Source organism: Telmatherina bonti, assembly GCF_933228915.1.
Source record: "Telmatherina bonti genome assembly, chromosome: 17".
In the NCBI taxonomy this organism is placed as follows: domain Eukaryota; kingdom Metazoa; phylum Chordata; class Actinopteri; order Atheriniformes; family Telmatherinidae; genus Telmatherina; species Telmatherina bonti.
In genome coordinates, this window is record NC_136615.1 from 6,379,479 (window position 1) to 6,523,657 (window position 144,179).

Consider the following 144,179-nt stretch of genomic DNA (forward strand, 5'->3'; position numbering starts at 1 on the left):
GCTGTTGCATCACGTGAGGGATCAGCTGCACCTTCTGGACCCTCAGTAAATCACCCAAAAGGAAGTAATTTTTCAGTCGGTGCAGAAACATGACAAACACCAAGAGGCTGAACAGTTGCATCAGCTGTTTCTAAGAAACAAAAAGACAGAAAGCTGTCAGATTTCAGGAAAGATGGCCGCACGCCGCGGTTTTCAATGTTTCAGGAAGTACACCTCCTGTGGCTTCTGGCAGTGATGGAAGAAATGTGTAGCCTTCATCTGAGCCCATCAGCATCCAGGCCTCAGAGTTATTTATCAATGAAGGGAAACGGTGTCGGGAACAGGTTTCCTTTTCCCAGTTCAGCAAGAATTTCAGCTGGAATCCGAGACAGCGGCTGCGTTTCCATCACCTCTAAAGTTAGACCGGGAGTAGACCGGATCCTGATGTGGATCAGGGCTGGTCTGGATCCTGATGTGGATCAGGTCTGGTCTGGAACCTGATGTGGATCAGGGCTGGTCTGGATCCTGATGTGGATCAGGGCTGGTCTGGATCCTGATGTGGATCAGGTCTGGTCTGGAACCTGATGTGGATCAGGTCTGGTCTGGAGCCTGATGTGGATCAGGGCTGGTCTGGATCCTGATGTGGATCAGGGCTGGTCTGGAGCCTGATGTGGATCAGGTCTGGTCTGGAACCTGATGTGGATCAGGGCTGGTCTGGAGCCTGATGTGGATCAGGTCTGGTCTGGAACCTGATGTGGATCAGGGCTGGTCTGGAGCCTGATGTGGATCAGGTCTGGTCTGGATCCTGATGTGGATCAGGGCTGGTCTGGAGCCTGATGTGGATCAGGGCTGGTCTGGAACTTGATGTGGATCAGGGCTGGTCTGGATCCTGATGTGGATCAGGTCTGGTCTGGAGCCTGATGTGGATCAGGTCTGGTCTGGAACCTGATGTGGATCAGGTCTGGTCTGGAACCTGATGTGGATCAGGGCTGGTCTGGAACTTGATGTGGATCAGGGCTGGTCTGGATCCTGATGTGGATCAGGTCTGGTCTGGAGCCTGATGTGGATCAGGTCTGGTCTGGAACCTGATGTGGATCAGGGCTGGTCTGGAGCCTGATGTGGATCAGGGCTGGTCTGGATCCTGATGTGGATCAGGGCTGGTCTGGAACCTGATGTGGATCAGGTCTGGTCTGGATCCTGATGTGGATCAGGGCTGGTCTGGATCCTGATGTGGATCAGGGCTGGTCTGGAGCCTGATGTGGATCAGGGCTGGTCTGGAACCTGATGTGGATCAGGGCTGGTCTGGAGCCTGATGTGGATCAGGGCTGGTCTGGAACCTGATGTGGATCCGGTCTGGTCTGGAACCTGATGTGGATCAGGTCTGGTCTGGATCCTGATGTGGATCAGGTCTGGTCTGGAACCTGATGTGGATCAGGGCTGGTCTGGAACCTGATGTGGATCAGGGCTGGTCTGGAGCCTGATGTGGATCAGGTCTGGTCTGGATCCTGATGTGGATCAGGTCTGGTCTGGAACCTGATGTGGATCCGGTCTGGTCTGGAACCTGATGTGGATCAGGTCTGGTCTGGAGCCTGATGTGGATCAGGGCTGGTCTGGATCCTGATGTGGATCAGGTCTGGTCTGGAGCCTGATGTGGATCAGGTCTGGTCTGGATCCTGATGTGGATCAGGGCTGGTCTGGATCCTGATGTGGATCAGGTCTGGTCTGGATCCTGATGTGGATCAGGGCTGGTCTGGATCCTGATGTGGATCAGGGCTGGTCTGGAACCTGATGTGGATCAGGGCTGGTCTGGAACCTGATGTGGATCAGGTCTGGTCTGGAGCCTGATGTGGATCAGGGCTGGTCTGGATCCTGATGTGGATCAGGGCTGGTCTGGAACTTGATGTGGATCAGGGCTGGTCTGGAACCTGATGTGGATCAGGGCTGGTCTGGAACTTGATGTGGATCAGGTCTGGTCTGGAGCCTGATGTGGATCAGGTCTGGTCTGGAGCCTGATGTGGATCAGGGCTGGTCTGGATCCTGATGTGGATCAGGGCTGGTCTGGAGCCTGATGTGGATCAGGGCTGGTCTGGAGCCTGATGTGGATCAGGTCTGGTCTGGAACCTGATGTGGATCAGGTCTGGTCTGGAACCTGATGTGGATCAGGGCTGGTCTGGAGCCTGATGTGGATCAGGGCTGGTCTGGATCCTGATGTGGATCAGGTCTGGTCTGGAGCCTGATGTGGATCAAGTCTGGTCTGGATCCTGATGTGGATCAGGGCTGGTCTGGATCCTGATGTGGATCAGGGCTGGTCTGGAGCCTGATGTGGATCAGGTCTGGTCTGGAACCTGATGTGGATCAGGGCTGGTCTGGAGCCTGATGTGGATCAGGTCTGGTCTGGAGCCTGATGTGGATCAGGTCTGGTCTGGAGCCTGATGTGGATCAGGTCTGGTCTGGAACCTGATGTGGATCAGGGCTGGTCTGGAGCCTGATGTGGATCAGGGCTGGTCTGGATCCTGATGTGGATCAGGGCTGGTCTGGAACCTGATGTGGATCAGGGCTGGTCTGGAGCCTGATGTGGATCAGGTCTGGTCTGGATCCTGATGTGGATCAGGGCTGGTCTGGAGCCTGATGTGGATCAGGGCTGGTCTGGAACCTGATGTGGATCAGGGCTGGTCTGGAGCCTGATGTGGATCAGGGCTGGTCTGGAACCTGATGTGGATCCGGTCTGGTCTGGAACCTGATGTGGATCAGGTCTGGTCTGGATCCTGATGTGGATCAGGTCTGGTCTGGAACCTGATGTGGATCAGGGCTGGTCTGGAACCTGATGTGGATCAGGGCTGGTCTGGAGCCTGATGTGGATCAGGTCTGGTCTGGATCCTGATGTGGATCAGGTCTGGTCTGGATCCTGATGTGGATCAGGTCTGGTCTGGAACCTGATGTGGATCCGGTCTGGTCTGGAACCTGATGTGGATCAGGTCTGGTCTGGAGCCTGATGTGGATCAGGGCTGGTCTGGATCCTGATGTGGATCAGGTCTGGTCTGGAGCCTGATGTGGATCAGGTCTGGTCTGGATCCTGATGTGGATCAGGGCTGGTCTGGATCCTGATGTGGATCAGGTCTGGTCTGGATCCTGATGTGGATCAGGGCTGGTCTGGATCCTGATGTGGATCAGGGCTGGTCTGGAACCTGATGTGGATCAGGGCTGGTCTGGAACCTGATGTGGATCAGGTCTGGTCTGGAGCCTGATGTGGATCAGGGCTGGTCTGGATCCTGATGTGGATCAGGGCTGGTCTGGAACTTGATGTGGATCAGGGCTGGTCTGGAACCTGATGTGGATCAGGGCTGGTCTGGAACTTGATGTGGATCAGGTCTGGTCTGGAGCCTGATGTGGATCAGGTCTGGTCTGGAGCCTGATGTGGATCAGGGCTGGTCTGGATCCTGATGTGGATCAGGGCTGGTCTGGAGCCTGATGTGGATCAGGGCTGGTCTGGAGCCTGATGTGGATCAGGTCTGGTCTGGAACCTGATGTGGATCAGGTCTGGTCTGGAACCTGATGTGGATCAGGGCTGGTCTGGAGCCTGATGTGGATCAGGGCTGGTCTGGATCCTGATGTGGATCAGGTCTGGTCTGGAGCCTGATGTGGATCAAGTCTGGTCTGGATCCTGATGTGGATCAGGGCTGGTCTGGATCCTGATGTGGATCAGGGCTGGTCTGGAGCCTGATGTGGATCAGGTCTGGTCTGGAACCTGATGTGGATCAGGGCTGGTCTGGAGCCTGATGTGGATCAGGTCTGGTCTGGAGCCTGATGTGGATCAAGTCTGGTCTGGATCCTGATGTGGATCAGGGCTGGTCTGGAGCCTGATGTGGATCAGGGCTGGTCTGGAGCCTGATGTGGATCAGGTCTGGTCTGGATCCTGATGTGGATCAGGGCTGGTCTGGAACCTGATGTGGATCAGGGCTGGTCTGGAGCCTGATGTGGATCAGGGCTGGTCTGGATCCTGATGTGGATCAGGTCTGGTCTGGAGCCTGATGTGGATCAGGTCTGGTCTGGAGCCTGATGTGGATCAGGGCTGGTCTGGAGCCTGATGTGGATCAGGGCTGGTCTGGATCCTGATGTGGATCAGGGCTGGTCTGGAACCTGATGTGGATCAGGGCTGGTCTGGAGCCTGATGTGGATCAGGTCTGGTCTGGAGCCTGATGTGGATCAGGTCTGGTCTGGATCCTGATGTGGATCAGGGCTGGTCTGGAACCTGATGTGGATCAGGGCTGGTCTGGAGCCTGATGTGGATCAGGTCTGGTCTGGAGCCTGATGTGGATCAGGGCTGGTCTGGAGCCTGATGTGGATCAGGGCTGGTCTGGAACTTGATGTGGATCAGGGCTGGTCTGGAGCCTGATGTGGATCAGGTCTGGTCTGGAGCCTGATGTGGATCAGGGCTGGTCTGGAGCCTGATGTGGATCAGGTCTGGTCTGGAGCCTGATGTGGATCAGGGCTGGTCTGGAGCCTGATGTGGATCAGGGCTGGTCTGGAGCCTGATGTGGATCAGGGCTGGTCTGGAGCCTGATGTGGATCAGGGCTGGTCTGGAACCTGATGTGGATCAGGTGTGGTCTGGAGCCTGATTTGGATCAGGGCTGGTCTGGAACCTGATGTGGATCAGGGCTGGTCTGGAGCCTGATGTGGATCAGGGCTGGTCTGGAGCCTGATGTGGATCAGGGCTGGTCTGGAACCTGATGTGGATCAGGTCTGGTCTGGAACCTGATGTGGATCAGGGCTGGTCTGGAACCTGATGTGGATCAGGTCTGGTCTGGAGCCTGATTTGGATCAGGGCTGGTCTGGAACCTGATGTGGATCAGGGCTGGTCTGGAGCCTGATGTGGATCAGGGCTGGTCTGGAGCCTGATGTGGATCAGGTCTGGTCTGGAACCTGATGTGGATCAGGGCTGGTCTGGATCCTGATGTGGATCAGGGCTGGTCTGGAGCCTGATGTGGATCAGGGCTGGTCTGGAACCTGATGTGGATCAGGGCTGGTCTGGAACCTGATGTGGATCAGGGCTGGTCTGGATCCTGATGTGGATCAGGTCTGGTCTGGAGCCTGATGTGGATCAGGTCTGGTCTGGAGCCTGATGTGGATCAGGTCTGGTCTGGAACCTGATGTGGATCAAGTCTGGTCTGGAACCTGATGTGGATCAGGGCTGGTCTGGAGCCTGATGTGGATCAGGGCTGGTCTGGAGCCTGATGTGGATCAGGTCTGGTCTGGAACTTGATGTGGATCAGGGCTGGTCTGGAGCCTGATGTGGATCAGGTCTGGTCTGGAACCTGATGTGGATCAGGGCTGGTCTGGAGCCTGATGTGGATCAGGTCTGGTCTGGAGCCTGATGTGGATCAGGGCTGGTCTGGAACCTGATGTGGATCAGGTCTGGTCTGGAGCCTGATGTGGATCAGGGCTGGTCTGGATCCTGATGTGGATCAGGGCTGGTCTGGAACTTGATGTGGATCAGGGCTGGTCTGGAGCCTGATGTGGATCAGGGCTGGTCTGGATCCTGATGTGGATCAGGGCTGGTCTGGAGCCTGATGTGGATCAGGTCTGGTCTGGAGCCTGATGTGGATCAGGTCTGGTCTGGAGCCTGATGTGGATCAGGGCTGGTCTGGAACCTGATGTGGATCAGGGCTGGTCTGGAACCTGATGTGGATCAGGGCTGGTCTGGAGCCTGATGTGGATCAGGTCTGGTCTGGATCCTGATGTGGATCAGGTCTGGTCTGGATCCTGATGTGGATCAGGTCTGGTCTGGAGCCTGATGTGGATCAAGTCTGGTCTGGATCCTGATGTGGATCAGGGCTGGTCTGGATCCTGATGTGGATCAGGGCTGGTCTGGATCCTGATGTGGATCAGGGCTGGTCTGGATCCTGATGTGGATCAGGTCTGGTCTGGAGCCTGATGTGGATCAGGTCTGGTCTGGATCCTGATGTGGATCAGGGCTGGTCTGGAGCCTGATGTGGATCAGGGCTGGTCTGGATCCTGATGTGGATCAGGTCTGGTCTGGAGCCTGATGTGGATCAAGTCTGGTCTGGATCCTGATGTGGATCAGGGCTGGTCTGGATCCTGATGTGGATCAGGGCTGGTCTGGAGCCTGATGTGGATCAGGTCTGGTCTGGAACCTGATGTGGATCAGGGCTGGTCTGGAGCCTGATGTGGATCAGGTCTGGTCTGGAGCCTGATGTGGATCAAGTCTGGTCTGGATCCTGATGTGGATCAGGGCTGGTCTGGAGCCTGATGTGGATCAGGGCTGGTCTGGAGCCTGATGTGGATCAGGGCTGGTCTGGAGCCTGATGTGGATCAGGTCTGGTCTGGAGCCTGATGTGGATCAGGTCTGGTCTGGAGCCTGATGTGGATCAGGGCTGGTCTGGATCCTGATGTGGATCAGGGCTGGTCTGGAACCTGATGTGGATCAGGTCTGGTCTGGAGCCTGATGTGGATCAGGTCTGGTCTGGAGCCTGATGTGGATCAGGGCTGGTCTGGAGCCTGATGTGGATCAGGGCTGGTCTGGAGCCTGATGTGGATCAGGGCTGGTCTGGAGCCTGATGTGGATCAGGGCTGGTCTGGAACTTGATGTGGATCAGGGCTGGTCTGGAGCCTGATGTGGATCAGGTCTGGTCTGGAGCCTGATGTGGATCAGGGCTGGTCTGGAGCCTGATGTGGATCAGGTCTGGTCTGGAGCCTGATGTGGATCAGGGCTGGTCTGGAGCCTGATGTGGATCAGGGCTGGTCTGGAGCCTGATGTGGATCAGGGCTGGTCTGGATCCTGATGTGGATCAGGGCTGGTCTGGAGCCTGATGTGGATCAGGGCTGGTCTGGAACCTGATGTGGATCAGGTCTGGTCTGGAGCCTGATTTGGATCAGGGCTGGTCTGGAACCTGATGTGGATCAGGGCTGGTCTGGAGCCTGATGTGGATCAGGTCTGGTCTGGAGCCTGATGTGGATCAGGTCTGGTCTGGAGCCTGATGTGGATCAAGTCTGGTCTGGATCCTGATGTGGATCAGGGCTGGTCTGGAGCCTGATGTGGATCAGGGCTGGTCTGGATCCTGATGTGGATCAGGTCTGGTCTGGAGCCTGATGTGGATCAGGGCTGGTCTGGAGCCTGATGTGGATCAGGTCTGGTCTGGAGCCTGATGTGGATCAGGGCTGGTCTGGAACCTGATGTGGATCAGGTCTGGTCTGGATCCTGATGTGGATCAGGGCTGGTCTGGATCCTGATGTGGATCAGGGCTGGTCTGGAACTTGATGTGGATCAGGGCTGGTCTGGAGCCTGATGTGGATCAGGTCTGGTCTGGATCCTGATGTGGATCAGGGCTGGTCTGGAGCCTGATGTGGATCAGGTCTGGTCTGGAGCCTGATGTGGATCAGGGCTGGTCTGGAGCCTGATGTGGATCAGGGCTGGTCTGGAGCCTGATGTGGATCAGGGCTGGTCTGGAACTTGATGTGGATCAGGGCTGGTCTGGAGCCTGATGTGGATCAGGGCTGGTCTGGATCCTGATGTGGATCAGGGCTGGTCTGGATCCTGATGTGGATCAGGTCTGGTCTGGAGCCTGATGTGGATCAGGTCTGGTCTGGAGCCTGATGTGGATCAGGTCTGGTCTGGATCCTGATGTGGATCAGGGCTGGTCTGGAGCCTGATGTGGATCAGGGCTGGTCTGGAGCCTGATGTGGATCAGGTCTGGTCTGGAGCCTGATGTGGATCAAGTCTGGTCTGGATCCTGATGTGGATCAGGGCTGGTCTGGATCCTGATGTGGATCAGGGCTGGTCTGGATCCTGATGTGGATCAGGGCTGGTCTGGAGCCTGATGTGGATCAGGTCTGGTCTGGAGCCTGATGTGGATCAAGTCTGGTCTGGATCCTGATGTGGATCAGGGCTGGTCTGGAACCTGATGTGGATCAGGTCTGGTCTGGAGCCTGATGTGGATCAGGTCTGGTCTGGAGCCTGATGTGGATCAAGTCTGGTCTGGAACCTGATGTGGATCAGGGCTGGTCTGGATCCTGATGTGGATCAGGGCTGGTCTGGAGCCTGATGTGGATCAGGTCTGGTCTGGAGCCTGATGTGGATCAAGTCTGGTCTGGATCCTGATGTGGATCAGGGCTGGTCTGGAGCCTGATGTGGATCAGGGCTGGTCTGGAGCCTGATGTGGATCAGGGCTGGTCTGGAACTTGATGTGGATCAGGGCTGGTCTGGAGCCTGATGTGGATCAGGTCTGGTCTGGAGCCTGATGTGGATCAGGGCTGGTCTTGATCCTGATTTGGATCAGGGCTGGTCTGGAGCCTGATGTGGATCAGGTCTGGTCTGGAGCCTGATGTGGATCAGGTCTGGTCTGGAGCCTGATGTGGATCAGGTCTGGTCTGGATCCTGATGTGGATCAGGGCTGGTCTGGAGCCTGATGTGGATCAGGTCTGGTCTGGAGCCTGATGTGGATCAAGTCTGGTCTGGATCCTGATGTGGATCAGGGCTGGTCTGGATCCTGATGTGGATCAGGGCTGGTCTGGATCCTGATGTGGATCAGGGCTGGTCTGGAGCCTGATGTGGATCAGGTCTGGTCTGGAGCCTGATGTGGATCAAGTCTGGTCTGGATCCTGATGTGGATCAGGGCTGGTCTGGAACCTGATGTGGATCAGGTCTGGTCTGGAGCCTGATGTGGATCAGGTCTGGTCTGGAGCCTGATGTGGATCAAGTCTGGTCTGGAACCTGATGTGGATCAGGGCTGGTCTGGATCCTGATGTGGATCAGGGCTGGTCTGGAGCCTGATGTGGATCAGGTCTGGTCTGGAGCCTGATGTGGATCAAGTCTGGTCTGGATCCTGATGTGGATCAGGGCTAGTCTTTAGCCTGATGTGGATCAGGGCTGGTCTGGATCCTGATGTGGATCAGGTCTGGTCTGGAACCTGATGTGGATCAGGGCTGGTCTGGATCCTGATGTGGATCAGGGCTGGTCTGGATCCTGATGTGGATCAGGGCTGGTCTGGAGCCTGATGTGGATCAGGGCTGGTCTGGATCCTGATGTGGATCAGGTCTGGTCTGGAACCTGATGTGGATCAGGGCTGGTCTGGATCCTGATGTGGATCAGGGCTGGTCTGGATCCTGATGTGGATCAGGGCTGGTCTGGAACCTGATGTGGATCAGGGCTGGTCTGGATCCTGATGTGGATCAGGTCTGGTCTGGATCCTGATGTGGATCAGGGCTGGTCTGGAGCCTGATGTGGATCAGGTCTGGTCTGGAGCCTGATGTGGATCAAGTCTGGTCTGGATCCTGATGTGGATCAGGGCTGGTCTGGATCCTGATGTGGATCAGGGCTGGTCTGGATCCTGATGTGGATCAGGGCTGGTCTGGAGCCTGATGTGGATCAGGGCTGGTCTGGAGCCTGATGTGGATCAGGGCTGGTCTGGATCCTGATGTGGATCAGGTCTGGTCTGGAGCCTGATGTGGATCAGGGCTGGTCTGGAGCCTGATGTGGATCAGGGCTGGTCTGGAGCCTGATGTGGATCAGGGCTGGTCTGGAACCTGATGTGGATCAGGGCTGGTCTGGAGCCTGATGTGGATCAGGGCTGGTCTGGAGCCTGATGTGGATCAGGGCTGGTCTGGAGCCTGATGTGGATCAGGTCTGGTCTGGATCCTGATGTGGATCAAGTCTGGTCTGGAGCCTTATGTGGATCAGGTCTGGTCTGGAGCCTGATGTGGATCAGGGCTGGTCTGGATCCTGATGTGGATCAGGGCTGGTCTGGAACCTGATGTGGATCAGGGCTGGTCTGGAGCCTGATGTGGATCAGGGCTGGTCTGGATCCTGATGTGGATCAGGGCTGGTCTGGAGCCTGATGTGGATCAGGGCTGGTCTGGAGCCTGATGTGGATCAGGTCTGGTCTGGAGCCTGATGTGGATCAGGGCTGGTCTGGATCCTGATGTGGATCAGGGCTGGTCTGGAGCCTGATGTGGATCAGGGCTGGTCTGGAGCCTGATGTGGATCAGGTCTGGTCTGGAGCCTGATGTGGATCAGGGCTGGTCTGGATCCTGATGTGGATCAGGTCTAAAGCTCTTCCTCTTTCTTCGTGTCCACCAACCCGTACTGGTCTCCTCTGCAGGAGATCAGAGCTGGACTGGATTTAGTTTGACTCGTAACACGGGAGTCAAACTGTGGCCCTCGGACCAGTTCTGGCCCGCGGTGTGATCATATCCGGCCCATCAGGCGATAATAAATGACGACTAGAGCCCGGCTGCTGGTCTCGTACTACACATGCTCGGCTAATATCACAAACCTGGTGCTGGTTTGGGGCGTCAATCAGGATAGGACCGCCTCCTCTGATGACTGTAGCCATGGCAACGGCGATGGCTAAATAACCCTTCACTGAAGGGAGTGTTTGTGAAAAGGTGCATGATGAAAGTTTGTGTCCCCAGAGAAAGGACAAGCTTTTTCAAATGAGGGTCTGAGCCGAAACACAACAGCTGATCAAACCGAGGTTCAAAGAGGTTCATCGTCATGTCTGGAAGATTTTTTCAATTAGTTTTAACGTTGGCTTTCGAGTTTGTCCAGTTTTTAATTTTGTCCCGTTGTTTGAGTTTGACCCATAGTCCTTATATGAAAGATGGACGGAGCCTGCGGCGGTAAAAAGTGAAGCCTATGTGGAAGTACATAAAACTGCAGTTCCCCCTTCATCCACTAGGGGCTGCAAAACAGAGCAAATCCCCAGAGACTCCCATGTTAAAAAGACCAACTTCACAGCGGGAAATAAACATGTTTACGGCAGGAATAAACATGTTTACAGCAGAAATAAACATGTTTACAGCAGAAATAAACATGTTTACAGCAGAAACAAACATGTTTACAGCAGAAAGAAAACATGTTTACAGCAGAAACAAACATGTTTACAGCAGAAAGAAAACATGTTTACAGCAGGAATAAACATGTTTGCAGCAGAAACAAACATGTTTACAGCAGAAATAAACATGTTTACAGCAGAAAGAAAACATGTTTACAGCAGAAATAAACATGTTTACGGCAGAAACAAACATGTTTACGGCAGAAACAAACATGTTTACGGCAGAAAAAAACATGTTTACGGCAGGAATAAACATGTTTACGGCAGAAATAAATATGTTTACGGCAGGAATAAACATGTTTACGGCAGGAATAAACATGTTTACGGCAGAAATAAATATGTTTACAGCAGGAATAAACATGTTTACAACCTGGTTCAAAAATCCATTTTAGGTTTAATAGGTCACGTTTACCTTCATGACAACTGTGGGGGGAGTGAATTTTTTTCTAATTCATCCGTTTAAAAGTAATTTTATCTCAAAGTTCAGCATATTTAGGGGCGTGTCCTTTTGATTGACAGGTACCCCATCTCCTGCTTCAAGTCAGAAGAACGTAGAACAACCGCGGTTTTTAGCCGGTTAACAACGTGACTTAGCTTTAGCCCGCTTACCTCCGTTAGCTGGTTAGCTTCTGTTATCTCCAGGTTAGCTCGGTTAGCTCTTAGCTACAGAAAGCTCGGAGTTCACTCGATGTCAATCATCCACCATGACGCTCACAGCCCCCCTCTCAGCTCCACCTCTTTGCCCATATTTGTATTTTCCGGGCGAGACGACACGCATGCCCCTGCCAAGATGGTGATGGTAGGAACCGCCCACCGAGCTTCAATTCAGCTCTTCAGAAACCTACGGGTGACGTCATGGAGGCTCCGCCCATCTTTTATATACAGTCGATGGTTTGTCTCCCGTGACTTTTACCTCGTGTAAATTAGCATGTTATCATTAATATCTAACATTTTTCTAAATCTTCCTGAAGCCAAATTCACAATAAAACCGTTCTAATTCGCTGAACTTGAAATTACAAAACGAGACCAAAGTTGTGTCTGAAAATGGTCGCCAAGGTTTGGAAACGCGGATATAGAAATGTGCCACTTGGCGATGAGGAAGTTTTCTACACACCTTCTCAGACTAACAGGTAAACTGATGGGTTTTTTTTCCTGATAACAGATTAAAAACATTAATTATTCCTGTTTAAGTTTTGGTTCATTGAAAGCATGTTAGCATTGGAACTAAAACCCTGAAAACCGGAGCTTGTTTCTACCTGAAACCTTTCCTGCACCGTCCTCCTGATTCTTCCTTCAGCTCGGAGAACTTTCAGAAAGTTCCTGAAACGCTGCTGCAGATATTTTATTCTCTGTTTTATTCCCTGCGAGCAGCAGATGATGAAGGCGACGCGACATTCTCCCTGAGATGAGATTTCTGCTCCGGTCACGCAGCGTGGTTACAGTATGAGGCGAAGCGTTGCGGATTCACTCGGCCATCCTGGGAGGACTTTCCGCAGGACGGCGGTCGACTCGGGAAAGCTGCAGAACCTGATTGACTTGAGGATATGCTCAGAAATTGTGCTGAGATGCGGCTGGTTTGGATCTTCTTCTCAGCTGGGTTCCTATTGGATTTCTCTCACATCAGACAGATATTGGATCTTTTTTCCTCATGCGTGTGTGTGTGTGTGTGTGTGTGTGTGTGTGTGTGTGTGTGTGTGTGTGTGTGCAGCCATGCGTGAACCTACAATCCGAGCGTTTTGACAGACTTCAGATTCCTTCGCAGGTGTGAATAAACCTCATGTAGGGAAGTGATAGCAACCAAGAGACCATCAGCAGTCATGAAAAAGTGTCTTAAACTACTTTAACAGATTCAAACATTAAATTTAGTTTTTAAGGCTTTTCTTATTTATTTTGTTATTATGACAGATTAACATTCACGACTATAGAAAATCCGGAATCTTTGTTGTGGAAAATAGGCTGATATTTTTTTCTATTTTTTTCTCTCAATTTTGGACCCACATTTGGGATGCATTTACCTTATCAGGGATTTGTTCCTCGTTGGGGGAATGGTAGTTTAGTGGTTACAGAGGTGGGTTTGTATTTGCAGAAGTGAACCACTGTGGGTCCTATTTGAGTTTTTCTTCGGGATGCACCGATACCAATACCAGCATCAGCTCAACACCAAGCCTGTGTACTCCTACTTGGTGTCACTAAAAGTGTACCGATACCACACTAGTCCAGTCAGTGCAGATGTGTTTGATGCTTCGGACGTGTTTTAAAAGAAATAAATGCTTTTAATGTTAAAATATGACAAAGACCCTTCTTAAATGTTTGCCTACCAGTAAAAAAAAATGTGCTTTTTGTCATTAATTAAACTTGTAATTTAATAACGGATCAAATATGAACAGACTGGAACCTACATGTTTAAAAAACTTTCTAATTATGATTGTAGTTATTTTATTAGTTAATTTATTTTGAAAATATTGAAAATCTTACATACTCCACCTTTAAGAGGAAGGACGTCTTTGCAGAATGTTGCATCTGTTTAGAAAACACAACCCGGTTTCCCAACCCCTGACCTCGCTGTTCTCCCCTGTGACCACGAGGACACACTTGTACATTTCTGGCATTAATTATTCAGTTATTGCAGTCAGAATGATTTCTGATGTGTTTCTGCCGTCCACGAATGAAACCCACCCGAAGAACCGCCGCTGAATGTCTGCGAGACGTTGCTGCCGTGCAGATTACAGGCTGCAGCCGATACTTTCTCCTTCTTCAACTTCTCACTTTTAATGGATCACCTTGAAATCCACAGGGCATCCTCCCAGGAGTCCCTTTGTCTATGAATACTAATGGGATCTCTGTGTTAATAATAAATAGCTGCTGATAAAATAATAAATTTCTAATGTCCCTCTCAGAACTTTTCCCTCCCTGGTCTCAGATTAGTTTATCAGGGCTTTGCCGCCTTCCAAACACTTTGAGCTTAATTATTTAAAATGCCTGAAAAATTCATATCCCTCTTTTTTGGGGGGTGCAAAAGCCACCGTTCAGCCTATGAAAATTTAGAAAAGAGTGGTGTAGGTGGATGAAATATTTAGCAGCGAGCAGACCCTTCAATTATTTTCCAGATGCATGAATGTTAATAACACATGCGGGCTGAAATGAGCATTTTAAGGCAGAATATTTCCTGCAGGAATATAATACAGTCCTGTTAATTATTTAGGGCAAAATCTCCTCGCTGAGACTTCACACATTTATGTTTAATCACGTTTAGGGAATTTGGATTGCATTACTAGGCATTCTTTATTTTTTCCACCCCGAAGCGATGCAGTTTAGTGGAAGAAAAGATATTTTATCCCAGGAAATGTTTAAAAAAAAGTCTGCATTTGGGAGTTTATGTCTTCCAGTTCCTGTTTTTAAATGGTCAGACATCAATGTTTAACAGCCAGCAAAACATTTAAAACGAGTTGTTTCCACTCTCATCTGTAATTTAAGCATTCCACTGTGGATCACAGCACCAGTGCTTTTGTTTTCTGCCTGTCGTCTTGCTGTATTATTCAGAGACAGAACAAACCGTCGTCTTCTCCTCTTCCTCATCCAGTTGTCAGCACATCCACCGCGGATCGGTTTCACCACAGCGAACCCACTGGATCGGATCAGGTGGGACAACCCTCAGAGGGAAAAATCTTTCTGGAAACTTTAGGAAAGAGGTTGGAGATTAATAACAGTTTAAAACTCCTTTGTGTAAATGACGAGGAGAGTTAAATGATGGGCTTGGAGACGTTTCCGAGTCTCAAATTAATTTCTAGTGCCTCGTGACATGCCCAGAGGTTCTGGGTCAGTTTTCCCCTCCATCTGTCTCCTCCTCTGTCCCTGTTTCACCTGCTAGTTAAATAAAAAATAAGGAGATAAAACCAAGAAGATCTGAAGACAAAAATCATCTTATTTCTCTTCACAAAGTTATTTTACATTCAACAGAAAAACAATGTGATGGTTTCAGCTGAAATATGGTTAAAACAGAAATTATAACGGTTATTATCTCAGATGTAGGTTTAAAGAGACAGGTTTTAAATGATCACGTTTAAGTTACATGTTGAAAATCTTAAAAAAGAGCTCAGATTAAGTTCTTTTATCGAAATACATGTTTTAATTTAACATGAAAAAACTACTTCACAGGTGACATTTATATGAAGACTCCAGCTCGCGCCGAGATTAAACACAGGATGAAAACTTAACACTCATTAGTTTCCTGTAGCCTAGATATAATTTAACTTATAGATGAGAAACGGTCTTAAAGGGGCTTATTTGTACGGCAACAACATGGTGATTAAATAGAAAATATGGATTGAAAATATGGAAATATGGAGATGGATTAAATTGTCCATCCGTAAGCTGCGTTACTGAGGGCCAGTAGACCCACAAAGTCATTCGTGGCAGTGGCTCAGGTGGTAGAGCGGATTGTCCAATGACTGCAAGATTGGTGGTTTGAATCCAGCTCCCAAGGTCATCTGTTATTGTGTCCCTGGGCAGGACACTTCACCTTACTTGCCTCTACTGTCAGCATGTGTGAGAATGTTTGGGTGGAAGAGCGGATTGGCGGCCATGTTTCCATCAGTCAGCCTCAGCTGTGGCTGCACATGTTGCTTAGCATCACCAGGTCTGCATGAGGACAGATGAATAATGGATCCAATGTAAACGGTTTGAGTGCCGTCAGCGATAAAGCACAATATAAAAGTAATCCATTATTACTGTCATCTTTAAAAAGTACCACAATGCATAATATGACCCAGAATATTCAACATTAGGTCTGACATTCAGGGAAGACGTTGAAGCTACGTTCACATTGCAGATAAAACCGATTTTCTGTCCACATGTGACCCACCAGCTCAAAAACGGTTGAGAGTCACGGATCTGAAGGAAGAATGAAGGACAGAAAAGCAGGAGAGTATGTTTTAAACATTAGGCGAGCTGATGAGTTGTGGCTGATGTTATGAAGGTGCGACGCTGTGTGTGTCATAATCCCTGCAGACCCCGGGGCCCCGCTCTGAGGCCCCTCAGCTGGGTGACAACAAACCTGCCTGCCTGATTTATGGAAATGCAGATGGAGTTTTTATTACACCTCCTCATGACATGCTCCTCGTTCAGGCTGGGAGGACAAAGGAGGGTCAAACACTGGAAGAAATGTGTTAACTCTGCAACAAAGATGGTGATTAGATCATCCTCTGAGTGTGTGTGTGTGTGTGTATGTGTGTGTGTTACTCATGTTGTTAGGACATTAATCTGTCTAACAGTCACACCATACGGGTCAACGTTATGTCCTCTGACGTGAATGTGATGGTGTGGTATCATTTTTGTACATCTGTTCTGTGCCTGCTGGACATGTAGAGTCCAACAGATTTCATGCTAAAAAGTCTGCACATGAGGATATTTAAAAACTGTGAGACTCGTGTTTTGGTTTGGTCTGGGAATGAGATAAATCTGTGGGGTTAGTGGAGATCCTTGTCAGTATAAAACCGTCATCTTCAATGTTTCATGGATCAAATATGACAACTTGATTGTTTATCTAAAACTGTTGAGAGTCACGGATCTGAATGAGGAATGCTGCTTTTAATATGTTTTCATCTGGAGGAACAAATGTCCCCTAGAGTCATTTCTGCAACAAAAAAGTGTCGTTATTACAAACTTTATCTGAAAATGTGAAAGTAGCAAACCAGTTCACTTTGTAATCAGTTCGTAGAAAACTGTTTCCATTGATGCTTTCAGGCTTCTCTCTGGTTAACTTGGTTAAAAACATGTTAAATACACATTAAAAACATGTTAAAAAAAACAGCTGACAGGAGAAATTAGTCGTTGTAATGACGCAGAAACACCAAGTAACAATAACTTAGATCCTACAAGCTGCTGAACGATGAATGAAGTTAAGATGTTTCAACCTGTTTTGGTCTCAGACATCGGCATTTACCTGCTGGTTGCAGGATGACTCTTCTTCATGAATTTATAAGCTACTGATCATTAAATGTTTCGTCTGCCATTTTACAAGCAGATGGATGAAAATCTGTGAATCTGCAGCTCATTGTTTTAATTAAACACATATTGTTCTGATATTTAGATTCTGAAATCAAATATATTATCTTTTCATCAGTGTGGATTTATGAGAAACTTTACATGTAGATACTGACCGACGGCGGGCCCAACAGGAAGCCTTGCAGAACTCCACATGTAGATACTGACCGACGGCGGGCCCAACAGGAAGCCTTGCAGAACTCCACATGTAGATACTGAACAACGGCGGGCCCAACAAGAAGCCTTGCAGAACTCCACATGTAGATACTGACCAACGGCGGGCCCAACAGGAAGCCTTGCAGAACTCCACATGTAGATACTGACCAACGGCGGGCCCAACAGGAAGCCTTGCAGAACTCCACATGTAGATACTGACCAACGGCGGGCCCAACAGGAAGCCTTGCAGAACTCCACATGTAGATACTGACCGACGGCGGGCCCAACAGGAAGCCTTGCAGAACTCCACATGTAGATACTGACCGATGGCGGGCCCAACAGGAATCCTTGCAGAACTCCACATGTAGATACTGACCGACGGCGGGCCCAACAGGAAGCCTTGCAGAACTCCACATGTAGATACTGACCGACGGCGGGCCCAACAGGAAGCCTTGCAGAACTCCACATGTAGATACTGACCGACGGCGGGCCCAACAGGAAGCCTTGCAGAACTCCACATGTAGATACTGACCGACGGCGGGCCCAACAGGAAGCCTTGCAGAACTCCACATGTAGATACTGACCGACGGCGGGCCCAACAAGAAGCCTTGCAGAACTCCACGTCATATTTGTTGTCAAGTTGTCACCGAATGTATCTAACACTAAATTCATGATATTTGGAAGGAAAAAAAGAGTCACTTAAAGAGGTCAGATTAAGAAGAGATGGCACTGAAATGAAAATAGTTCTTTGGTGTGAAATTTCTAGGGGTTATAAAAGATTCCAAATTAACCTTGAAACATCATGTACATTACATTTAGGTTAAAATTTCAATAATACTTTGTATCTTGTATAAAATTAAAGATTTATTACCAAAAACGCTTTGTCTATAATTTATTGTACTTTAATACTTCCTTATATGTCGAACTGTGTTGAACTATGGGGCGGCGCTCACAAGACAAAACTTAATAACTTCATTCTATTACAAAAACATGATAAATAATGCGGATATGCTGATCATACACATCCGTTATTTATTAAATCAAAACTCATGAAATTTGATCATATAGTTTACTATAAAACAATACAAATTATGTTTAAGGCGAAACAAAATGTTCTTCCAGTAGGTGTCCAAAACTACTTTAGGCTTCAGCAGACTGAATATAATCTAAGAGACTGTCGTAAATTTATTGTTCCGAAATCTAGGAAATTTATGAAACAAAGATGTTTGTCTTTTCAGGGTTCAACTGTGGAATAAACTTAGTAAAATCAGTTTATTTTTGAGAGAAATGCAACTTTATGAATGATTTTTCTTCATCAAAGTCGTATATTGTGTATATAGTGCATTGGTTTTTGTTGGTATTTGTATAATTTAAGGTAACTCAACTTGTAAGTGTACATTATTAGGCATACAAGCTTTGCTTGTGCTTATTTTAGTTTTGTTTTACTTGATTGTTTTTGTTTGTTTGTTTGTTTGTTTTGGAAATGGACAAACTGATTGTGACTTATACAAAACAAAATAAGCTAACTAAATGCAAACAACAAATTCTATGAAAAAAAATCTTCCATTTCACCATGCTCACCCTGGACATAAACTTTTTGAGTTTGGGTAAACGCTACAGGACACTAAAAACAAAGACAAACAGACTCAGAAACGCTTTTTATGCCAAAGCCATCAAGGCATTAAATGCTGTGTGAATGTATTTATGTATTTATTACCACTATTTTTTTTTATAATTTTATATGTTTATATTTATTTTACCTCTTTTTTTGCACCTTATGATGGTTTGCAATGTTTCAATATCGTTGTAAACATACAATGACGATAAAGACATTCAACAACAATCAACAGCAATGCTGATCATGTTTATCACACATTTACAGAGTAAAATGGAATTTACTTCTGAACCTTAAAATATGAACTATAACTTATCAGATGCATTGACATTTGCATATGTGAACAAAACCTACATGAATATTTAATAGGAAACACCCAGCAAACACAATCCATCTGAAAGGGATGAAGAATAAATTCCACCTGAGCTTTTAGGGGAGACCAGAGGTGTGAAAGAGAAGCAGATGAGATCATATCTGTTCTTCTCAGATGAATATTCATCACCTGAAATCGTCTGCGTCCAGAAGGGGGAAGGTAAAGGTTTTCATTCTCTGGAAATGTAATCCTCTTTGCGTGCAATAGTTTCTGCTCGTCTTTAAGAGGAGGAGGAGCGGAGGAAGGAATGAATGATGGAAGGATAAAGGAATAAAACCAAAACAAAGGAAAAGGAATTGGACGAGCGACATATTGTTTATCCTGCAGACGTCTCTGCCTCCACTAAGAGCCTCGTTCACCTTTCTGCCTTTATTCCTTTCATCCGTCCTCTTTAATTCCATTAGCCTCATCCCTTCTTCATTTTTCTCCACACCTCCTCTCAGGAATCCTCCCCTCCCTCATCTCATCCCATCCCCACCCCTCAGCGTTTAGTGATTAATGTGACTTTTAATTGTCATGCTCACTTTTATGCTCATTAAAGTGTATTATGCAGCAGTTAGGGTATTAAAGTTCAGACAGAAATTTCATGCATACTGATGAGAATGCAAATGAACCCAGCATGAATGGATACTATGGGCTGTGTTTGGTGTGTGTGTGATTATCCCCAGGAGTGAGCCAGTGTGTCATTATTACGCTTAGTGGTGGTTTTAGCTGAGCCGCGAGTCCGTGCATAGAAATCATGTTAATGGGACACTAAAAGCATTCTTCACGCTGAATATCTGAATCTTAAGGGTCTGGGTCTCTGAAGTGTGATGCGTTTCTGTGTTTTTGAGCGCTTGTATCCGGGTGTGTGTAGCCAGTCAACCTGCAGTCTGCAGGGAAGTGAGAAGTAGCATCGCCTGATCTGGTTTGACATGAACTTCTCCATCATGTTCAGCAGACTGAGACGTGAATGCTGCTGCGCTTTCATTGCACATGAAACTGCTTTCCAAAGTGTTTGTCTGCATAGAAGTCGTTATCTGGGAAGTGGAAAGAGGAACACGGGAACAAAAAGTTCAACTCAGCTTTATTTATACAGCAGCGTCTGACGGCGGTTATCTGAAGCCACTTTAAACATAGTCTGATTCCCTTCCAGTTAAATCTTATTCATAAATCTTATTATTAAACATGTCAGTCTGAACATCACAAATTTTACATTTATACATCTCCATCCATAAATTTTCTTCTTTTGCTTCACATTTGTATATATACACTGCTCAAAAAAACAAAGGGAACACTAAAGTAACACGTTGTAGATCTGAATGAATGAAATATTTTTATGAAATACTTTCTTCTTTCCGTAGTTGAATGTGCTGACAACAAAATCACAGAAAAAGTATGAATTAAAGTCAAATGTGTCAACCAATGGAGGTCTGGATTTGAACTGAAAGTGGAAAAACACACTACAGGCTGATTCAACTTTGATGTAATGTCCTTTAAACGAGTCAAAATGAGGCTCAGTAGTGTGTGTGGCCTCCGCGTGCCTGTACTCATCTTAAAACCCATTTTTATTCCTTGGCCTTTAACCCAACAGAAGACAGTTTCCGGTCAGTGTGCTCTAGTTTCTTTTTGTGATTGGTTTTTACTTACTATTTATTTAGTTTGTTTTATTGTTTAAATTCCGTATTCCTTCTATGACCTCTTGTTTTATTTTTTTGTTTTTTTGTGTGTGTTATTTATTTGCCTTTTAACTGTTTTATTCTGTTTTTCTTTTGGCCAATTGTGTCCAGCACTTTGTTTCAACTCTGGTTATTTTAAAGGGCTTTTTAAATAAAGTTGAGTTGAGTTGGGGTTGAGTATGACCTCCCTACAACGCCTGGGCATGCTCCTGATGAGGCGGCGGATGTTCTCCTGAGGGATCTCCTCCCAGACCTGGACTAAAGCATCTGCCAACTCCTGGACAGTCTGTGGTGCAACTTGGCGTTGGTGGATGGAGCGAGACATGATGTCCCAGATGTGTTCAGCTGGATCCAGGTCTGGGGAACGGGCGGGCCGGTCCATAACATCAATGCCTTCATGTTGCAGGAACTGCTGACACACTCCAGCCACATGAGGTCTAGCATTGTCTTGTATTAGGAGGAACCAAGGGCCAACCGCACCAGCATATGGTCCCACAAGGGGTCTGAGGATCTCATCTCGGTACCTAATGGCAGTCAGGCTACCTCTGGCGAACACATGGAGGGCTGTGCGGCCCTCCAAAGAAATGCCCCCCCACACCATTACTGACCCACTGCCAAACCGGTCCTGCTGGAGGATGTTGCAGGCAGCAGAACGTTCTCCACGGCGTCTCCAGACTCTGTCACGTCTGTCCCATGTGCTCAGTGTGAACCTGCTTCCATCTGTGAAGAGCTCAGGGCGCCAGTGGAGAATTTGCCAATCTTGGTGTTCTCTGGCAAACGCCAAACGTCCTGCATGGTGTTGGGCTGGAAGCACAACCCCCACCTGTGGACGTCAGGCCCTCATACCACCCTCATGGAGTCTGTTTCTGACTGTTGGAGCAGACACATGCACATTTGTGTCCTGCTGGAGCTCATTCTGCAGGGCTCTGGCAGTGCTCCTCCTGTTCCTCCTTGCACAAAGAAGGAGGTAGCGGTCCTGCTGCTGGGTTGTTGTCCTCCCACGGCCTCCTCCACGTCTCCTGATGTACTGGCCTGTCTCCTGGTAGCGCCTCCATGCTCTGGACACTACACTGACAGACACAGCAAACCTTCTTGCCACAGCTGGCATTGATGTGCCATCCTGGATGAGCTGCACTACCTGAGCCACTTGTGTGGGTTGTAGACTCCGTCTCATGCTACCACTAGAGTGAAAGCACCGCCAGCATTCAGACCAAAACATCAGCCAGAAAGCATCGGAACTGAGAAGTGGTCTGTGGTCACCACCTGCAGAACCACTCCTTTATTGGGTGTGTCTTGCCAGTTGCCTATAATTTCCACCTGTTGTCTGTTCCATTTGCACAACAGCATGTGGGACTGATTGTCAATCAGTGTTGCTTCCTGAGTGGACAGTTCCATTTCACAGAAGTCTGGTTGACTTGGAGTTACATCGTGTTGTTGAGGTGCTTGCTTTATTTTTTTGTATTTAAGGCGTTAATTACATTTACAAAAAAATTAACACATTTTATTGCGGAACGTTCATTAGAGCTTGATTTCCTGGTACACCGATTACACTGGTGCACACTGGAGACTTCTGCTAAAAAAGTGGCACTTTGGTGCGATATTTAGCCATTTTTCTCACCATTCTTGCAGATCCAATAAAAAAAAGTGACTTTACAAGTTTAGTGACTTTTTCTGGTATTATTGGAGACTTTTGGTGAGTAACATGAAAACCTGTACCGTTTACTTTTCTCTGTTAGCGTTGGCGGCTGCCGCGTAAGCTCCTCGCCAGTCCAGAAGAACACACTTGAAGTTTGGTCCTCATGCAGCAGCACCCGCTGCTTTACTGTCACATATTAGTGTCTGTTAATGAAGGGTGTGGACGGAAACATGGAAAACCTTAAAACTACTGGAACATGTTGGAGACTGGAGCTACTTACAATGATATTTTAACCTCAGGTCTCCTCAGTTTTAAACAAGGATATTTTCTATCATTTTGTTCTAATGCTTTGAATAGAAATTAAATGTATTTTTCCAGACATTAATGGAGCCTGAGTGGCAAATATAGTAATGTGATTAAACACAAGGGAGCAGACCTTTAGACAGACCAGACTGAAGTGGAGTCATTTGGTCCTGATGAGCAGCAGCATGTTTAATGTCTGAACCAAATTACTTGACTTCCATCTTATAACTCAATCAAGTTTCTGAAAATGCAGAAGGCTCATCATCAACACAGATTTATTCTCTGGGATATGAGAGCAAAATTTAGAGATAAGTCAGATTGAAAAGATTTTCCAGTGAAAAGTAGGAGCTCAAACCAGCAGATTGACGGGAAAAGGCTGCAGTATGGCGGCATTTTAAATGGGGCATGTTGATGAAATATATCTGCTTCCAGCTACGAATATAAGAAGCTCATTATCATAATGAGTGGCTGGAATTTAAATTTAATACAGTGAAGGATAAATCCATCCAAATGCCTGAAAAATGAGCACTGAGTCAGTGTCTTTTCAACGCTGTGTGTGTCAGGGTTGCTGTCTTCCTTTTCCAGCCCTCCCACTGTTCCCACCATGCTGAGTGAATAGGCTCAGTCATTACTGTGCTTCTCCGGTGCTGTCTGCTGGATAAAATGAGACAATAGTCAAGATTTCCAGCCAGGGGGCTTGAATCATTTCCACAGCATGGAGCGAGTGTGCTGAAATGAGGCGGCTGATAACGCTGTCCTGCAGGAGCGGCAGGTGGTACTGTAACTGGAAGAAAAAAAAGTCGGATAAACTCTACGCTGACAAATGGCAGAGTTTATGCTCAGAAAAACTGTTTAAAATTGTCTCTGAAACGCTTTTTTAGTGCCGATCCGTGAGATATCTACATCCTGAGATGAAGCAGGTTTGTCTCGCAAACAAGTGCAGAAAATGAGGCGATAAAGTGTCAGAAAAAACATTACAAACAAGTTTAAAGGTTGTTTTAAAGAAGCAGAATCCACTAAAGAACACTTCATCTTCCTCATTTATGAAGATTCAGGTAATTTAGAGGATGGCTGCCAAGATTAACCATTTCATATGTTCAACGATGCCCTGTGATGGACTGGCGACCTGTTCTGGTGTACCTGGCCTCTCCAGTGATTACTGGGATAGACTCCAGCTTCCCCATGACCCTTAATTGGACTAAATGGTTCAGAAAATTAAATGAAAATAAATTAAATGTCCAACTTTTAACCATTGAGTGGTTGCATCTAATAATCTGGTCCACACTCCTTACCAGCAGGTGGTAATGCACCAAACGGTTGTGTGCATGAACGAAACAATAATAAGTTGCATCTCTGTAATCTGTGATTGTGACCAAAGCGTGATGGAGGAGGGCTTCTTTGAAAGCGTTTATTATGAAACCAGCTTAAGGCTTTATATCAACATTACTGTGACAGAAGAGCGAGTGGCTGACTTGCTTATGAGGCCTCATTCCATTAAATATAGATAAAGGAATTTATTCAAAGGAAATTGTTATCAAACAGCTTATAGTCAGTGATCCATTAAAGTCAGGTGCGTTGCAGCAGGTAAACATCTAAAACCTGCAGGACCCTGGCCCTAGAGGTCTGAAGTTGTTGATCTCTGGTATATGTAGTATTTTAGAGATGTTTTTTCATCTGCTAACTTTTTATGTGTAGTTTTGTCGGCCCTGTGCTGTTTCATAGAAATACATTTTAATCTGATTTATTGTTTGGGCATATTAATAATGTATGATTACGATATGAAACAACATGATGCAATAGAATATGTTACGATGTGAATGCTCCGATACGCTACACGCCATGCTACGATATGCTAGGCTACAATGCAATACATTTAGATAAGTTTATGATGCAAGACACTACAATACAATAACACAAAGAAAAACTTCTGAAATAAAGAAAACAAGTAAAAAGAATAAAGCTGATCTTGCCCCAAAACAGAAGTTGCACAATCCATGTGGCTAAAAAAAGACATTAGTTTTCTTAAATTTATTTATTTATTTATTTTTTACAGTTGTCAGCTACACGAAGACAGATTATTATCCAATTTGAACTTCAGTGAAAAGTTAGTGACTTCCTTTCATAATCATGTCGTATCAGAACTAAAACTGTCAGAAGTCAAGAATACATTTTACACAAATGTTAATGTTCCACTGTTATATCTGTTCTTCTTTCTGTTGCAATTTTAAAAAAATGAATAGATAAATTCAGTGCAGCCCTGCGATGGACTGGCGAGCTGTCCAGGGTGTACCCTGCCTGTCGCCCAAAGCCAGCTGGGATAGGCTCCAGCTTCCCCGCGACCCTGAATTGGAATAAGCGGTTCGGAAAATGAATGAATGAATGAATGAAATTCAGTGCAGACCATTTTTAATTTTTAGGTCTGCAAATCACACGGGAAAATTTCTAACATGAGCCATTTTTAAATTTGTTTGAGGAATAAGACTTTTTACTTTGAGACTGAGATTATTTAACATTGTATTGATAGAGGAATAACCCCTTTGGGATGTACCATCTCGCTTTCAAGGGATAATACTTATTATACTTCAAGGGATTATACTTATATTAATTCAAGAATATTACGTTAAATATGACAAAATATGCTAAATAGTTGAAATGATAAAAGAACAAAGTATGAGATCAGTTGTTTGATTTGTTTAATTGTGCAAATTTTATTAAGATCCAGTATATCTTTATCATTTTTTAAATGATTAAATTTACATCATCATCTCTAAAGTATCTTTTGTATATTCTTACTTAATTTTCTTTATTTTTATTTGATTTCTTAGTTTCACTCAACTTTTTTTGTTTCTCTATATTTGGCAGTCGCAGACTTCCATACTTTTAATAACTATCCGTATTTTGCTGAAACGCTTCACATTCCAGTGGACCGTAAACGTCACAGTGGGCGGTGCTGCGTTCAAAGCCCCCTCCCCCCCTTAACCACGAGGCTGGAGTGTTGACAGGCCGATAACCGCCCACAGGCAGCCAGCATTCATTCCTCCTGCTGCGGCTCGCAGACAGACAAAGCCTCGCCTCTCCGCCAACCGGTAGAACCGCCGCCGTTATTACAGATCACCGCGTCTCAAAGGCTGAGCCAGCGTGCGGGAATTCCGCCCTCCAGCCCGCATCCAGCCCGGGGCCAGGCGGACAGACCCCGCCTTCCTTCAGTTTGTCAACAAAGGGGTTTGACAAGCTTTGAGAAGCCCTGCCCTCATGCTGGCTTAAAGGGATGAACCGGCCGAACACGGCCAGCAACCTCACCGCGGCTCTCCGTTCCCCGTCCCGTGCGCACGGTGCGCAGACTTCCGCCGTCGCCGTTAACGCGGAGCTATCATGGCGGAGCGCTTGCAGCATCCCCCGGCCAAGCGGCTCTGCTACAGACCGGGCTTCGGTGCAGCTTGCAGACCAGGCCAGCGGGCCGCCGGGGTGCCGTGCGGCGGCTCGGCTCTCACGCAGGGCGGACCGAGTCGGACCCACAGCCCGGAGTCTCTCCTGGACATCGCGGCGAGGAAAGTCGCGGAGAAGTGGCCGTTTCAGCGGGTAGAGGAGCGCTTCGAGCGGATCCCAGAGCCGGTCCAGAGGCGGATCGTGTACTGGTCCTTCCCCAGGAGCGAACGGGAAATATGCATGTACTCGTCGTTCAACACCGGCGGGGAGGAGAGCGGAAGCAGCGGGGAGAGCGGCGACGAGACGCGGCTGCCGTTCCGCCGGGGCATCGCTCTGCTGGAGAGCGGCTGCGTGGACAACGTCCTGCAAGTCGGTGAGTGGTGAGAGCACTTCTCACGCAAACACCCCGCTGTGGGAAACCAGAAAAACAGAAATATTCACCGTGATGTGTGTGAAAAGCCTCGTTTTGACAACAAAGGGCGACTGGCTGACGGAGGAGCCACAATGTGGCTTTAAATCTGCTGGGTGCCTCAATGGGAACGTGTGACTGGGGCATTTAAACCCCATTTACTTCAGGGACAGTTTGAACGTTCAAAATGCATTAATTGCGTGGAAATTTAAGCTGTGGCTCAGACAAGAGAAGAATCCCCTTATTTTCCACCTTGCAAGCAGCCAGAAGTCATTGTGAAACTTTGTCAGAATGAAAATAAATCAGCCGGTTTTACCGTCTGAGGCTGGGTTGTGGCCAAAAACACAAAACTCAAAGCACTTAGTGACATCAAAACTACCCTTTTCTTCTAAATCTGACATCATGACGCCTTCCAGGAGCTGCTGAAACACAGTTCGGCCAGTAAAATCAGTTTCAGACGATTGCACAAAGCTGTTGAGTAATAAGGGAAGTGCACAGGGTTGGGTCTCAACTGACACACATTACATTTGAATGAGTTGTTCTGTGTGGAACAGTTGATATGCTGTTAAAAGATAATTAAAAATGCATTGTGGCTTTGTCAGCGTGCACGAACAGACTGCACTGCAGCAAGACGCTGATAAACTGCCGAACTGGACGTGAGTCAACTATGCACTATTGTCATCAACTTCAGGAAGTTTAAAGAGCTCAATTATCCTTCCTAACATTAACAAAGAACTTCAGGCTGCTTTTATTCTGTTTCATGTCAACGTGTTTTTTTTATGTACGGGAAAGGTGCACAATGTAAACAAACACCGGCGTTCTTTTGTTTGGAATTTTTCTGGAATGGTTAATATTAAAAAAAAGTTATCAGACGTGTCAAACTATTTTTAGTCCATTTTTAGAATTTTAGAATATAAAACTACTATTAAAAGCTGAAGTCTTTTCACTCCTATCAGCCTGCAAACGTGACGTTTCCACGGAGATAGGACGTTTCCACGCAGACGTGACGTTTCCACGGAGATAGGACGTTTCCACGCAGACGTGATGTTTCCACGGAGATAGGACGTTTCCACGCAGACGTGACGTTTCCACGGAGATAGGACGTTTCCACGGAGATAGGACGTTTCCACGGAGATAGGACGTTTCCACGCAGACGTGACGTTTCCACGCAGACGTGACGTTTCCACGGAGATAGGACGTTTCCACGGAGACAGGACGTTTCCACGCAGACGTGACGTTTCCACGGAGACAGGACGTTTCCACGCAGACGTGACGTTTCCACGGAGATAGGACGTTTCCACGCAGACCTGAAATTTCCACGCAGACGTGACGTTTCCACGGAGATAGGACGTTTCCACGCAGACGTGACGTTTCCACGGAGATAGGACGTTTCCACGCAGACCTGAAATTTCCATGCAGACGTGACGTTTCCACACAGACATGACGTTTCCACGGAGATAGGACATTTCCATGCAAACGTGACGTTTCCACGCAAACGTGACGTTTCCACGCAGACGTGACGTTTCCACGGAGATAGGACATTTCCATGCAAACGTGACGTTTCCACGCAGACGTGACGTTTCCACGCAGACGTGACGTTTCCACGCAGACGTGACGTTTCCACGCAGACGTGACGTTTCCACGGAGATAGGACATTTCCATGCAAACGTGACGTTTCCACGCAGACGTGATGTTTCCATGGAGACGTGATGTTTCAGCCTCAGCTGTCAGATTCTGAGGCTAAAATGATGTAAAATGAATGTATGAACGGATAAAGCAGCATAAAGAGCAACCAGAAGTTTGTAGAAATAACACACATAGATCAGCAGTGACCAAGCCTTTTCTCATCTGCACATCATTCTCTCACGTCTGAAACACACACACTCACAGTTTCCATGTTTCCACACGTCTTCCTGCTACTATCTACCTGCTGTCCTCACTGCAGCACCTCCACCTCAGCTGCATCCCAAACGTCTTCCTGGCTTTATTCCAGCCATAGAGGATCATTATTTTCCTGCTTTTCTCATCACTTGTTGATCTTTGGCTGCTCCTGATTGGACGTTACCGTCAGTTTAAGCTCTCTGATTGGTGGAAAGTCTGACAGGAAGTGTCTTCATCATCATGTCCAGGTGGAAATAGAGGTCTCTTAGCAACATGGTAGTGATGGTGATGAAGATGTGATAAATAATGGTGGATTTACCATCTAGAGTCTCTGAATAAACACTACATGTTGTGTCTGGATTGTAAACCTCCTGGACGGATAGAAACGCTGGAAAACCTCCGTAGACCAGCTGGAGGGTCACATGACCATCACAGTTCCACACTGCTGGTCCTCAGAGGAGGATGACGATGATGATGATTTTAGTTGTAGCCTTTGAGGAGATTTGGAGTTTTATCAGTCAATATATTTAGTTTCTTTTATCAAGTTTAAAAGTTTTTCTTTTCTTGGTTTTATCTATAAAAACATCATAAATTAAGTTAAAAGTCCATAAAAACATTTTTAAGCCAAAGTTTATCTTTAAATGTGTTTTTACTGCTTCTGGTCTTCAGATTTCTGTCATTTAAAAGAAAAAAGACATTTTACAACACAGAAGGAAATAAACAACAAATACTTCAACTTTTTACCACTAAATCAATATTCCCCAGCGGGCGTTCAGCCCGGCTGGAGACGACACGCTGCCCGCCAGCAGGGCGTAAAGTGAGTCGGGCTGCAGGAAGACACGGCGAGCTGACGAACACTCGGGGTTTGTTGTGGAGTCTGAGGGTCCACACATGTGTGCCAGTTCATTTCCTCAAGGTCCGCTGTGAGAAAACCTCCTCCTCCGGTGCAGCCCACACGCGGGGAGATTACATCTTTTATTTATCACTTCTCAGCTCTATTTTTCCAGCAAATTCCAGGCGGGAGTGCAATCAGCTAGGAGCCCCTCCCCGTGTCTGTGGACTGCTGTTGGTCTATGTCTGGTTTCTTCTCCACACGAATCCTCCCGTCCAGTATCTGAGAATCCATAGGTAGAGGTGCTCCAACACCCCGAGCCCACACCAGCCGGGGTGATGGAGAAATACAAGCATTCAGATTGCATTACCAATTAAGCATGCAGAGTAATGGGATTACAGCCCCGTGTGAGAGTCTGCTGAAGTCACAGGTGACAGACTGCAACACAATCACAGCGTCCCGGCCGAGCGCGTCACGGTAACGGCCGTAGGAACCGTCTTCATCAACGCAAGCCGTCGCATCTTTTCCATCTCAGATACACACAAAAGCTCCGACCAACTGGCAGCGAACTGTGAATCACGGCCTGCTGAAAGGAAGCACTGAGCCCAGAACACTTCCTCCATCCAAATCTCCTCTACTTAGCAGGAGAATGAAAGATGCTTTTGTCTGCCTGGTCTTCAGAGGCCACAGGAAGCTCCAGACACACAAATGAACATGAGCACACACTGACGATGGGGAAGCTGTGCATCTCACATGTGTGCTGGGTAACTAAAATCCTAAAGATGTACAGAAAACTCACCCAAACCCAACATTCACCCTTAAAACTCCACCAGAACAGCAGTGTGAGGGAATCTGTGATGGTCATGTGACCCTCCAGCTGGTCATGTGACCCTCCAGCTGGTCTACGGAGGTTTTCCAGCATTTCTATCCGTCCAGGAGACACAACATGTAGTGTTTATTCAGAGACTCTAGATGGTAAATGATCCATGATAACACCGTTATTCACACCAAAACATTTTTATTAAGAAGAAACATCAATTTAAACCAAAAAAGAAAAGTTTTATGCTTTATTTACACACAGTCGGGAGGACAAAGTCATCTCTGCAGCGAGTTTCACGCAGAGAAGCAGCTGACAACATGAAAGACTAATTCAGTTTCCACCCGAGGTCACGAAGCAGAAACACATCCTGTGCTAAGAAACAACTTCTGCTCTGATTTCGTGAGCAAAGAAACATCTTTAAAAAAAAAAACAGCAGAGAAGGAACAGAACTAGTCAGAATTTTAGGTTTATTTCCTGTTTAAACATCTGAAATCTGGCTGCAGGTTCACACCAGCCAGTTTGTTTCTACTGAAACAGTCTTATAAACAACTCTTATAACATAAAACTCAGCTTTTCTTTCTGATTAAAACCAAAGGAACCAACAGGCTCCGCCCCCTCCCTCTCTGCTGGGCTTCTGCTTCCTCACAGCTCCTTTCTGATTGGTTGTTTTCACTCAGGCTTCAAATGATGTGGAGGATGTGAATCATAACGGTCATCACGATCAAAAATGTCAGACTGGATACCGGTACTAAGGATGGCACTCGAGACGTAGCAGGAGTACAAAATATTTAGAAAAATCCAGGTCCAGAGCCAGGTCTAGGAACCAGGATTAGGACCTAGGTCTAGGAACCTAGTCCAGGAGCCAGGTCCAGGAGCCTGATCCAGGAACCCGGTCTAGGAACCTAGACCAGGAGACTTTAACATAATTTATGATGTTTTATAGACGAACATCCTGGACCTGGTCCTGGTCCAGGAGCCGCGTCCCACAGACTGTATTTCTACGGTCGCTGATCAGGGTTGCTTTGTGGGTTTTAGGTCTGTCTGAGAAGCACATTGATATTCAAATTAAAACATTTTCAACGTCTGTTTGAAACGTCGCTGCCGTACCCGGAACATCCACCAGAGGGCGCCGCAGAGTTCACCTCCGTAGAGTTCACCTCCGTAGAGTTCACCTGCGCAGAGTTCACCTCCGCAGAGTTCACCTGCGCAGAGTTCACCTCCGCAGAGTTCACCTGCGCAGAGTTCACCTGCGCAGAGTTCACCTGCGCAGAGTTCACCTGCGTAGAGTTCACCTGCGCAGAGTTCACCTGCGCAGAGTTCACCTGCGCAGAGTTCACCTGCGCAGAGTTCACCTGCGCAGAGTTCACCTCCGCAGAGTTCACCTCCGCAGAGTTCACCTGCGTAGAGTTCACCTGCGTAGAGTTCACCTCCGCAGAGTTCACCTGCGTAGAGTTCACCTGCGTAGAGTTCACCTGCGTAGAGTTCACCTGCGCAGAGTTCACCTGCGCAGAGTTCACCTGCGCAGAGTTCACCTGCGCAGAGTTCACCTGCGCAGAGTTCACCTGCGTAGAGTTCACCTGCGTAGAGTTCACCTGCGCAGAGTTCACCTGCGCAGAGTTCACCTGCGCAGAGTTCACCTGCGCAGAGTTCACCTGCGTAGAGTTCACCTGCGTAGAGTTCACCTGCGCAGAGTTCACCTGCGCAGAGTTCACCTGCGCAGAGTTCACCTGCGTAGAGTTCACCTGCGTAGAGTTCACCTGCGTAGAGTTCACCTGCGCAGAGTTCACCTCCGTAGAGTTCACCTCCGTAGAGTTCACCTGCGCAGAGTTCACCTGCGTAGAGTTCACCTGCGTAGAGTTCACCTGCGTAGAGTTCACCTCCGTAGAGTTCACCTGCGTAGAGTTCACCTCCGTAGAGTTCACCTGCGCAGAGTTCACCTGCGCAGAGTTCACCTCCGTAGAGTTCACCTCCGCAGAGTTCACCTGCGCAGAGTTCACCTGCGCAGAGTTCACCTGCGTAGAGTTCACCTGCGTAGAGTTCACCTGCGTAGAGTTCACCTCCGCAGAGTTCACCTCCGCAGAGTTCACCTGCGCAGAGTTCACCTGCGCAGAGTTCACCTCCGCAGAGTTCACCTCCGCAGAGTTCACCTCCGCAGAGTTCACCTGCGCAGAGTTCACCTGCGCAGAGTTCACCTGCGCAGAGTTCACCTGCGTAGAGTTCACCTCCGCAGAGTTCACCTGCGTAGAGTTCACCTGCGCAGAGTTCACCTGCGTAGAGTTCACCTCCGCAGAGTTCACCTGCGCAGAGTTCACCTGCGCAGAGTTCACCTCCGTAGAGTTCACCTCCGCAGAGTTCACCTGCGCAGAGTTCACCTGCGCAGAGTTCACCTGCGTAGAGTTCACCTGCGTAGAGTTCACCTCCGCAGAGTTCACCTGCGCAGAGTTCACCTGCGTAGAGTTCACCTGCGTAGAGTTCACCTCCGCAGAGTTCACCTCCGCAGAGTTCACCTGCGCAGAGTTCACCTGCGCAGAGTTCACCTGCGCAGAGTTCACCTCCGCAGAGTTCACCTGCGCAGAGTTCACCTGCGCAGAGTTCACCTGCGCAGAGTTCACCTCCGCAGAGTTCACCTCCGCAGAGTTCACCTCCGCAGAGTTCACCTGCGCAGAGTTCACCTGCGCAGAGTTCACCTCCGCAGAGTTCACCTCCGCAGAGTTCACCTGCGCAGAGTTCACCTGCGCAGAGTTCACCTGCGCAGAGTTCACCTGCGCAGAGTTCACCTGCGCAGAGTTCACCTGCGTAGAGTTCACCTCCGCAGAGTTCACCTCCGCAGAGTTCACCTGCGTAGAGTTCACCTCCGCAGAGTTCACCTCCGCAGAGTTCACCTGCGCAGAGTTCACCTGCGCAGAGTTCACCTGCGCAGAGTTCACCTGCGCAGAGTTCACCTGCGCAGAGTTCACCTGCGCAGAGTTCACCTGCGCAGAGTTCACCTCCGTAGAGTTCACCTGCGTAGAGTTCACCTCCGCAGAGTTCACCTCCGTAGAGTTCACCTCCGCAGAGTTCACCTCCATGTTTGCACGTCAGTTTCAGAGAATAACAAACATCTGAGAGATAAAACGGACGCAGCGCAGTAGACAGAGGTTAAATACATCATAGTGGCTTCTTCTTCTTTGGTTATTCCTCTAGTTGCATGTTAGCTGTGCTGCTCAGCACTGCCTCCACAGTTTTTATCTGGTACTGCTCCAAATCCTGCGCCTGCAGAAGTCTTGGAAACGGACCGAATTTAAGGGTCTGAATTCGTCTTTATCACAGAACATCAATAAACCTTCAGGAATCACGTTACAATGTGTGAAAATACGTAAGAATCCGATCTTTTGTGCAGAGAAAACACAAATCTGTGACTATGAGCGAAGGGACGAAGTTTTCTGGCTGTAAACTTTATTGCATGTAGAAAAGATCTCCCAGCTCATTGTTGGTCCAGACTTGGAAGTACAGACATGCAGAATTGATTAGGAATCATGAATTTGATCAATGTGTTGCAGATTTTATCTGCATGTGCAAACACTTTATTTGTACTTGTTTTAGCAAGTGTAGCTGCGACATGCTGCCTTTAACAGATGGGTCTGATTGGTGAGAAATCAGCTTTTTACATGTTTTGTTTGGCTTTGTGTTGCTTTAAAACGGATCCCGTTGTTTTCAACACGCGTTCCCACCTCATCAGGTGTTGCCCTGCCTCGTCTGTAAAGACTTCATGCAGAAACTGAAGCAGATCTCAGTGAAACTGCAGAAGAAAACAGAAGGTTTGTGTGAAAAATGCGGTTCATTAGTCCAGGACTGGAGGACGGGCAGATCCAAACATGCTGATTCCAGGAGGAACACGTGGCCGCCGTGTTGTTTTCCTAGCCAGGTCATGTGTTTGTTACCTGTCTTACTTGGTTATTAGGTCACGTTTAAGCTGCTTGCATTTTGCAGGAGGTCAAGGTTATGCCTGGCGTTCACATCTTCCACTGATCCCTGCTGATTCGCTTCCATCTGCTTCGGCTGCTCGGGGTCAGAGGTCATCCGAACGTCGATCCCACCCAGTTTCTGCACATGCTGATGAGGAAAATGGGAATTTCTGTAGGTTATCTGGACCAGTGTTTCTCTAATGGCGATACATGGAGACACGATGGGGGATTTAGTTCAATCTTTTCCATCTTTAACAGATTTATGACGAGGTGAGTCAGTTCAGGATGTCAGCAAATACTGAAATACAGGATTAAATGTTTTATTCTGACTTCCAAGTCAGAAAACATCTATTAACTCACCAATGTTAAATACTAGTATGAAAATAAAATAAGTCAAATGTTTTAATAGATTAAAATAATAAAAATATTAATCAACATGATCAAAAAAAGAAAATATTTCATCTCTATTAAATTAGAATTTATTGGAAAAGATATTAAACTGATCAGTTTCATGAAAGAATTTTAAATAAATTTATTTAAATAAATATATTGATATATTAATCTTTAAAAGGAGAACTGTATTGATATTTTATCTAGAAAAATTTGATAAAAAAATAAATTGAAATAAATCTGTAAATGATGCAAAATAATGTTTAAACTATTTTAACATTTAAGATTATTTATGTTTTCTATAAGAATCAAAAGGGCAGTTTATTAAGATCTTGATCATTTACTTGGACATCTTCAGACTAAAACAAAGGAAAAATGTGGATTTTTTCATTATTGATAACTTATTATAACCCACTAGACTGTTCTGTATGTGGACTTTGAGGCGCTCAGTCCGGGTTCGGGGTACCAGCTCTTCTAGATGATGGAAATATCTCTTAAATACAGGTTAATGTGCAGATCTGTGTGAAGAAATCTGGAAATTGTCTGATAATATTGTGCATGATTGTGTAAAAAAAAATATAATGAAAATATTTATTAGGTGAAACAAGTTTCTTTGTTCGATGTTCACACGAGGAAAAACATTAAAATCTTCTCATCTGGAAACGTCTGAACATGCGGAGCTGTAAAAACTCCGGAAACGTCGGAGCGTTTTGTGCACCGAAGTGCAGAATTTGAGACCGAGTCCTGAAGTCTGTCACCGGCCCGTTGCCTTGGAGACGGTCCACCATGATGAAACTGAGCCCGCCTCCACACGGGGAAATCTCTCTGCTGCTCGTGGACTGAAATCCAACCAGAGTCCAGCCAAACGGCGCCGGTTCTGACTGATGGGGTCGAGTTCTGCTCCTCGTGTCCCGAAGGAGTCCAGATCCTCAGGTTTCCATCAGGATAAATGTCGTCATGGCGACGTGCAGATCAGCGGCGGAGCTTTTTATTCACGTAGATCCTGAAGCTCCAACATGCAGCCCGCGGTCCTCCCACATTTTTCTTCTTCTTGCTTTTCTTTTTGTTTTTCTTGTTCATATTTCCTTCTAAATTCCACTTCCTGTTTCTCTGTTTTTAACTTTTCCTTTCTTCCTGTTTTTCTTTTTCCTCCTCCATTCTTTTTTGGCCGCCTTCTCCATTTCCGTCCCCCTTTTTTCTGGATTCTTTTTCTTACTTTTTTCTACTTCTTGTCATTCTTTTTTCTTGTCACAATCTTTTCCCTTCATCTTCCCTTACCCTCTTCTTATTTTTATTCTTTATCTATTTCTTCTTGACTCTTTAAAAATCTTCCTGATTCCTTTTTCTACGTATCCCCTTTTCCTTCTTTTTCTCTTTTGCTTTTCTGCTTTCTTCTTGTTTCTCTTTCTTCTGCTTACAAATATATACATCTACATATATGTTTATGTAAAAATATGTAAAATATGCAAATACATAACTATATATATGTGTGTGTATCTAAGTAGTTAAATAATAAGTTGTATCTCAGGAATTTCAGGTTTTTGGAGCAGCTTTTATTGTTCCTGTATAAGTGAATTTTAGGAAGACACATCTGAAACTAAAACTTTTCATGTTTTCTGCAGTAATAATTATAAAACAAAGGATAAAAACTGGAGTCAGTTTGTCTTTCGGGTTTTCAGGGGTTTAACATCTTAACTATGTAGCTGAACCTTGTCCTAAAATAAGAAGAAAAATCAGCAGTTTTTATTATTACTGTGTTCTTTTTCTGCCCCGAGCCTCCAGAGTCACGCCGCGCTGCCGGTGATACCTGAACTTAGAGAAACGTGACGCTCCAGCTCTAACCTGACGTTTCCGTGGTGTAAGCTCTGATTGCTGCGTCTCATCTGCAGTTTTATGAAGAATCGATGGACCCGTGCATGCAGAGGAACGACCTCGCTGCTCAGCCTCTTTGCATTAACGTTTGCATGCATTTTTCCTGCGTGTGCTTCTGCTCAATTTTTATTCAGATCAATTTTTATTGGAGGAGGGTTGTGGCTCGTGCTGCCGAGCCGGATATTAGCAGAATCAGCCATGTTGAAAGCCGTCTTCACATCACGGCGAGCAAACCTGCAGGACATTAGAAGGTTGTAGGGATATTAGGCTGCTTCCCACCTCTTCCAAGACCTCCGCCGCTCCTTAAACATAAATTAAGAGGTAAAAGGAGCTGATAATCTGTCGTTGCAGCTGCTTGGGGTCGGTTAAACTGTCCTTCGTCGCCCATCCACGTCTCTCTGAGAGGAGGAGAGTCGCTGGTTTATCTCCATCTGACCTCCACTGGCTCCATCACTCCTGTAAAGTTCTCATCTTTCTCGTCGTCCAACGTGAAGTCGCTGTTTCGTTCGTCATCCATCTGACAGCTGTTGGAGCTTTATGTCAGAATACAGTGGAAAGTCACTGCCAGCGCCTTCCTACACCGGAAAAGGGAATGAAATGGATCTGATGACACATGAAGAGGTGGGATTAGCGCTGTTCAGACTGTCAGAAAGACGCGTCATCAGCTGGTAAAACGGAGGGATTTGAGCAGCTTGTATCTGGAGGTTGCTGTTTCCTGCAGACTCATGAAGGAAACCAGATAATTCCCACATCCCAGCAGGTTGCAGCATCTCCTGTGTGGAGTTTTAAGGTTTTCAGGAAGTAAGCTGATAAAGTTTGGAACCCAGATCTCGGTTGTGTTACCATAGCAACCGTACTCTTACCTGGTTGGCGGGGTTTCAGCCAGGTAGCGATGGATGCAAAATATTGTGCTTCCCGGTTTCCCTGCTGTCCTCACTGCAGCACCTCCACCTCAGCTGCATCCCAAACGTCTTCCTGGCTTTATTCCAGCCATAGAGGATCATTATTTTCCTGCTTTTCTCATCACTTGTTGATCTTTGGCTGCTCCTGATTGGACGTTACCGTCAGTTTAAGCTCTCTGATTGGTGGAAAGTCTGACAGGAAGTGTCTTCATCATCATGTCCAGGTGGAAATAGAGGTCTCTTAGCAACATGGTAGTGATGGTGATGAAGATGTGATAAATAATGGTGGATTTACCATCGAGAGTCTCTGAATAAACACTACATGTTGTGTCTGGATTGTAAACCTCCTGGACGGATAGAAACGCTGGAAAACCTCCGTAGACCAGCTGGAGGGTCACATGACCGTCCCAGTTACACCCTGCTGGTCCTGAGACAATGATGCCTTCAGTGCTGGTGCTCCAGAGCGCCGGAGATCTGGTGGACTTGATCATAATTTGCCGTTTTGGAAGCTGATGATGAAGATTTTCCCACGTAGACTTGATGACTGGACATCCACCTTGTGTCTGAAACGTTCCGTTCTCATTTAGTCTGAAAGTAGAAATTCCAGCTCAGCCTCTCAGTCGGATCTGATCCACTTCGGCTTCATCCTGCAAGTCAAAGCCTGTCGCCGACCTCGCCTCTCGGGAGCTGTTGGCCCCCCGTGGTCTGGTCCCTGTCGAGGAGGGAAACCGTGGAGCTGCAAACACAGCAGTTCAGATGATAACAGGTGGAGCGCCTTGAGGTTTCTTCAAGTTCAAGAATCTTTATGATCCCCTGGAGGCCGTTAGTTTTACAGCCAGTAACAAGATGTACAGTAAAACAGCAGAGACGTCATCACAACAACCTGATCGCAGCAGGAACACGTCTGTTAGTCCGACACGTCCAGAAGGAACAACCTGAACTGGTCCTGTAGCGGTGGTCCGAGCGTGAACGGGTCAGGCGGGCCTTCCTCGCTACGCTCACCATTAGGAGGTCACTGAGGTTATTCTGTCCTGGATCTCCAGCCATGAGCAGGCTGCAGGTGGATGTTGTGTTTGGACTGAAACATCCACATTGATCTGCTGGTTTCCAGTTTCAGACGGTGGACCAGGACTTTCTGACGCCCTCTTTCTGTTGGGTTTGGTGTGTTTGCTTCCTGCGTGTGAACCTGCTCACCATCTGCGTCTTCGCTGGTCCAAAGAGCTGCGAGTGTTAGTCGCATCGTGTCAACCTTCTGGCTGGAGCTGAAACTCTGCTTTCAGTTGATTACTCCCCCTCTTTGCATGCTTCTATCTGAATGTGTCATAAAACACAAATGATCTTGTTCTCCTGGTTCCAGCAGCAGCTGCAGGCCTCTACTCATCCTGCAGCATGACTCAGACATGCACGAGCCTCAGAGCTGCTTCAAATGTAGACAAAACCGGGTTTAAAGGCTCACCCTCAAACTATTTGTGTCCGTTATCGTAACACCTGAAGGAAAACCGTTGTTGGCTCTGCAGGAAAGTTTCCTCCCAAATCAGCTTTCATGGACCTGTTGAGCAGGCGGCGGCTTGTCACAGCAAAATAACGAAAATATTATTCTGCCTCAAGTTTCTGACACAAATCCTACAATTACAGTGATGCAATTAATAAAAAAACAAAAAAAAAACAAAACAAAAAAATCATAAGATTGGAAAATAAAAGTAACAAAAAAGGAAATAAAAAACTGAAAATAAAATAAAAAATTTTTTAGTCAAATAAAATTAAAATGTATTATATTATAAAGAAATAAGAAAAATAAATAAAACACAATACACTTGGAAATTAAAAAAAAATCTGTAAATATTAATAAAGATTAAAAAAAACAATTTGTTCAATGAAATGGAAATTTAAAAATAATTAAAATAAAAATTCAGCAAAAAATAAGAAAATAAAAGAACAAACAAAAATAAATAAAAATCTAAAGAAAATACAAAAATAAAAATCAGTGAATGAAGTAAAATAGTGAATAAAAAATAAGCCAGTAAATAGAAAAAATTTGAATAAAAACAAACATGGAATTAAAATATACTCTAAACATAGATTAAAATTTCCAAAAATATAACTTCTTAATAAATAAGATTGTAGATAAAATAACTATAAAAAAAATCAATAAACCAAAAAAGCTTGCAGCTTCGTACAGAAAATGACGTTTGACCGCATGTGCGACTTTTCCGCTGCATTTACCCAGTTTTCAGACCCTCTGGTGTCTATCCAGAACAGGAAAAGATCACCTGAGTTCAACCGAGACGCTCGGCTTCCAGTCGGACTGCAGTTTGCTGCTTTGGTGTTAGAAGGCGCGTTCACACTGCTCTAAACGAACCAAACTGTCAGAGGAAGTGAACCAGGGTTTCAAGCGCTCTGCTGGATGAATCTGGACTCTGCTTCTGCCTTTTCCACTAAACAATCCGCCGTGCACATCCCTGATTACGATGCTGTATCATGATAAAACGGAACATTTAGTGGAAATGAGCCTTTAAACTCCGACGCTGAGCGTAGCTGCAGGACATCGATCATAAAGCAGCTCTTCAGTCTTTCAGCCAGATGCAGAAAACACGCCGCTATGCACACGCATGAGGTAAACGTTTCTCTCCGTGTTCAAACTAAACTAATAACAGGGAAACTGTAATGATGCTCTCTGAATTAGCCCGGCGATCGATCGCTGCAGCAGCTCCTCAGAAATCACCTCTGGGATGACATGAGCTCTCAGAAGCCCTGCGAGCTCATCCGGTCGGCCTCCGCTCACACGAGGTCTGGCTGGCGTGCGCCTGCAGGTTGACTCATTGTTTTCATCCGTTAAAGATGAGTAATCTCACTGCATGTGCTGGAAATGGATGCAACGGCGCTTTAATGCAGTTTAACGGCCGGAGCGCTGAGCAGAGAAATGCTCTTAACTTATGAGCCGTGGTGCATTGGCTGTCCGCTACATTTTACTGTTTCATACTCAGTCTGATGTTTTTAACCAAATAATTTGACTCATTCATTCCTCAAACTGTTAAGTTTAATTTTTTTACAGCCTTGATCAGACTGTCTGCAGGATAAATTCTGAATTTATTTAATAATAATAAAAAAGCTGTAATTTACTTGACATTTTAAAATAATCAGATGACCAACATCCAGAGGAAAGAAAACGAGAAGGATCTCCCAGTTTGAGCCTGAATAGATTAGATATCAGTTTATTTGGTTTAAGATGGAATAAAATATGAAGTTAAACTGCTTTAAAACAGTGTTTAAATAAAGATAATATTCAGTGAATCTGTCCAACTCTGGAAGATGAAGGTGTGAAGAAGGTCTGAGGTGTAGTTAAGATGGAAGCTGTGAGGAAATGCGACCAATCTGAACGGTCCAGCTGGTCGTAGAGCGGAGCGATACGGCAACATCGGGTATCGATCCGATACCAAGTCAATCCAGAACAAGTGTCACTGATACCGCTGTTATTTTGGAAATATCATTTTATGTGTCTTTCTTTGATTATTGATCTAATTATGATCGTAATAAAACGATTACAAAGATTTTTTTTAAATAAAAAACAATGCGAGAACTGAGGAATTTAAATTTTTGTTTGTTTTTCTCTTTTATTACATAATTGTTTGGAAAAATAAACAGTGTAAATTATGTAAACAAAGACTTTTTTTCCCCAGTGGCCGAGTTTACACGAGTTTTATTTCAAAATAAAAGTTAAATCGGCTTTAAACAGATTAAATGTGACCTAATTCGGAAATGACAACCTGGAATTAAACTTAGTTCTGCAGTCAGCGGCTGGTTTATTCCAACAGAACTGGTTTTCCTCCATCGTGTAAACGTTCATTCTGCTCTACGTTGACTCGGTTGTTCTGCGCATGCTCGTCACTCGATGATGGGAATGGTGTCTTCCCGTTTCCGCTCACTGGAAACCATGACGTAGCATCCTCGTGTCGAGCTGCTGCTTCTAAATCGGAGTAAAAACTTTTATTATTACGAGGTTTTCTGTGTTGTTTCAGAAAAGAAAGAAGCTGGAAGAAAGTTTGTTTGTTTCCGGTAGAGTCACGGACATCACGTCCGCCCGTCGCATCAACGTGTTTACATGTGAACCTCAGTTTGGAATTTCTGTTTCAGTGTAAACCCTGAGGAGGAATTATTTAGTTCTGAATGAAAACATGTCATGTGTCCGGAGCCATCTTTGGCTTTGGGATGAGACACCCGCCACCCATCACCACCACATCTGTCAGCTGTGACGCAGGAGGAAGGAAAACACCAATTCCTTTGATGACGGTTCGCCGTTGCGTTGCTACAGCAACAGCAACAGCTGAAGGAAAACCATCATGTGACGTTTAGTAACCTGTTCAACCCATAAAACCCACAGCTGCAGCACCGTCAAGGCCGACCAACCCAAAGCTCGCTTCACAGCTCAGAAACGTGTCGTTTGGTGTGATAAGACCTGAAGAGAAGGAGAAGAAAACCGGATCTGCTGTTAACACCTGCAGCCGACAGCAGCTGCAGCTTCTTTCAAGCCACAAACACGAAGAAACCAGCAACACGTTGCGTGGAGGGAGGAAGGCGTCTGAGGAGGACGACGGTTCAGATGCTTCCTCTGTTTAAAGCTCAGAGAAGCAGACATGCAGAGTAAAACTGGACCAAACCGGATCGTAGAGGCCGTTTCCAGTCAACGTGCTTCATATCTCACACACGACACTCTGCATGTTCGGAAAAGAGGCGAGTCATGAGAAGAAAAACCTGGTGTGGAAATGTAGATGACGAGTCAGACTTTCTGAATCATTTCACACTCTGACGAAGGCGAGGTCATGGGGTTAAAGTGACTCATCGCCGCGGTTAAAATGACGTTCATGTTTATCTGATGGAGAGGAATCAGATGTTAGCGGGTTATTAGTAGTTTTATTAGTAATTATGCCTGACTGGTTGGGTTTAGGACTTTAAAGAAATGTTCAAACGCTTTCTCATGATGTAGCTTCCAGAAAGAGGCTGGCAGGTCCTGGTAGAGCATCTTCATCTGTTTCCTCTGACTGAAACCCAGAGTGAATCATCTCAACTGTGAAAATCCTCAGTCAGCGTCGTGCTTCTTCCTCTAAAAGCATCGCTGAAGTCTGCAGCAGTCATGTGACTCAATACGATGATGTAATGTCATTTTTCATTAAATATGAATCATGTTGTTCATGTGAGAAATCTTTTAAAGAGCAATAATTTGGCTTCAAGGAATTTTTTTGTGGAATTTTAGCATAATTTATGATGTTTTTATAGACAAAAACAAGAAAAGAAAACTTTTAAACTCTGTAAAAGAAACTAAATATATTGACTCATAAAACTCCAAATCTCCTCAAACGCTTAAAACTCAGCTATTTTTCAAGTGTTGTCAATACTATCATCATCATCCTCTCAGGACCAGTAGTGTGGAACTGTGGTGGTCATGTGACCCTCCAGCTGGTCTACGGAGGTTTTCCAGCGTTTCTATCCGTCCAGGAGGTTTACAATCCAGACACAACATGTAGTGTTTATTCAGAGACTCTCGATGGTAAATCCACCATTATTTATCACATCTTCATCACCATCACTACCATGTTGCTAAGAGACCTCTATTTTCACCTGGACATGATGATGAAGACACTTCCTGTCAGACTTTCCACCAATCAGAGAGCTAAAACTGACAGTGATTTCTTCTTTTGGTTGCTCTTTATGCAGCTTTATCTGTTTATACATTCATTTTACATAATTTTAGCCTCAGAATCTGACAGCTGAGGCACAAACGTCACGTCTGCATGGAAACATCATGTTACCATGGAAACATCACGTCTGCATGGAAACGTCACGTCTGCATGGAAACATCACGTCTGCATGGAAACATCCCGTCTGCATGGAAACGTCACGTCTGCATGGAAACATCCCGTCTGCATGGAAACGTCCCGTCTGCATGGAAACATCCCGTCTGCATGGAAACGTCCCGTCTGCATGGAAACATCCCGTCTGCATGGAAACGTCACGTCTGCATGGAAACATCCCGTCTGCATGGAAACGTCCCGTCTGCATGGAAACGTCCCGTCTGCATGGAAACATCCCGTCTGCATGGAAACGTCACGTCTGCATGGAAACGTCCCGTCTGCATGGAAACGTCACGTCTGCATGGAAACATCCCGTCTGCATGGAAACGTCACGTCTGCATGGAAACATCCCGTCTGCATGGAAACGTCCCGTCTGCATGGAAACGTCCCGTCTGCATGGAAACATCCCGTCTGCATGGAAACATCCCGTCTGCATGGAAACATCCCGTCTGCATGGAAACGTCACGTCTGCATGGAAACATCCCGTCTGCATGGAAACGTCACGTCTGCATGGAAACATCCCGTCTGCATGGAAACGTCGCGTCTGCATGGAAACATCCCGTCTGCATGGAAACATCCCGTCTGCATGGAAACATCCCGTCTGAGGCTGACTGGAGTGAAGAGTTCAGATTACTTATATATATAACATGAAAACCCTGAAATAGCTGAAAATTTCTCAGTTTTTGGGGTTGACTGGCAACAGATGCTTTAAATAAATAATCTTACTTCCTGTCTTTAAGCTGAGCCACATCAGCGTTTTTAGTCACATGACTCATTAGAAAGTCCAACAAGTTGCTTCCCTGAATGATGCAGAAATATTATGATCCTTGGAAACCGGGATCCGTCAGCGCCTCAGAAAGGGCTAAAAGGTTTTAGCTGATTTCAGGTCTTCGCGGAGCTCATTAGCAGCTTCAGCTCAGCTCTGTGAGGATCCTGTGGAGACCTGATGCGTCTCTGGAGACGGGAAATGCATTTGTAGAGGAGAAGCTTGGGCCGACTCGTCGATGGTCCTCCGAGGATGAGCTGAGGACTTCTGCCGAGCAGACTGGGAGCAGACAGCACTCACACACATGCTTTTAACTGGGAAGTAAAACCCTCTGCTTTTCCACCCTGAGCTGAGTTTAGTCCCTTCTTTATAAATCTGAACAGACACGTCAGAGACGCGGTGAGATTGCAGCTTTGGCTGACTGGTTTTATCTGCCTGAGCTATGTCAGAATAAAATCTGCTTTCTCTGTGTAGACGGGAAAATATGAGGAAAAACCCCATTTAACATCAGACTGCTGAAGTAAAGTTAAAGCTACTAATCAGACAGAAAACTTATGGAGAAAACAAAGTTATATGGACGTTAATGTGGGAATTTTAGTTCATTAAAATGAAACTCTGTAATATAAAATAACATTTCAGTGGAGCTGCTGAGTGACGCTGAACCTTTACGCAAACGTGACCCGTGCATGTTCGTAACGACACAATGAAGCTTGTTCCTTCCACCACGAGAAGCAAGAACAAGAAATATCGTCTTGTACATCAGGTCCATCCATCCTCCAGGAGAAGCAGGTCTGCAGCGGGGAGGGGTCACTGCGGGGGGCGATGTCTGCTTTATGTGCCATGAACCAGGTTGTTTCCTCCACCAGGTTGTGTTTTTCCCGCCGTCTTTGTGTTCAAGATAACTCAAAAGGTTACGGACGGATTTTTATAAACATTTCCAGAGTTGTTGGAAATGTAAAAATGAAGAAGTGATTAAATTCTGGAGGTGATCCGGATCACCGTTTGGATCCAGGAATGTTTTAAAAGGATTCTTTAACATCGTGCTTGGTGGAGGTTTCCGCTCTCCGAGTTTCTAGTTTCATATTTAACGAGCAGCTTCGTCCGCGGCAGGGCGGGTCGTTCCCGCGGCGGGGCGGGGTCGTGCACGCGGCTGGATCCGAGTGTTTTAATGCCACATGTAAAAATGTTGGTAATTTTTCACCACCTTGATCAGCTGTTTTATCAAAACAATCCGTTTTACCTGCAGCAGTAAAAACAAGGAAACAGCAACTCCGCTTCCTGCTTTCTCCCTGTTAACCACGCCCACCTCACATGTCCGACCAATCACACGATACTTCTTGGAGCCCCGCAAGAAAAACGTTCTGCAGCCCGATGTGTCGAGAACTGTCTTCAAACACATCCGCGAGAAGAAAATGACGTCATTTTCTTCTCGGAGCCTCGAGAACAAGAAGAAAGTTCTGGCTTCTGGTGGAGGATGGAACAGGCTTCGGACAACAAAGTGAGTGTGATGAGAAGAGAAATGAAGCAGATCAGAGCTGCAGCTCCTCTTCTACCTGAGCAGAAAAGAAGAGAAAAAGGCAGAAAGAACAAAGTTCCTGCTTCTCGTGGAGGATGGAACAAGCTGAAGGCCAGGAATCCTGGATGTCCGTGGAAATCTGCAGAGAGGCGTCTTCAGATGGAACATGAGAACAATGCAGAGTTGTTGTGTTCCAGTCGAAGAGGAGAAAAGTCACATTTTCACGCTTTTCCCCTGAAGGAACTCCAGTTTTATGAACCAGCGAGACCAAAGAAAAGACGTCAGACCAGCTGGACTTCCATGTGCTTCCATGTGCTTACGTCACCATGTCATTCCTTCCAGTGGACAGTGCTGGTCAGACGTCACTTGCAGCATTAAAGTTGTTCACCTTCGTCTGGAAAAACCCCAGAAGAAGAAAACCACAAAGTTTGTTGCTGTTCTCAACTTCTGGTGTTTTTTATTTGGTAGTTTCTGTCATCTTCTTCCTGTTCCTCCTCTTCTTCTTCTCTGGTTGCATGCCACTGCCTCCGCCATTGATTGCTCCGTTTTGTCTCCGACACAGGAGACAGATGAAACTGTCCGTCCTCTGTGTCCACCGTAAATGGCCTCCGAGGAACGCCGTTTGGTCCCTGCTGAACAAGTCAGTTCAGTTAAAATGTTTAAATATTAATTTAGTTATTTGTGTTGAATCATTTTAATCCTTTTAAAACATGAATTCCCCAACTGGAGACGTTGAGGCCGGATGAAGCTGATCTCTCCTGCAGTTTCTGGACTGAAATGTCTCAGATTTATTCCTTCTTTATTTTCCTGTTCAGTGAAAATGTTGACATAAATCTGCAGCTGCATCAATCCAGACAGATTTCCATCTTCATCCTGGACGTAGGGCTGATCGATTACAACAAAAATTATAATCACAATTATTCTGACTGAAATTGAGATCTGGATTATTTAACACAATTATCCAGTATTTATAAACAACGCTGCGCGTCGTGGTGTTCTAGACTCCGTGCCGTGCATTATAACCGTCTAATGGACGGTTCCGAGTTGTTTAATCTGCTTTTACCGCTTCTATAGGAACTATTTTACGTTGGCCTGGATGTAGGTTTTATACCAAACAACCGCTGTCAGGCTGCAGCACGTTTCTCTCACTCACCTGTTAAAAGACGGCTGATCTGAACCAGCTGGTTAACGCGTTGCTATGGTAACGCACCGTAACGGAGGGATATTACAGCGTTTAACTGGCCGAACTATGTATAGGACAATAATGCAGCCAGTTGTCACTGACAATGGTATAAACTATGTTTAGGTGAACTTCCACAACCTACTGCAGTTATTCTACATTGACCTGCAGCCGGAGCCGACTGAGACTGGCCGCCTGGGAGGGCTTTAGGACGGGAGAGGCTCCCGCTGCTCCTTCCTTACAGTAACTGCAGAACAATATGTGCCTTCAAGTCAGTCGCCAAAACACCAGAAAAGTCTCTAATAACTCCAGTAAAAGCTGCTAGATTTGTCGCTTTTAACAAAAAAAGTCTCCAGATTTAGCGAGAAAGTCTCCAAGTTGGCAACAGTGTCTGAATGAAAGCAAAGCGGCTGTGGGAGGAGTTTACAGCACAGCGCTGCAACGCCAGAGACGCTCGATTAGCAGCTGAAGACAGCAGGAGAGGAAACTGCAGAGAGAAAAATAATCACACCCTTTTATTTTTATCATCGTTGGAAACCCAGATCGTACTGAGATTAAAATCCGATTAATACCTGACCTACCTGGACGTGTCTTTTTCTTTATGGCAAGCCAAAATCTTTCCTTTGTGCTTTGTGCCATCTTTATTTCTTCCTCACCAGAAACACAAATCCTGATATTTACAGCTTAAAACTCTCCACAATGACCCAAAAGAAAACTGTTTGCAGAGATAAAACCATTTTTTACATAACCATCGTATGCTGCGTCCCGACGAGTTAATAATGAAGTTTGTTGAGATGAAGACGACACAGACGGTTGAATTAAAGAGACCTGTTCTAGTTCCTAGGATCCTCTACGGGATGGACGTTGGGATTATTTTACCCCAGCAGTGGAAGCTAGCAGAGAAAACAGTCTAAATGAAACCAGAAATATTCTGCAACAATGGAGCCAGAAAGCACCATAAAAGCTGAAATCTGCTGTGGATGATGAAGAATGCCTCCAGTTTCAGGCCAGACAGGCTGAGTAACGCCGGCGTCTGTAATGTCTCACGCACCGTGAAGCTGGCCTCTTGTTTTTCTGACAGAGATGAGGAATTTCTGTCCGCCGGGCCGCAGAGGGTTCGTTCAGCTGTGCAGTATTTCAGTCCGGTTTGTCATTTCTCCAATTCAGACACAAAGTCAGAATACAAGGAGAAAGCAGGTCAGACTTCTGGTTCTGATCCAGAAAGAGGTTTTACTTTCTGGTTCTGGTCCTGATGGAGGTTTCCCTTCCTGGTTCTGGTCCTGATGGAGGTTTCCCTTCCTGGTTCTGGTCCTGATGGAGGTTTTCCTTCCTGGTTCTGGTCCAGATGGAGGTTTTCCTTCCTGGTTCTGGTCCTGATGGAGGTTTTCCTTCCTAGTTCTGGTCCTGATGGAGGTTTTCCTTCCTGGTTCTGGTCCTGATGGAGGTTTTCCTTCCTAGTTCTGGTCCTGATGGAGGTTTTCCTTCCTGGTTCTGGTCCTGATGGAGGTTTTCCTTCCTAGTTCTGGTCCTGATGGAGGTTTTCCTTCCTGGTTCTGGTCCTGATGGAGGTTTTCCTTCCTGGTTCTGGTTCTGATGGAGGTTTTCCTTCCTGGTTCTGGTCCTGATGGAGGTTTCCCTTCCTGGTTCTGGTCCAGATGGAGGTTTCCCTCCTGGTTCTGGTCCAGATGGAGGTTTTCCTTCCTGGATCTTCCTGTAAAAGTGAGGAAGAACAGAATAATTATATGTGGAAACGTCACTGTTGGCCGGTGAAAATAATAGAGTTTCCAGCATCAGCTCCTCTGATGGAGGTCAGGATCATAATCAGGATCAGGATCATAATCAGGATCAGGATCAGGATCAGGATGCGGATAAGAGTCAGGGTCAGGATCCGGATTCGGATCTGGATTAATATATGTTCTAGCTTTCGCTGCCAGCAAAGCTCTGCATGCTATCACTGAACATGGACACAGATTGACCCAGTTAAACTCAAATCCTCATGACCTGAAGGTGAACCCAAAGCCTTCGTCCTCCAGTAGCCCCCCCCCCCCCCCCCCCCCATCCCCCCCTCTCACCACACAGTGATATTTATCACCTGAAATATGAAGATAGTGACAATACAGGGGGAAAACCAGTTAAGCAGCTTCCTACCAGCTAACATAAACTTAGATCTACAACCAGCTAACTGGTCTGAAACCAGTGGAGCCTGTTGGGTTGGGATCTGTCCACTTAGATCTACAACCAGCTAACTGGTCTGAAACCAGTGGAGCCTGTTGGGTTTGGATCCGTCCACTTAGACCTACAATCAGCTAACTGGTCTGAAACCAGTGGAGCCTGTTGGGTTGGGATCCGTCCACTTAGATCTACAACCAGCTAACTGGTCTGAAACCAGTGGAGCCTGTTGGGTTGGGATCCGTCCACTTAGATCTACAACCAGCTAACTGGTCTGAAACCAGTGGAGCCTGTTGGGTTTGGATCCGTCCACTTAGACCTACAACCAGCTAACTGGTCTGAAACCAGTGGAGCCTGTTGGGTTGGGATCCGTCCACTTAGATCTACAACCAGCTAACTGGTCTGAAACCAGTGGAGCCTGTTGGGTTGGGATCCGTCCACTTAGATCTACAACCAGCTTACTGGTCTGAAACCAGTGGAGCCTGTTGGGTTTGGATCCGTCCACTTAGATCTACAACCAGCTAACTGGTCTGAAACCAGTGGAGTCTGTTGGGTTGGGATCCGTCCACTTAGATCTACAACCAGCTAACTGGTCTGAAACCAGTGGAGCCTGTTGGGTTGGGATCCGTCCACTTAGATCTACAACCAGCTAACTGGTCTGAAACCAGTGGAGCCTGTTGGGTTGGGATCCGTCCACTTAGATCAACAACCAGCTAACTGGTCTGAAACCAGTGGAGCCTGTTGGGTTGGGATCCGTCCACTTAGATCTACAACCAGCTAACTGGTCTGAAACCAGTGGAGCCTGTTGGGTTTGGATCCGTCCACTTAGATCTACAACCAGCTAACTGGTCTGAAACCAGTGGAGCCTGTTGGGTTGGGATCCGTCCACTTAGATCTACAACCAGCTAACAGGTCTGAAACCAGTGGAGCCTGTTGGGTTGGGATCCGTCCCCTTAGATCAACAACCAGCTAACTGGTCTGAAACCAGTGGAGCCTGTTGGGTTTGGATCCGTCCACTTAGATCTACAACCAGCTAACAGGTCTGAAACCAGTGGAGCCTGTTGGGTTGGGATCCGTCCCCTTAGATCAACAACCAGCTAACTGGTCTGAAACCAGTGGAGCCTGTTGGGTTTGGATCCGTCCACTTAGATCTACAACCAGCTAACTGGTCTGAAACCAGTGGAGCCTGTTGGGTTGGGATCCGTCCACTTAGATCTACAACCAGCTAACTGGTCTGAAACCAGTGGAGCCTGTTGGGTTGGGATCCGTCCACTTAGATCAACAACCAGCTAACTGGTCTGAAACCAGTGGAGCCTGTTGGGTTGGGATCCGTCCACTTAGATCTACAACCAGCTAACTGGTCTGAAACCAGTGGAGCCTGTTGGGTTGGGATCCGTCCACTTAGATCTACAACCAGCTAACTGGTCTGAAACCAGTGGAGCCTGTTGGGTTGGGATCCGTCCACTTAGATCTACAACCAGCTAACTGGTCTGAAACCAGTGGAGCCTGTTGGGTTGGGATCCGTCCACTTAGATCTACAACCAGCTAACTGGTCTGAAACCAGTGGAGCCTGTTGGGTTGGGATCCGTCCACTTAGATCTACAACCAGCTAACTGGTCTGAAACCAGTGGAGCCTGTTGGGTTTGGATCCGTCCACTTAGATCAACAACCAGCTAACTGGTCTGAAACCAGTGGAGCCTGTTGGGTTGGGATCCGTCCACTTAGATCTACAACCAGCTAACTGGTCTGAAACCAGTGGAGCCTGTTGGGTTTGGATCCGTCCACTTAGATCTACAACCAGCTAACTGGTCTGAAACCAGTGGAGCCTGTTGGGTTGGGATCCGTCCACTTAGATCTACAACCAGCTAACTGGTCTGAAACCAGTGGAGCCTGTTGGGTTGGGATCCGTCCACTTAGATCTACAACCAGCTAACTGGTCTGAAACCAGTGGAGCCTGTTGGGTTGGGATCCGTCCACTTAGATCTACAACCAGCTAACTGGTCTGAAACCAGTGGAGCCTGTTGGGTTGGGATCCGTCCACCGTGATTATTGATGACTTGTTTACTGCTTCACTGCCGTCCCAGAGGCAGCTCTGCGTCTCCGCGGGACAGAGATTAGCTTTCCCTTTGTCAGCAGAACAATAACACACACCTGTAAACACACTCACACACACCTGCAAAACACACACACACGCACCTGTAAACACACACACACACACACACACTGTGGAAGCCCTAACCCTCAACCCTGACCGGTAGGCTTTGCAGGATAAGCTGCTTCCAGACTGACCAGGAGTAAAGCCCTAAACCGAGCAGTGCACAACACATGGGAGCACAACACCTGGGAACACAACACCTGGGAACACACGCTCTTATTTACCAACATCTGATTGGACATGTGGGTCAGGTGACCAGAACAGACCAGAATGTTCTAGACTGGAACATCTAGTCTTTACGGCGTGATGTCGTCCTTTCTGAGGCGTGAAGCAACTTTCAGAAAATCCTCTCATGTCGGATCGGAAGTTCGGCCAGTGTAAAGACCGACTTCGGTACCTGCGACGTTATTTCTGTCTTACAGTTTTACTGTTTTTAAGATCTTTCTTCAGTTTTATTCCATTTTAGTGTTTTTTATTCCATTTTATTTTTTTATTCCATTGGAGTGTATTCATTTATTTATATTTATTGCACTTGACTTTTATTAACTTTTTATCGTTCGAACCTTCTTGCTGTGAAGCCACAAGGCTACCCGCTATGCCACTGTGCCGACGAAGATTCACTTAAATGTAACAGATCCAGGTTTCAGAATCCAGGTTCCAGATTCCAGGTTCCAGGATCCAGATTCCAGGATCTAGATTCCAGGTTTCAGGATCCAGAATCCAGGATCTAGATTCCAGGTTCCAGGATCCAGATTCCAGGATCTATATTCCAGGTTCCAGGATCCAGAATCCAGGATCTGGGTTCCAGAAAAAGTTGCGCTGCGTTGGCACCATGTCTGCTGGTCCAGAGCAAAGACGCGGGCATGTTTGAGGCTGGTGCTGCAACTACAACGCTGTGAGCATCTTTAGAACCAGAACCGAAGCGAGAAATTTTTAAAGTTCAACATGATGAGATGATGATGATGATGATGATGATGAGGGAGCAGGCAGAAATCAGGCTGGCGTGGGGTGAAGGGGTTAAGTTTGGTTGCTATGCGGAGCACAGAGCAGTATTATGCAAGCTGCGAGAACGGAGGAAGTGCTGAGCTCAAGGCTCTGGCTCGCCGCCAGGCTCACGCTCCTGCACATGCACGCTCCTGCACGTGCACGCTCAGCTGAGGCCGTGCAGACTTTCCAGCAGCCTCCTCCAGTCGCTGTGTTTCTGTTACGTCAGAGGTTCAGCTGTGGGTTAGGCATCACCGGGGCGGGGCGGCAGAACTCGGAGAGAAAGGCCAGGATGTGGGGTGGTGTGAAGTCGGGTCCAGTGTGGCACCGCTTGGCAGGAAGAACCGAAACAACAGTCTCTATTTCTAGACCGGTTTCAGGCTCATATCGACTCCTTCCGCCCCACTTCACTGCTTTGTCAAACACATGAGCAGAAAACACCTACTCAGTTTACAGCATCTTCCACCCAGCAGGACTGGTGTGTGTGTGTGTGTGTGTGTGTGTGTGTGTGTGTGTGTGTGTGTGAGACACATACATGAGGACATCCGAGCAAAGTGGAATCAAACCTCCGGGCTGATGTTCCATGCTGCTGGAGGATTTACCGCTGTAAACCTCAGACCAGCACGTCTCCATTTTGATGGTTTTCTTCTATTTCCTGCAGAAACTTCCAGCAGGTGTGAGGACCGCCGGTGAGCGGCGTGAAGGCGTGTTGGACGGAGCTGAGACATGGCGGCGCGTCGTTTCCTCCGTCCAGCCGTCATCACAAACCAGGACCATCATCACAAGCATGATTGGTCCACAAAACACCTCAAAGAATTTTATTAATATTTACATTAAATTCAGGTCATTCATTTTATTTTGTTTTGCTAATTATTTAACTTTTTCTTTTACTTATTTATTATAATAAACTTTATAAAACGTGTCAAAATCGTTTAAAGACTAAACTCATGTCTTATTTTTATTTTAAATGTATCTTATCATAAACCCCATAAAACCAAATGGGACATATTGCAAATAAAAACTTAATTTACTATAATAAATACTGAAATACTGATCTGAAAACATAAAATAAAATATATACATATTAAATTAAACACTGAATCTGTACTTTAAGTGGTCAGAATCCACTAATTCACAGTTTAAATGTTCAGTAAAAAAACTGAATATTAAACCCAAAACCTGAAGTTATTCCAGATTCTACACACATGATTAAACTTTATAAAATGCTGAGTCATTCCTTCAACATCCTCATCGTATCCGCGTCAAGTTGCACGACTCCGGTTGTCCACAGGTTTCCTGTCAGCCATCATCTGATGGAAACGCTGCAGATCTGACAGAAGGCCTCTGATGCTTTTTCCTTCTGGCTCAAACCTGTCGTCCGCCTGTCTGGCATCGTTTCAGCCTCTCATGCGGCCAACGTGAATGTTTAATGTTTTTCAGTTTGCATGACAGCAGGATGCAGGAAGGACACGATGCTCCTGGGATTCAGGACTAAATGGCTACGGCTCAATCTGTCGTCGGAGAGAAGGACGTGTTCGTGATGGATCAGATCAGACGGGTGATAAAATAACCCACTGACCTCCTCCGACCAGCGCTTCTTGAAGTTCGCCTTGTCGCCATGGCGTCCGCGTCTGACTCGCTGTGAAACCTCGGCCATCACCGGGCTTCTTTGTTCTCCGATCAGGACGTTAAAAAGGAGAATCTGGGCTTGTTGTGTTCATGGTTCACATTTATCCACATAAAAAGCTTCTGGACGCAGAACTCATCTGCAGGTTCCTGCGTTTACGGTAGGATGACGGGACTCTGAGCTGGTTTGGATCTGGAGGTCTGCAGACCAGACCTGACCCTCTCTGGAGGTCTGCAGACCAGACCTGACCCTCTCTGGAGGTCTGCAGACCAGATCTGAACCTTACTGAATCCATCATGACTTAAGCCCCGCCCTCCAGCTGCCAGGTGGTTTAAATCAGTGAAACCAGGTGTAGCACAGTAGCGTCTAACTTCTAGCCGCCTTTAATTGCCTCGTTTCCTTCAGAATGTAACATTTGGTGAATGATCCCTTTAAAACAAGCAAATAAAAGTTTGTTGGTTCTCCTGCTGGACCTCCTCCTGGTACAACCTCTAAACCTTCCAGTGTTTTTATTCCATTCCTGCATTTTTAAATCCCTTTCTTCCCTGAAGCTCTGCAGAAATGATTGTTAAAGGTCTGGGAGGGACGTCTTCTCTGACCTCACTGGACATTTTTTTAAATGTGGGATTATTTGTGTTGCCGTTAGCAACGTGAACTTAAACAATCCAGCATCATTTTCTCTCCTGTCTTTAAATATAGACAGACATGTTTTCATTGTTTTTATCTCTTAACCTCTTAAAATCCCTCATGGATAAAGCCTGGGCCGTCTGTTTTACCCATGCGATGCCCAGCAGGACTGACTTCCTGTGTTTCTGTGCAGGTTTCCACCTCAGCGGGACCGTACGGGAACCGGCCACGTCCTCGGAACCGGAGCTGGTCTGCAACGTGTCCGTCAGCTTCGACCGGTGTAAGATCACCTCCGTAACCTGCAGCTGCGGTAACAAGGACATCTTCTACTGCGCCCATGTGGTGGCGCTCGCCCTGTACCGGGTACGGAAGCCCGAGCTGGTCAAACTGCGCCTGCCCATCTCAGAGACGCTCTTCCAGATGAACAGAGACCAGCTGCAGAAGTTCGTCCAGTACCTGATCACCGTGCATCACACCGAGGTGCTGCCCACCGCCCAGAAACTGGCGGACGAAATCCTGCTGCAGAACTCAGAGATCAACCAGGTCCACGGTGAGTTGAGGGGAAAGAGCGCAGATATCTGTCTGCAGCCAGCTGGATGTTCTGATAAAATGATGACGAGATAATCAGCCTAAACATTAAAACCACTGGCAGCGAAGTACCTGGTTTTAATGTTTAGGCTGATCAGTCTGCATGTAAGAAAATTTATTCAGATTTTTCTTCTATTTCCCTTTGTTTTAGCTAGTTTTTCTATGTCCTCGTTCCTGCTCTTCACGTTTACGAATGAACAAACCTCTCATTGGCGTTTAACACGAGTTATATGTTAGTAGAAAGGAGTTACATTCGCCGTCCACTTCATGGCTCTATGGCTCCTCAGCATTCATGATGAGAATCTCCCGTTCCACCTCATCATGATGAGAATCTCCCGTTCCACCACATCATGATGAGAATCTCCCGTTCCACCTCATCACCATGAGAATCTCCCGTTCCACCTCATCATGATGAGAATCTCCCGTTCCACCTCATCACCATGAGAATCTCCCGTTCCACCTCATCATGATGAGAATCTCCCGTTCCACCTCATCACCATGAGAATCTCCCGTTCCACCTCATCACCATGAGAATCTCCCGTTCCACTTCATCATGATGAGAATCTCCCGTTCCACCTCATCACCGTGAGAATCTCCCGTTCCACCTCATCATGATGAGAATCTCCCGTTCCACCTCATCATGATGAGAATCTCCCGTTCCACCACATCATGATGAGAATCTCCCGTTCCACCTCATCACCATGAGAATCTCCCGTTCCACTTCATCATGATTAGAATCTCCCGTTCCACCACATCATGATGAGAATCTCCCGTTCCACCTCATCACCATGAGAATCTCCCGTTCCACCTCATCACCATGAGAATCTCCCGTTCCACCACATCACGATGAGAATCTCCCGTTCCACCTCATCACCATGAGAATCTCCCGTTCCACCTCATCACCATGAGAATCTCCCGTTCCACCACATCACGATGAGAATCTCCCGTTCCACCACATCATGATGAGAATCTCCCGTTCCACCTCATCACCAGGAGAATCTCCCGTTCCACCTCATCATGATGAGAATCTCCCGTTCCACCTCATCACCATGAGAATCTCCCGTTCCACCTCATCACCATGAGAATCTCCCGTTCCACTTCATCATGATGAGAATCTCCCGTTCCACCTCATCACCGTGAGAATCTCCCGTTCCACCTCATCATGATGAGAATCTCCCGTTCCACTTCATCATGATGAGAATCTCCCGTTCCAGCACATCACCATGAGAATCTCCCGTTCCACTTCATCATGATGAGAATCTCCCGTTCCACCACATCACCATGAGAATCTCCCGTTCCACCACATCATGATGAGAATCTCCCGTTCCACCTCATCACCATGAGAATCTCCCGTTCCACCTCATCATGATGAGAATCTCCCGTTCCACCACATCACCATGAGAATCTCCCGTTCCACCTCATCATGATGAGAATCTCCCGATCCACCTCATCACCATGAGAATCTCCCGTTCCACCTCATCACCATGAGAACCTCCCGTTCCACCTCATCACCATGAGAATCTCCCGTTCCACCTCATCACCATGAGAATCTCCCGTTCCACTTCATCATGATGAGAATCTCCCGTTCCACCACATCATGATGAGAATCTCCCGTTCCACCTCATCACCATGAGAATCTCCCGTTCCACCTCATCACCGTGAGAATCTCCCGTTCCACCTCATCATGATGAGAATCTCCCGTTCCACCACATCATGATGAGAATCTCCCGTTCCACCTCATCACCATGAGAATCTCCCGTTCCACCTCATCACGATGAGAATCTCCCGTTCCACCACATCATGATGAGAATCTCCCGTTCCACCTCATCACCATGAGAATCTCCCGTTCCACTTCATCATGATGAGAATCTCCCGTTCCACCACATCACCATGAGAATCTCCCGTTCCACCTCATCACCATGAGAATCTCCCGTTCCACCTCATCACCATGAGAATCTCCCGTTCCACCTCATCACCATGAGAATCTCCCGTTCCACCTCATCATGATGAGAATCTCCCGTTCCACTTCATCACCATGAGAATCTCCCGTTCCACCACATCACCATGAGAATCTCCCGTTCCACTTCATCATGATGAGAATCTCCCGTTCCACCACATCACCATGAGAATCTCCCGTTCCACCACATCACCATGAGAATCTCCCGTTCCACCTCATCACCATGAGAATCTCCCGTTCCACCTCATCATGATGAGAATCTCCCGTTCCACTTCATCATGATGAGAATCTCCCGTTCCACCACATCACCATGAGAATCTCCCGTTCCGCCTCATCATGATGAGAATCTCCCGTTCCACCTCATCATGATGAGAATCTCCCGTTCCACCTCATCACCATGAGAATCTCCCGTTCCACCTCATCATGATGAGAATCTCCCGTTCCACCTCATCACCATGAGAATCTCCCGTTCCACCACATCATGATGAGAATCTCCCGTTCCAGCACATCACCATGAGAATCTCCCGTTCCACTTCATCATGATGAGAATCTCCCGTTCCACCTCATCATGATGAGAATCTCCCGTTCCACCTCATCACCATGAGAATCTCCCGTTCCACCTCATCACCATGAGAATCTCCCGTTCCACCTCATCATGATGAGAATCTCCCGTTCCACCTCATCACCATGAGAATCTCCCGTTCCACCTCATCACCATGAGAATCTCCCGTTCCACCTCATCACCATGAGAATCTCCCGTTCCACCTCATCACCATGAGAATCTCCCGTTCCACTTCATCATGATGAGAATCTCCCGTTCCACCACATCACCATGAGAATCTCCCGTTCCACCTCATCACTATGAGAATCTCCCGTTCCACGGGAGATTCTCATCATGATGAGAATCTCCCGTTCCACCTCATCACCATGAGAATCTCCCGTTCCACCTCATCACGATGAGAATCTCCCGTTCCACCTCATCATGATGAGAATCTCCCGTTCCACCTCATCACCATGAGAATCTCCCGTTCCACCTCATCACGATGAGAATCTCCCGTTCCACCTCATCATGATGAGAATCTCCCGTTCCACCTCATCATGATGAGAATCTCCCGTTCCACCTCATCACCATGAGAATCTCCCGTTCCACCTCATCACGATGAGAATCTCCCGTTCCACCTCATCATGATGAGAATCTCCCGTTCCACCTCATCACCATGACAATCTCCCGTTCCACCTCATCACCATGAGAATCTCCCGTTCCACCTCATCATGATGAGAATCTCCCGTTCCACTTCATCACCATGAGAACCTCCCGTTCCGCCTCATCATGATGAGAATCTCCCGTTCCACCTCATCATGATGAGAATCTCCCGTTCCACCTCATCACCATGAGAATCTCCCGTTCCACCTCATCACCATGAGAATCTCCCGTTCCACCTCATCACCATGAGAATCTCCCGTTCCGCCTCATCACCATGAGAATCTCCCGTTCCACCTCATCACCATGAGAATCTCCCGTTCCGCCTCATCACCATGAGAACCTCCCGTTCCACCTCATCACCATGAGAACCTCCCGTTCCACCTCATCACCATGAGAACCTCCCGTTCCACCTCATCACCATGAGAATCTCCCGTTCCACCTCATCACCATGAGAATCTCCCGTTCCACCTCATCACCATGAGAATCTCCCGTTCCACCTCATCACCATGAGAATCTCCCGTTCCACCTCATCACCATGAGAATCTCCCGTTCCACCTCATCACGATGAGAATCTCCCGTTCCACCTCATCATGATGAGAATCTCCCGTTCCACCTCATCATGATGAGAATCTCCCGTTCCACCTCATCATGATGAGAATCTCCCGTTCCACCTCATCACCATGAGAATCTCCCGTTCCACCTCATCACCATGAGAATCATCAACCATTCTGATGCTCAGTTTGACCTTCAGCAAATCGTCTTCACCATGTCTACATGCTGCCGTGTGATTGGCTGTTGTTTATTCTGCAGTAACCTCTTGGAGGATTAGCTGCATCTTGATGGTTGAACATGTTTCCCTTTTATCTGCATTTCTCATTACTCTCCACAGAAAGCCGTTCAGGCTGTTTTTGTTGGAATCATGTGGACTTAATCCCTCCTGGGGATCCATGTAGAGTGTTACAAATGTTGCTCATGCCGGTGGGTTGTTGTTGCAGAGTTTATCCAATTGATCAGTGTTTAAGCCTTAATGCATTAAGACAGAGGGCGAGCTTTTGTTGATGCTGATATCAGCATATTCATCTGCACTGCTCTGGGTAAAAAGAATTTAAATAAAGTTTGCATCTCCTGCTGCTTATTTGCTAAATATTTAGAAGAGTTCTCGCTCCACTGAATGTGTCAGTTCATAAATTCCTGACTAATTTTATTTCTTCTTTTTTCCATTTTTTTTTTTTTGCTGCAGGAGCTCCAGATCCGACAGCAGGGGCGAGCGTGGACGACGAGAACTGCTGGCATCTTGATGAGGAGCAAGTCCAGGAGCAAGTCAAGCTCTTCCTCTCCCAGGGGGGTTACCATGGCTCTGGAAAGCAGCTCAACTTGCTGTTCTGCAAGGTAGCAACTCCCAAACCACATGAGTTCTTCTTCACTGTCATTTAAAAGGTGCTTGTTTAGATGAACCTTCCTGACTGCGTCGTCTTGTACAGGAGGCAGGCTGAGATCCTACAGCACAGAAGTTGCTCGTAGAAACCATGAAGCAGCAATGCTAACGTCACTTATATTGTAGCTTCCTTTTCTTCTGAAGCTGCTGAGAGGTGTTGGGACCTGGAATGTTTGTCCTTCGTCCTTCGGCCTACAGAGACGCTGGATCCAGGATGTGTTTGAGTGATTTATTACACACAGCGTGGATAATGATGATGGACTCACAGAGAATAAACCGGAATGATGTCGGAGAAAAACACTAAAGGTTAAAGTGAAAATATGGTCAATAGACAGCTGCCTCTGAGTGGCTGGAGGAGAAAAGGAAGCTGCAATATTTATGAACATAAGACATTACTTTACTCATTCCTCGATTACTATACTCATCCCCGGGATTACTTTACTTTTCCTAGAATTATTATACTCGTTCCTAGGATTACTGTACTCATTCCTAGGATTACTTTAGTCATTCCTAGTATTACTTTAGTCATTCCTAGTATTACTTTAGTCATTCCCAGTATTACTTGATTCATTCCTAGTATTACTTTACTCATTCCTAGATTACTTTAAAGTAATCCTAGGAATGAGTAGTCATTCCTAGTATTACTTTAGTCATTCCTAGTATTACTTTAGTCATTCCTAGGATTACTTTTCTCAGTCCTAGATTACTATACTCATTCCTAGGATTACTTTACTCATTCCAAGATTATTTTACTCATTCCTAGGATTACTTTATTCATTCCTAGGATTACTTTACTCATTCCTAGGATTACTTTACTTGTTTCTAAGATTACTTTACTCATCCCTAGGATTACTTTACTCATTCCTAGGATTACTATCCTCATCCCTAGGATTACTTTACTTGTTTCTAAGATTACTTTACTCATCCCTAGGATTACTTCACTCATTCCGTGGATGACTTTACTCATTCCAAGCTTACTTTACTCGTTCCTAGGATTACCATACTCATTCCCAGTGTTTACTTTACTCGTTCCTAGGATTACTTTATTCATTCCTAGGATTACTTTACTCATTCCTAGGATTACTATCCTCATCCCTAGGATTACTTTACTTGTTTCTAAGATTACTTTACTCATCCCTAGGATTACTTCACTCATTCTGTGGATGACTTTACTCATTCCAAGCTTACTTTACTCGTTCCTAGGATTACTTTTCTCATTCCTAGGAATACTTTTCTCATTCCTAGATTACTATACTCATTCGTAGATTACTCAGTCCTAGATTACTATACTCATCCCTGGGATTATTTTACTCATTCCGAGGATTACTTTACTCGTTCCTAGGATTACTTTACTCGTTCCTAGGATGACTTTACTCTGGATTCTAACACGTCTGTAGTAATGCCGTAAATCTCAACGGTACCAGGGTGTGTGTTGGTTCCTCTACTGTTTACACTCCATGTATATTTTTATGCAGACGACAGTCTTCTGTTTGTAATGAAATAAATCTGTTTCATCTGTCTCCAGCTGGTTTCAATGCCGTCTTGGTACAAACTGGACGGCAGAACTTTTACAAATGGACGTATTGACGTGAAATTTTCTGTCATGTATTTCTTAGTGAACGGCAGGTTATAGGAGACTTTTTCCAGCATATCATCAGCAAACTGCGGTCTGTATGAAAAACTAGCTTTAACCTAAATTCCTTCCGTCTCTGCAGGTGAGAGAGATGCTGAAGATGAGGGACTCCAACGGTGCTCGCATGTTGACGCTGATCACAGAGCAGTTCATGAGCGATCCCAGACTGGCACTGTGGAGGCAACAGGGGACCACCATGACAGACAAGTATCGGCAGCTGTGGGACGAACTCGGTACGACTCGGGTTTTTCATACAGATAAAATGTCTTTCCTTTAGCTGCTTGGATTTAGTTTTGTGTGACTTTATGTCCAGTGTGTTTATGTGAAAAGGAAACCCAGTTACTAAACATTTTGCTTCACTCTGTCGTATAAAGCTTGTATTTATCCTGCAGTTTCAGGGGCTTTTCTTGCTTTGGCAGATTTTCATGCCAATGAATCCTCCTTTGTGGTTTTTTTCTGAAACAGGAAGGAAACCTGACGAGGAAGATTTGGTGTGTTTTGTTCCATGTTGCACCGATCTGCTGATATGGTTCAGATATATGATGGAAAGTGACAGTATTGGGGATCTTTACAATAAGTTAATTGTGGTGTTTAATATTGTGATTAAATGGGAATTAATCGTGACGTCTAGTCAGAAACTAATGGCTCTGCTAACAGAGACCTGCGGAGAAAACTGGAAAAACAATCTTTGTGTTGAGTGCATGTTAGCATGCTAAAATAATGTTCTCGTTGCTACGCATCATAATTAGCCTTCACACTGTTAAAGTTGATTTGATGTTTTTGTCTTTTTCATTTCCCCATCTTTGTGCAAAGCTAATCATTATCTTGCATTGTAGTCATGTTGGGTTATATTTGGTATGGAAATGATGCGTTGTGGTCTTGATCCTGGCTCGGTGTTGTCCTTCAGGCAGGAGGTGCGATCCCGATCCCTCCTCTTCACCGCCTGCTGCCTCTGTTTCTAAACGCAGAGCCTCTCTGCACCCATTTTCAGATCATTTCGCTTCACTGCGGGGAGTTGTGATGCTCTCCGTGGCTCAGACTAATTCCTGGTGTCTCACGCTGAGCGCCTCTGCAGGAGGATGATTGAGCTGTCTGGCAACAGAAGCAAAGACTTCTCTGGTTTATTTTCTTTAAATTTACGGTAATTCATCGTCTCTGAATGACATCGATGCAGCATGCAGATGCAGAAGAGTCCGAAATGATCAGATCCCATCTACTTTCTGTTCCAGCTTCTTTGTTTCATGGTCTCTTCTGCAACCTGAACAAAGAGTCTCTCCTCCTCCCCCATCCCTTCCTCACCTCTGCCTCTCACCTCCTGTTTCATTTTGTCATCTGTCATCCTTCATTTATCTCTCAACACCTTCAGGTCTCTCAGTTTTCCTTCCTCCAGGCTCCTTTCCAGGCTTCAGCCAGCAACAATTAGTCGACTTATCGATCAGGGGGAAATTAACCAGTGTGGCTGATTACACGTCTCATCATTCTGAAAGCAAAAACAACTTTCGTCTCTTGGATATTTCTTCATGTGGAGAACGCCCGTTTTGTCTCTCCATTGCGTCACGTTATCAGACAACAGAAGACATCATGTCTCAAACATCACTCTCGTTGCATCGGTTTCACTCTGCAGTTGCAGAATTTATGCAGATTTTCTCAGCGTTGCTCCTAGCAACGGCCAGTTTAGCATCCGTCTTACATCCTGTCTCTTCTCTGAAATCTCTCCAGATTGTAAAAGTCAGGCTGATGTCGACTCTTGTCTCCTGATTTGCCACTTTTCGTCTTTTATCTCTCTTCCCAAGACTTTGTCCTCTTGTGTTTCTACTAGAGGTAGGAAAATCGAATCAAAAAATAAAAAATTGGGATTTTTTGCTTCACAATTTTAAAATCGATTTTTATCAGAAAGATTTTTTTTTTTCCTTCTCAAATCAAATCAAATAATTCATTCCGAAATTTTAGTCATTTTTCTTGTTTTTATTGATCTTTTTACTTGTCTTCTTGGGCATTATAGCAGCAGAATGATGGCCTGTGTTACTAATAATACTGTGTTGGTTTTTCCTCATTGAAATCAAGAAAAATGACGAGCAAAAAATAAGTTTTATACATTTTTTTTGTTTTTAATCTACAAAAATCAGCAAAATCGAAGGGCTGTTAGAATCGCAATTTAAACCCAATCGGCACCCAAAAAATCGGAATCGAATCGAATCAGGACACAAGCACATCGTCACAGTCCTAGTTTCTACTATCTGACACATAAATGACCCTGGAACAGTGGAAGTAAAGAAACCAGAAGACACAGTATCTGGAGTTAAACGTACTTTCTGTTTGAGCCCATCGGACCCCGAGCAGTAAAAAGCTTTGACTCAACGCCCAGTCTGTTACGACTGAACAACTTGGATTATTCTAGTCTGTGATACATAAATAAAACTCATCATGTTTCTATAAACCAGCAGGGTTGGAAAATTCACGTTATTGTTGCCATAAAATCAACAGTTTTTCCACTTTGTTTGCTGTGGTTTTATTTTAGTGGATATAAAAATTGACCTTATTCTGATTCTGAGACCAAAATAATTTATGTGTGTCGTTCAACTGTTTCCACTGATAATAATTTTTATATTAAAAATACTGACATGAATTTATTAAAGTATTTATAAAAACTCAGTCGTATGTCGTCTCGAGTCGGCTCTGCTTCGCCGGTCTCGGAGGTTGTTGCCGGGTAACGGGGAGTGATTTGTGTGGACGTGTCTCCATGCAGGCGCCCTGTGGATGTGCATCGTGCTGAACCCCCACTGCAAACCCGAGCAGAAGGGATTCTGGCTTCGACTGCTTCGCAGGTGGAACGGCGTGGACGTCTGTCCCTTGGAGGATGGTAACCATGGCAGCGAGCTGACCAATCTGACCAACGCTCTGCCCCAGGGCCCTCCCGGCAACCCAGGTGAGCTGACGCCAGGCTGAAGAAGAAAAGACATGACCTCCCTTTGTTTTTTATCTCTGGATCCTCTCCTACATCTGATCTCCTCCTTCCGTATTAACTCCTCCTGCATCCTCCCCCTCTCTTTTCATCGGTTCCTCCTCCCGCCTTGCTGCCTGGGAGCTTTATTTGCTTTCCAGTCCGTCTGATTCAGGTCCTGCTGGTCCGGTTTGTCTTTTTTCTCTTTGTCCACTAAAACTGAGACAACATGGAATCACCGATGTTTGTGTCCGAGGCACTTTTATTCCTGCTTCCACATGTTCTCAGATTATAAAACACAGTTTATCCCACAGCTCCCATCATGCTTTGGGGTGTAAAGAGGAAGTAAAGCCCCGAGTCAGAGCCTGCATTCGTTCACATTGAACATTAAAACATAGAAAATAAAAACCATGAAAATGGTTTCATTCTCAGGATTCTGCAGATTTCAGGACAAACAGGGTCCATTTAGATCTAGACCACAGATCTGGACTCATGCAGTCCACAGCTCAACTCCTGATGAGCATCAGGACAAAGAAGACTTTTCCAGGTTTGGGAAAAGTCTGAGTCGGATCGGGTCTCTGAATCCGTCCGGTTCTTTCAGAACCTCGTCCGGGTCTAAAACCGCCTCCGTCTCCTTCAGATTCCCTGACGCGTCCTCACCGAACCGTCTTCACCCGAGCCATCGAGGCCTGCGACCTGCACTGGCAGGACCCCCACCTGCAGCACATCATCACCGAGGACCACTACGCCAACTACTGTTACCATGACAACCTGGACGGCGCTCTCTTCGACGTCCACGGGTGGCCCCTGTGGCACGGTGAGTGGACGGGGAGGCGGGAGGACGGATGTTAGAAGACAAGCAGAGCGAATGAAACGTCTCCTCGTCTTTTGTCCCGTAGAGCACGTCCCCACGGCGTGCGCCCGCGTGGACGCCCTGCGATCACACGGCTACCCGAAGGAGGCGCTGCGGCTGGCCATCGCCATCGTCAACACGCTGCAGAGGCAGCAGCAGAAGCAGCTGGAGCTCTTCCACATGCACAAAAAAGGTCAGACGCCGGCCGCCATCTTCATGTCACTCCCTCCAACATCTGTGTTTCACGGCTCCGCCTTCCTCTTCGCTTCTTGTGTTTTACGTCTGCAGATGCGGCTCTTTGTTCATCATACATGATGTAACTTCACAACACGCCATCAGTCTTTAATTATTCAGATCAGAACAACGTGATCTGCTTGTAAACATAAAACCTGAAAACGCAGCTTCTCCTGCGGCCGTGTTGATTCCATCCTGTTTATTGTTCCAGTAAAGCAACATCTGCAGCTTCCCAGCAGAACAGCAGCTGCTTTTCTTCTTTAATTACTAAATAACTTGTGTTTAACTGGGAAAAATGAAGCTTTCCCCCCTTGTGGAGGGATTTTCTCTCCTAGAGAGAAAAAGGCAGGAGAAAAGGGGGTTTCAGTGCGGCTTCCTGGCAAATTAAAGCATGTTATTGGTTCACTGTGGTCTCACATCCCTTTTAAATTATCGCATCAATCTGAGGAATTCAGGAAATGTGCAAGGCCGAAACTGTGTGGTTCCTGAAGGCAACATGATGCATTCAGGGTTAAAACTTTCTGTGGTTGGACTCGTTAGTTAACAGACCTCAGACCTTCACATGGTCTGGTTTTGACCCTGCAGTAACGCAGCAGCGTGCTTGTGTTCCTGCAGAGCTGCTCCACAGAGGAGTCACATCCGTCACCAACCTGGAGGGCTGGGTGGGACACCCTCTGGACCCCATCGGCACGCTGTTCAGCACCCTCATGGAGACGGGGAGGGCTGGCGAGGACGGCGCAGCGCTGGACTTCTCAGGTACAAAGGCAGCAGCAGAAACGGCTTCCTGAACGCGGTGGTGGTCTTGGCTGTCAGACCCTCGGGTCGGAATCAGCAGAGAAGACACAGACGTGCTGATTGGCCTCCAGTCATCCTCCAATAACAGCTCATGAATAAGAAATGCGGCAGGAAAAACACCCCAATTAAAAGACATTAATTATGCAGAGAGCTCCGTTAGATGGATCCAGCGTGTTGCAGCTCTGGTGAAGAACAGCTCTTTCAGGAAGTTTCCAGACCTCCTGACGGGAACAAAAACTTCTCACCACCAGCTCTTCCTTCCTTCGCTGCAGCTTCCAGCCCTGCAGGTCCAGCAGATCTGGATTTCAGCCGTTTCTCAGGTTCCTGCTCGCAGATCTGAGCTGCTGCTGCCAAGTGTTCCAGTCCAGAATCAGCAAACGCATCGTGTAGAGACTTCTGGAGCCGCAGCAAAGGGAGGTTTCCGATGTGTAAGCATCGGTTAATGTGTTTGTAGGGAAGAAGGAACGACGATGGTTCTCAGCACAAAGGAAAGAAACGCCTTCAGGGTGAATCTGAAATGTCTTTGGACCGATGCAGCTGCAGCTCCGGACATCTGTCTGATCGTAGATCAATGAAATGAAGCCTGGTTTCCACCAACGGGTCGGGCAGTTTGCTCTAACGTTGTTGCATTCCTGCAGCTAATCGTGACCTTACTCTGGAGGCGGAGCTTCAGCTGGACCGCAATAGATGCTTCAGCTGCGTAAAAGCATGACGCCACGCCACGGCAGCGCCACGCCTTCCTCTGATTCTCTTCCTCTGTAATGAGGACAGCACAGACGTCCACGGTGCCTCGAAAAACCATTTTAAATCACTAAAAAGAAAGTGTGTTGCTCTGAACGAGGAGCCGCTTTTGCTTCGTTTTTACGCCACGTCGCACAGGAAGTGATATTTTTATCAACCAATCAGAAGATTGCAGTGTGTCAAGCTCCACCCTTATGGGTTTGATCGGGATGTTCGGTATTCCACGGAAGAATCCCGAATATGTAGGACATAGATGTTCATCAATATGTGCAAAAAGAAAAGCGCCCTGACCCACACCGGCTGGTGGAAACGAGGTTTATGTGAACATTTCCTCTGCAGAACAAAGTTGGAGGTTTTTGTCTCCAAAGAGACCATTTTGATGCCGTCTCGTTTCCATCAGCGAGAATGTATGATCTCGCTATCGGCTGTGTTTTCACAGCAGCCGGACCCGTCTCTGGTAGCCGGCGTGTCAGCCGGCTAGTAGGTCTGCTCGATTACGACAAAAATTATAATCACGATTATTCTGACTGAAATTGAGATCTGGATTATTTAACACAATTATCCAGTATTTATAAACAACGCTGCGCGTCGTGGTGTTCTAGACTCCGAGCCGTGCATTATAACCGTTTAATGGACGGTTCTGAGTTGTTTAATCTGCTTTTACCGCTTATATAGGAACTATTTTACGTTGGCCTGGATGTACGTTTTATACCAAACAACCGCTGTCAGGCTGCAGCACGTTTCTCTCATTCACCTGTTAAAAGACGGCTGATCTGAACCAGCTGGTTAACGCGTTGCTATGGTAACGCCCCGTAACGGAGGGATATTACAGCGTTTAACTGGCCGAACTATGTATAGGACAATAATGCAGCCAGTTGTCACTGACAATGGTATAAACTATGTTTAGGTGAACTTCCACAACCTACTGCAGTTATTCTACATCGACCTGCAGCCGGAGCCGACTGAGACTGGCCGCCTGGGAGTGCTTTAGGACGGGAGAGGCTCCCGCTGCTCCTTCCTTACAGTAACTGCAGAACAATATGTGCCTTCAAGTCAGTCGCCAAAACACCAGAAAAGTCTCTAATAACTCCAGTAAAAGCTGCTAGATTTGTCGCTTTTAACAAAAAAAGTCTCCAGATTTAGCGAGAAAGTCTCCAAGTTGGCAACAGTGTCTGAATGAAAGCAAAGCGGCTGTGGGAGGAGTTTACAGCACAGCGCTGCAACGCCAGAGACGCTCGATTAGCAGCTGAAGACAGCAGGAGAGGAAACTGCAGATAGAAAAATAATCACACCCTTTTATTTTTATCATCGTTGGAAACCCAGATCGTACTGAGATTAAAACCCAATTAATCGCCCAGACTTATTGGGTAGCGATATCTGCAGTAGATGCGATAATAAACAACAAGCTGCCGTCGTTTGACTCGTCAATACAGACAAGATTGTTCCCCGTCTGGGTTATCAGGAACTCCGTCTTTGCTTTTTATTTTATTTTTGTGATTATCCATCATTTTACAGAACCAACAAACAAAAGCATTGTAATAAAAACCTGTCTGCAAACACTCCAGCTGAGATGATGTTGCATCGAAAGGCTTGAAAGGCTTCAATTAAGACTCTTCTATTTTTATCTGCAAGGCGTTCAGGGACCGCCGTGTCTCCTGGGATGAGCCGCGAGGTCTGCCAAGACATCATTACACCATTAAAACGCATGATTACCTTCCTCTGGAGGATGCACGCTGTGAAAGAGGAACACTAGAATGAACAAATAGATCAATTGATTTATCAATACTCTGCTTGGTCAATGTCCCGGAGGGGACGTCCCTCACCCCGTCCCTCACCCCGTCCTGTCCTCTCCCCCTCAGGCTCGCAGGGCTCAGGCAGGAGGGCAGACGGTTGTGTTGCCATGGCGCAGCGTTTTCTGAAGGAAGGCAAGTCGTTGCTGTCGCTGGCCGTGGAGACGGCTCTGATTGGTCTCGGCCAGCAGAGGGTGATGCCAGACGGGCTCTACGCTCAGGAGAAGGTGTGTCGCAACGAAGAGCAGCTATTGGCCAGACTTCAGGAAGTCAACCTGGACGACGCGCTGGTGAAGGTCTTCAGGAAGCAAGCCACTTTTCTGCTAGAGGGTGAGTTAAATTCAGCCTCTGCAGGATCCATGCCAGAGGGTTCTGGCTTTTTCTTTTTACAACTAAATATTCACTTAACTTTATAAACTTAATCCCTAAAAGCCGAAATGTTTTCAATAAAAACTCAATAAATACTCAGTAAATAAAGGTAAAATAAACAAACCGGATATTTTAATAATAATGAAATAATAATAATGATTAAATGAGTAAAACAAAAAATAAAGAGAAAATTAATTCATCTGTTTAAAGGAATAAATGTCTTCGAAAAAATATTAATTATCTGATAATTACTTTTGTCCACATATAAATATTAGAAATTAATTAATTAATGGTGTCATTAATCAGTTAAAGCAACAATGAGTCATGGAGGAAGATAAGTCTCACAATATATTAATTTCTAAAAGATTTATTAATTTATTCAAATTAAATAAAAATTCATGAATAAATTTAACATATCAAATTAATCAAAATCTTTTTTTTTTTTAATTTTACGTTAAAAAAATAATTTGTTCATAATTGAATTAATTACGGCTACAGCTAAAATCATTATTATTATAATAATTTTAAATCACTCTAACCATCAGGCGTAGCCATCAAACATCTGGATTAAAACTGCATAAAATGTCGACTGGCTCTACAGGCGTCTATTTATATTGATTAAGGAGCAGAGCAGCCAATAAGAAGCCCCGATCTGTTGATGAGTAGTAGTGACCGCAGAGAGTTAAATATGCTTTAACCTAGAGGTGGAATTAGAACGCGTTAGTTACGATAAATAATTACGTTTAAAAATAAACATTTAATCGCGGAACTTTTGCCATAATTTCCTGGCACAACGATTACAGTGATTCCCACGGTTCACCTGTTACATTAAGCCTTTCGTCAAACCCCTCGAGCTACTCTAAAGAAAAAGTGATTATCAACACGACTAGCGACTTTTTCTGGTGTTATTGGAGAATTCGTAACGTAACGTGAAAGCACGTATCGATTACTTTTTGTGAGAAGCAGCGGCAACATAAGCTCCTCCCCCGTCCAGAAGAACTCTGTAGAAGCTATATATATCTGTATATATGTGTGTGTATATATATATATATATATATATATATATATATATATACTGTTCATTTCCAATTTAATCAGTTAATGACATATTTAATAATTTCTTGCTGTATTTATGAAATTTATTGTGGAACTTTGTACCCTCCGTAGAAAGTTAGCATCATGTTCTTCACATCTAAGAAAAGACTTAATGGTTTTATTCTTCTTTAGATGCCCAAAGACACTATAGAAGAAGTAAAGAGGAAATATATATGCATGTTTTCTTTTATTTTCTGACATTATAGAAGCCAAGCTGGCCGTTTGTTTCCAGTCTTTATGCTAAGCTAAGCGCTGCCATCATCCCTCACATGGAGTTTCAGCTGTTGGGACCACATCCAGCTCTTTGTGCTGTAACAGTGTGTCCCGTTGTTATGTGTGTGTGTGTGTGTGCTGTTGTCTTTACTGTGTGTACTTTACTGTTCAGTGTGTTCATTTACACAGTGACTGTTTGTAATCCTGTTTCTAAATGTGTGAAAGTTTTGTTTGTGTTGTCACTGTTTGCTGACCGTGTGTGTGTGTGAGAGAGAGAGAGAGAGTGTGTGTGTGTGTGTGTGGGCTATAATAAGCTTGTGGCTCTTCAGTCCCAGTAATGATGGAGCTGGTCGGCCCGTCAGCAGCAGCTATCTAACTGGTTGGTTGCGCTGATAAGGCGGAGGCCCACAGAGTTCACACTGCAGGGTTTGTTTCACTGCATTGCTCAGAAGAATAAAGACACGACTTAAACATCACATCTTAGAACAAGAGGAATGACGTATTCATTTGAAAATCCTTATTTGTGACATATGATGTAAGGATTCGTCATTTGTTCACGCCAGAAAGCCGGGATGTCCACATCTTATTCAGGAAAATGGGAACAACCCCAGATATGCTGCGTGCTTCAGTTCCAGTTGAAGATGAGAGAAGTTATGTAAACTGGGAATAAGTTTGAATTGTTTTCCCATGAAGAAACACCAGTTAAACCAATAAAAACATGTCAGACCAGCAGGAAAAAGGCTGCTGAGCCAGATGTCCTGTCTGGATGTTGGGGGTTGAACAGTTCAGCTAAGGCAGTGGAGTAAAACTCCAGTCCTGGACATGTTTTTGTTGTTTCTCTCCACCAACACAGCTGATTCATATCAAATGGATCCAGCAGCTTCTCGTCAACGTATTTATGAATTCTGGTCATGTGTGTTGGAGCAGGGAGACAACAAAAACCTGCAGGATGCCGGCTCTCGAGGTCTGGAGATTGACACCTGTGAGCAAGAACAACTTCTGGTGATTTTTTTGCTTCACAATTTTAAAATAGATTTTTTGTTAAAAAAAAAAAATCTATTTTTATTTTCAAATAAATAAAAACATTGCATTTTAAAATTTTTGTCATTTTTATTATTTTGTATAACGTACTTGTGTTCTTGGGCATTATAGCAGCAGAATGATGATCTGGCTACTGTGTTGTATTTTCCTCATTGAAAATTGTGATTTTAAACAACCTTTTGCAAGAACTACACTCAAACAAATGAGTATTTCAGTGGTTGGTGGAAGACAATGGAACGCACTAAAAAGCCATTTTAAAAGTTGTTCAAATCCTTCTCAATTTGAAAGAATCTGTTGTAGATAGAAGCCGTAGAGCTTCATGTGACGTTGTATCACATCATAATATATCGTGTTGTGTCCGGTTAAATCGTGCTGTTGTGCAGAGTTTTGTATCGTCTTTTATCACATTAAATCATTCTGTATTGCTTTATGTCATATTGTATAACTTGCCATCATGTTGCATTGTATCGTATCGTGCTTTGATGTGTCATGATACTGTATTGCGTCATATTGTAACTGCTTCACTTCACGATAAGAAAAACTTTGCAGAGAAATAAAACTGTATTGATGTGAAATCAGCTGCTTCTTGTCGGCAGTTCTCGTAGCTTCCATGTTTCAGGACGTTCTCCCAGCACGAAGCTGAGGTCGGATAAGCAGCTGATTCACGGCGTCCGGCGTTAATCGACCTCATCAGACTGGCTGATGCTGATTCACGGCGTTAATCGGCCTCATCAGACTGGCTGATGCTGATTCACGGCGTTAATCGGCCTCATCAGACTGGCTGATGCTGATTCACGGCGTTAATCGACCTCATCAGACTGGTTGATGCTGATTCACGGCGTTAATCGGCCTCATCAGACTGGTTGATGCTGATTCACGGCGTTAATCGGCCTCATCAGACTGGTTGATGCTGATTCACGGCGTTAATCGGCCTCATCAGACTGGTTGATGCTGATTCACGGCGTTAATCGACCTCATCAGACTGGTTGATGCTGATTCACGGCGTTAATCGGCCTCATCAGACTGGTTGATGCTGATTCACGGCGTTAATCGACCTCATCAGACTGGTTGATGCTGATTCACGGCGTCCGGCGTTAATCGGCCTCATCAGACTGGTTGATGCTGATTCACGGCGTTAATCGGCCTCATCAGACTGGTTGATGCTGATTCACGGCGTTAATCGGCCTCATCAGACTGGTTGATGCTGATTCACGGCGTTAATCGGCCTCATCAGACTGGTTGATGCTGATTCACGGCGTTAATCGGCCTCATCAGACTGGTTGATGCTGATTCACGGCGTTAATCGGCCTCATCAGACTGGTTGATGCTGATTCACGGCGTTAATCGGCCTCATCAGACTGGTTGATGCTGATTCACGGCGTTAATCGGCCTCATCAGACTGGTTGATGCTGATTCACGGCGTTAATCGGCCGCATCAGACTGGTTGATGCTGATTCACGGCGTTAATCGGCCTCATCAGACTGGTTGATGCTGATTCACGGCGTTAATCGGCCTCATCAGACTGGTTGATGCTGATTCACGGCGTTAATCGGCCTCATCAGACTGGCTGATGCTGATTCACGGCGTTAATCGGCCTCATCAGACTGGCTGATGCTGATTCACGGCGTTAATCGGCCTCATCAGACTGGTTGATGCTGATTCACGGCGTTAATCGGCCTCATCAGACTGGTTGATGCTGATTCACGGCGTTAATCGACCTCATCAGACTGGTTGATGCTGATTCACGGCGTTAATCGGCCTCATCAGACTGGTTGATGCTGATTCACGGCGTTAATCGGCCTCATCAGACTGGCTGATGCTGATTCACGGCGTTAATCGACCTCATCAGACTGGCTGATGCTGATTCACGGCGTTAATCGGCCTCATCAGACTGGTTGATGCTGATTCACGGCGTTAATCGGCCTCATCAGACTGGTTGATGCTGATTCACGGCGTTAATCGGCCTCATCAGACTGGTTGATGCTGATTCACGGCGTTAATCGGCCTCATCAGACTGGCTGATGCTGATTCACGGCGTTAATCGGCCTCATCAGACTGGTTGATGCTGATTCACGGCGTTAATCGGCCTCATCAGACTGGTTGATGCTGATTCACGGCGTTAATCGGCCTCATCAGACTGGCTGATGCTGATTCACGGCGTTAATCGGCCTCATCAGACTGGTTGATGCTGATTCACGGCGTTAATCGGCCTCATCAGACTGGTTGATGCTGATTCACGGCGTTAATCGGCCTCATCAGACTGGCTGATGCTGATTCACGGCGTTAATCGGCCTCATCAGACTGGTTGATGCTGATTCACGGCGTTAATCGGCCTCATCAGACTGGTTGATGCTGATTCACGGCGTTAATCGGCCTCATCAGACTGGTTGATGCTGATTCACGGCGTTAATCGGCCTCATCAGACTGGCTGATGCTGATTCACGGCGTTAATCGGCCTCATCAGACTGGCTGATGCTGATTCACGGCGTTAATCGGCCTCATCAGACTGGCTGATGCTGATTCACGGCGTTAATCGGCCTCATCAGACTGGCTGATGCTGATTCACGGCGTTAATCGGCCTCATCAGACTGGTTGATGCTGATTCACGGCGTTAATCGGCCTCATCAGACTGGTTGATGCTGATTCACGGCGTTAATCGGCCTCATCAGACTGGTTGATGCTGATTCACGGCGTTAATCGGCCTCATCAGACTGGCTGATGCTGATTCACGGCGTTAATCGGCCTCATCAGACTGGTTGATGCTGATTCACGGCGTTAATCGGCCTCATCAGACTGGCTGATGCTGATTCACGGCGTTAATCGGCCTCATCAGACTGGTTGATGCTGATTCACGGCGTTAATCGGCCTCATCAGACTGGTTGATGCTGCAGGAAATGATCTGCTGACTCTGTTTCTTCCAGCTGGTCCTTACAGTGGTCTCGGGGAAATACTCTACAGGGAAAGCGTCCCCATGCACACATTCGCCAAGTATCTCTTCACCTCGCTGCTACCTCACGACGCCGAGCTGGCGTACAGAATTGCACTGAGAGCGATGAGGTGAGTAAAACAAACTCTTTACTAATTTCACTACATAAAGGAACAAGCTGTAATTTGATTGTTTTTTTCCATCAGGAAACGTTATAAGTTTCTTTTAGAAGTAAAGGTTTTTCCACATTTAACAAACTCTATGTTAAACTTTATCCTTCGTTGCAGTTTGAACTCTGAGAAAAGCTTTCAGTCATTTCACACAGTAGGAAATTTTTTCCAGGATCCTTGAAGGACTTTCCAGGAATAATTCAGAATGTTTCTGCCTTTCCTCTCGTTCTCTGTCCAGACGATCCCACATTGTTTCAGTAATATTCAAGCCCGGGTTCTGGGTAGGATCCGTCCCTCCATCAGATCCGTAGAGGTCCTGGTTCTGGGTAGGATCCATCAGACCCGTAGAGGTCCTGGTTCTGGGTAGGATCCATCAGACCCGTAGAGGTCCTGGTTCTGGGTAGGATCCATCAGACCCGTAGAGGTCCTGGTTCTGGGTAGGATCCATCAGACCCGTAGAGGTCCTGGTTCTGGGTAGGATCCATCAGACCCGTAGAGGTCCTGGTTCTGGGTAGGATCCATCAGACCCGTAGAGGTCCTGGTTCTGGGTAGGATCCATCAGACCCGTAGAGGTCCTTGTTCTGGGTAGGATCCATCAGACCCGTAGAGGTCCTGGTTCTGGGTAGGATCCATCAGACCCGTAGATGTCCTGGTTCTGGGTAGGATCCATCAGACCCGTAGATGTCCTGGTTCTGGGTAGGATCCATCAGACCCGTAGAGGTCCTGGTTCTGGGTAGGATCCATCAGACCCGTAGAGGTCCTGGTTCTGGGTAGGATCCATCAGACCCGTAGAGGTCCTGGTTCTGGGTAGGATCCATCAGACCCGTAGAGGTCCTGGTTCTGGGTAGGATCCATCAGACCCGTAGAGGTCCTGGTTCTGGGTAGGATCCATCAGACCCGTAGAGGTCCTGGTTCTGGGTAGGATCCATCAGACCCGTAGAGGTCCTTGTTCTGGGTAGGATCCATCAGACCCGTAGAGGTCCTGGTTCTGGGTAGGATCCATCAGACCCGTAGATGTCCTGGTTCTGGGTAGGATCCATCAGACCCGTAGAGGTCCTGGTTCTGGGTAGGATCCATCAGACCCGTAGATGTCCTGGTTCTGGGTAGGATCCATCAGACCCGTAGAGGTCCTGGTTCTGGGTAGGATCCATCAGACCCGTAGAGGTCCTGGTTCTGGGTAGGATCCATCAGACCCGTAGAGGTCCTGGTTCTGGGTAGGATCCATCAGACCCGTAGAGGTCCTGGTTCTGGGTAGGATCCATCAGACCCGTAGAGGTCCTGGTTCTGGGTAGGATCCATCAGACCCGTAGAGGTCCTGGTTCTGGGTAGGATCCGTCCCTCCGTCGGACCCATTCCCACTGATCTTCAGAACAGTTTCTGGGTCATGTGACCTCAGCCTTCTCTGGCTTCCTGATTGATCAGCTGAAGGTCCAGATGGATGTCCCAGGTCCTGGTTCTGGTGCTGGATTTCAGGTCCAGTTTCTGCCTCCAGGCTGAGACCTGCAGAGTTTCCAGCTCGGTTTCAGATGAAACTACAGAAATGGGACCAGACGATGCGTTCAGAAGACCCGGTTTAAACCGGTTCTTTGCTCAGTTGTCCGACGTGTCGACACAAACGCTGCTTCATCCTGCAGTTCGGAGCTTTTCTCGCCTTTTTCTCTGGAACTGATCAGGGAACAAACTGGACAGAAAATGAGAGAAAAAAGCAGAAATGGTTTAAAGTGGAGGTGATCAATAATATTCCAGCTTATTGGAAGTTTTTACAGATCACAATAAAATCTGGCTGCTGGATGGAGAAGTACATCAGTGTGGAAACCTGCCATATTTTCTCCTTCATTTCTTCATCTTTCCAGCAGAATTCACAAACATCATGTTCGTTATTATTTATTCATGCTGTTTCTGTTGCTCGCTGTCACAACATGGTTATATCATGTTATCTTCCATGTTCTTTTATATGATTTTAGATTAAGTTGATTACAGCAGTAAAATAAAGGATATTGTGAAACAATTTTATGTTAGTCTGAGAATTGAGATGATTTTAGTTTTTTTTTAGATTAAATATTAATAATCGCATAGACATAAAAACAGTTTCTGAGACGTTGGTCTAGCTCTGTTACCGTCATCTTTGTCAGTTTTTTGTAATAACTAAACATCACCATGAGAATCTCCCGTTCCACCTCATCACCATGAGAATCTCCCGTTCCACCTCATCACCATGAGAATCTCCCGTTCCACCTCATCACCATGAGAATCTCCCGTTCCACCTCATGACCGTGAGAATCTCCCGTTCCACCTCATCACCATGAGAATCTCCTGATCCACCTCATCATGATGAGAATCTCCCGTTCCACCTCATCACCATGAGAATCTCCCATTCCACCTCATCACCATGAGAATCTCCCGTTCCACCTCATCACCATGAGAATCTCCCGTTCCACCTCATCACCATGAGAATCTCCCGTTCCACCTCATCACCATGAGAATCTCCCGTTCCACCTCTTCACCACGATAATCTCCCGTTCCACCTCATCACCATGAGAATCTCCCGTTCCACCTCATCACCATGAGAATCTCCCGTTCCACCTCATCACCATGAGAATCTCCCGTTCCACCTCATCACCATGAGAATCTCTTGTTCCACCTCATCACCATGAGAATCTCCGTTCCACCTCATCACGATGAGAATCTCCCGTTCCACCTCATCACCATGAGAATCTCCCGTTCCACCTCATCACCATGAGAATCTCCCGTTCCACCTCATCATGATGAGAATCTCCCGTTCCACCTCATCACCATGAGAATCTCCCGTTCCACCTCATCACCATGAGAATCTCTTGTTCCACCTCATCACCATGAGAATCTCCCGTTCCACCTCATCATCATGAGAATCTCCTGTTCCACCATCATGATGAGAATCTCCCGTTCCACCTCATCACCATGAGAATCTCCCGTTCCACCTCATCACCATGAGAATCTCCCGTTCCACCTCATCACCATGAGAATCTCCCGTTCCACCTCATGACCATGAGAATCTCCCGTTCCACCTCATCACCATGAGAATCTCCCGTTCCACCTCATCAGCATGAGAATCTCCCGTTCCACCTCATCACCATGAGAATCTCCCGTTCCACCTCATCACCATGAGAATCTCCCGTTCCACCTCATCACCATGAGAATCTCCCGTTCCACCTCATCACCATGAGAATCTCCCGTTCCACCACATCACCATGAGAATCTCCCGTTCCACCACATCACCATGAGAATCTCCCGTTCCACCTCATCACCATGAGAATCTCCTGTTCCACCTCATCACCATGAGGATCTCCCGTTCCACCTCATCACCATGAGAATCTCCCGTTCCACCTCATCACCATGAGAATCTCCCGTTCCACCTCATCACCATGAGAATCTCCTGTTCCACCTCATCATGATGAGAATCTCCCGTTCCACCTCATCACCATGAGAATCTCCCGTTCCACCTCATCACCATGAGAATCTCCCGTTCCACCTCATCACCATGAGAATCTCCTGTTCCACCACATCACCATGAGAATCTCCCGTTCCACCACATCACCATGAGAATCTCCCGTTCCACCTCATCACCATGAGAATCTCCCGTTCCACCTCATCACCATGAGAATCTCCCGTTCCACCTCATCACCATGAGAATCTCCCGTTCCACCTCATCACCATGAGAATCTCCCGTTCCACCTCATCACCATGAGAATCTCCCGTTCCACCTCATCACCATGAGAATCTCCCGTTCCACCTCATCACCATGAGAATCTCCCGTTCCACCACACGCTGAAACGGAGGCATCTTTAGACGCTTTGTTGGACCCTGTTTCATGTCAAAAACCTCCTGCTGGAAAATTCTCTGAATAATTGAACATGGCTGAGACAGACTTTTATAAAATGTGTGAATGATAAATCCTCGCCGTTAGCTTTCTCTCTGAGCGCCGCAGAAAGCTTCAGTTCCTTAGACACAAACGAATCTGAGGATCATTCTAAGGATCCAGCAGCGTTTTGTTTGCTGTACGGAACTGGCTTTTCTCCTGTCCGAGCAGATCCGTCTGGTTCTGGACTCACTAAGTTTCCCTCCATGCTCAGGTTGCCGGTCCTGGAGTCCACGCCCCCCTCCGGAGACCTGTCCCTGCCTCACCACATCGTGTCGGTGGTCCCCAACCGCTACCCTCGCTGGTTCACGCTGAGCCACATCGAGAGCCAGCAGTGTGAACTGGCCTCCACCATGCTCACTGCTGCTAAAGGTACACACACACACACACACACACACACCAGTCTGACCAGCAGAAATGTGGGATTTTCTGTAAAGGATGAGGCGACATCATTTTGTTCCTGCAAACCGAAGTCAAGCTCATTCTGCAGTGTGTCTACGTCTGCCATATGTCTATGTCTGCAGAGTGTCAATGTCTGCAGAGTGTCTATGTCTGCAGTGTGTCTATGTCTACAGTATGTCTATGTCTGCAGTATGTCTATGTCTGCAGAGTGTCTATGTCTGCAGTATGTCTATGTCTACAGTGTGTCTATGTCTACAGTATGTCTATGTCTACAGTGTGTCTATGTCTGCAGTGTGTCTATGTCTACAGTGTGTCTATGTCTACAGTGTGTCTATGTCTGCAGTATGTCTATGTCTACAGTGTGTCTATGTCTACAGTATGTCTATGTCTACAGTGTGTCTATGTCTACAGTATGTCTATGTCTGCAGTATGTCTATGTCTGCAGAGTGTCTATGTCTGCAGTATGTCTATGTCTACAGTGTGTCTATGTCTACAGTATGTCTATGTCTACAGTGTGTCTATGTCTGCAGTGTGTCTATGTCTACAGTGTGTCTATGTCTACAGTGTGTCTATGTCTACAGTATGTCTGTCTGCAGTGTGTCTATGTCTACAGTATGTCTATGTCTACAGTATGTCTATGTCTGCAGTATGTCTATGTCTACAGTGTGTCTATGTCTGCAGTGTGTCTATGTCTACAGTGTGTCTATGTCTACAGTGTGTCTGTATCTAAAGTATGTCTGTCTGCAGTGTGTCTATGTCTACAGTATGTCTATGTCTACAGTATGTCTATGTCTGCAGTATGTCTATGTCTACAGTGTGTCTGTATCTAAAGTATGTCTGTCTGCAGTGTGTCGATGTCTACAGTGTGTCTATGTCTACAGTATGTCTATGTCTGCAGTATGTCTATGTCTACAGTATGTCTATGTCTGCAGTATGTCTATGTCTACAGTATGTCTATGTCTACAGTGTGTCTATGTCTACAGTGTGTCTATGTCTACAGTGTGTCGATGTCTGCAGTGTGTCGATGTCTGCAGTGTGTCGATGTCTGCAGTGTGTCTATGTCTGCAGTATGTCTATGTCTACAGTATGTCTATGTCTGCAGTATGTCTATGTCTGCAGTATGTCTATGTCTACAGTATGTCTATGTCTACAGTATGTCTATGTCTGCAGTGTGTCTATGTCTACAGTATGTCTATGTCTACAGTATGTCTATGTCTGCAGTGTGTCTATGTCTGCAGTGTGTCTATGTCTGCAGTGTGTCTATGTCTGCAGTGTGTCTATGTCTACAGTATGTCTATGTCTGCAGTATGTCTATGTCTACAGTATGTCTATGTCTGCAGTATGTCTATGTCTATAGTATGTCTGCGTCTACAGTATGTCTGCGTCTACAGTATGTCTATGTCTGCAGTATGTCTATGTCTGCAGTATGTCTATGTCTACAGTATGTCTATGTCTGCAGTATGTCTATGTCTGCAGTGTGTCTATATCTACAGTGTGTCTATGTCTACAGTATGTCTATGTCTACAGTATGTCTATGTCTGCAGTATGTCTATGTCTACAGTATGTCTATGTCTGCAGTATGTCTATGTCTACAGTATGTCTATGTCTATAGTATGTCTGCGTCTACAGTATGTCTATGTCTGCAGTATGTCTATGTCTACAGTATGTCTATGTCTGCAGTATGTCTATGTCTGCAGTGTGTCTATATCTACAGTATGTCTATGTCTACAGTATGTCTATGTCTGCAGTATGTCTATGTCTGCAGTATGTCTATGTCTACAGTATGTCTATGTCTATAGTATGTCTGCGTCTACAGTATTTCTATGTCTGCAGTATGTCTATGTCTGCAGTATGTCTGTCTGCAGTATGTCTATGTCTACAGTATGTCTATGTCTGCAGTATGTCTATGTCTACAGTATGTCTGTCTGCAGTGTGTCTATGTCTACAGTGTGTCTATGTCTACAGTGTGTCTATGTCTACAGTGTGTCTGTATCTAAAGTATGTCTGTCTGCAGTGTGTCTATGTCTACAGTATGTCTATGTCTACAGTATGTCTATGTCTGCAGTATGTCTATGTCTACAGTGTGTCTATGTCTACAGTATGTCTATGTCTATAGTATGTCTATGTCTGCAGTATGTCTATGTCTACAGTGTGTCTGTGTCTACAGTATGTCTATGTCTATAGTGTGTCTGTGTCTGCAGTATGTCTATGTCTACAGTGTGTCTATGTCTACAGTGTGTCTATGTCTGCAGTGTGTCTATGTCTACAGTATGTCTATGTCTGCAGTATGTCTGTGTCTGCAGTATGTCTATGTCTGCAGTATGTCTATGTCTGCAGTATGTCTATGTCTACAGTATGTCTATGTCTGCAGTGTGTCTATGTCTACAGTATGTCTATGTCTACAGTATGTCTATGTCTGCAGTGTGTCTATGTCTGCAGTGTGTCTATGTCTGCAGTGTGTCTATGTCTGCAGTGTGTCTATGTCTACAGTATGTCTATGTCTGCAGTATGTCTATGTCTACAGTATGTCTATGTCTGCAGTATGTCTATGTCTACAGTATGTCTATGTCTATAGTATGTCTGCGTCTACAGTATGTCTATGTCTGCAGTATGTCTATGTCTGCAGTATGTCTATGTCTACAGTATGTCTATGTCTGCAGTATGTCTATGTCTGCAGTGTGTCTATGTCTACAGTATGTCTATGTCTACAGTATGTCTATGTCTACAGTATGTCTATGTCTGCAGTATGTCTATGTCTACAGTATGTCTATGTCTGCAGTATGTCTATGTCTACAGTATGTCTATGTCTATAGTATGTCTGCGTCTACAGTATGTCTATGTCTGCAGTATGTCTATGTCTACAGTATGTCTATGTCTGCAGTATGTCTATGTCTGCAGTGTGTCTATATCTACAGTATGTCTATGTCTACAGTATGTCTATGTCTGCAGTATGTCTATGTCTGCAGTATGTCTATGTCTACAGTATGTCTATGTCTATAGTATGTCTGCGTCTACAGTATTTCTATGTCTGCAGTATGTCTATGTCTGCAGTATGTCTGTCTGCAGTATGTCTATGTCTACAGTATGTCTATGTCTGCAGTATGTCTATGTCTACAGTATGTCTGTCTGCAGTGTGTCTATGTCTACAGTGTGTCTATGTCTACAGTGTGTCTATGTCTACAGTGTGTCTGTATCTAAAGTATGTCTGTCTGCAGTGTGTCTATGTCTACAGTATGTCTATGTCTACAGTATGTCTATGTCTGCAGTATGTCTATGTCTACAGTGTGTCTATGTCTACAGTATGTCTATGTCTATAGTATGTCTATGTCTGCAGTATGTCTATGTCTACAGTGTGTCTGTGTCTACAGTATGTCTATGTCTATAGTGTGTCTGTGTCTGCAGTATGTCTATGTCTACAGTGTGTCTATGTCTACAGTGTGTCTATGTCTGCAGTGTGTCTATGTCTACAGTATGTCTATGTCTGCAGTATGTCTGTGTCTGCAGTATGTCTATGTCTGCAGTATGTCTATGTCTGCAGTATGTCTATGTCTGCAGTGTGTCTATGTCTACAGTATGTCTATGTCTGCAGTGTGTCTATGTCTACAGTATGTCTATGTCTACAGTGTGTCTATGTCTACAGTGTGTCTGTGTCTGCAGTATGTCTATGTCTGCAGTATGTCTATGTCTGCAGTATGTCTATGTCTACAGTATGTCTATGTCTGCAGTATGTCTATGTCTACAGTATGTCTATGTCTATAGTATGTCTGCGTCTACAGTATGTCTATGTCTGCAGTATGTCTATGTCTGCAGTGTGTCTATGTCTACAGTATGTCTATGTCTGCAGTGTGTCTATGTCTACAGTATGTCTATGTCTACAGTATGTCTATGTCTGCAGTATGTCTATGTCTGCAGTGTGTCTATGTCTACAGTATGTCTATGTCTGCAGTATGTCTATGTCTGCAGTATGTCTATGTCTGCAGTATGTCTATGTCTGCAGTATGTCTGTGTCTACAGTATGTCTATGTCTACAGTATGTCTATGTCTACAGTATGTCTATGTCTGCAGTATGTCTATATCTACAGTATGTCTATGTCTGCAGTGTGTCTATGTCTACAGTATGTCTATGTCTACAGTATGTCTATGTCTGCAGTATGTCTATGTCTACAGTATGTCTATGTCTGCAGTATGTCTGTCTGCAGTATGTCTGTCTGCAGTATGTCTATGTCTGCAGTATGTCTATGTCTGCAGTATGTCTATGTCTGCAGTATGTCTATGTCTACAGTATGTCTATGTCTGCAGTATGTCTATGTCTGCAGTATGTCTATGTCTACAGTATGTCTATGTCTGCAGTATGTCTATGTCTGCAGTATGTCTATGTCTACAGTATGTCTATGTCTACAGTGTGTCTGTATCTAAAGTATGTCTGTCTGCAGTGTGTCGATGTCTACAGTGTGTCTATGTCTACAGTATGTCTATGTCTGCAGTATGTCTATGTCTACAGTATGTCTATGTCTGCAGTATGTCTGTCTGCAGTATGTCTATGTCTACAGTGTGTCTATGTCTGCAGTGTGTCTATGTCTACAGTGTGTCTATGTCTGCAGTGTGTCAATGTCTGCAGTGTGTCGATGTCTGCAGTGTGTCTATGTCTGCAGTGTGTCTATGTCTGCAGTGTGTCTATGTCTGCAGTGTGTCTATGTCTACAGTATGTCTATGTCTACAGTATGTCTATGTCTGCAGTATGTCTATGTCTACAGTATGTCTATGTCTGCAGTATGTCTATGTCTGCAGTATGTCTATGTCTACAGTATGTCTATGTCTATAGTATGTCTGCGTCTACAGTATGTCTATGTCTGCAGTATTTCTATGTCTGCAGTATGTCTATGTCTACAGTATGTCTATGTCTGCAGTGTGTCTATATCTACAGTGTGTCTATGTCTACAGTATGTCTATGTCTACAGTATGTCTATGTCTACAGTATGTCTATGTCTGCAGTATGTCTATGTCTACAGTATGTCTATGTCTATAGTATGTCTGTGTCTACAGTATGTCTGTGTCTGCAGTATGTCTATGTCTGCAGTATGTATGTCTACAGTATGTCTGTGTCTACAGTATGTCTGTGTCTGCAGTATGTCTATGTCTGCAGTATGTCTATGTCTACAGTATGTCTATGTCTGCAGTATGTCTATGTCTGCAGTATGTCTATGTCTACAGTATGTCTGTGTCTACAGTATGTCTGTGTCTGCAGTATGTCTATGTCTGCAGTATGTCTATGTCTACAGTATGTCTATGTCTACAGTATGTCTATGTCTGCAGTATGTCTATGTCTACAGTATGTCTATGTCTGCAGTGTGTCTATATCTACAGTGTGTCTATGTCTGCAGTGTGTCTATGTCTACAGTATGTCTATGTCTACAGTATGTCTATGTCTGCAGTATGTCTATGTCTACAGTATGTCTATGTCTATAGTATGTCTGCGTCTACAGTATGTCTATGTCTGCAGTATTTCTATGTCTGCAGTATGTTTATGTCTACAGTATGTCTATGTCTGCAGTGTGTCTATATCTACAGTGTGTCTATGTCTACAGTATGTCTATGTCTACAGTATGTCTATGTCTACAGTATGTCTATGTCTGCAGTATGTCTATGTCTACAGTATGTCTATGTCTGCAGTATGTCTATGTCTACAGTATGTCTATGTCTATAGTATGTCTGCGTCTACAGTATGTCTATGTCTGCAGTATGTCTATGTCTACAGTATGTCTATGTCTGCAGTATGTCTATGTCTGCAGTGTGTCTATATCTACAGTATGTCTATGTCTACAGTATGTCTATGTCTGCAGTATGTCTATGTCTGCAGTATGTCTATGTCTACAGTATGTCTATGTCTATAGTATGTCTGCAGTATGTCTATGTCTGCAGTATGTCTGTCTGCAGTATGTCTATGTCTACAGTATGTCTATGTCTGCAGTATGTCTATGTCTACAGTATGTCTGTCTGCAGTGTGTCTATGTCTACAGTGTGTCTATGTCTACAGTATGTCTATGTCTACAGTGTGTCTGTATCTAAAGTATGTCTGTCTGCAGTGTGTCTATGTCTACAGTATGTCTATGTCTACAGTATGTCTATGTCTGCAGTATGTCTATGTCTACAGTGTGTCTATGTCTACAGTATGTCTATGTCTATAGTATGTCTATGTCTGCAGTATGTCTATGTCTACAGTGTGTCTATGTCTACAGTATGTCTATGTCTATAGTGTGTCTGTGTCTGCAGTATGTCTATGTCTACAGTGTGTCTATGTCTACAGTGTGTCTATGTCTGCAGTATGTCTATGTCTGCAGTATGTCTATGTCTGCAGTGTGTCTATGTCTACAGTATGTCTATGTCTGCAGTATGTCTATGTCTGCAGTATGTCTATGTCTGCAGTGTGTCTATGTCTACAGTATGTCTATGTCTGCAGTGTGTCTATGTCTACAGTATGTCTATGTCTACAGTGTGTCTATGTCTACAGTATGTCTGTGTCTGCAGTATGTCTATGTCTGCAGTATGTCTATGTCTGCAGTGTGTCTATGTCTACAGTATGTCTATGTCTGCAGTATGTCTATGTCTGCAGTATGTCTATGTCTACAGTATGTCTGTGTCTACAGTATGTCTGTGTCTGCAGTATGTCTATGTCTGCAGTATGTCTATGTCTACAGTATGTCTATGTCTACAGTATGTCTATGTCTGCAGTATGTCTATATCTACAGTATGTCTATGTCTGCAGTGTGTCTATGTCTACAGTATGTCTATGTCTGCAGTATGTCTATGTCTGCAGTATGTCTATGACTGCAGTATGTCTATGTCTGCAGTATGTCTATGTCTGCAGTATGTCTATGTCTGCAGTATGTCTGTCTGCAGTATGTCTATGTCTGCAGTATGTCTATGTCTGCAGTATGTCTGTCTGCAGTATGTCTATGTCTGCAGTATGTCTATGTCTGCAGTATGTCTATGTCTACAGTATGTCTATGTCTGCAGTATGTCTATGTCTGCAGTATGTCTATGTCTGCAGTATGTCTATGTCTACAGTATGTCTATGTCTGCAGTATGTCTATGTCTGCAGTATGTCTATGTCTACAGTGTGTCTATGTCTGCAGTATGTCTATGTCTGCAGTATGTCTATGTCTGCAGTATGTCTATGTCTACAGTCCACTACGTCGGTTTCAAACGTGTCTCCGTCCTCATGCTTCAGTTCGTCTGTTATGTTGCCGTGGTTACTAAGTCACTTCCACCACCAGTGGACTCTTTTATGTGGATTACTGGGAAGGTCTTTTCAGAGACCAGAGTCCAGACCAGAGTCCAGACCAGAGTCCAGACCAGAGTGCAGACTAGGGACCAGACTAGAGTCCAGACCAGAGTCTAGACCAGACCAGAGTCTAGACCAGACCAGAGTCCAGACCAGAGTCCAGACTAGAGTCCAGACTAGAGTCCAGACCAGAGTCTAGACCAGACCAGACCAGAGTCCAGACCAGAGTCCAGACCAGAGTCCAGACCAGACCAGAGTCCAGACCAGAGTCCAGACCAGAGTCTAGACCAGACCAGACCAGAGTCCAGACCAGAGTCCAGACTAGAGTCCAGACTAGAGTCCAGACTAGAGTCCAGACTGGAGTCCAGACCGGAGTCCAGACCGGAGTCCAGACCGGGGTCCAGACCGGGGTCCAGACCAGAGTCCAGACCAGAGTCCAGACCAGAGTCTAGACCAGACCAGACCAGAGTCCAGACCAGAGTCCAGACCAGAGTCCAGACTAGAGTCCAGACCAGAGTCCAGACTAGAGTCCAGACTAGAGTCCAGACCAGAGTCTAGACCAGACCAGACCAGAGTCCAGACCAGAGTCCAGACTAGAGTCCAGACTAGAGTCCAGACCAGAGTCCAGACCAGAGTCCAGACTACCATCCAGACTAGAGTCCAGACTGGAGTCCAGACTGGAGTCCAGACTGGAGTCCAGACCGGGGTCCAGACCGGGGTCCAGACCGGGGTCCAGACCGGAGTCCAGACTAGAGTCCAGACTGGAGTCCAGACTGGAGTCCAGACCGGAGTCCAGACTAGAGTCCAGACTAGAGTCCAGACTAGAGTCCAGACTGGAGTCCAGACTGGAGTCCAGACCGGGGTCCAGACCAGAGTCCAGACTAAACATAAAGAGGCGTGATGTCGCTGCAGCATGGAACTCGTGGCCCAGACTGCGGCCCATGTCAGTCTGGGTGTGTGGAAGCGATGTGAGGCGTCCTGATGTTGCTGGTGTCTCCAGGTGACGCTGCGAAGCTCCAAACAGTGTTAGAGTCCATCCAGAAGAACATCCACTCCTCCTCTCACATCTTCAAGCTGGCTCAGGATGCCTTTAAAATCGCCACGCTGATGGACAGCCTGCCGGACATCACGCTGCTCAAAGTGTCGCTGGAGCTGGGCCTCCAGGTAACCACACACACACACACACACACACACACACACACACACACACACAAACATACCCTGACCCCGTCTGTCCCCGTCTGACCCCGTCTGTCCCCGTCTGACACCCGTCTGTCCCCGTCTGTCCCCGTCTGACACCCGTCTGTCCCCGTCTGACCCCGTCTGACCCCCGTCTGACCCCCGTCTGACACCCGTCTGTCCCCGTCTGACCCCGTCTGACCCCGTCTGACCCCGTCTGACCCCCGTCTGTCCCCGTCTGTCCCCGTCTGACACCCGTCTGTCCCCGTCTGTCCCCGTCTGACACCCGTCTGTCCCCGTCTGACCCCGTCTGACCCCGTCTGTCCCCGTCTGACACCCGTCTGTCCCCGTCTGACCCCGTCTGTCCCCGTCTGACACCCGTCTGTCCCCGTCTGACCCCGTCTGTCCCCGTCTGTCACCCGTCTGTCCCCGTCTGTCCCCGTCTGACACCCGTCTGACACCCGTCTGTCCCCGTCTGACACCCGTCTGACACCCGTCTGTCCCCGTCTGACCCCGTCTGTCCCCGTCTGACCCCGTCTGTCCCCGTCTGTCCCCGTCTGACCCCGTCTGTCCCCGTCTGTCCCCGTCTGTCCCCGTCTGACCCCGTCTGTCCCCGTCTGACCCCGTCTGTCCCCGTCTGTCCCCGTCTGACCCCGTCTGTCCCCGTCTGTCCCCGTCTGTCCCCGTCTGACCCCGTCTGACCCCGTCTGTCCCCGTCTGACACCCGTCTGACACCCGTCTGTCCCCGTCTGACCCCGTCTGTCCCCGTCTGACACCCGTCTGACACCCGTCTGTCTCCGTCTGTCCCCGTCTGTCCCCGTCTGTCCCCGTCTGACCCCGTCTGACCCCGTCTGTCCCCGTCTGACACCCGTCTGACACCCGTCTGTCACCCGTCTGTCCCCGTCTGTCCCCGTCTGACACCCGTCTGACACCCGTCTGTCTCCGTCTGTCCCCGTCTGTCCCCGTCTGTCCCCGTCTGACACCCGTCTGTCCCCGTCTGACACCCGTCTGACACCCGTCTGTCCCCGTCTGACCCCGTCTGTCCCCGTCTGTCCCCGTCTGTCACCCGTCTGTCCCCGTCTGACACCCGTCTGACACCCGTCTGACACCCGTCTGACACCCGTCTGTCCCCGTCTGACCCCGTCTGACCCCGTCTGTCCCCGTCTGTCCCCGTCTGACACCCGTCTGACACCCGTCTGACACCCGTCTGTCCCCGTCTGTCCCCGTCTGACCCCGTCTGACCCCGTCTGTCCCCGTCTGACCCCGTCTGACACCCGTCTGACACCCGTCTGTCCCCGTCTGACACCCGTCTGTCCCCGTCTGACACCCGTCTGACACCCGTCTGACACCCGTCTGTCCCCGTCTGTCCCCGTCTGACCCCGTCTGACCCCGTCTGTCCCCGTCTGACCCCGTCTGACCCCGTCTGTCCCCGTCTGACACCCGTCTGTCCCCGTCTGACACCCGTCTGACACCCGTCTGTCCCCGTCTGTCCCCGTCTGACCCCGTCTGTCCCCGTCTGTCCCCGTCTGACCCCGTCTGACACCCGTCTGACCCCGTCTGACCCCGTCTGTCCCCGTCTGACACCCGTCTGACACCCGTCTGTCCCCGTCTGTCCCCGTCTGACCCCGTCTGACCCCGTCTGTCCCCGTCTGACACCCGTCTGACACCCGTCTGACCCCGTCTGACCCCGTCTGTCCCCGTCTGACACCCGTCTGTCCCCGTCTGACACCCGTCTGACACCCGTCTGTCCCCGTCTGACCCCGTCTGTCCCCGTCTGACCCCGTCTGTCCCCGTCTGACCCCGTCTGACCCCGTCTGTCCCCGTCTGACCCCGTCTGACCCCGTCTGACACCCGTCTGTCCCCGTCTGACCCCGTCTGTCCCCGTCTGTCCCCGTCTGACCCCGTCTGACCCCGTCTGTCCCCGTCTGACCCCGTCTGACCCCGTCTGTCCCCGTCTGTCCCCGTCTGTCCCCGTCTGTCCCCGTCTGACCCCGTCTGACCCCGTCTGACCCCGTCTGACCCCGTCTGTCCCCGTCTGACCCCGTCTGTCCCCGTCTGACCCCGTCTGACCCCGTCTGTCCCCGTCTGTCCCCGTCTGACACCCGTCTGTCCCCGTCTGACACCCGTCTGACACCCGTCTGACACCCGTCTGACACCCGTCTGACACCCGTCTGTCCCCGTCTGTCCCCGTCTGACCCCGTCTGTCACCCGTCTGTCCCCGTCTGTCCCCGTCTGACACCCGTCTGTCCCCGTCTGTCCCCGTCTGACCCCGTCTGACCCCGTCTGACCCCGTCTGTCCCCGTCTGTCCCCGTCTGACCCCGTCTGACCCCGTCTGACACCCGTCTGACACCCGTCTGTCCCCGTCTGTCCCCGTCTGACCCCGTCTGTCCCCGTCTGACCCCGTCTGTCCCCGTCTGACACCCGTCTGACACCCGTCTGACCCCGTCTGACCCCGTCTGTCCCCGTCTGTCCCCGTCTGACCCCGTCTGACCCCGTCTGACACCCGTCTGACACCCGTCTGACACCCGTCTGTCCCCGTCTGTCCCCGTCTGACCCCGTCTGTCCCCGTCTGACCCCGTCTGACCCCGTCTGACACCCGTCTGACACCCGTCTGACCCCGTCTGTCCCCGTCTGTCCCCGTCTGACCCCGTCTGTCCCCGTCTGACACCCGTCTGTCCCCGTCTGACACCCGTCTGTCCCCGTCTGACCCCGTCTGACCCCGTCTGACCCCGTCTGTCTGGCAGGTGATGAGGATGACGCTGTCCACGCTGAACTGGAGGAGGAGGGAGATGGTGCGCTGGCTCGTCACCTGCGCCACGGAAGTCGGTGAGAAAAGCTTGTGATGGTGGAATCTGGTCTGTGGAGGGTCTGAGGGGTGACATGACAGCATGATCACGGATCAATCACACATTCCAGGTTTCGCTTTGCGTCAGTCAAGATGTTTTCAGTTCATGATCCAACAGTCTGACGTTTGTGGAGAAAAATACTGAAGTCTGAATGATATTTCTGTTCAATTCATTCTTCCTTTCCACAATCACCTTCACAGAAGCCGACATCGCAAAATCATCAGCGTTGTTCTGCAAACCCCAAATAAACCGATCAGATAAACTAATAAAACTAATATATACACAAATACAACATATACTGTGTACACTCTGAACTTTAACAATAATATGTATATATTTAAATTAACATCAACAAATAATACCGAGGTGGACGTAGCATCCTCAGCATCACTTAAACATTGAGATTATTTTATTTTTATTCATTTGATTTGAATATTTTAATCTTACTTTTTTCTCTAAAAACATAAAATATAATAAAATTATTTTAAATACAAATTTATGAAATAAACCTAATGTATGTATTTATTATTTAGACATTTTAATGTTTTTTTTGTCTTTACATATTTATTTAATACACATTTTATTTAATATGTGTACCTATACAATCTTTAAACTTAATTTATTTATGATAAAGTATTGATATATTTGATCTTTATTTTCCATCGTCGGTCTGCATCCGCTGAGAGAATCAAAAACAATTCTGGAAACTTTGCATGATTTTAAACGATTATTTTGCATTCAGTCAACCAGGAATCTCGGCTCTGGCAGACCCTTTGCTCTTTCAGAAGCTCTCTGATCCTCCAGCTGGATCAATCACACCTGTTGCAGCCCGTTACCTGTATGACAGACACCTGTCGCCACACCGGCTCAGTCAGACTCCAACCTCTCCACCATGAGCAACACCAGCGAGATGCCAGTTTTTATTCGAGCTGCAGTGAAAAGCTGCTGATGGAAACATTTGGAACCTCATCGAGTGGTTTTTAAGACATTTTCATCCAGAAGTTTATCTCACAGGTGTGACGGAAACACTTCCATGTTTAGGTGAGGTAGGAGGTCACATGACCCGTTCATTGCAGGGAAAGACGGCGCGGTAAGAATAGACGGAGGAGACGCGAATCTAGACCTCCATCTTTCACAGCAAACAGGAAAATGCAGTTTTACAGAAAGTAGGAAGAGAAAAGAGGAAGAACGCCGTGGAGACTCCTGAATCAACGGCACCTGGATACCTGGCACAAGCCACGCCCACCAACAGCTCTGAAACCTGAACGATCTGGCGTGTACGAAGAACGCTACAGACGTCTCTGTTCTCCGTGAAACCCCTAAAATCTGGTCTGTTTTATATCATGGAAACGTTTTTCTGCTGCTGCTTCAAGGACGAAACGGAAAAGTTTCCGCCGGAGCAGAAAAACAGTCAACAAATCCTCTAAAACACGAGACTCTGTAGAAACTGGCTGGACCCACTGTGACCTTTAGGGGTCTGCGAGGGGGGGGTCTGACTGGGTCGTTGTGTTTGGACCTGAATACTGAAGTCTCTGAAGTGGACAGGAAGTGGCGTCCGGAGGGAAACCCCCTCCCAGATGAGTTCAGATGGATGTTGGGGGTACAAGGAGTCCCTGTTCCTGAGCGTCTGAATGGATTCATTGAGAATCTTCCAGCGGCCGATGCAGACAGACGACGTCACAAAATGTCAGACAGAAAATCCAATTAGGTTAAAAGAATTTGTAGAACTTTCTGGTCCGATTGGTCGTTTCTGCGTACGAGGAGGGAGACGGATGAATGTTCACCGTGTTCTGCTAAGAGCCACTTCCAGCTGTCGTGTTCAGACTTCTTCTCTGCTAGAATTAAATTTACCTCCTTCTGTAGGTCAGACGTCCACCATGGAGACTTTACATCTGCTTGTTTAATCCTCAGATAATTTCATCCCCTACCGAGACCACCGTTATGTCAGGAAAGTAGAAAATACATTTCCCAGACAAAAAAAGCAGCTTAAGTTTATTTATGATTGGCTGCAGCTATTCTTGTTTTTCTAACAAATGAGGACACTAAATATTAAAAGAAAAAAAAGAAGAAAAAAGATTACAGGCAAATTAATAAATTAAGAATTACAGAAATTATTTATTAAAAATAGAATAAATACATCATATATGATAGTAAATAAAAATTGAGAAAAGATAAATCAAGGAATAACTAATTATAAATATTTAATGTCATAAAATAATAAAATTATCATAATAGTGAATAAATGATTTTTTTTTTTAATTGTAAAATTATAAAAATCTGCATTATCAATTAAAATGAATATAAATAACGTAAGTAGTAAGTAAAATTGGTAATAAATAGAAAAAAAGAAACAAAACAAAAAAAAAATTAAATAAATATTTTGTACAACTGAAAAAACCTGAACAGTATTTAATCACTTTCTCAGCTATGTTTGGTGTCTCTTTATATATAAAACAAGTCTTAATTTCTGCAATCAGATTTTTTTCTGTTTAACTTTTACCAGACACAACATGTAGTGTTTATTCAGAGACTCTAGATGGTAAATCCACCATTATTTATCACATCTTCATCACCATCACTACCATGTTGCTAAGAGACCTCTATTTTCACCTGGACATGATGATGAAGACACTTCCTGTCAGACTTTCCACCAATCAGAGAACTTAAACCGACGGTAACGTCCAATCAGGAGCAGCCAAAGATCAACAAGTGATGAGAAAAGCAGGAAAATAATGATCCTCTATGGCTGGAATAAAGCCAAGAAGACGTTTGGGATGCAGCTGAGGTGGAGGTGCTGCAGTGAGGACAGCAGGTAGATAGTAGCAGGAAGACGAAGGAAGAAGCAGGAAGTAAAGAAATGTAAACAAGCTGCGAACAGAAAGCAGATTTTCCTCTAAAGAAGCTTCCAGCATTTCTTTTCTTTTCTCTGCAGGCGTGTTCGCGTTGGACAGCATCATGCAGAACTGGTTCACGCTCTTCACCCCGACGGAGGCCACCAGCGTGGTGGCGAGCACCATCGTGTCCAACAGCACCATCGTGCGCCTGCGTCTGGACTGCCATCAGCAGGAGAACCTGTCCAACTCCGCCCGTACCCTGGCCCTGCAGTGCGCCATGAAGGACCCCCAGAACTGCGCCCTGTCGGCTCTGACGCTCTGTGAGAAGGACCATGTCGCCTTCGAGACGGCCTATCAGATCGTCCTGGACGCCGCCGCCACCGGGATGAACTACACTCAGCTGTTTACGATAGCACGCTACATGGAGCACCGCGGTTATCCCATGAGGGCGTACAAACTAGCAACGTTAGCCATGACGCACCTGAACCTCAGCTACAACCAGGACACGCACCCCGCCATCAACGACGTGCTCTGGGCGTGCGCCCTCAGTCACTCGCTGGGCAAGAACGAGCTGGCCGCCGTCATTCCTCTGGTGGTGAAGAGCGTCAAGTGTGCCACCGTCCTGTCGGACATTCTGCGACGGTGCACGCTAACAACGCCGGGCATGGTGGCGCTGCACAGCCGAAGGAACTCTGGGAAGCTGATGTCTCTGGACAAAGCTCCGCTCAGGCAGCTACTGGACGCCACGATCGGGGCCTACATCAACACCACGCACTCACGGCTGACGCACATCAGCCCACGCCACTACAGCGAGTTCATCGAGTTCCTGAGCAAAGCCAGAGAGACGTTTCTGATGGCACACGACGGACTCATCCAGTTCACCCACTTCATAGACAACCTGAAACAGATCTACAAGGGCAAAAAGAAGCTCATGATGCTGGTCCGAGAACGGTTCGGGTGAAACTGGACCCAAACCACCAAACAGACTCTCTTATCCTCTCTAACTTGAAACATCATTCATGTGAATCTTATTCCTGTGATCCGGGATCAACGGGTCCGACGTGAAGACGGAGGATCGATGGGTCCGATGTGAAGACGGAGGATCGATGGGTCCGATGTGAAGATGGAGGCGAAGAATCGAGAAGCTTTCTGGTCCAACGTGTTTGGAAAATTAACGTGTTGAAGAGTTTCTCTTCGGAGATGCCATCGGGAACCAGATGCATCAAACTATGTGTAGATGTTTGTTTATCAAAGCAGATTTACTATCCAGTGATGTTCCCGTAACATGCGTAAACAGCAACGTTTATTCCATGCTTCCATGTATCCTGTAGGCGGAAATGGTTGTTCAGCAGCACATCCACCAGAGGGCGATGCAGACCTCGTAGTTCCGACGTCACCTGAAAGCCTCTTTTATGCTGGATGCAGAAGACGGATTCGGACAGTTTCTGTCATCTTCTGCGTTGGTTTTGCACATATTTTGGTCTGTTTTTAGGGAGCTGATGCAGAAAATGGAGCAATACCACCCAAAACCACTGGGGGCAATGTTGAGTTAAATAGCTGACACATAACCAGAGAAGAAGAAGAGAAACAGGAAGACTACACAATTTGTTGAATAAAAAGCAACAAAGACGCAGAAGAAGTTGAGAAGAGCAAAAAACATCCTGTTTTTCTTCTTCTGGTGTTTATTGGATGGTCGTAAACAACTTTACCGCGATGCGTTACCGCTACCAGCCTGTGTCAAAACCACAGACTGTATGTAAAGATGGGCGGAGCCTCCGTGACGTCACCCGTAGGTTTCTGAAGAGCTGAATTGAAGCTCGGTGGGCGGTTCCTACCATCACCATCTTGGCAGGGGCATGCGTGTCGTCTCGCCCGGAAAATACAAATATAGGCAAAGAGGTGGAGCTGAGAGGGGGGCTGTGAGTGTCATGGTGGATGATTGACATCGAGTGAACTCCGAGCTTTCTGTAGCTAAGAGCTAACCAAGCTAACCAGGAGATAACAGGAGCTAACCAGCTAACGGAGGTAGGCGGGCTAAAGCTAAGTCACGTTGTTAACCAGCTTAAAACCGCGGTTGTTCTACGTTCTTCTGACTTGAAGTGGGAGATCAGGTACCTGTCTATCAAAAGGACACGCCCCTAAATATGCCGAACTTTAAGATTAAATTACTTTTAAACGGGCGAGTTAGAAAACAATCCACTCCCCCCACAGTTGTCATGAAGGTAAACCTGACCTATTAAACCTAAAATGGATTTTTTTAACCAGGCTGTAAACATGTTTATTTCTGCTGAGAAGTTGGTCTTTTTAACATGGGAGTCTATGGGGATTCGCTCTGTTTTGCAGCCCCTTGTGGATGACGGGGGAACTGCAGTTTAATGCATTTCCGCATCGACTTCACTTTTAACCATCTGAGGCTCAGTCCATCTTTCATATACGGTTTATGGTCAGAACGTAGAAGTGAACTTTGAATTTAGCACTGCCTACAAGTGGATGAACTGACTGAACAACCATGGCAACGTAAACGATGAACTGAATGGTGACGACGGAGATGTACGATGTTTAAAACGTACGGAAGGAAACAGAAATGGACCTAAAAACAACAGTAAAGCCTGATGTTGACTAACAGGTCAGGACTATTGACTGTAATGTCGTTGTGCTCCTACTGACTGTAACCTGAGAGGTGGTTTATCAGCCAGATCGAAGAGGTACCTCAGGTACGTAATAGCAGTGCAATAGCGACGCCTTCCTTAAATAGAACCGAAAGACTCGGACAGAAAGCTGGAGAATTTCGCGCTTCATAACGATATTTCAAATGGAGATTTTTCGCTAAACAAGAAGTCATTCCTGCTTTGTCTTTACGCCACGTCACATGAGTAACCTGGAAATGCTAAATGCGTCGTATCTCCACCCTCCCCAAAGCAGAGTCTTGCGGGACGAGACTTTACCAGAATTAGCGCTAAACCCTTCAGTGGAAACGTCTCCAAGCCGCAATCGTACTTTGTTGAAAATGTAGAACTATTAACTGTTATTTTGTTAAAAACTGTAATGGAAACGCGGCTGCTGATCTTGTGACCTTCCCATCGGCGACATTCGTTTCTGGCAAAAAGACAAACAAAGCAGGAGCACTGCTACCGGCTACAGCTAGCCTTTCCTCTCTGAAGAAACATAGTTGTTTACAAGCCTCAAAGAACTTGTAGCTTTTATTTCCGCTCCTGTGAAGTTCGACTATCCATTGATCAGCTCATTGTAAAGGCGATTGGAAGCTAAATCTGGAAGCAAACCTCCGTCAGCGGCAGATTTGGAGGTTTGTAAACCAGAATTTGGGAAAATCCTGCAGGTCTTGATCACCAACAAGCACATATTTTTTATAAAACACGCCTGTTTGACCTGAACACGTAAGCGCTGAACTGGTTTATAAAGTGTCGCCCATTAGCAGCATCTGCATAACGTCAGCTAGCTTTTAGCCGCTCAACATGGGCGACGTGACGTCTATGGTCTGTTTATGAAAATAGTTTTAATTGTGAGTAAAATCATAAAAAAAGGTATAAATTGTGCCATTTAAGCCACATTTGTGCGAAATTTGCCTTTTTTTGAACGTGACGTGAGGATTCTGTTCACGCAGCCAATCCCTGATCTGAACTCGTATAAAAGCAGGAAGGTTTAAGAGAGGAAAACTGTTCCTGGATGTTTGTGTGTTTTACACCATATTTTCCTCCTTCCATCAGCTCACAGCCTCAAAGAGAAGAAAAATGCTTTAAACCAAATGGAGCATCTTCGTAACCTCCTCGTTTTTAATGCTTTACTCCCCCCTCCACTGAAAAGCTTCAGAGAACTGGTTTCACTGCCATCTCCAGACTTCACAGCTTCGTCTCACATTCATCACGTCGACCTGAAGACAAACACTCTCGTAGAAACTGTCAACAGACCTTCTCAGGGATTTCTCCAGAAAACAAGAACTAAAAGCGTTTTATTGTCCTGTAAATATGAAAAATAACGTCTGATTGTTGAAAACATGTATACGTCAGCTAAGTTATGACAGAATATTCTACGTAAGGCACAATACTTGAAGCTGCAGTACTTTTGGTTTTTGAAAGAAAAGAAAGAAACAAAAACATATCATGTGACTTGGAAACGTTGGCTGTCAGAGCGGGAAGCAGACAGGAAGTAGATTTCCTCCCGATGTTGGCGGGAAAACGAGGGTGCCGCAGCTCGCTTGACATCCACGCCTCCTCTTCCCGACGTCTTTGCTTGTGTCCAGACGTCCTCACAGGAACAGCCTTCTTTCTTGCCTTGTCTTAATGCTTTAAAATAACCAAACTCTCGATGTTGCAGCCTCGCGGCGTCTCTTTACTCCGTCGCCAGCCGGCTCTCTTTTCTGTGCTTTAAAAGCTCATCTCATCCGCTTTTGGTGTCGTCTGTTAGCAGCACCTTCGTTTAGACGCGAATGATGCTCCCTTTATTTATTATGTGAGGTAAATGATTGTACAACCATGTCCACATGAAGTTGAGACCAAGGTTTGATACACTGATCGATTTATTTATGTAACTAAATCACTGTTTTATAAACTTGTTAATAAATCAACACTTTGTTTTGATTAATAGTTTTTTGAGAGGACGTTTTTTTTGTCTTGATTATTTAATCTTCTAATCAATGCAATAGATTATTTGTCTGCAGCGTTCAGGTTTTTTTCCCACACAATGCCAAGGAGGAAAGACATCAGAAATGATCTTAGAGAAGCAAACATGTTGCTGCTCATCGAGTTGGGAACGTCACCAAATGGTACTAAATTCAGTTTAAAATGACTGGATTTAAAGAAACTGTCAAGAAAAACAGGAGGATTTGCAAAAATTTATGTTGAAATGAGAAAATAAGTTGAGAAAAATGTCACAAGCAGGTTGAGATAATTAAATAAAACTGAAATTAGGAAGAATGTAATGAATCTCAGTGTTTGTTTACATCATAAATAGTTTTTCTTCTACAGTTTTCATCAGAGGAACCTGCATGTGAAGGTTATTTACTGTGACACGTCATTCCTGGAATAATGTTTTTAAGATCCACGTAAACATACATGTCTGATCAGAACCTGAGAGGTAAATTCTGCACATGTAAACAAGGCTGCTAAGTGGACCGTGAACCAGGTCCAGTCCTCTGCCTCCCTGCAGGACACTGATGTGAAGGGAGGTAGAGGAGATCTCGGTGCTGTCTAGTCCAGATGCAGATCTTCACCCAGCTGGAGGAGGATCCTGGAGAAGGATCACTCTCTCATCAGTAATTAATAATCCTGTTGATCATCTGAGATTATTTACTGGACTTTTATGACGTATGAGGGAAAATGTGAAGCAGAATTAAACCACCTCAGAGATGTGATGATAAAGACGCTCGCTGCATTGTGGCAGACCGTAGACTGCAGGGGCAGAAACATCTGATCTCTTCACCGTCTAATCTTATTTCAAACAAGCTGTTTAGACTTCACAGTTCGGTCTGGTCCTCTGGACACTAAAAATAACATTTCTGTTTAGTTTGGAGGGAAATAAATAGCTTGTTATGAGGTTTGCTGCAGTTCAAAAGATGCAAGATGGAGCTATAAACAGTTAAAGGCACCAGAATAAATAACTCACTAATTAATTCCCTGAAGAAGGAAGTCAGAATTACCACAAGAGCTTTTCTTTCTCATGTTCTTTTTATATTTCATGCAAAAACGTACAAAAAAGACAAAGTAGCACAAACAAGGTTAACTAATAAAAATAACTGTTATAACTGTTGTTATATGTAACAATAACTGGTATTATAACTGAGTTGTGTATGTTGCAATAATGTTAATGAAACTCCACCTTCACCAGCTCATCCTCAGGCATTCCCAGGCCAGCCAAGAGATCTCTAAGGGAGAGCCCGGCCACCCTGCAGAGGAAACTCATTTCAGCCGCCTGTATACGAGATCTCCTTCTTTTGGTCACGACCCACAGCTCATGACCATATGTGAGGGTAGGAACGTAGATCGACTGGTAAATGGAGAGCTTCGCCTTCTGGCTCAGCTCCTTCTTCACCACGACAGACCGGCGCAGAGTCCGCATTACTGCAGACGCCGCACCGATCCGTCTGTCGATCTCACGCTCCATCCTTCCCTCACTCGTGAACAAGACCCCGAGATATTTAAACTCCTCCACTTGAGGCAGGACCTGACTCCCGACCCGGAGAGGGCAATCCACCCTATTCCGGCTGAGGACCATGGTCTCAGATTTGGAGGTGCTGATTCTCATCCCAGCCGCTTCACACTCGGCCGCGAATCGCTCAAGCGAGAGCTGGAGATCACGACGAGATGAAGCCAACAGGACCACGTCATCCGCAAAAAGCAGGGACCCAATCCTGAGGCCACCAAGCCGGATCCCTTCAATACAAAGTTGTGAAGAGATTGGTGATAAAGGGCGGCCTCGGCTGTGAGTGAGGTGAATGCAGGCCTGCAATGGCAGAACACATCTCTAATTCTCGATGAATGTTGGACAGTTTGTCCTCATCGAAGGCTCATTAATGCTGGTAGCAGAAGGCAGTTTCGGAGACAGACGGTCCGTCTCCTGTAATTTGGTCCAATTTAGAGAAGCTTCGCGATCCGTCATTTCTGGCATAAAACCGAGCAATACCACCAGAAACCACCGGGGGCAGTGTTGACTTGTACAGCTGAGACACAACCTGAGAAAGAAACAACCCGGAGAAGAAGAGGAACAGGAAGAAGACGCAAAAACCACTGAATAAAAAGCAGCTGAAGAAGACGCAGAACTTGACAAAGGCAAAAGAAACTTTGTGGTTTTCTTCTTCTTCTGGTGTTTTAGGATGGTTGTACACCTTATAGCAGTGCATCAACGCTACCAAGCAGTGTCGGAATGATGAACTCAGCACTGCCCTCTAGTGGATAAAATAACTTAACCACGACACGTAAAGGAAGTATGGAGCTACGAGAGCAGCGACGTATGAAAACGTTCGAAACAGACATCTTCCTTTCCATAGGACGAGCAGAAATGGGGCTTCAGAAACTCCAATCTTAGCATGTAGCGTATGAAGAGACAGCATTTCCATCTAAACTCAGCTTGAACACTAACTGCATTGTCAGGAAAGCTGGTTTTCCACACCTCAGCTCATACATGCAGCAGAACCGGTTCAATATCAGACTGTGTGACCTGAAGGCTCTGAATCTGATCCTGGACCAGCAGACGAGTACGTAGATCACTGCAGCGAGGCAGAAATACGAGGCTGGACGAAGCTCCTTGTGAAGATCACCGGCCTGCAGTAATCATCCATCACGCTTCGGCCTGCTCTTGGCATACATAATGTAATAATAATCTGATCCAGCATGCAGATGAAGGCACGGTGGGAGACCGCAGGAGTCAACCAGGACTAAACTCTGCATCTGAAAATAAAAACTGATCAAACTGGAACAACTGAGCTGAAAAGGTGAAACTAGCAGCAATTAGAAACGTCTGAACGTAGAAAATCTTCCCTGAATGGATGCTGTGATGTGAAATGTTGTTTCCTACCTGCTTCTACCTTCACATTCCGTCACATTCACTAATCATCAAATCCAACCTCGGCCAGTACGCATCCGACTCCAGCGCAGCATCTGTTTCATCATTTCAATTACCTCCCGAGTTCAACAAGCAGTTTCTAACAGAAAGAGACCTTCTGTCTCCATCAGGATGCATCATATTTATGACCTTTTCTTCCAGGATGAGACCTGCGTCCGTCTCTTTCCTCTCAGCTCTCTTTCATCCGGTGGGGAACGGGTGGCGTTTTCATTTCGTGTCCTGTGGCCCGTAACATAGAAAACCATCATATTCTCTCTGCTTTAAAGGGAATCTAAAATGTCACAAGCCGGAGGGATTGCTGTCCATAAAGTTTTCATAAATGTCACTGGAAGCGAAACAGCCGAGAGCAATTAGGTGTTTCCTGAAAGGCCAACTCGTCACAACAAATAGCCTCCTTAATGACGCCCTGCAAGACGAAGCTGGAAACACATTAACTCCAGTTAAATTCACATGATTTACATGTTTACGTCAGCAATACCAACGTTTTTTCCCATCAATGCCATACCAGGAGTTCATGGTACTTTTCCAATGATACCAGTATCAACACTGATATTTTTTGCCCCTATAGAGACATGAAGATTGTAATAAAGATATTAATGCACAAAGTACAGGGTCAGTATAGAAGCTCTATAGAATTATAAAAGAATACAAATACAGGTTGGAATAATGCACCGATCCATCCACCCATCCATCCGTCAGTCCATCCATCTGTCCGTCCATCCATCCATCATCCATCCAACCAACCAACCAACCATCTATCCTTCCATCCATCCATTCAATCAACCATCCGTCCGTCAGTCCATCCATCCAACAAACCAACCATCTATCCATCTAACCATCCTTTCGGCCGTCCATCTATTCGTCTGTCCATCAATCCATCCCTCCATATGTCCATCCATCATTCAACCATCCATCTAACCATTCATCCTTCCATCCATCCAACCATCTATCCGTCTGTCCATCCCACCCATCCGACCAGGGTTGGGTTTTTGGAGCAGCTTCTTCAGAGGGAAGCCCAGACTTCCTTCTGCCCCAGCATTTCAAGACCAGTGGATAGATGTAGTCCATCTCCCATTTCCTGAGTCGTCTCTGTGGTTTCCTCCTAGTGGGATGTACCTGGAACACCTAATCTTTCCTGGATGACAGAGATATGGTTCAGGTTTGCCAGAACTCAGTCATATCACCCCCGTATTTGGCCCATATGTCCAAGCCAGCTCACTGTATCTGGCTCAAAGAATCCTCCACAATACTGAGCCATGAGTGCTCCGAAAACCAAGGTCTGTAAGTTGTTTGACAGATTGCGAGCCCAATCTACAAAGTCATGACTTCAGATTTTGGAACATTTCTGACATTTTTCTTGAAGTTATAGAAATAAACGCGACCTGATGACAAGCAAAAACAACACTCCTAATCCATCTTGGGGAAATCCAAGCTAATAGACCCTTTTTGTGTATTATCCATTTGCCACTCTTATGTGTTCGTAACTACACAAGACAGTCAGTTTATCTGGATCGTATTTTCTCATTCAACAGGGATTATTTTTCAAATTCTGGTAAAATGTCTGACATAGAAGCTGAAGAAAAGATCATTATCAGATTGACAATGATTCTTCTAACCTGTCCAAAAAGCCTGCAAAGCATCTCTAATGACAGTTTAGTGGGCTACACCGACCCACCTTTCCTTCCAGGCATTGGATGGAGCTGCCAGACACGCCTCAACGGGACGTCCGACACCTGCAGCTCGTCCGTGTGATATCAACAGACTAAAAATCTGTTTCTGCTCCTTTGATGTGGACTGAAGAAAATACTGATTGATCGTCTTCCACAGATGTAACGTCTGGGATAAAACATTTTCAGGCGGCTTGTACAGAAGCAAAACGTCCCATTTAAGCCCAAACACATGGACAGACTGGATGTAGTGGCCATTTTCCTGCTGGTCTGATGGGTTTTTATTGGCCTCACCGGTTGCTCGCTGCTGTTTTTGACTGGAACAAACAGGCATTGTTCTCATCTTAAAGACGCCTCTCTGCGCAGATTTACGGGGATGTCCAGGCTTTCCAACCTTTATGGGAAATTATAAACATGCACAAGTATTAATCATGAACATTACAGAATTTAAAGCTAAAGATTTATAATGGATAATTCTGACTGGGGATCTGGTGTTACAACTTTATCTTCGCAGCAAAACCGTTTGATGACCATCATGTTTAGCATCTGAGCTGCGTCCACCTTCCTTTTCCCGAATCATCATTAAACACAGTGTCCCGAGCTGAAAGGAGGAAGCTCCTTAAAGCTCGTCTTGACTCCCCAGAGAAACTACGAGAGGTGTAAGTGATATTTATGAGCTGGTTTTATAATGAAATCCTAATTAAAACCTCCAGCGCTGACGCACCTCAGCGGTTTCCCCCACATCGTCCCTGTCAGAAGATTAATAGTCACCATTTAGTTCAACCCCTTAACAAGCCTGCAAAACCAGCTTTCAATAGAATTAAGTAATATTTCACTTAAAACCATTAAGACCTGAAAAATGCAGCAAGAATGTAATATCAAAACTGCCTCTCCTCATGACGTCCAACCTCCCTGCTATAATTTCATACATGTAATGTAATCCCCCCGTGAGATTTACGATAACGAAAAGAAGTCGGAGGGAATTAATATATTCCAGTTAATTTATGTGCCTTTGTTAAAGCAGCCAAGTTTCACCTCAGGACATCTATTACCTTTAAATTGCATGAATGTGTGATGGTAGTTAATTATCACGCTTTAAACTGACTGAATCTGCCACCTCCGTGTTATCGAGCCATTCAATGACTGCAGCCGATGTTTGACCACGTAATTAACCGTTCAGGTGATTTTCCTCTTCAGTGCACTGGATGCCCGGCTTCAGTACATCTGCTGGTCCTTTTATAACCAGAACTAGCCTTTTTCCTCCAACTGGACCCAGTGACGTTAAATAAACCAGGAAATGGAAATCAGCCCTCTCTAAAGGCAAAGTTTTTTTTTTTGTTTTGTTTTGTTTTTTTCAGGAACTGATGATCTGTTTCAATCCAAAACCTGATTTAGAGCATTAAATTAATAAGAGTTTCGGTTTGAGCGTTTAGAGAGGGCTGCAAAATGCAGCTGCAGCGCCCCTACTAGCTGGAGGCGGTAAGTGCAATCGTAACATTTTCATCTCTATTTTTGATACTTTTCATAAAAAACAATAAACATCATGTAATATTCAACCATTTACAGCTAATGAGCAGATTATCTGCCTGGGCTGAGGATGAATGGACGAATTATTGCTGGTTAGAGGCATCGTCACTCATGGAAAACTCAGGATAATCTGAATGTTGTGCACCAGTTAGACACTACAACATACCTCTTGGTCCAGAAGGAAAGACGTTGCAGGGGAGGGGGTCGGCTGTTGTTTTATACCCAGAGCCACAGTATAAACAAGCCTGAACACACACACACACACACACACACAAGCTCCCCTACCATTCACTCTTAAATGTCACTGTGATGCCGTGCAGAAAATAAAATCCAACACACACCTGAGCTCAAACCATTAGAAATGTATGGCATTACTCCTGCTCGCGCTGTGCTTGTGTGGCCTTTCGCAGGCGTCCTCAGAGACGTGGCATTGACAGACCTACAAGCAGTAATTGGACCATTATGACTCCCTGTGATGGTATTGATTCCAGTGTTTTAGGTGCGGGCGGGTAAATGGGCGTCTAGACAGACGGGTTCACATTGCAGGCAGCGAGGTCTGTGCGGCGTTAGTTACAGTCATCTCTGCTGTTCCTGACTCAGGTGTGTTGTTTTCTGTTTCTCAGCTGGATGGAAATGATGCAGCTCAGGAAAACAGTTCAGCACCGATTGTGCAGCGATGGCTCCTCTGAGCTGGTATTTATAAGACTGAAGGGAGCGTGTTGGTCAGCATGCAAACAACATCAACGCCATTCTGCTCTGAAAGGAATCTACACCGTCTTCAGGGTTTATTAGGAAATAACACCTTCTGCTTACAGATTGAATTGGTTTGTATGTGACATGCAACACAAACAAAGTGGTTTTCATGAAACAGGAGAAAACAGCACAAATGGCAAAAATCACAAGAGAATAATAAATTAGAATTAAACTAAAAAACAGCTTTAGAAGCAGTAGCAAAGAGAAGATGTAGATAAAAGCTTTCAGATGAAAAGCTCTGCTAGATCTGCCACTGCTTCTATCACCTGCAGACAGTCAGGAACCATGGTTCCACAGAGAGGGTCTGGTTACTGAAGGTTCTGTTTCCACTTCTACTTTTAGAACTTCTAGGAACCACCAGTAAACCTGCAGAGTAAAGCCTGTTCCATCCTCCACGAGAAGCCAGAACTTTCTTCTTGTTCTCGAGGCTCCGAGAAGAAAATTACGTCATTTTGTTCTCGCGGACGTGTTTGAAGACAGTTCTCGACACATCGGGCTGCAGAACTTTTTTCTTGCGGGGCTCCGAGAAGTATCGTGTGATTGGCCGGACATGTGAGGTGGGCGTGGTTAACACGGAGAAAACAGGAGGCGGAGTTGCTGCTTCCGTGTTTTTACTGTTGCAGGTAAAACGGATTGTTTTAATAAAACATCTGATCGAGGTGGTGAGAAAGTACCAACATTTTTACATGTGGAATTAAAACACTCGAACCCAGCCGCATGCATGACCCGCCCTGCCGCGGACGAAGCTGCTCGTTAAATATGAAACTAGAATCTCGGAGAGCGGAAACCTCCACCAAGCACGATGTTAAAGAATCCTTTTAAAACATTCCTGGATCCAAACGGTGATCCGGATCACCTCCAGAATTTAATCACTTCTTCATTTTCACATTTCCAACAACTCTGGAAATGTTTATAAAAATCCGTCCGTAACCTTTTGAGTTATCTTGAACACAAAGACGGCGATAAAAACACAACCTGGTGGAGGAAACAACCGGGTTCATGGCACATAAAGCAGACATCGCCCCCCGCAGTGACCCCTCCCCGCTGCAGACCTGCTTCTCCTGGAGGATGGATGGACCCGACGAACAAGACGATATTTCTTGTTCTTGCAGCACCGAGAACAAGAACTTATTTCCAGTCTGGCTCCATGGTCCATGCCTCATTTGGTCACATTTCCTGTTACTTCCCTTCTCTCTGTTCACTGCAATCAGACACTAAATGACCAAACCATTTACACCGGTCCCTCTTACTGGATGAGCAGGAAAGTCTGCCCTGGTCCTTTGCCAGATAGTCTGCTAATCTGTTTTCAGGAAGCGACTCTCCAGTCTTTGTATTTGGCACCTGGATATTGATCTGACCTTGTCTGGGCTGACCCTGATACCTGCCTCTGCATGCCCCACTATGTGTCTGACCTCTGAAAGTTAGTGATGGAGAAAGCAAAGCTTTCTAAACCACTGAATCAGTACGAAGCAGCTGTTCTGAAGTGGCTCATGAAGCATATGAAACCACCTAGTGGCCAAGTTTCATCATAGCATCTGAATGGATCAATCATGGGCAACATAAAACAGTAATGATTGACTACCTGTCCAGGTAGACCTACCTCTCACCTGCTCAATACTGGAAAGGCTCCAGCTTCCCCGTGACCCTACCTCTCACCTGCTCAATACTGGAAAGGCTCCAGCTTCCCCGTGACCCTGAACTGGACTTAGTGGTCTAGAGAGTGAAAGGCACTGTTATGTAAAGGTTTTGTGTTCACATCTGAATGTTTTTCCTTTTGAAGACCTTGATAATAAACCCATGTTGTATCCTGATTGGGCCGGCAGGAGGGTTTTTGTAAGACTCTTCTCAGCTTTCGTCGCTAATCATGTGACTTGCACGTTAGCGATGTTCATGGCTGCTACAGCTAGCTTCTCCTGTGTTGGCTTCCCAATGCTGCATGTTCCAGACCCTGAACGACAGGATAAACATGTTGCGGCATCAGAGCAGATACCTGGGAGCTTCAGCAGCGTTAGCAGCGCCTTGTTGCTGTTCATGAAGTTTCTGTCAGTGGAAATGTGATGAAGATGGTTGGATATGTGACAGATTCAACCTTCTCTGTGTTGGAAATGCAGATGTGGAGACGAGAGTTTCCTTCATGGTGTCACCAAACATAGTTTTCTTCACAGTAACGTTAGCTCCTAAATGAAACGCTAACGTTTTCTGCTTCTGCTGGTTTTTACTGATATGAAGAAGAAATACTTTCCACAGCTGGAGGTCTGATTCCCATCCTGCCTCCAGACATGAATAAACCTTTAATCACCTGTAAACTTGTAGTTCTGCTCCTGTCAAACTGACCAGCTCATTGTAAATGTGCTGGCTACATCCGCTAGCTACATCTCCCCCAGCTGTTGGAGGTTTGTGAACCAGGATTTTGGAAATTCATGCCGGTCTTGAGCGCCTACAAGCACCGTTTTTTCTGTCTGACATGACCAGATCAGAGCTGAACTGGTTTGGAACGTGTTTGTTAAGAATCAATATCAAATTAAAGGTAACTTGATAATGGCAGCTAGCTTTTAGCTAACTATGGGGTTGAAATATTTTTATTTAAGAACAGGATTGTTTCAGCTGAGTTAGGGTTCAGGTTAATCTGGTTGTCCATCTGTACAAACCAATAAGGTTCATGTAAACTCTCCTCCTCTCACAAACCCAGAAAGTTTGGAGCGAATTTGCCAAATGAGAAACTGATAACCTCTCTCTGAATTTACAGGTGCGCGACAGGTTAGCGACGCACATCGGACATAGTGAGGCGACATCTTCCAGACATCCGCAGCGATACTGTCTGGTTCTTCGCACCATGTCTCCATGATTTCCCAGGACTCAGCGTCCAGCTGGCGCTTCCAGCTCTCTCAGCTCCTGATCGTCCGCCTGCTGAACCACTAAAACCTTTATTCCGTCTGGTTCCATCAGGCTCAGTCGTTACAGAGTAACCCGAAGGAAAATCTCAAAGTCTGACAGCTTCATGTAGCTTCATCGCTTTATATGTGAGAAATGTTTCTCCTCGTTGTGTAAAGGTGAATTTACAGTCCTGGTTGTTACTCAGACAGTGATTAATACATCGAGCTGTAGATTAAGGAGACCTTCATGAGGAAAGGCAGGAAAAACAGATGGAGCATGAAGATGGAGCTCACTGATCCCCAGTCCAATTATCACCATAGTTAAAACTAATCCCAGTGGCTACAATCTGTCCCCGGTTACCCTGAAACTCAGAAAAACCTGCATTCTGGTGAGCAGAGGACCAGAATCCTCCATCACGGAGGCTGGGTTTCCATGGCAATGATGCACTGCCCCCTCCGTGACATCTGGGGGTTCAGCTGCACCCCCACCGCCTCCTTCCTGCTGTTGGCGTGAGCAGAATAGATGAGTAAGCGGCATCCTGGCCACCTTTTCACCTTGTGTGAATCTGCAGCGCTGTGTACACAGCGGTCTCCTGGGCCGTGCAGGTACAAGCTCCTGCCTTGTGTGGCGACCGCGCTCGCCGGGCTGCAGGATGGTGTCGGTCCACAGAGAAATGCTGAGGCCATCGATTGCTTTCTCCACGGGGGCACAATGTGCAACCCGTGAGCTCACGAAATGTCAATGGATATGAATTGTGTAAAGAACTCCTGATCCTTTAATTCAATACTGTAAAGCTTCACAAAAGGTCGCAGAACACGGTAAAATAACGGCAATATCCGGCACTGGTGGCTTTTTATATCGCAAAATATCTTCAGCATTTTCATTGTTTTTCAGCTTTGACTTTATATGTTGATTTCTTTCATGAAAAACATGAAAAATCTTTGTTTTATTTTCATTTTGTTGGATTTATTTTCTCCCAGCTTCACATTCTGCCGTCTTCTGCCTGCAATGTTCATCTGGGACTGCTGTCATGATGAAACACACACTTTAAGGCTTACAAGCACACCGCCCTGAGCTCTTTTCACACAGCAGTCACCTACCATCAGGTCAAAGCTGCTTCTGAGGGGTGAACCGACAAATCTGTCTGATGCAGCACACAGAGACGGCCGTATTTACTGTAAGCTGCTCAGCCGAGAGCAGATATGCAGTTGGAGTTCTAATATCGCCTTTCTGCCTCGTTGTTCAGGTCGAAGATGTTTCCACAGAGCGTATGGGGGGGTTTAGGCCAGGTCATTCTGGTGATTCCTCGCTGAATAAATGCCGCCGTAACTAACACGAACCGGCTCCAGCTTCGAGAATGTGCTGTTTTAGTTTCCCCTCTGCAGAAATGAAGGAGATTTCAGTAGAAGTGTGTTATCTTTCAAACAGAAAAGGTTTTGCTTCTTCTTGAAGCTGAAGAGGGGAATTTGTCCCTCCCTCTGGTGGTATAAGAACAACTCAAACACTTGTTATGTGATTCTGGTCATGCTGGTTGATCTGTTCCACCCAAGCGGCCACCTTCTGGTGACTCAAAGTGAAGCCAATGCAGAAGTGCATAAAACTGCAGTTCCCCCTTCATCCACTAGGGGTTGCAAAACAGAGCAAATCCCCATAGACTCCCATGTTAAAAAGACCAACTTCACAGCAGAAATAAACATGTTTACAGCAGGAATAAACACGTTTACAGCCTGGTTCAGACACCCGTTTAAGGTTTAATAGGTCAGGTTTACCTTCATGACAACTGTGGAGTGAATTTTTTCTAACTCGCCCGTTTAAAAGTAATTTAATCTCGAAGTTCGACATATTTAGGGGCATGTCCTTTTGATTGACAGGTACCTGATCTCCCGCTTCAAGCCAGAAGAACGTAGAACAACCGCGGTTTTTAGCCGGTTAACAACGTGACTTACCTTTAGCCCGCTTACCTCCGTTAGCTGGTTAGCTCCTGTTATCTCCGGGTTAGCTCGGTTAGCTCTTAGCTACAGAAAGCTCAGAGTTCGCTCGATGTCAATCATCCACCATGACCCTCACAGCCCCCCTCTCAGCTCCACCTCTTTGCCCATATTTGTATTTTCTGGGCGAGACGACACGCATGCCCCTGCCAAGATGGTGATGGTAGGAACCGCCCACCGAGCTTCAATTCAGCTCTTCAGAAACCTACGGGTGACGTCACGGAGGCTCCGCCCATCTTTGTATAGGAAGTCTAAGGTTCTATCAGACGTTTCTAATTCATCCTCACCGCTTGTTTGGGTTTACCTGGTCTGTCTTACAACTTCTCCCTCCACTTCATCTGAGCTGTTGTCTGCATCATAAGCATGAAGTCGAGCATTTTCGCAGTTCATGTTGGACTCCGCCAATGCTGCTGCTTGTAACCCATCCTGATTGTGGAGTTCATGGACGTTACTAATCAGCCAATCACATGGCAGCATTTAGTCACATGCTGAAGTTCAAACTGAGGATCAGAATGAGGAAGAAAGGGGATTTAAGTTCATTTGAACATAGCATGGTGGTTGGTCCGAGTATTTATATAAACAACCATCTCAAGGGTTTCTAGAGACGGTCTGAAGAAGAGAAAACATCCAGTGAGCAGCACATGTCTGGACCAGAACCATCAGAAGACCACAGCGGGTTCCCTCCTGTCAGTAAGAACAGGAAACTGAGGCTACAATTCACACAGACTCACCAGAACTGGACAATAGAAGATGGAGAAACGTTGCTGGTCTGATGAGTCTCCAGTTCAGCTCCACATTCACATGGTAGGATCAGAATCTGCTGGAAACATCATGATGGATCCATCCTGCCGTCAGGATCAACGCTGCAGGCATCATGATGTGGTGGAACTGCGTGATGCTTTACGTGAACATGGAGCCACAACACCTTGTTTAGTCTATCACACCAGGAATCTAAACGGGAGTCGGACCTGCTACGAGCAGGCTGATGAAGAGGAAATAATAAAGACGTTTAGTGAAATTCCTTGTAGAAGCATATTTTTTCTGCAGGTTTTTACATGAATATCTTGTTTTAAACCATTACAAAGACATCCTAAAGCTGAATTATGAGGACATGGAGGTTTCTAAATGAAGGCATGAGTAAAAAGGACATTAACAAGATAAAACACACAACAGTCTGTGTACTGGAGTGTGTTTTATGCTGCAGGGCACAAAAGAACACACACACAGCCTCATTCTGTCTGCTCCATTGTCTTAATTGTCATTCTCATCCTGTGATCATTGAAGGAGAAGATAAACACACCAATCGGACCACGTTTGTCCAGCGTCTCGCAGCACCACCTGCAGGTTTGAAGCTGTAACTGGACGTCGCCTTGTCGCCTCCCCACGGATATCTGGTTGTTAATCACAGATCAGACTTCACAAACACGGTGGTATTCAGCAGGTAGAACTGCTAATAATCTGCTGTTTGCCTGAACCGGAAGAAGCCAGATGCATCTGTGGAAATAAAGTAGTCTAAAAGGGTTAAAATGACTGATTTATCCCTGTTTTTTGGTGCAGACGTCTCCACAGAGGAAGCTCTGTTGTAGCTGCAGGATGGAGGAGGCTGCTCATTCACAAGGAGGAATCTTCCACTCCCTCTTTATTCAGTGTCTTGCAAGTTTTGCAAAGCCAAAAGCATCTCAGGGAGGATAAAATATTCCATACGGAGAACCCTCGCTTTGATTCCCTCCTAATCGAACTGAAGTTGGGCTGCGCAGAACTTCTCAGGCACAACAACACATGCATTTTTCATGAAAGATAGATCATGGAAAGCATTTGTGAGCGGGACGGCAGTGACATATTTCTGCTGAATACACCATGCATATTTCATGGGGAAAAGTGTTTTCTCTCCAGCAGCTTTGTCGATGCAAGGACTCCGAGGATTCCAGCTGGATCCAGCGTCGTTCCTCCATATCAACAACCTGGAGCCCACTTTGACACTTTAAATACATCATAGTTATATTAAAACACGAGTTTACATCACTGGAATGAAACCTAAATTTCCTAACAAACAGAAGACGAGGAAACCACTAAACGGAGAAATAAAGGTCTGAAAATAGAAACCAAAGAGGAGAAAAAGGCTTTTCGGTGACATGGAAAATATTTCTGCTCCAAAAGCACTAAAAGCTGCAGAAAAAACCTAAAACTAAGTCAACGTTTTCAGCTTTATCGTCAGGGTCCAGTACGCAGGACTGGTTCTGGTTCAGCAGCACTGGTTCCCAACCTGGGGGCCCCCAAAGACCACAGGGGGTCCCAGAAGGTTTGACTGTTCAGAGCCGGTGTGATTTAAATGAAGATGAGCGGAGGTGTTTCTGTTTACGTATTTCTTTTATCATTTGGGTGTTTTACTCGTGTTGAAACCAGCGTTGTGGAGGTCCAAAACCACCAACTTCCCACCACTTCCACTGCTTTACTGTGGTGTTTCCCAGTCATGTCTGATTAAAGAGAAATTACCTTCATTTATTGACTTAAAGTAAAGCTACTGGTCGCGGATTAGCTAAACTTTAGCTTTGTCAAAGGAAAAGATTCATCCAGAAAACATCATTTACGGTGAAAAACAGCTGATGAAGATATAAAACCAAGCTTGCGTTTAACACGGCGCAGGGCTCCACAGGTTTTTGGTGTTTGCGTTAACGGGGTCCGGTGGGACAACAGGCTAGGACGACTGGAGCCTTCGCACTGGAAGCTGTTTTCAACTTTTTAAAAATCCCTTTAAAAAAACGTCACAAACAATCTGAAATTTCTGGAGAAAATAAAGTTTCAACCAAATTTTCAACTCTGTTACTTATTTACATCATTTGTTCTTTTATTTTACTACTTTTTAATGATGGTTCTGGTCCTGATGGAGGTTTTCCTTCCTGGTTCTGGTCCTGATGGAGGTTTTCCTTCCTGGTTCTGGTCCTGATGGAGGTTTTCCTTCCTGGTTCTGGTTCTGATGGAGGTTTTCCTTCCTGGTTCTGGTCCTGATGGAGGTTTTCCTTCCTGGTTCTGGTCCTGATGGAGGTTTTCCTTCCTGGTTCTGGTTCTGATGGAGGTTTTCCTTCCTGGTTCTGGTTCTGATGGAGGTTTTCCTTCCTGGTTCTGGTCCTGATGGAGGTTTTCCTCATGGTTCTGGTCCAGATGGAGGTTTTCCTTCCTGGTTCTGGTCCTGATGGAGGTTTTCCTTCCTGGTTCTGGTCCTGATGGAGGTTTTCCTTCCTGGTTCTGGTTCTGATGGAGGTTTTCCTTCCTGGTTCTGGTCCTGATGGAGGTTTTCCTCATGGTTCTGGTCCTGATGGAGGTTTTCCTTCCTGGTTCTGGTCCTGATGGAGGTTTTCCCTCATGGTTCTGGTCCTGATGGAGGTTTTCCCTCATGGTTCTGGTCCTGATGGAGGTTTTTCTTCCTGGTTCTGGTCCTGATGGAGGTTTTCCTTCCTGGTTCTGGTTCTGATGGAGGTTTTCCTTCCTGGTTCTGGTCCTGATGCAGGTTTTCCTTCCTGGTTCTGGTTCTGATGGAGGTTTTCCCTCCTGGTTCTGGTCCTGATGCAGGTTTTCCTTCCTGGTTCTGGTTCTGATGGAGGTTTTCCTTCCTGGTTCTGGTCCTGATGGAGGTTTTCCTTCCTGGTTCTGGTCCTGATGGAGGTTTTCCTTCCTGGTTCTGGTCCTGATGGAGGTTTTCCTTCCTGGTTCTGGTCCTGATGGAGGTTTTCCTTCCTGGTTCTGGTCCTGATGGAGGTTTTCCTTCCTGGTTCTGGTCCTGATGGAGGTTTTCCTTCCTGGTTCTGGTTCTGATGGAGGTTTTCCTTCCTGGTTCTGGTCCTGATGGAGGTTTCCCTTCCTGGTTCTGGTCCTGATGGAGGTTTTCCCTCCTGGTTCTGGTCCTGATGGAGGTTTTCCTTCCTGGTTCTGGTTCTGATGGAGGTTTTCCTCATGGTTCTGGTCCTGATGGAGGTTTTCCTTCCTGGTTCTGGTCCTGATGGAGGTTTTCCTTCCTGGTTCTGGTCCTGATGGAGGTTTTCCTTCGTGGTTCTGGTCCTGATGGAGGTTTTCCCTCCTGGTTCTGGTCCTGATGGAGGTTTTCCTTCCTGGTTCTGGTCCTGATGGAGGTTTTCCTCATGGTTCTGGTCCTGACGGAGGTTTTCCTTCCTGGTTCTGGTCCTGACGGAGGTTTTCCTTCCTGGTTCTGGTCCTGACGGAGGTTTTCCCTCCTGGTTCTGGTCCTGATGGAGGTTTTCCTTCCTGGTTCTGGTTCTGATGGAGGTTTTCCTTCCTGGTTCTGGTCCTGATGGAGGTTTTTCTTCCTGGTTCTGGTCCTGATGGAGGTTTTTCTTCCTGGTTCTGGTCCTGATGGAGGTTTTCCCTCCTGGTTCTGGTCCTGATGGAGGTTTTCCTTCCTGGTTCTGGTTCTGATGGAGGTTTTCCTTCCTGGTTCTGGTCCTGATGCAGGTTTTCCTTCCTGGTTCTGGTTCTGATGGAGGTTTTCCCTCCTGGTTCTGGTCCTGATGCAGGTTTTCCTTCCTGGTCCTGGTCCTGATGGAGGTTTTCCTTCCTGGTTCTGGTTCTGATGGAGGTTTTCCTTCCTGGTTCTGGTCCTGATGGAGGTTTTCCTTCCTGGTTCTGGTCCTGATGGAGGTTTTCCTCATGGTTCTGGTCCTGATGGAGGTTTTCCTCATGGTTCTGGTCCTGATGGAGGTTTTCCTTCCTGGTTCTGGTTCTGATGGAGGTTTTCCTCATGGTTCTGGTCCTGATGGAGGTTTTCCTTCCTGGTTCTGGTCCTGATGGAGGTTTTCCCTCCTGGTTCTGGTCCTGATGGAGGTTTTCCTTCCTGGTTCTGGTCCTGATGGAGGTTTTCCTCATGGTTCTGGTCCTGATGGAGGTTTTCCCTCCTGGTTCTGGTCCTGATGGAGGTTTTCCCTCCTGGTTCTGGTCCTGATGGAGGTTTTCCTTCCTGGTTCTGGTCCTGATGGAGGTTTTCCTCATGGTTCTGGTCCTGATGGAGGTTTTCCCTCCTGGTTCTGGTCCTGATGGAGGTTTTCCTTCCTGGTTCTGGTCCTGATGCAGGTTTTCCTTCCTGGTTCTGGTTCTGATGGAGGTTTTCCTTCCTGGTTCTGGTTCTGATGGAGGTTTTCCTTCCTGGTTCTGGTCCTGATGGAGGTTTTCCTCATGGTTCTGGTCCTGATGGAGGTTTTCCTTCCTGGTTCTGGTCCTGATGGAGGTTTTCCTCATGGTTCTGGTCCTGATGGAGGTTTTCCTCATGGTTCTGGTCCTGATGGAGGTTTTCCTTCCTGGATCTGGTTCTGATGGAGGTTTTCCTCCCTGGTTCTGGTCCAGATGGATGTTTTCCTCCCTGGTTCTGGTCCAGATGGAGGTTTTCCTTCCTGGTTCTGGTCCTGATGGATGTTTTCCTCCCTGGTTCTGGTCCAGATGGAGGTTTTCCTCCCTGGTTCTGGTCCAGATGGATGTTTTCCTTCCTGGATCTGGTTCTGATGGAGGTTTTCCTCCCTGGTTCTGGTCCAGATGGATGTTTTCCTCCCTGGTTCTGGTCCAGATGGAGGTTTTCCTTCCTGGTTCTGGTCCTGATGGAGGTTTTCCTCATGGTTCTGGTCCTGATGGAGGTTTTCCTTCCTGGTTCTGGTCCTGATGGAGGTTTTCCTTCCTGGTTCTGGTCCTGATGGAGGTTTTCCTTCCTGGATCTGGTCCTGATGGAGGTTTTCCTTCCTGGATCTGGTTCTGATGGAGGTTTTCCTCATGGTTCTGGTCCTGATGGAGGTTTTCCTTCCTGGTTCTGGTCCAGATGGATGTTTTCCTCCCTGGTTCTGGTCCAGATGGAGGTTTTCCTCATGGTTCTGGTCCTGATGGAGGTTTTCCTCATGGTTCTGGTCCTGATGGAGGTTTTCCTTCCTGGTTCTGGTCCTGATGGAGGTTTTCCTTCCTGGATCTGGTTCTGATGGAGGTTTTCCTCCCTGGTTCTGGTCCTCGTGGAGGTTTTCCTTCCTGGTTCTAGTCCTGATGGAGGTTTTCCTCCCTGGTTCTGGTCCAGATGGAGGTTTTCCTCCCTGGTTCTGGTCCAGATGGAGGTTTTCCTCATGGTTCTGGTCCTGATGGAGGTTTTCCTCCCTGGTTCTGGTCCAGATGGATGTGTTCTCTCCTGGTTCTGATATATTAAACAGATGTTTTATCCTGTTCTAATTAAATAAACCCGACCCGGCTCTGACGTATCCGTGTCTCATCTCGTCTCCATAATTCTGCGTCTTCAGGAGCCTTTGATGCAGATTAGAGCGAACAGATTCCCAGACGTGGAATCAGGAGTCTGAACACGGGAACGTCCAGCGTCTGCTCGAGCGCCGTTTAAAGATCATCCCTCTGATTCCTTCTTTGTCATCCATGTGACATAATGTGAAGTAACTGCAGAGGAGGCAGGAGGTGAAGCCTGAAGAAGGAACATTTAACACAGACGAGCGAGCATGAAGAGTATAATGTGATGTTAACAGGTTTAAGGTCTTTATGGTAAGAAGAGAGCGAGGACTCGTCCTTATGCAGCATCTCGGGCGACCTGTCAGTCACAGAGTCCCTGTAACGTATTCCCAACATGTCAGCAGAGCGTCTTCAGCATCAATCCGTGTCGACAGCCGACCTGGAAAATACAGGAGCGTCTCCTCATTGCCATTCCCCAGGAGCCGGGAGTCGGCCTCTCCTGGGCCCAAAGACTCGATTCAGGCGTCTGGAATCAAACCATGAAAACATAATGAGCAAACATGGCGCTGCAGACAAGCCTGCAAGACGTAGAACTGGGAGGGGGGGTTGCGCTGCACACACTCCCAGTTCTCCCACCGCGCTCTTCAAAGTGAAGCACCTTTTCCCAGGAGGGGTCTCTGCTCTCACCCCTCAAAACTGCACCCCCTCCTCCTCTTCGGCGGTTTCTAACCGTCCAATTACAGGTCTGTGACCCGCTCCGGGACGCAGCTCCGCTCCGCGGGTTTCTTCTGGTCCAGATTAAGGTTCAGCTCTCCTGTGTGAATCCCAAACGGCTTCATTTCATATTCCACTAACCTGCAGCTGCAGGACGACAGCCGGGGCTGCTTAATGCATACGCCATGATAAGCAGAACTTTCTCTTTCTTTATTAAATTACATCAGCAGAAGAGAAACGCTAACTAACGGCCGCCGAATCCCCGAGGGGGGGTTGCAGCTCCACTGAGCAGGACTAAGGGCCTCCCTCGCTGCCAGAAGCCATTACCCGCGGCCTCCAGCATGGAAATCAGATCAGGAAAATGGATGCTGATTCCATTGCCCCCCTTTGTCCTGGTTGAGAACTCTCCGGCCTGGTTCTTCTGTGCAGAACTTAATTTTAATTAGCAGCAGATAGCGAGCCACCGCGGCGCAGGGGGTGCATGATGTACGAGTTCATGAGTCATCTTTCATCAAATGACGACTCATGGAAGCGTCCGACACGGTGTGAAGATCAGGAGATGTGTATGTAGAAGTATCATCAGTAGGGCTGACGATACGCTCGCTCTCACTCTTTGATATGACATTTTGTAGATTAAAAGCAAAAAAATGTATAAAAATTATTTTTGTCATTTTTATTGATTTCAATGAGGAAAAAACAACCCAGTAGCCAGACCATCATTCTGCTGTTATAACGCCCAAGAAGACAAGTCAAAAGATCAATAAAAACAATAAAAGTGACAAAAAATTTTATCATGTTATTTATTTAGGGAAAAAAAAGATTTTTACAACAAAAGATTTTATTTTAAAAGGAAAAATCCTGATATTCGATTTTTCAATTCAATTTTCCCATCATCACTATTAGACCAGTTTTACAGAAGCAACAAAACCCCTTCCTGCATGAAGGTTTAAACATTTCGGAAGGTTTTAATCGTCTCGCGTGAACATCAAGCGGCAGCGGTTAAAAGTGAAGCTTATGTTGAAGTGTATAAAACTGCAGTTCCCCCTTCATCCACTAGGGGCTGCAAAACAGAGCAGATCCCCGTAGACTCCCATGTTAAAAAGACCAACTTCACAGCAGAAATAAACATGTTTACAGCAGAAATAAACATGTTTACAGCAGGAATAAACATGTTTACTGCAGAAATAAACATGTTTACAGCAGGAATAAACATGTTTACAGCAGGAATAAACATGATTACAGCAGGAATAAACATGTTTACAGCAGGAATAAACATGTTTACTGCAGAAATAAACATGTTTACAGCAGGAATAAACATGTTTACAGCAGGAATAAACATGTTTACAGCAGAAATAAACATGTTTACAGCAGGAATAAACACGTTTACAGCCTGGTTCAAACACCCGTTTAAGGTTTAATAGGTCAAGTTTACCTTCATGACAACTGTGGGGGGAGTGGATTGTTTTCTAACTCGCCCGTTTAAAAGTAATTTAATCTCGAAGTTCGGCATATTTAGGGGCGTGTCCTTTTGATTGACAGGTACCCGATCGCCCACTTCCATTCAGAAGAACGTAGAACAACCGCGGTTTTTAGCCGGTTAACAACGTGACTTAGCTTTAGCCCGCCTACCTCCGTTAGCTGGTTAGCTCCTGTTATCTCCGGGTTAGCTCGGTTAGCTCTTAGCTACAGAAAGCTCGGAGTTCGCTCGATGTCAATCATCCACCATGACGCTCACAGCCCCCCTCTCAGCTCCATCTCTTTGCCCATATTTGTATTTTCTGGGCGAGATGACACGCATGCCCCTGCCAAGATGGTGATGGTAGGAACCGCCCACCGAGCTTCAATTCAGCTCTTCAGAAACCTACGGGTGACGTCACGGAGGCTCCGCCCATCTTTTATATACAGTCTATGGTGGAGATTTAAACCTTTCAGAAGGTTTTAATTGTCTTGCATGACGGTTTAAATCCCCAAATCCGGTCCTGGCGATCGACTCTTCTGCAGCTTTTAGATGCATCTCTTCTTCTACGCGCCTGAATTAAATGAACGTCTTGTTATCAGATCTCTGCAGAGCTGAATAAAATGAGGGAATTCAGGCACTTTATTCAGGAGAAGAGATGCTTCTAAAAGCAGCTCCTCTACTTGGACACCTCATGGTTGAAACCAGGGCTATTCAATCTGGTCCATGAGAGCCGCTTTCCAGCAGGTTTGCTGCGTATCTCTGACACACCTGTCTCAAATGAATGCGTCTTTTGCAGAAAATGAGAGGATTTAATAATATTCAGATGTGCTGAATTCATTGCAGACCTTGCTGGATTGTAGCTCTTATAGGACCGACCAGAGCAGCCCAGATTTAAAGCTTTCTGCACGAAGCCTTCAGCTTTTCTGCATGAAGGTTTATATTTACAATTTACTGTAAAATTAAAGCTTTTCAAAACTGTAGACTTTCTGTAAAAAGACAAAAAAAAAATCAATTTTTATGAACATTTGGCTTCATTCACTTCATACCTTCTCAAATGTGTTGTTAACCCTCCGGGTATCATGATACTTCAGCTTTAGGTCCGTTTATTGGTCTTGTTTGGTTTAATTCTTTTCATCTAAACCTCACACATGATGTCAGTTCTTTCTTCTTTTTCACGTCATGTTTTACGACAATCCACCAAAAAACACTGAAGCTAAGGAGCTGCAGTCATGGCTTCACCTGACACCACTGGATCCACTCACGTAAAAAACTAAGGCTGGGCAGATTGATCCAAATATAGATAATATCAACATCAGTATCCGTATCGTTCGATACCAGCGAGATGAGATTGATATTTTTCTTGCCGAGGATTTTGGGAACAAAAACTGAAGAATGAATGAAAGCCGACCAAAAGGTTTTGCTTATGACTTAATTTTTTCTCAGTTTTATATTGTCTTGTGATAATGTTCATGTTTTTTATATTGTTTACTAATTTTAAAAAAAAAGCTGAAGTAAATTTTTAATTATTAAATTGTTTGGATAAAAGTTCTGAGTTTTGTTAAGATTGTAATCATGATTAATAATTAAAAGTAAAGATCATTAAATGATTGTTAAATTTTTAGCTACATGTATCAATATCTGTACGGATACTTGCTCTGGATCTACTTTGTATCGGATCAAATGTATACATTTTAGGATCGCCCAGCTCCGATGATAACGTCTGAATTGACGTTCAGAGGTTGCAGTACCCAACTGTACCACTAGATGTCAGTCATTGTTCCACACTGAGCCTTTAAATCTGTGGGTCTGCAACATGAATAACGTGGTGATGAAACAAACCAACAGAACAAATGTTTCACAAGATTAAAGTTTAAATTTGTTACAATATAAAGGCAGAATCATGAAAATGGTGGATTTTCTTTGTTTGGAGTGCTCACCGGCAACTTTCTGTTGACAGAAAAGTAAAAATATTTGGTTCTTGTGATGAAATATTTTAATATTGTAAAGAAAAATAAATGTAAAATCTCTTTAAGTGTTTATATTCTTGTTGAATGTACTTGTTAGATGTGTGGAATGACTTTAAATGTCTTTCAGGAAGATGGATGAAGAGCTGACCTCCTCGTGCTTTGGCTTGAATTTTAACCTCCAGCTTTGCAGGCTCCATATTTCACCAGATGTGGGAGTTCCCACAGGTAATTTCCTTCAAGGTTGCAGATCAAACATAAGAAAATGTCTCTTTACCCTGAAATATGTCTTTTAAATATTTACCCAGAAGGTTTCACAGCCTAAAAAGTCTCTCTGCTCATCAGAAGTAATCAGTTGGATAAAAGCTGCAGGTTTCCTCAACATCTGGAAGGACATGCAAGAAGATGAGCTCATGCTCATGAATAATAATTAACTGCTCTGTTTTGTGACTTATTTTCATCCTGGAGGAAAGAAGCATTTTTTTAATGATGGAGGCATCCCCGTTCCTCGACTTGTCACCCGTCAGCCCTCCGATTCTGTCTGCTTCAGACGGGGTGAAGCTCATGCAGAAGCGTCTCCTGGTCCCACAACGTCTTCAAAGGATTTCCACATGCAGGTCATGAATTATCCATGTCTGCAAAATACATGTCGCTGCTCTACACGGAGTATTGTATGTAAAATAATGCAAATTTCTCTCAGTGATGTGTTCTCACACAGTCTGCCTTCAGTTTGCAGCAACATCGGCGTGTCAGCATGGTTTGTGAAACCTGGAGCTTCAGTCGTTTTATAGAAACATAACTGTTCTCAGGATGTCCCTCATCTTCGTCTTCATCCTCACACTTTGACAACAGCGGCACCGTAACGGGTCCGGTAATCCCCCGGAAAGCAAAGCAAACAGAAGCAAGCGGTCTCAGGTCTGTCCGAGGAGGATGCGGTTGCTAGGAAACGCTAGACAGCGGCAGCAGACGCCTCGGGGACCGGATGGACTGACGGTTGGAGGACAGAGGAGAGTGAAGGAGCTGCTCGTCACTCAACGGGTCAGAAAAGATGTTTGAGCCTGAAAACTAGAATCTGGATCGGTCGGGTTCAACCATGATGAAAACTCCAGACTGCATCCATGTCAGGGAAGATGTTAGAGTTTAAACAGCTTCGTTTCTACATCAACATGTCTCCAGAAGGAGTCATATCCATCCTCCAGACCTCTGAAGTCTGGCCATGGCGACTTGTCCCACTGCTGCTTCATCTTCTCGTGCAAACACGCTCCACATCACCGCTGAACTGGTTCCCAGTCCCATCCCGTGTCATGTTTTATCTTGTGTCTCTGAGCTCAGGAAGAAACACAAAGACAGAGTCCTGAATATAATCCCTTCGCTCAGAGACCAGATCTGGAAGAATCTAAAGCATTTCACAGAAGATCAGGGTTCAGTCCGGTCCAGGAGGTCTCCTTCCTGCAGGTTTTTACATGCATCTCTTCTCCAACACACCTCAGTAGGCCTCTGCAGAGCTGCAGATGAGACATCTGATTCAGGTTTGTTGGAGGAGACACGTGTCTGAAAACTCTCCAGGTTTCAGGTTTTGACTGATTCTACAGCTTTGAACACAACATTAAAACATCCTGTAAGTTTGCTGCAAATTTCATCCATATTTCTTTTTTGTGAATGCAGAGGTTGCATTTTGAAAAGCCAGAAACTTTGTATAAAAATAAGTTCAAAAATATATTTTTGAAGAAATGATGTAAAATCAAAGATATAAATAAATATGTCTGTGATGTAGATCTGCTTGGTTCCTTGTTTATGTTGTTTTATGACTTGAAAGTAAAACATTTAAAGGGTCCAGAGTGGAAAAATTCCTACCGTCTGGTGGTGTCTGATCAAATAATAATCATAAAAAAAAAAATAAACACAATAAGAATGATGATAAAAAAAATTTGTAGGAAAACTGAATTAAAAGTTCATGAAAGAAGCAGCAGAATGTTTCTTTTCTTTACAGATATTTGCTGCCATCTTGTGTTCATGGATCTGTACTTTTTTTTTTTTTTTTTAATAAAATTTTTATTTAGTCTATGTTATATTATGATATATGATATAATAGAATATAATATATTCTATTATATCAGTCATATGATATATCAAAATGAATCTAATGTAAAAAATCTAGTCCACAGACACTGATAACAGAAACGGTACTTTTGACACTGAAAGTCAGTCACTATTGATTTAAATGGTTCAGTGACATTTAACTTACATTCATCCATATGTACTTAAACCTGTATGTGTGTTTGTAAATATGGATGTATATTTGTATCAAAAACATGTATGTACAATTTTTGACGTTTTCGCATTGGATTTAATGGAAAAGTGTGTCCAGACTTTTGACTGGTAGCATATACATTATACATGCTACCATATATATATATTTGTTTTATATATATATATATATATATATATATATATATATATATATATATATATATATATATGTGTGTATATATATATATATATATGAATATATAAATTACAAATAACATATCTCTTAAAGCTCAGTTCCTAATGACTGGTTCCACGACTTGGAAGTCTGCAAACCGAGGGTCTCTGAAAACACCGTTGTTTGTTCCGAAGTCTATCAATCAGTTAAGGTTTATTTGTACAACACCTTTCATACAAGAAGCAGTTCAAAGTGCTTTACATATATTAAAACAATAGTAAAACAAATAGACACATCATTCAAACACACACACTGACACACCCCCAAACTCATGGTGCCTGATAAACTTTCTAAAATATTCTTCTGTTTCTTTCACCAACAACAATAATAGTAGAAGAAGAAACATAAAAGAGACGTCATCTTATTTACCGACATGTAACAAGTGAAACATGTATTTAGCAGGAATGAATGAATAAATAGTTTTTAAAAAATATAACTATTTTTTATGTTTTTCCCAGACCAATCAGGAGTGCGCCTTATGATCCGATGCGCCTTGTGTATGAAGCTGTGAGAAGCCTGGAGGAGAAAGTTTATGTTGGGCTCGCTGTAGTTTTTATGGTGAATTGTTGTCAAGCAAAAGCTAAAGCGTGTTTCTTTTATTCACCTGTCAAAAGCCATCTGATCTGAACCAGCCGATTACCATGTTGCAACCGAGTGATATCAACTTGTTATGCATGCACACATAGTTTGGCTAATTATATGAAAATAATATAATGCATACATCTGATATACATAAGCATAAATAATGCAAGCAGACTGGTATTATAATGATCACTGATCGATGTGTGCCGTGCACTCACGGTTGCACGCTCCTCAGAGGACCCACGCCTTTAAAAATGTCACTTGCCCGATAAAGGGTGAATCACTTCTGGAGTTCTCTGAAACTACACGCTTGTAGAATGACTTATCTTGACCAAACCAATCAGCAGGGATAAATCTCTTCACGGGTCACGTGACTGTGGCGTTAGACCAATCACGTGGGCATCTCTGACGCGTCAAACTTCATTGGTTGGAAAACACCAGTTGTGCAGCTTGATCCGCTCATCCTTTATGATTGGATCTTTAAAACAAACCATGGTGAGTTTATAAATCTCTCACGTTGTATAACGTTACAAAACATTGTATATGTTGTTTGTGTTAGACTTTGTTTAAACTGGCAAATTAAACTCATGAAAAACAGAGGGACTATATTTGATCATATGTTTTAAACAAATAAAAGTTGACCAGAGTTTTAGTCATATGCCCTGTTTATCTAGTAAATCATAATAATCTGATTTTTATATATTAAACAAACACAATAACTTCAGATAAGATATTACAATCTTGCCAAACGCTTCTGTGACATTTGACAAGGATTTACTCAGAAGCCACTTGCAGAAATCATGTAAACAGTCAATAAGAGGGATTCTTGATATGAATTTGAATATAAACTTTTAACACCTATATGAAAATTGTATCATTATTATTAATATGACCTTATTTTAATTATTGTAATAAATATGTAATTATTGAATTTTTTATTATAAGTGACTTTCAAATATACAGTTTATCATTCCAAATTATATAATAATTTAACACATTAAACATTGGAATAGCTGTAGTTATAACAATTTTAATTTCTATTGCAGGTTTCAACAAAATTATTCTATGGTCAGATGAAGAAGGTTGCTGTTGTTCGCACCCATCCAGCCATCAGTGACAAGGATGAAGAGGAGGAAGATGTGGACATTCCCACAACTAGAGACATGGGTCTTCCAACCAAAAGGAAGAGGATAGAGCCTGTAGTAGAGAAACCTGATGACGATGATGAAGATAAAGATGAGCAAGCTGCACCACAAGCCAACAGCCTCACCATACTCCACAGGCCCACACCTAGATCCACACCTGGAGCCAAACTGACCTCAGCAAAACTGCTCTGCCTGAGTACCAGCACTCTGGCCCCAATTTTTTTTAAATGTTTTATTTTAGTAGATACTTCACCCCACAAATTATAAGGCATATAACTTATCGAACCAACCTTTATACCACCCAAAAGGACATTACCTCCTCTTCATTGGTGATGAAGGTTGTATTTATTACATTTGTAGTTGTTCTTTTCTACATGGGTGTTGTGGAACTACCATCGACTGATGACTACCGGGCCATGGACACCAGGATTCCTCTAATTACCAACGTCTTGACATTAAAGAGGTTCAGGCTAGTCAGAAGGCTTGTCCGCTTCAATGAGAACAACATGATCCCTGAGAGCACTGAACCACTTCTTTAAGAGCCGGCCACTGTTTACATTCCTCAGTACTGCCTTCAGGAGTGAGAAGCAGACCCCAAAGCAGTCAGTGGATGAGGTGATGGTTGCCTACAAAAAGAAGACAGATGGAAACTTGAGGCCGTACGTAAAAAACAAACCTGACAAGTGGGGTTTAAATGTTTGCCAGGGCCTCTGAGGATGGATTCATCCATTATATGGTCCTGTACCATGCTAGAGTCCCATGATGTCCCTCTGACACCTGACCAAAGAGCCATGGGTGTCACTAGCCAGATTGTCTCCATCCTAGCTAGGACTATATTGCCCTCTACCACCACAGCCATCTTTGCTGACAACTTTTTCACCAGCGTGGAGCTTGTTTAGTACCTGAAAACCCAGAGCTGCAGGTACACTGGAACTGCAAGGGAACCCTCTGCTCAAGTGGCACATGTCATCATGTCAGTAAATGGTAAATGAACTTGTACTTCTATAGCGCTTTTCTAGTCATGCAGACCACTCAAAGCGCTTTACACTACTTGTCACATTCACCCATTCAACACACTCATACCCCGATAGGCACATTGGGGGGCTGTTTGGGGTTCAGTGTCTTGCCCTAGAAGACCCTTTTAGGGGGGCTTTGGCATTTTAGTCAGGGGAAGCCTGGAATCGATCCCCCAACTTACCAGTTGGAGGACGACTGATCTTCCTCCTGAGTTACAGCCGCTCAGTGTCAATGGGATCATGGACCTGAGATGGAAGGACGACAAATTTGTCACTCTGCTGTCAAGTGACATGAGGTATTCACAGGTATTGTTAATTTTTATCCTGTTTTTTTTTTTTTTTTTTAATCAATTTGAATTCAGTTTTTTTCATTTTAATTTGATAAAAACACCCAAAAGTCACTGATGATTGGACTCACTGGAAAACCGAAGACAAGACATTGTTTGTTCAAACAGAAGGAACCTGTGAGCTGTCTGGCTGTTATCAAAAGCTACAACAGCAACATGGGTGGCGTTGATAAAAGTGATATGTTGGTGCGTCTGTATTGAACCCCAAAGAAGTCTCAGAGATGGAATATGTGCCTGTTTGCATTTACATAGATGTTGCTGTCACACGTGCCTGATTTATAGGCGGAACTGGAAGGAGCTTACAGTTGACATCAAGTCTGAGAAAAGCTTCCAGATGGAGGTGCCTCCAGCCCAAGGCCAGACATGTCTCGCTCAGGAAGAAGCTCCAACAGCCTGGAAGCCACCGCTGACATCCCCAAGTCAATCAGGGGACATGGTTGTGTAACCCCCACCGAGTCTGTGAGGTTTAACCATTCCACGTTCCTATGTGCACTACCAGACAAACCTGCAAGCACTGCAGCAACAAGGACAACACTGTGAGGTCCAATGTGCTCTGTATAAATGCAGTCTACAACTGCAGGGTTTGCAAAGTCCACCTCTGCAAAGCAGAGTATCGTGAGCGTTCAGCAACATGCTAATGTGATGGTGATGTTCTAGAACAGGCATGTCCAACGTCGGTTTGTGAGGGGTCAGGGTTAGTCTTACAGGTTTTTATTGTCTTCCTTCCCCAACAAGTCTGACATAAATTAAATGGTTCCAACTGCCATGATGTTTATCAGAATGATTGATTTGAGCCAGGTGTGTTGGAGCAGGAAAACATGTAAATCTATAGTATTATAGGAAAGTTATAAAGTGTACTATATTGTTTAGTTTTCTATGGTATACCTTTGTTTATACGTTTTTTTTTTTTAGACATTAAATGGTTTTAGACAATGTGCTGAATTGTTTTTTCGTCATTTTGTTCCACACACTCTTTTTTTTTTTTTTTATAATTGTTTTTACTAGATTAGGTCAATTGACTATTTTTGATCACTTTGATCACAATTTCCTTTTATGTTCAGCATGAACAGTAATGCGGGCTCTGCGCCGGTCTGTCGTGGTGAAGAAGGAGCTGAGCCAGAAGGCGAAGCTCTCGATTTACCAGTCGATCTACATTCCTACCCTCACCTATGGTCATGAGCTGTGGGTCGTGACCGAAAGAACGAGATCTCGTATACAGGCGGCTGAAATGGGTTTCCTCCGCAGGGTGGCCGGGCTCTCCCTTAGAGATAGGGTGAGGAGCTCGGTCATCCGGGAGGAGAACATAGTAGAGCCGCTGCTCCTCCGCATCGAGAGGAACCAGTTGAGGTGGCTCGGGCATCTGGTCAGGATGCCTCCTGGACCTCCCTGGTGAGGTGTTCCAGGCACGTCCCTCTGGGAGGAGACCCCGGGGAAGACCCAGGACACGCTGGAGGGATTATATCTCTCGGCTGGCCTGGGAACGCCTCGGGATCCCCCGCAGAGTTGGCAAATGTGGCTGGGGAGAGGGAAGTCTGGGCTTCCCTGCTTAGGCTGCTGCCCCCGTGACCCGACCCCGGATAAGCGGCAGAAGATGGATGGATGGATGGATGGATGGATGGTTCAGCATGAAACAAACTATTATTTTAAAATGTCACAATGAATTGCAGGTCTTGTTACATACTAGAATGACACTTTAGGTTGAATTTCTTTTTTCAAATAATTTCAATAAGTGCCCTGTAAAGGGTTAAAAATGTCCTGGTACCTGGTTGGTACTATATATCTTAAAAAATCAAAAACACTGCTAAACAGACGTGAGAGGGAGGAGACTCGGCTGCAGGGTCAGTGAAGATATTTACAAGGCAAATTGTACAATTTGTCAGCAACTGTTAGTCGCGGACGGTACACTGTACGACATCTACCAGCCATGCATCAGGAGAGCATGATCATTTATTTATGTGGTCGATTTGGCGATGCAAATAACATAGATGGTCATTAAAATGTATTTTTAACGGAAAACTTAATGAACGCAGAAATAAAGCTAAAATTACACTTTTATTTTTTAAAATATATGCATTTCTTACATTAGCCTGAAATGTTTAGAGATTTATTGTTTTTTATGTAAATTTTTATTTGAAGGAATCTGTGTGAAGTGATCATTCGATAAATTTTTAGTGTGGTTAAACTGTTATGATTATATGACTTCCCTTCAAGTCATGAGACAGGCAGCTAACAGATGCAGTCCAATATATAAGTGTTAAACAAAGAGCAGCTTTTCACGGCACCACAGAGTCTAGAACGCCACGATGCGCAGCGTTCCACCATGGTCCCACACAGGAAACATTTTACACAAATTACTCCATGTCGTTTTCATGCAAAGTTACCGCTGTCTCGTTAACCTGTCAAAAGTCAGCTGATCTGAACTAGCTGATTAGTGCGTTGCCATGGTGACCAAAGGTGTATAAAGTAGACGTCCTGCCATGTTTTTGGATCCACCGATGCATTTAGAACAGGTGTTTTATCCAACAGGCTCGTCTACCTACAGTGGAGCTGAGCTGATTAAATTCCCCTGGTTTAGTGACCGGTTGGAAAGAACTGCCGGACAGGACTTCTACTTTCTACTTTGACTCTCTACTTCTACTTTCTACTTTTACTTTTTACTTCTACTTCCTACTTCTACTTTCTACTTTGACTCTCTACTTCTACTTTCTACTTTTACTTTTTACTTCTACTTCCTACTTCTACTTTCTGCTTCTACTTTCTACTTCTACTATCTACTTCTTTCTGCTTCTACTTTCTACTTCGACTCTCTACTTTCTACTTCGACCCTCTGCTTCTACTCTCTACTTCTACTTTCTGCTTCTACTCTCTGCTTCCACCCTCTGCTTCTACTTTCTACTTCAACTCTCTACTTCTACTTTCTACTTTTACTTTCTACTTCGACCCTCTACTTCTACTTTCTGCTTCTACTCTCGACTTTACTTTCTACTTTTACCTTTTACTTCTACTTCCTACTTCTACTTTCTGCTTCTACTTTCTACTTCTACTATCTACTTCTTTCTGCTTCTACTTTCTACTTCAACTCTCTGCTTCTACTTTCTACTTTCTACTTTGACGCTCTACTTCTACTTTATACTTTCTACTTCGACTCTCTACTTCTACTTTCTACTTTTACTTTTTACTTCTACTTCCTACTTCTACCTTCTGCTTCTACTTTATACTTCTATCTACTTCTTTCTGCTTCTACTTTGTACTTCGACTCTCTACTTCTACTTTCTACTTCTACTCTCTACTTCGTCCCTCTGCTTCTACTTTCTACTCTCGACTCTCTACTTTGACTCTCTACTTCTACTTTCTGCTTCTACTTTCTACTTTTACTTTCTACTCGACCCTCTACTTCTACTTTCTGCTTCTACTCTCGACTTCTACTTTCTACTTCCACTCTCTACTTCTACTTCTACTTTGTGCCTCTACTTTCTACTTCAACTCTCTACTTCTACTTTCTGCTTCTACTTTCTACAGCTCTGATGGTGATGCCCATACCAGAATGATAAGACAGTAAGTTAACTTCCCCAACTATTACTGACCACGGTATAAATGATATGACTTCATCCCGCTCCTCCCCTCTTACTGTAAGCAGGTGAAGAGACAGGAGTTATGTTTCATAAAGTTTAATGTCGTACACTCTACACACAGAAAGCTTCTTGATGGTTAATTAAGTTCTGAGCATATGGCACTTTATTTTATAGCTATTCTGTAATTAAAGTATTTCCCTCATGTTGGTACAGATCCATGTAATCATAGTTTTATGGAGCCTAATTAGCTACATTATATCTGAAATGCTTCAGACATTCTTTGTTGTGCAACATTGTTCACCTTTAAGTTAGATTAATTGATTACTTAATCACTCCTTTAGGCTACTTAAGACACTAGCACAAAACATAGCTCTGCTGGGGGTGCCCCAATCTCCTGGATGAGGGCTGTCCCTTATTTTAATTTCTGAAAGGTGGCAACCCTACACACATACCATAATCTGACATTTTTTAACACATACTGACATTTTTTCACATACTATACAATATTTTTGACATGCTATACTATGACATTTTTTGACACATACTATGCAGACCTTTTGACAAAATATTTTTAACACACTGACATTTTTGACATCCTATAGGATGACATTTTTGACTAAATATACTATGACATTTCTTGATATACTACACTGATTTTTTTTCATAAAATGTACCATGACATTTAAAAAAAAACAACATACTGACGTTTTTTACATTCTACTTTGCATTTTTTGACACATACCATACTATAATATTTCTTTACAAAATATAGTATGACATTTTTACACACAACACTGACAATATTTGACATACTATATTGACATTGTTTGACACATACTATACTATATTTTTTGACATATGACACTTTGATATAACATACTACCTTTTTGGACAAAATATACTTTGAAATGTTTTGACAAAATATAGTATGACATTTTTTCAAATACTATACTATGACATTTTTGACAATATTGACACTTTTTACATTCTATATTGACATTGTTTAACACATACTACACTGATATTTTTTACTCTTTTTTTGGACAAAATATAGTTTTTTTGTTTTACTATACTGAGTATATTTTTTGTCCACAAAATGTCAGACATTTTATTGAAAATTCATATACAATGAATTTTTTAAAATACTATGACATTTTTTACTCACAATACTGACATTTTTGACATACTATACTATATTTATTGACACATACTTTACTTTAAATTTTTTGATGAAATATACTATGACATTTTTTGACAAAATACCAGGATATTTTGTCAAAAAATGTCTCAGTAAATTTAAAAAATTATTTTTAAAAATAAAAAAAATAATAAAAAAAGTCAAACATACTATGTATAACATACATACTATTATCTGTTTTACACATAATATGCTGACATTTTTCAACTAAATTTACTATAACAGGACTAGTAGTAGTTGTATGGTATGGTATAGTATAGTATAGGATAGTATAGTATAGTATGATAGCATGATATGGTATGGTAAGGTATAGCATGGCATGACATGGCATGTAGGAATTGGTCTGGTATTGCACGGTGGCAGTGACACCTGAAGTAAAAAAGTAAAAGTCCTTGGCAAGCTTCTTCAAGCAGAGCTCAGTTGCCAGAAGCACAAAGAGAAGCAACAGAAAATGAACTGTCTAGCTGCCTGCAGTCAGTTTGAGAAGAGAGGGATAGAGTCACTCAAACCGTGGAAGGAGCATGATTTGCCTTTCCAGCTCTGGAATGACGACTGTTCTGCAAACACGTTTCATTCCGTGTTTTCCACATGTTGAAACAGTCACTGAGTCGTCCTGCAGGTTTACTAAGTAACACAGTTTCTGTTCATTTATTTTTGTGTGTTTCTGGTTGTGTTTATCTCTGGTACTCCTTCCAGCTGCTGACTTTGTGATTGGATTGCAGTGTTTCCCATGTTGTGTGTTTCTGTTTCCTCTTTGTCTTCTGTTTAGTTTCCTTTACCTTTCTGTTCTCATCCTATCATTTTTCTGTCTTCTTCTCCAGTCAGGTCCAACAGTACTGTATAAACTTCCTGAAATGTTTGTTTAACAAATAATTTTATTTAAAAAATGTAAATATTATAATATTTAGCTGGATGTTTATATATATATGAATCTCCTCTTGAAAAAGCGCATTTGCTCAGCCCAACATAGCAACCATAGAGTCGTTCTTCTGCTTTAATTCCGGACAGGACAAGGTAAAAAGGTGGAAGATGTGAGAGTGGTGCTTCCAAAAGAAAATTGGCTCATAACAAACAGAGCTAGAGGACAACAAAGCTGACAAATGTTTTTTAGTGTCACACGAAGGACCAACTGTTCATTTAATCCACTGAGAAATCAACGCGTCACAGGAGAGGCAGGCAGCAGAGAGGGGGGCGAACCAGACCACCCTTTCAGCAGTGACCCGGGCCTCTGGGAGATGACTTAGACCAGTCCAAAGTAGGCGCTTACTGGGCACAAATGGGACAGACTGCTTTTCAAAATAAAAGCCCTGATTTGTCTGCATTGGAGCAAATAAACAGCAGAGACTGTCTGTCAAACACTTATTTCAGCTGGAAACTGAGACGGTCAGTAACCTGACTACTGAGCATGACGTTCCTCATGATGTGGACTTAATCAGGGACATAATCACAGCTTTCTGTTCAAAAGAGAACAGAAGAAAGGACACAGCAGATATTATCTGCAGGTGTCCAGATGTTGTGGCTGTGTAGCATCTGAAAAGTCATGATGATGAAGCTATTTTTGTTTAGAAGCCATGCTTCACAGGGTTTATAGTTCTCTGTTGTGATCTGTTGCTGCTATTATTATTTATTCATTCATCATGGTCATGTTATGGTTATGTAAATACAACTTAATAAAGAAAAAACTCAATGTAAACCTGGATATGTTCTATAATGAGACTCAGTATGGAGGACGGTACACAGCCTACAAAACTTCTCAGGAGCCCAACAGTAAAGGTCTAACTAGTCAGAGTAAATCTGAAGTCATACAGAGGTTAATTAAACCTGCAGTTGAATTACACAGAACAACAAATTTATCATCATGTTAACATTGCTTTTTTAAAAACATACTGAAAACATACAGGTATATATAAATATATTATTTTATATAAAATCCCTATGACAGTACGTGAAGTTCTTTTAAATAATATTAAATATATTGTAAAAATTATATATATACATATATTAAATATGTCATATATAAATATTATAGATAATATTTGCAGAAATATGAAATACCCCTCAGACTTCCCAGAATAACAACCAGAACAACTACTTCAGGTGTTTTTGTTTGTTTGTTTACAGCCTGTATATGAGTGGTAATTCGGGGAAAGAGGTCAGGTGAATCTGAAGATGCTTCTCTGCTGAAGCTGGAGGGAGACGGCCGCGCATGCGCACCAGCTGCTCTCCTCCTCCTGCCTGACCTCCGTCTCCGCAGCGGAACACATCCTGGACCGGGCGGAACCAGCAGAACCAGACCGGGAACGATGGCCGGGGTCTTCGGGAAGATCTTCGTGGGCGTCTACGTGGAGATAAAGCGAAGCGACGGTACGCGGATGTCCACGCACGCGGATGTCGCCGCACGCGCACCCCGCTGTCCATCCGGCGGTCCGGATGAGAGGAGCGAACCGGGTCTTTCTGCTAGATACCGAGCTGCTGATCATCTGGTTTGATCGGGGCGAGCAGCTAAAAACCCTGCAGGGGGTGTCGGGAGACTTTAAACCTCCTCGCGCGGTGTTTCCTCGCGCTGCTGTCATCCTGGGCTCGCGCAGACTCACGCCGGTCGGCCTGCGGAGCCTCGAGGAGGCGGGCGGGTCCACCTGTGCGGCCGTCCGGCTGTGGACACCCTCACCTGCCTCACCCGCACCGTGGCTGGACCCCCCTCCAGCTCCAGGATGGGGTGCACTGCAGCATCCAGCACTGGCCTGCAGGATGTCTGCATGGGGCCTCCCCCCCCCCCCCCCCCCCCCACCTCACTGCATACATCCATGTCTAAGAAGCTGATTTCTGCTCCTCTATCGGATTTTTATTGATGGTTTCTAATAATAATGTCTGATAATGAGCAGAAATGCAGAAAACAGGGAGTAAACTCTGTAAGTTGTCCAGCATGTGTGTCTCCTCATCAGCCACACCCAGTACTGACTATCCTCCTTATAACGCTAAACTCTAGCAGGAATCACTGCAAACAGAGAAATGTATTGCATGCAACATAATCCTGGTGACTCTCCGCTCCAGTGCAGCCCTGATCAAGCCTGCACATGTCTTCACATGGTCTCTGCAGGACGGATACATCAGGCCATGGTCACATCGCTGCATGAGGACAACGACAGCGTGACGGTGGAGTGGATCGAGAACGGTGACACCAAAGGAAAAGAGGTAAGGGTTTGCTAACATAGGAGTTCTTCAGACGTGCATTTTCACTTCTTTATAAATGTTTTACAAAATAAAACATCTGCTGGTTTGACACTAACTTTCAGGGTAAACTTTATCTGAAATATTTGTATGACGACCCGGATCAGCCAGGAAAAGGAAGTTACTGCTCGTTTGCAAATTAACTTACAACTTCAGTTCCAAACATGATGAACAGACGTTCACCAACCTGAGACAAACTGACTCTAAACGTTGTTCAGAAAAATGTCCCACCGTCTACAGTGTAGAGTATCATTCAGATATTCAGAGAATCAGAGGGAATCTCTGTATGCATGGGACAAGGCTGGATCCTGGTGATCTTCTGCATTAAAAGCAGACATGATTCTCACCTGGAAACCAGTGCATGGACTCAGGAATACTCCAGAAATCTCCTTCAGGCTGAAAGCCACACATGCAGGTTAAATCTTCATCATATGTGAAGAGGATCCAGAATCACGCCGTCTTCTCTGGACCAAAGCGCATTTAAAATGTTTTGAGACGCAGTCTTGCAGATTTCAGCAAGACGGTGCTAAACTATGAACTGGACCGATCACACCGACGTGGCTTCACAGGAGGAGTCCGGCTGCTGAACTGCTCCACCTGCGGTCCAGACAGAACCGATCCCAGCTCCCAGGATCCGTGTGATTCAGCTTCAAGCCTGTTCAGCGTTGGGTTGCAGAGCTGCTCCCGTTCCCGTCAGCCTTCATCACCAACAGAGGCTTCAGCCCCGGGCTGCGAGGCAAGTTCACCAAGGCGTACCATCAGGATGAAGAAGGGAGGGTCATGGAATCTGTGCAGGATGAAAATGGGTCAGTCAGCATTTTCACGTCACGCCAGGACGTTTCCTGTCTGCTGTTGGTCGCCTCTGGTCCGAATGTGCTGTTTGATCCCAGTGAAAGGATCCTTCTGGCTTCTTTAACACCTGGCGGAGTGACAACAAGCTAAATGTTCTTCCAGACGTTCACTTTTCAGTTTGTTTTCTAAAAGCTAAAAACCAGAATTTTTAAAAGTGATTAAACAAGTCAGACGTGTTCATACAGACGTATTTATTTAGTTTATTCATCACTTTAAAGGTGCAGTGTGCAACTAAATCAAAAGTTAATGACAGAAAAGGTCAATTATGATTAAAATGGTTCCTATTGGTATCTAATGACTTTACTAAAACAACTAACAGGCTTTTATTCTCTTAAAATGAGTCATTTATAGCTCTATTTATCGATTAGCTAATTTGATAGCTAGCATGCTAATTTGCGTCATTCTTCATGCCGTGCATGGCAGCTGCCACCATTTTTACTACGATGTCTCTGAATGACCAAACTGTAGTTTGTAGAAGATGGCACGCCATTCAGGATAAGTAACGCATTAAAAGCACCATAGAAGAAGAAAATAGCGCACCTAATGCCACTGGGTCAACTTAGATGAAAACATCTTTGCCAGAGGCCAAACGTCTCCCAGAGATAGTCAACAAATCAGTAAAATTCTTGGTTGTTTCTGACCCTGCGAGTGAATATCGACTGTTTTTCTCTCAGATCGACCTGGAAAGCATCTTTGCTCTGAATCCAGACGTCGCTCCTGATGAAGAAATACCACAAAGTCCTGAAGCTCCTCTTCCTCCTTCCAATATCCCCAAAGCCAGCAAAGTCCCCAAGGTCAGTCCTCACCAGTAGACACCGGTATCCACCAGTTCACCAACACACGGCCAAGAAACATGTTTAACCATTCGGTTTTACAGAAAGTATTTTTGTTACAGTTTTCACACAAAGACTAGTTTAATTAAATAAACCTGATTATATTTAACAGTTTCATCCAATCAGCAGATAAAATATAAAAGTGCAACATTAAAGTTTAATAGACAGAATAATGATTGATCTGCAGATTTTATGAGCTGATGAAACAGTTTATTTTCCTTCTAAAACTTACAGATGAAACATTCTGGTCATCATGAATCACATTTCTGCTGTTCAACTTGTTTTATTTTAGACTCGACGGACCACGGCGATACCCAAACCCGAGAACGCTCCGCGAGAGAACAGAGGTAAGAACCGACCTTGCATCATTTTTCATGTTTAACAATTAGACACTGTAAAAACCACAGCAATGCTCTACTACAATAGTACTAGCATTTCTTACAACATGTCTGCTGTGAGACGAGGAAGATGACATGTCTCATGGCGGACATCGTCTCTGTGGACGCATGACTGTGCACAAACACGCATATTCTGTACTTCACCTCATCCTTCCTACGTCCTCACTGTGACAATCGTAGTGGTGACGTATAACGTGTTGTAGTGGTGACGTATAACATGTGGTAGTGGTGACGTATAATGTGTGGTAGTGGTGACGTATAACGTGTGGTAGTGGTGACGTATAACGTGTTGTAGTGGTGACGTATAACGTGTTGTAGTGGTGACGTATAACGTGTCATATAATGTGTTGTAGTGGTGACGTATAACGTGTCATATAATGTGTTGTAGTGGTGACGTATAACGTGTTGTAGTGGTGACGTATAACGTGTTGCAGTGGTGACGTACAACGTGTTGTAGTGGTGATGTATAACGTGTCATATAACGTGTTGTAGTAGTGACGTATAACGTGTTGTAGTGGTGACGTATAACGTGTTATAGTGGTGACGTATAACGTGTTGTAGTGGTCGACGTATAACGTGTTGTAGTGGTGACGTATAACGTGTTGTAGTGGTGACGTATAACGTGTTGTAGTGTTGACGTATAACGTGTGGTAGTGGTGACGTATAACGTGTGGTCGTGGTGACGTGTAACGTGCGGTAGTAGTGACGTATAACTTGTGGTAGCGGTGATGTAAGACGTGTCATAGTGATGATGTATAATGTTTTGTATCATGTTTTGCAGTGGTGACATGTAACGTGCGGTAGTGGTGACGTATAATGTTTTGTAGTGGTCGACGTATAACGTGTTGTAGTGGTCGACGGTTATAGTGGTGACGTACAACGTGTTGTAGTGGTGACGTATAACGTGTTGTAGTGGTGACGTATAACGTGTTGTAGTGGTGATGTATAATGTGTTGTAGTGGTGACGTATAACGTGTTGTAGTGGTCGACGTATAACCTGTTGTAGTGGTGACGTATAACGTGTTGTAGTGGTGACGTATAACGTGTTGTAGTGGTGACGTATAACGTGTTGTAGTGGTGATGTATAATGTGTTGTAGTGGTGACGTATAACGTGTTGTAGTGGTCGACGTATAACGTGTTGTAGTGGTGACGTATAACGTGTTGTAGTGGTGACGTATAACGTGTTGTAGTGTTGACGTATAACGTGTGGTAGTGGTGACGTATAACGTGTGGTCGTGGTGACGTGTAACGTGCGGTAGTAGTGACGTATAACTTGTGGTAGCGGTGATGTAAGACGTGTCATAGTGATGATGTATAATGTTTTGTATCATGTTTTGCAGTGGTGACATGTAACGTGCGGTAGTGGTGACGTATAATGTTTTGTAGTGGTCGACGTATAACGTGTTGTAGTGGTCGACGGTTATAGTGGTGACGTACAACGTGTTGTAGTGGTGACGTATAACGTGTTGTAGTGGTGACGTATAACGTGTTGTAGTGGTGACGTATAACGTGTTGTAGTGGTGATGTATAATGTGTTGTAGTGGTGACGTATAACGTGTGGTAGTGGTGACGTATAACGTGTCATATAATGTGTTGTAGTGGTGACGTATAACGTGTCATATAATGTGTTGTAGTGGTGATGTATAACGTGTTGTAGTGGTGACGTATAACGTGTTGTAGTGGTGACGTATAACGTGTTGCAGTGGTGACGTACAACGTGTTGTAGTGGTGACGTATAACGTGTCATATAACGTGTTGTAGTGGTGACGTATAACGTGTTGTAGTGGTGACGTATAACGTGTTATAGTGGTGACGTATAACGTGTTGTAGTGGTCGACGTATAACGTGTTGTAGTGGTGACGTATAACGTGTTGTAGTGGTGACGTATAACGTGTGGTCGTGGTGACGTGTAACGTGCGGTAGTAGTGACGTATAACTTGTGGTAGCGGTGATGTAAGACGTGTCATAGTGATGATGTATAATGTTTTGTATCATGTTTTGCAGTGGTGACATGTAACGTGCGGTAGTGGTGACGTATAATGTTTTGTAGTGGTCGACGTATAACGTGTTGTAGTGGTCGACGGTTATAGTGGTGACGTACAACGTGTTGTAGTGGTGACGTATAACGTGTTGTAGTGGTGACGTATAACGTGTTGTAGTGGTGACGTATAACGTGTTGTAGTGGTGATGTATAATGTGTTGTAGTGGTGATGTATAATGTGTTGTAGTGGTGATGTATAATGTGTTGTAGTGGTGACGTATAACGTGTTGTAGTGGTGACGTATAACGTGTTGTAGTGGTGATGTATAACGTGTTGTAGTGGTGACGTATAACGTGTTGTAGTGGTGACGTATAACGTGTTGTAGTGGTCGACGTATAACGTGTTGTAGTGGTGACGTATAACGTGTTGTAGTGGTGACGTATAACGTGTTGTAGTGTTGACGTATAACGTGTGGTAGTGGTGACGTATAACGTGTGGTCGTGGTGACGTGTAACGTGCGGTAGTAGTGACGTATAACTTGTGGTAGCGGTGATGTAAGACGTGTCATAGTGATGATGTATAATGTTTTGTATCATGTTTTGCAGTGGTGACATGTAACGTGCGGTAGTGGTGACGTATAATGTTTTGTAGTGGTCGACGTATAACGTGTTGTAGTGGTCGACGGTTATAGTGGTGACGTACAACGTGTTGTAGTGGTGACGTATAACGTGTTGTAGTGGTGACGTATAACGTGTTGTAGTGGTGACGTATAACGTGTTGTAGTGGTGATGTATAATGTGTTGTAGTGGTGACGTATAACGTGTGGTAGTGGTGACGTATAACGTGTCATATAATGTGTTGTAGTGGTGACGTATAACGTGTCATATAATGTGTTGTAGTGGTGATGTATAACGTGTTGTAGTGGTGACGTATAACGTGTTGTAGTGGTGACGTATAACGTGTTGCAGTGGTGACGTACAACGTGTTGTAGTGGTGACGTATAACGTGTCATATAACGTGTTGTAGTGGTGACGTATAACGTGTTGTAGTGGTGACGTATAACGTGTTATAGTGGTGACGTATAACGTGTTGTAGTGGTCGACGTATAACGTGTTGTAGTGGTGACGTATAACGTGTTGTAGTGGTGACGTATAACGTGTGGTCGTGGTGACGTGTAACGTGCGGTAGTAGTGACGTATAACTTGTGGTAGCGGTGATGTAAGACGTGTCATAGTGATGATGTATAATGTTTTGTATCATGTTTTGCAGTGGTGACATGTAACGTGCGGTAGTGGTGACGTATAATGTTTTGTAGTGGTCGACGTATAACGTGTTGTAGTGGTCGACGGTTATAGTGGTGACGTACAACGTGTTGTAGTGGTGACGTATAACGTGTTGTAGTGGTGACGTATAACGTGTTGTAGTGGTGACGTATAACGTGTTGTAGTGGTGATGTATAATGTGTTGTAGTGGTGATGTATAATGTGTTGTAGTGGTGATGTATAATGTGTTGTAGTGGTGACGTATAACGTGTTGTAGTGGTGACGTATAACGTGTTGTAGTGGTGATGTATAACGTGTTGTAGTGGTGACGTATAACGTGTTGTAGTGGTGACGTATAACGTGTTGTAGTGGTGACGTATAACCTGTTGTAGTGGTGACGTATAACGTGTCATATAACGTGTTGTAGTGGTGACGTATAACGTGTTGTAGTGGTGACGTATAACGTGTTGTAGTGGTGACGTATAACGTGTTGTAGTGGTGATGTATAACGTGTTGTAGTGGTGACGTATAACGTGTTGTAGTGGTGACGTATAACCTGTTGTAGTGGTGACGTATAACGTGTTGTAGTGGTGACGTATAACGTGTTGTAGTGGTGACGTATAACCTGTTGTAGTGGTGACGTATAACGTGTTGTAGTGGTGATGTATAACGTGTTGTAGTGGTGACGTATAACGTGTTGTAGTGGTGACGTATAACGTGTTGTAGTGGTGACGTATAACCTGTTGTAGTGGTGACGTATAACGTGTCATATAACGTGTTGTAGTGGTGACGTATAACCTGTTGTAGTGGTGACGTATAACGTGTCATATAACGTGTTGTAGTGGTGACGTATAACGTGTTGTAGTGGTCGACATATAACGTGTTGTAGTGGTGACGTATAACGTGTTGTAGTGGTGACGTATAACGTGTTGTAGTGGTCGACATATAATGTGTTGTAGTGGTGACGTATAACCTGTTGTAGTGGTGACGTATAACCTGTTGTAGTGGTGACGTATAACGTGTTGTAGTGGTGACGTATAACCTGTTGTAGTGGTGACGTATAACGTGTCATATAACGTGTTGTAGTGGTGACGTATATCGTGTTGTAGTGGTCGACATATAACGTGTTGTAGTGGTGACGTATAACCTGTTGTAGTGGTGACGTATATCGTGTTGTAGTGGTCGACATATAACGTGTTGTAGTGGTGACGTATAACGTGTTGTAGTGGTCGACGTATAACGTGTTGTAGTGGTCGACGTATAACGTGTTGTAGTGGTGACGTATAACGTGTTGTAGTGGTCGACGTATAACGTGTTGTAGTGGTCGACATATAACGTGTTGTAGTGGTGACGTATAACGTGTTGTAGTGGTGACGTATAACGTGTTGTAGTGGTGACGTATAACGTGTTGTAGTGGTCGACATATAACGTGTTGTAGTGGTGACGTATAACGTGTTGTAGTGGTCGACATATAACGTGTTGTAGTGGTGACGTATAACGTGTTGTAGTGGTCGACATATAACGTGTTGTAGTGGTGACGTATAACGTGTTGTAGTGGTGACGTATAACGTGTTGTAGTGGTGACGTATAACGTGTTGTAGTGGTCGACATATAACGTGTTGTAGTGGTGACGTATAACGTGTTGTAGTGGTGACGTATAACGTGTTGTAGTGGTGACGTATAACGTGTTGTAGTGGTCGACATATAACGTGTTGTAGTGGTGACGTATAACGTGTTGTAGTGGTCGACATATAACGTGTTGTAGTGGTCGACATATAACGTGTTGTAGTGGTCGACATATAACGTGTTGTAGTGGTGACGTATAACGTGTTGTAGTGGTGACGTATAACGTGTTGTAGTGGTCGACATATAACGTGTTGTAGTGGTGACGTATAACGTGTTGTAGTGGTCGACATATAACGTGTTGTAGTGGTCGACATATAACGTGTTGTAGTGGTCGACATATAACGTGTTGTAGTGGTGACGTATAACGTGTTGTAGTGGTCGACATATAACGTGTTGTAGTGGTGACGTATAACGTGTTGTAGTGGTGACGTATAACGTGTTGTAGTGGTGACGTATAACGTGTTGTAGTGTTGACGTATAACGTGTGGTAGTGGTGACGTATAACGTGTTGTAGTGGTGACGTATAACGTGTTGTAGTGGTGACGTATAACGTGTTGTAGTGGTGACGTATAACGTGTGGTAGTGGTGACGTATAACGTGTGGTCGTGGTGACGTGTAACGTGCGGTAGTAGTGACGTATAACTTGTGGTAGCGGTGATGTAAGACGTGTCATAGTGATGATGTATAATGTTTTGTATCATGTTTTGCAGTGGTGACATGTAACGTGCGGTAGTGGTGACGTATAATGTTTTGTAGTGGTAACGTGAATTGTTGCTCCATGTCAGAGTCTTAAACTGTCCATGTGGAAGTGAGAACTTCTGTACATGTTAATGAACTGATGCAGAGATGTTTTTATTTGTATTAGATGTTTAAATGAACGTTGATTTGAGTGTTTCTGGATCGCTGTGTTTGCATACTGACTCCATTCTGCTGCCAGGACTCTTAACAACAAACTTTAAGCTGAATATAGACAGGATTCTGCTGTTATGTGTAACTCAGAATCTATTTCCAGCTCGATGGTTGAGTTTTTCCTCTGGTTGATGGTAACGCAGTGTTTTTCTCCTCAGCTGCAGCAGTGGGAACCACCCGGGCCCGACCCAGCCAGCACAGCCAGGCTGCAGAACCACCTCCGCCCTCCATCGCTCCTCAGCCTGCAGTCAACCAGGCACTGATCCAGCAGCAGAACGGTAACACACAGCGTCAGCTGCTGTCAGAGGTCCTTTCCAGCATCTCTGTTGTCTGCTGGCGGCGGCCAGCAGCGGTGATGTCATGCTCCCACACAGCTGTGGGTTTCAGGGCGTCAAAGCCTCTTTCACCGCCTGCAGCTCAATACTGCAGCGCTTGTTCCAGTTTTCCTCTTGAATCAACATAAATATGCAAATAAGATCAAACAAATTCAACCCTCAGACTTTCAGAATAAACTTAAAATTCTGCAGTTTAATGAGTTTATTTACAATCTGTAAATCCAGTTAGTTGTCTCTCTGCTGCCCTCTGGTGTTTAAACCAGTAACATCCCCCCATCCACTGCATCAGCTCCACCTGAAAACACAGGTATCTAGCCAGCCAATCACACGGCAGCATGTAGGCGTGGTGAAGACTGAAGGTCAAACTGAGCATCAGGATGAGGAAGAAAGCAGATCTAAGGCTGCTGGTCTCAGTATTTACTGGGATTTTCACCAGCAACCATCTCCAGGGGTTCCAGAGAAGAGAAAACATCCAGATGTTGATGTCAGAGGTCAGAGGAGACTGGTCAGACTGGTTGGAGATGATGGAAAGACAACAGGAAGTCCAGTCAGCACTGGTTCCAACCAACATCATCTCTGAACACACAACCTGTCCAGCCTGGAAGCAGATGGTCTCCAGCAGCAGAAGACCACAGCGGGTTCCCTCCTGTCAGTAAAAACAGGAAACTGAGGCTACAATTCACACAGACTCACCAGAACTGGACAATAGAAGATGGAGAAACGTTGCTGGTCTGATGAGTCTCCAGTTCAGCTCCACATTCACATGGTAGGATCAGAATCTGCTGGAAACATCATGACAACATGGATCCATCCTGGTGGAACGGGAGATTCTCATCAGGATGTGCAGCCGCTATGTGATGCTTCACATCAACATGGAGGAAAACCTGCGGAATGTTTCCACCTTGTTAAAACACACCAGGTATTCAATCCTCAGTCCTGATACTTATGGACCTGTCTGCTGCTTTTGACACAGTCAAGCATCAGATTTTCCTCTTCACTCTCTGAGCTCGGCATCTCTGGATCTGTCCTCTCCCGGTTCTCGTCCTACCTCTCAGGAAGATCCTTCAGAGTATCCTGGTGAGAAGAAGTGTTCAGCTCACATGAAGTGAAAACAGGGGTGCCTCAAGGGTCGGTGCTCGGCCCTCTTCTCTTCTTACTATACACCTCCTCACTTGGTGCAGTTAGAAGCTCTCACGGCTTCTCCTATCACTGTTACACTGATGACACTCAGCTTTTCCTCTCCTTTCCTCTGGATGACACAACCGTCTCAATGAGAATATCAGCTTGTCTTGCTGATGTCTCGGCACGGATGAAGGCTCTCCACCTTCAGCTCAATCTGTCCAAGACAGAGCTCATTGTCTGCCCAGCCAATCCTTCCTTACTTCCACATATAAGTGTGAAGCTTGACTCTGTCACACTTGTTCCTATGTCTGCTGCCAGGAATCTGGGTGTCATGGTGGATGACTAGTTGGCCTTTAAGGTTCATGTTGCCTTGGTTGCCTGTACCTGCCGATATGCTCTCTACATCATCAAGAGAATCAGACAGTACCTGACAGAACACACGACTCAGCTGTTGGTTCAGGCTCTGGTCATCTCACGCGTCGATTACTGCAGTTCCCTACTGGCAGGTCTGCCTGCATGCTCTGTTAAACCTCTGCAGATGATCCAGAATCTAGTTTTCAACCAACCCAAACGAGCTCATGTCACTCCGCTGCTAATCGCTCTTCACTGGCTTCCGGTCGCAGCACGCATCAGATTTAAAGCTCTGCTTCTGGTTTACAAAACAATAACTCAAACAGCTCCCGTCTACCTTCACTCCCTAATCCAGGCCTACACTCCCTCTCCACAGGTCAACTCCACAGCTACGTTCCACCAGTGAAAGACGCCTCGTGTTACCACCACAACGTGGGACTAAATCAGCAGCCAGATTCTTTTCTTCTGTTGTGCCATGATGGTGGAATGATCTCCCAAACTCTGTCCGCTCTGCAGAGTCCCTGTCTACCTTTAAGAGCAAGCTGAAGACTCAGCTCTTCCAGGAGAACTTCTACACTTAGTTTAGCTGTATTTATTGGAAAGTTGGAGAACTTAGCCCAGTTCTTTGCAACAAACTTTATGGTATTAATTCTTTGTATTATAACATAGATGATATTATGGGATGGGAAGGGAGTAAACAGAAAAGCAAAACAAAAAATTAAAAAACAGAAAAGCAAAACAAAAAATTTAAAAAAAGAAAGAAAAAGCCTGTAGCACTTCATGTAAGGACCTGCTTCCAACTGGACAGTCCAGTAGCATCTTCCTACGATGTCCTCTACTGTTTGATTTTGTGCTTGTTTTGTTCTCACTCATATGTAAGTCGCTTTGGATAAAAGGGTCTGCTAAATGACTGTAGAATAGAATAGAATAGAATAGAATAGAATAGAATAGAATAGAATAGAATAGAAAGAAGGTCTGATCCGGTACGAGAAGGTGAACCTGAAGAGGACAGAAGACTAAGAGAAAGTTTTGCTACTTTGTTTTGTGTAACAAAAAGAAAAACATTTAATATTTAAACTCCTTTCCTAATGTTGGAGCAAATGAACTAAAGTTCACACATATAAATCTTTTCATGCTGAAAGGTCGCTGGTTTGATTCCCAGCCTGTATGAGCTTCTGTCTTCCTACTGAATGTTTATCCTTGTTGTTTATGTTTGTTTGTTTCAGCTCGGAGGAAATCCAACTGCGTGAAGGAGGTGGAGAAGCTGCAGGAGAAACGGGAGAAGAGACGTCTTCAGCAGCAGGAGCTCAGAGAGAAGAGAGCTCAAGTACGAGCAAAACCACTTCATATGAACACGCAAAGCACGCGTTAAGCCCGTGTTTCCTCTGTTGGATCCTCCACTGAGTTTTAAAAACACTTCAATTTAATTTGTGAATAAAAATAAACTAAATCAAATTTAACTTTTATTTGAATTCTGTTTTGTTTTATTAAAAAAAAATTTTTTCAGTTCTTGTATTTAATTTTTATTTAGATTTTAAATAGATTTATTTAAGTCTGTTTAATATGTTTCAATTTATCTTACTTATTTAATCTTTTATTTATTTATTTATTTTTAAAGTCTAATAGTTTTTAATTTAAGATAAAATTAAAAAAAAAATTTAGACAAAACATAAATTTATCTGTTATTGATTTATTAATCTAATTTCTTATTCCTTTACCTAATAATTAACATGAATAGTTGAGCTGATCAGAACCAGCATTGTTTCTGCTTTTACTTTGCATGATGGGATGTTTCTGTCTGCTGTCCCGCTGCAGGAGG

At 45.3% G+C, this 144,179-nt stretch overlaps 2 protein-coding genes across 3 annotated transcripts in view; both read left to right on the plus strand.

Moving 5' to 3' along the window:
• Positions 1-25,985: 25,985 nt before the first annotated feature.
• On the plus strand, positions 25,986-93,508 carry LOC306768302 (zinc finger SWIM domain-containing protein 6-like; the record flags this gene model as incomplete). Its single annotated transcript, XM_079256606.1, has 14 exons — positions 25,986-26,412; positions 54,153-54,509; positions 58,949-59,097; positions 60,859-61,009; positions 63,523-63,702; positions 64,358-64,534; positions 64,617-64,763; positions 65,420-65,560; positions 68,200-68,460; positions 73,770-73,905; positions 78,054-78,211; positions 86,524-86,687; positions 89,448-89,529; positions 92,482-93,508. 14 exons carry the CDS (start codon positions 25,986-25,988, stop codon positions 93,342-93,344), a joined length of 3,393 nt encoding a protein of 1,130 aa, XP_079112732.1. The 3' UTR covers positions 93,345-93,508.
• Positions 93,509-131,765: 38,257 nt separating this feature from the next.
• The window catches only part of LOC306768523 (kinesin-like protein KIF2A), a gene marked incomplete at its 5' end in the record, with an annotated part of 25,793 nt that continues 13,379 nt past the window's right edge, over positions 131,766-144,179 (plus strand). Inside the window, 7 exons of one of the 2 annotated variants that reach the window (XM_079256914.1) lie at positions 131,766-131,826; positions 132,560-132,654; positions 134,217-134,350; positions 134,670-134,722; positions 140,717-140,830; positions 143,587-143,687; positions 144,176-144,179. The exon at positions 144,176-144,179 is cut by the window's right edge and continues 92 nt beyond it. In XM_079256914.1, coding sequence (XP_079113040.1) covers positions 131,766-131,826; positions 132,560-132,654; positions 134,217-134,350; positions 134,670-134,722; positions 140,717-140,830; positions 143,587-143,687; positions 144,176-144,179 — 562 coding nt within the window. Of the gene's footprint in view, positions 131,827-132,559; positions 132,655-134,216; positions 134,351-134,667; positions 134,723-140,710; positions 140,831-143,586; positions 143,688-144,175 lie in introns of both variants that reach the window. The other variant, XM_079256915.1, reaches the window with a different exon arrangement.